Here is a 144179-nt window from a genome sequence, read left to right as displayed (position 1 = left end):
GGCCCTCTTAGACATGTTTGGCTCTGAGAAACCTAAAGGTGAAATGGGATCCCTGAATTCCAAAGAGTTGGGTGCACCACCTGTTGGCACACCTGCTTATTTTACATCTAAGAAGGAAAGCCCTGGCAGTTGCACATATCTAGTAAAATGGCAAAATCTTAAAGATAGCCTAGAATTACAATGCCGTTATGGGCAACATTCCAATTGGTTGAAATAGAAGTCTACCTGAAAGCAAAGTTTCCCAAGTTAAGAGAATGGGATACCGATTTTAACTGACACCACTCCTATAGCTCCCCTCTCACAACCTTTGTGTACTTGTTCTACTAATCCTGTCTGAATTATTCTTCCACTCTGAAAAGACCACCTGACTGTGAACAAAGAACCACCAAGTTAATGGCCTTACAGATACCCCCCACATCTATCCTCAAAGGAGGGCCCCCATATGGACCCTCCCAGAGTTGATTAACCTGAAGGATTTAATGGTAAACTGCTACATTATTCCCTTAAATAGCCAAGGAAAAAAATCTGGTGGGTACCAGAGCCTGCAGAGAAGAGTCTGGAAAAAAATGATGGAAGCCAGCAAAGGGTGAAAATTGTTAGCTCTTCTGAATCTCTGTGAGAAGTGCCCAGTCCAGAGAAGAAAATAAAATGAGACAAACAAGAAGGCAATAAATATTTTGGGGGTTCAGTTTGGGGTTCAACTTAGGGTGAGGAAAGGTTTGCAGTCAGATTAGGGTTCAGAGTTAATTTTAGGGCTAGCCTTATGTGTAGGTTTAGGTTTGTGGTTAGGTGTGAGTGAAGGTGAGGGTGAGCCATTAGGGTGAATGGCCAGAATTAGGGGGAGCTGTAGTTTTAGGATTCAGTGTAGGGTGAGGATAGGGTTACAGGCACAGTTAGGTTTCAGAGTTAATGTTAGAGTTAGCATTAGGTTTACGTTTAGACTTATGGGTCGGTGTGGCTGAAGGTGATAGTAAGAGTGAGGGTCTGGGTGAGTAGCCAGCATCAGGGTGAGGGTTAAGTTTAGGGTTCAGTGTAGGGTGAGTTTAGGGTTACGGAAAAAGTAAGGGTTTGGATTTAATGTTAGGATTAGCATTAGGCTTTACTTTAGGCTCTTGGTTAGGTGTGGATGGAGGTGAGGGTGACAGGTTATGGTCAGTTGCCAAGGTTAGGGTTAGGGTTAGATTTAGAGTTCAATGTAGAGTGAGAATATGGTTATGATTCAAGCTAGGGATCAGAAAAGTAGCAAATTGAGGATAATGTAGGTGGATCAGACTATGATGTCATTTAAGTTTCAACACAATTCAAGCGACTATTCTTATCTTACAAATCTTTACAATACTAGAAATACAGCTCTAGAGAATTTTCTAATTCCACCCATTCCTTTTCTGCAATTCCGAAACCTCCCCCATTTATCTCAAAAGGCTTGTAACTCATCAGGGAAGCTTTATCTAGATCATTCAGATCATTCCCAATTCCTAAGACTCAGTGGGGGCAAGAAAAGGGAAAGACAGGCCTTTTAAAACTACTAACTGTTACAGGAGCACCCTTTCCTGAAATCTAGTTCACAGCTTATCGTCAAGGGCAAATAAACATCCTGTGTCTTCTGCACAAATATTAATAGAAAAAGTTTTAGCCGTCAAGCACAGGCATCCTGACTTACCCCATTCCAGAAAAACTGTTTGAATCCAACTGCTACGTTATAAACTAGTGAGTTTTGCATTATCGTACCCTTCTCAGGGTTAAAATGTTCAAAACAACTAAGGCCTGTAATTGCATCTGTGTGTATGTGTGTTGTAGATGTGTGGTATTTTCTACCTCTGGATGGTGTTGCCACAGTTAACTTGTGTAAGAACTCCATTTCATTGACCTAAGCAAAACTAATTTTCAAAACATAATAGAAACAATCCAAATGCTTTTCAAGTTCACATGATCTAGGATTAATCTTTAATAAATAAAAGCTAATTGGGGTTTGTCAGCTTGTCTTTAGAGTTAGCAGCATTAAATGTAATACTTGTGTTCCACCTAGGTCTACTAAATGTCAAAGGAGGTCATGTTATCTCTGTTGCAGAATTTCTCAGCTAGAAAGATAACTTAAAGATGATGGTTAGCTATTTATCGTCTAATGAAATTTTCATTACTAATGTAAACAGTTATTAAGATAAGAACAAGTGAATTAAACAGATGTAAGATAAATGTTGATAAAGAACTCAGCAATATTTATGTCTACCTGTGTAGTTTCCCCAAGTGTTTTTGGTAACTTAGAGTTTTGCTAAATTACATGATGGCTAGTCATTAAAGATCTAGATCACTTCCAAATGATATAAAATACTGAAACATTTAGTTACTGAACAAAGATTTAACTAATTTTGGCTTATTACAGAGAAACTAAGAAGTATGTCAATCTATTAGAGGTACATTGGAAAATTGAAAAAGGCATATGCTTCTAGAAATTATGAAATAAATTTTTTAATTTTCCATCCTAAAACATGTTGGTGTAGCAGTTCACAATGGCTTACTGCTTAGTGTCTTTAATTACATATATTTTAATTTTTTTAATCCTAGAGATATTAATTTATAGTGATAACTAAGTTTTGAGGAAAAGAAATATTTGGAAAGAAATTATAATATATGATCAAGCTCGTTAATATTAGAATGGATTTGACTAAGTTAAAAGGACAAAGTTTTCCTGGACTATTGGTCTGCTTTTGACAACAGAAAGTGAAATTTTCTGTACCTTTTAAGTGATCTACATAGAAAACAAAGATCCTATGTTTTATTAAAATTATTTCCTGTGTTTGTTGTCTCTATCAATTCTTTGAGTACTTAGCAAAACCATGTCTTCTTAGTATTAAAGGAGCTAAGTTTTGCTAACAGATAATTAAGTTTTGTAATGATTTGCAGTACTATTTAGCAAGAGCTTTAAAATCTTTTCTTGATATTTTTTACAAACTTCCCCAAATCAAATTCTAAATGAGTTCTTTTTCACCTGGAAAAAATATTGGGATTTTTCCAGAGGGTCCCTGGACATTCCAAGAGACCTGTTAAACTAATTAGGCTTAGTTGATGTGTTAAATTACATGGGAAGCATTATGAAATAAGAATACTAAGCTTCCTAATGTTTTATTTGTATAATTATATAAGCCTTCTAAAAATTATGTGAAATACCTAGAAATTATGTGAAATTTCTAGACATATATCCTGGCATAACATTATCATTTACAATTCTAGCTACCTTAAAATGTATGACATCTTCCAGGACCCCAGTCAAAAACGGGTAACAAGTAAATGACCTTCTTACTGCTATTCTTTTAACTTTCTAAAATTGTTGTCATCAGAATTAAGGCTCATATTAAAAACACTGAACCTTCATATCCGGGAAATGACTTAGCTGACTTTCATGCAAAGACAGCAGTTAACAGAATCTATGAAGATTGTGGCACTTGTGGATGAGGTCCACTCTGCTTCTGCAAAAAAAATGGCCTCACATTGCCATTGTGTAACATGGCAACAGTCTGCTTCTGAATCAGAGAAACCAAAGTTGTATAAACAATGGCTATAAATTAAACAAGCAGTCAGGGCTGTGAGAAATCCAAGACAGGCCACTTGGGTTCTTCCTGGCTCCCTGGCAAACCCCATTTCTCAGTTTTTGCATTCTTTACCCACTGTGGTACATTTAAGATGACTCAAATTATAAGTAGACATTAGTGGAGAGACTTCTATAATATTGTGAAAACAAGTTATCAGCAATGTGTGACTTGTCAGGTCCATACTCCTGTAACAACCTTTGTTCCCAAAGGCCTCAGACCTCCTCCTGGACTTCATTCAACTGCCACTAGGGGTGGGTTATCAATATGTTCTTGTTGTTATATGTATGTTTTCCAGATAGGTTGAAGCTTTTCCCTGCTGTAAGGCTGATGCCCTTGCAGTTGTAGATACATTGTAAGAAAATGTGTTTCCCACCTGGTATATATCTTCCACAATCTCCAGTGATCAAGCACCCAGTTCATTAGGCAAATCATATTAGCCTTAGTGAAAGTCTTACAAACTTCTTGGAATTATCACTGTCCCTATCACCTTCAATCATCAGGCAAGACTGAGAGAGCTAATGGGATGCTCAGGCTTAAAATTTCTGAACTTCCCTGGCCTAAGGTACTGCCTTTGGTCTTGCTGACTGCTCATAGTGATGCCGGGGTTCTTGTTCACAGAGCCGAAGAATGAACTTTGCAAACAGTCAAGGTAGGAGAGCAAGGCAGAGACTTTTTTTTTAGGGAGAAAGCAAGAGGACAGAGCTCCTGGCTCAGGCCAGGAGGGGACAAGAGACCCCTGGGGTGGTACGTTGTCTAGAGGTTTTATAGGCACTTGAGAGACAATGGGCTAGGGATGTACACCTGCTAAGTGGTCCCAAATACCTTTGAAAACTTTGAATAAACACTAAGTTTCTTATTAGTCTTCCTGGTTATTTACAAGAATTTTACTGTTCTGATTTCCTCCCAGGATAGCAGCTTCCTGGTTTGGGAGCATATCACTCAAGGCTGCTTGCTTTGCTCCCAAGGTGGGCTGAGTTATTGTCTGTTTGTTAAGAAACTTTTTTAACTAACTGGGTTTTAACTTGGAATCCTTCCTGTTTTTACTATGTTGTTTTGGGCTTGCTTGCGACATTGCCTAAGTTGCAACAGATCGTTTGTTTAGGGCTGGAGGAAGAAAAACAGCACTTGGGTAAAGTCAGAAAAATAAGCTGAGCCCCCCTCAGTAGGTCAAAGCAAATCTCACAATAGATTATCTTGCTTTTGTTTTTTCCAGAGGCCCTCACCCTACTCTGTCTAAGCCCATGGTCCCTGTCTCAACAGTACCCGCTTTGGGAAACAAACTCACTCCATGCAAAATAGTCACCAGCAGATCAGTGTATAGTGGTGTACAACCTTCTGCTGATTCTTTGTTGTCATGCTAGTGTTAGATTCTATAATGTCTTATGCTCAAGCTTATCATCAACAGGTTATAAAGCTTTCCCAACTCAAAGGACCTTGTTGATTACAGTCTTGATCTTGGTGACTTGGTATTCTGGAAACATCATCAGAGGAAGATAGCCCTCAAGCCCCATTGGAAGGAAACTTACCACTGTACATCCTGAACACTGCACTGCTACAGAAATAGAAGGTATTAAGCCTCAGTACACATCACACAGCTGAGAAGGCTCCTCCACCTGCCACCTAGCCATCTGCAGATGCTGGAGACCTCCAAATCAAATTGATGAGGAAGAAGACTACCAGACATGAAGGTAGACTACTTGACCCCAGACAGATCAAGATTTCATACTTCAATGAAACACGAATTCCCTTGTCCATCTTTTCCCTTCCTTTACTCTGGTGTTCACCTGGAAAGATAATGCCCTCATATGTATCTTCCAGGCTATTGTTAAGGGGGTAACCTCTGGAATTTAGAGCACTTTATTTCAGGTTAGGAGAAAAATATGTGCCTGTAAATTTTCACAAGCAAAATTTTCTCATTGGTCAATTCTCCTGAGTTTTTCATCTAGTTAGAAAGGCCCTGTCAAGAGACTGTCATGATTCAGGATATACTCCTTTTGACAGATCACTACTTCCCTGGTGAGGGATAAATAAATGTACGTGAGGCAATGATCAATAACTGCTCCATAATTCTTGACATGACTGCAGAACCTGCTTCCATAGCAGTAAGAGCCCATCAAAGATCCTTGGACTCTCTGGCCAAAATCGTTCTTGGTAATAGCTCCTATTATCAAGAGTTCTTTGACTGTCTTTTAGCTGAGCAGGGAGATGTCTGTGTTCAAATGAAAGGAGGAGTCACACATTTAAAGCTAGAAATGATTAACGAGGAAGGCATGTCAAAAACTGAGATGGGATGAAAGCTAGGTCTCTTGGGCCAAACAGCCCAATTATGAATGGAAAGGAAAAATTCTTGGAAGAAAACAGTGCTACTACAGTGAACATATGAATGATAGAAAAGAAAAAAAGCAGAAAGCCTTATTGGTGGGGTGAAGAAAGTTTTAGTGGTCTGGTTAGAAGACAAACAGCCATAACGTTCCCTTCAACCAAAGCCTAATCTGATCAGAGCCCTAACTCTGTTCAATTCTAGGAAGGCTGAGAGGTGAGGGAGCTGCAGAAGTAAAGTTTGAAGCTAGCAGAGGTTGGTTTATGAGGTTTAAGGAAAGACGCTGTCTCTATAACATAAAAGTATAAAGTGAAGCAGCACATGCGGATACAGAAGCTGCAGCAAGTTATCCAGAAGATCTAGCTAAGATAACTAATGAAGCGGTTGCACTAAGCAACAGATTTTTGCTGTAGAGGAAATAGTCTTCTATTGAAAGAAGACGCCATCTAAGACATTCGTAAATAGAGAGAAGTCAATGCCTGGCTTCAGAGCTTGCAAGGGCAGGTGGACTCTATTGTTAGGGGCTAATGCAGGTGGTGGCTTTAAGTTGAAACAGTGCTCATTGATCATTCTGAAAATCCTAGGGCCTTTAAGAATTATGATAAATCTACTCTGGCTATGCTCTGTAAATGGAACAACAAAGCCTGGATGACACTACATCTGCTTATAAGATAGTTTAGTGAATATTTTAAGCCTGTTGTTGAGACCTACTGCTCATTGTGTAAATAGTTTCACTGATCTTTATATTGCTTTTTACTCTCTGAGAGTTAATTCTTCAAAGATAAACAAAATCGATAAACCTATAGCTAGATTCATTAGGAAAAAAAGAGGACTCAAAATCAGAAATGAAAGAGAAGTTACAATACCACAGAAATACAAATGATTATAAGAGATTGCTATGAAAAACTATATGCCAACAAATTAGACAACATAGAAGAGATGGGTAAATTCCTGGAAACATGCAATCTTCTAAGAACAAACCATGAAAGGATAGAAAATCTGACCAGACTGATTTCTAGTAACAAAATTGAGGCAGTAATAAAAAAAACTCCCCAAAAATACATCAAAAGGATCATATACCATGACCAAGTGGGATTCATCCAAGGGATGCAAGGATGGGTAAAACATTCGAAAATCAATCAACATCATCCACCATATAAACAAAAAGAAGAACAAAAACCACATGATCATCTCCATAGATGCTGTAAAAGCATTTGACAAAATTCAACACCCATTCCTGATAAAAACTCTCAACACAATGGGTACAGAGGGGCAAGTACCTCAACATAATAAAGGCCATCTATCATAAACCCACAGCTAACATCATACTAAACAGCAAGAGGCTGAAAGCTTTTCCTCTGAGATTAGGAACAAGACAGGGATGCCCACTCTCCCCACTGTTATTCAACATAGTAATGGAGGTCATAGCCATGGCAATCAGACAAAACAAAGAAATACAAGGCATCCAGATTGGTAAAGAAGAAGTTAAACTGTTCACTATTTGTAGATGACATGATATTGTACATAAAAATCCCTAAAGACTCCACACCAAAACTACTAGAACTAATATTGGAATTCAGCAAAGTTGCAGGATACAAAATTAACACACAGAAATCTGTGGCTTTCCTATACAGTAACAATGAACTAATAGAAAGAGAAATCAGGAAAACAATTCCATTCACGATTGCATCAAAAAGAATAAAATACCTAGGAATAAACCTAACCAAGGAAGTGAAAGACCTATACCCTGAAAACTATAAGACACTCTTAAGAGAAATTAAAGAGGACACTAACAAATGGCAACTCATCCCATGCTCCTGGCTAGGAAGAATTAATATCGTCAAAATGGCCATCCTGCCCAAAGCAATATACATATTTGATGCAATCCCTATCAAATTACCAACAGCATTCTTCAACGAACTGGAACAAATAATTCAAAAATTCATATGGAAACACCAAAGACCCCGAATAGCGAAAGCAATCCTGAGAAGGAAGAATAAAGTGTGGGGGATCTCGCTTCCCAACTTCAAGCTCTACTACAAAGCCACAGTAATCAAGACAATTTGGTTCTGGTACAAGAAGAGAGCCACAGACCAGTGGAACAGAATAGAGACTCCGAACATTAACCCAAACATACATGGTCAATTAATATTCGATAAAGGAGCCATGGACATACACTGGGGAAATGACAGTCTCTTCAACAGATGGTGCTGGCAAAAGTGGACAGCTACATGTAAGAGAATGAAACTGGATCACTGACTAATCCCATACACAAAAGTAAATTCAAAATGGATCAAAGACCTGAATGTAAGTCATGAAACCATAAACTCTTAGAAAAAAAATATGCAAAAACCTCTTAGACATAAACATGAGCAACTTCTTCATGAACATATCTCCCCGTGCAAGGGAAACAAAAACAAAAATGAACAAGTGGGACTATATCAAACTGAAAAGCTTCTGTACAGCAAAGGACACCATCAAAGGAACAAAAAGGTATCTTACAGTATGGGAGAATATGTTCATAAGTGACAGATCCAATAAAGGGCTGATATCCAAAATATATAAAGAGCTCACGCACCTCAACAAACAAAAAGCAAATAATCCAATTAAAAAATGGGCAGAGGAGCTGAATAGACAGTTCTCTAAAGAAGAAATTCAGATGGCCAACAGACACATTAATACATGCTCCACATCGCTAATCAGAGAAATGCAAATTAAAACGACAATGAGATATCACCTCACACCAGTAAGGATGGCTACCATCCAAAAGACAAACAACAACAAATGCTGGCGAGGTTGTGGAGAAAGGGGAACCCTCCTACACTGCTGGTGGGAATGTAAGCTAGTTCAACCATTGTGGAAAGCGGTATGGAGATTCGTCAAAATGCTCAAAATAGAAATACCATTTGATGCCAGAATTCCACTGCTAGAAATTTACCCTAAGAATGCAGCAGCACAGTTTGAAAAAGACAGATGCACCCCTATGTTTATTGCAGCACTATTTACAATAGCCAAGAAATGGAAGCAACCTAAGTGTCCATCAGTAGATGAATAGATAATGAAGATGTGGTACATATAGACAATGGAATATTATTCAGCCATAATAACTAAACAAATCCTACCATTTGCAACAACATGGATGGAGCTAGAGGGTATTATGCTCAGTGAAATAAGCCAGGCAGAGAGAGACAAGTACCAAATGATTTCACTCATATGTGGAGTATAAGAACAAAGAAAAATGGAAGGAACAAAATAGCAGCACAATCACAGAACCCAACAATGGACTAACAGTTACCAATTGGAAAGGGACTGAGGAGGATGGGTGGGAAGGGAGGGATAAGGGCGGGAAAAAGAAAGGGGGCATTACGATTAGCATGTGTAGTGTGTGGGAGTGGGCAGGGAGGGCTGTACAACACAGAGAAGACTAGTAGGGATTCTGCAGCATCTTACTACGCTGATGGACAGTGACTGTAATGGGGTTTGTGGCGGCAACTTGGTGAAGGGGGTAGCCTAGTAAGGATAATGTTCTTCATGTAATTGTAGATTAATGATACCAAAAAAAAAGAAAAAAAAACTCCCAACACCCAAAAGTTCAATACCAGCTCGCTTCACAGAAGAATGCTGGCAAATATTTAAAGAAGACTTAATAACTGTTGTACTCAAACTATTCCAAAATAATTGAAGAGGAAGAAAAGCTTCCAAATTCATTCTATGAGTCCAGCGTCATCCTGATACCAAATTCAGACAACGCTACAAGAAAAGTACAGTTGAATATCTCTGATGAGCAGAGATGCAAAAATCCTCAAGAAATATTAGCAAGCCAAATTCAAAAGTGCATTAGAACAATCAGTCACTACAACCAAGTGGAATATATTCCAAGAATGTTTGGATGGTTCAATACCCACAAATCAACCACCACATTAACAAAAGAAGAATAAAAACCATATCTCAATATATACAGAAAAAGCATTTCACAAAATTTAAAATCCATTTTTGATTTAAAACTCCCAATGACGTGGGTGTAGAGGGAAAGAAAATATCTCAACATAATAAAGGTCACCTACAACAAACCCACAGCTAACATCATACTCAATGGTGAAAAGCTGGAAGCTTTTCCTCTAAGATCAGGACCAAGAGAAGGATTCCCACTCCCACCACTTCTATTCAACATAGTACTGGAAATCCTAACTACATCATTCAGACAAGAAAAAGAAGTAAAATTGTCACTATTTGCAGATGACATGATACTATACATAGAAAACCCTAAAGACCCAACAAAAAACAGCCTGTCAGAATAAATAAATCCAGTAAAGTCATAGTATGCAAAATCAATATACAGAAATCTATTGCATTTCTATAAAGTAGTAATGAACTAACAGAAAAGAGATATCAAGATAACAATATCCCATTTAAAAATTGCACCATAAAGAATACCTAGGAGTAAATATAACCAAGAAGGTGAAAGACCTGTACTCTAAAAACTAATAAGACATTGATGAAAGAAATATGATAAGGTATCCCATGCTCATGGATAGAAAGAATTAATATTTTTAAAATGGCCATACTCCCCAAAGCAATGTACACATTCAATGCAATCCCTATCAAAATACCAATTACATTTTTCACATAACTAGAGACAATAATCCTAAAACATGTTTGGAACCATGGAAGACCCTGAATAGCCAAACAATCTTAAGAAAGAAGAACAAAGTATGGAGATATTATGCTTCCTGATTTGAAACTATACTAAAGGTATAGTAATCAAAGCACTGTGGTACTGGCACAAAAATAGACACATAGATAAATGGAATAGAGAACCCAGAAACAAACCCACACTTACACGGTCAATTACTTTATGACAAAGGAAGCCAGAATATACAGTGGGAAAGTGACAGTCTCTTCAGTAAATGATGTTGGGAAAACTGGACAGCTACATGCAAGAGAATGAAACTAGACCACTGTCTTATACACAAAAATAAACTCAAAATGGATAAAAGACCTAAGTGTAAAACCTGAAACCATGAAACTCAAAGGAGAAAACAGGAAGCAAACTCTTGAACATCAGCATTAGTAATTTTTTTAATATGTTGCCCTTGGCAAGAGAAACAGAAGCAAAGTAAGCTAGTGGGACTAAAAATCATTACTTCTATATGTTTCTGTCACTTAGAAAACTATGTTTTTTAAATACCACATGTGTATGGTAGACAAGCAGAAAGAGGATTAGAAAATAAAATAAAAACATTTTCAGTGTTCAACCTCCATTCTTATTTTATCTAATGGAAATTATTAACAATATATTTGATAAGATTAAATGTATAGTATAAATGATACAAATTACCTGTGAAGATTTACTTATACATATGAATCAAATTATTATCTATCATATTTTTGGTAATGTTACTTGCCTTCTTTTCTTTTCCTTTCTATTCTTTCTTTGTTTCTTTCCTTCTCACTGCCTTTCTGCCAGCCTGTCTGTCTGTCTTTTGAAAACTGCAGAAATTATTCTGGATGTGAATCTTTTTAAAAATTTTAGTATTTCTTATATATTACATAAATTAATAAAATCTTGAATAGCTCCCTGAGGGCTACTGCCCCTTAACCTTATTTAATTGAATTGTAGTTAATGTCCACTTCCTATTATTTTCAGTGTACAACATAGTGATTTGACAATGATATCCATTGCTAAATGCTCACTATGACAAATGTAGATACTATTTGTAGTTAATATACAAGGTTCCACAATACCATTTATTATATTCCATATACTTTACTCTCATCCGCATGGCTAATTTATTTTATAATTGGAAGCCTGCACCTCTGTATCTCCTTGACCCACTATGACCACCCCCATCCCTCTTCCCCATGCGATATTTAATAAGAATCTCTGACATTATTGAGGGATGATTTTACTCTTCCTTCACATAGCCAAGATCTGTACCATGCTTCCGAGAAAAATAGAAAGTATTTTCATGATATTAAAGTCATGAAATTTAGGAAAGAAAGTGATTATACTAACAACAATGTGCTTGGATATCATTGTTCAGTCAATGGGTGTTCAGTGAGTAAATTAAAATGTGTGAAACAAAAAACATCTACCCTGTCAGTTCACAAAGATCAAGGCTCTACAGAAGCACAGTTTCAGTTTTCTACATCTTTATGTATTCAGTTTAAGAAAATGTGGTAAATTCATGAAATTTTTAAAGGTACTATTATAAGAAAAATTAATATCTTGAGACATTAAATATTAAATTGGCCAAGATTAGCCCTGTCATGGAAACTATTGAGAGAACAGCTTTCTTAATTATGTAACTTAAACCTTTGCCTATGTTTGAAATGAAATGAACCTCACATGAAGCTCTGTTCTTTATCAAATGTTTGCTTCGTGGATCCACTATATGGAAAAAAAGTAAATTAGTTAATCAAGAAAAATAACCACTGGTAAATCTTGAACTTTTTTTTTTTTTTATTGAAGGGTAGTTGACACACAGTATTACATTAGTTTCAGGTGTACAACACAGTGATTCAACATTTATATACATGATAATTCTAGGTACCAGCTATCACCATACCAAATTGTTACAATATTTTGACTATATTCCTTACGCTATACATTACATCCTGGTTACTTATTTATTTTACAATTGGAAGTGTGTTTATATATATATATATATATATATATATATATATATATATATATGTATATATATATATATTTTGTGTGTGTGAGGGCATCTCTCATATTTATTGATCAAATAGTTGTTAACAACAATAAATTTCTGTACAGGGGGGTCAATACTCAATGCACAATCATTAATCCACCCCAAGCCTAATTTTCGTCAGTCTCCAATCTTCTGATGCATAACGAACAAATTCTTACATGTAGAACAAATTCTTACATAATGAATAAGTTACATAGTGAACAGTACAAGGGCAGTCATCACAGAACCTTTTGGTTTTGTTCATGCATTATGAACAATACACAGTCAGTTCAAATATGAATATTCATTTGATTTTTAAACTTGATTTATATGTGGATACCACATTTCTCTATTATTATTATTTTTAATAAAATGGTGAAGTGGTAGGTAGATACGAGATAAAGGTAGAAAACAGAGTTTAGTGTTGTAAGAGAGCAAATGTAGATGATCAGGTGTGTGCCTGTAGACTATGTGTTAATCCGAGCTAGACAAGGGCAATAAACATCCATGTATGCAGAAGATTTCTCTCAGAACATGAGGGGGGAGGTTCTAAGCCTCACGTCTGCTGCTCCCCATTTTCTCACCAGATGGCCCCCTGCGACTGTGCCTGTCTTAGGTTGTTCCTCCCTTGAGGAATCTTACCCGTTGTATGTCCATGGGTCCTTTATCAAATATTAATTGACCATATATGTCTGGGTTAATGTCTGGATTGTCTAGTCTGTTCCATTGGTCTGTGGCTCTGTTCTTGTGCCAGTACCAAATTGTCTTGATTACTATGGCTTTATAATAGAGCTTGAAGTTGGGGAGTGAGATCCCCCCTACTTTATTCTTCTTTCTCAGGATTGCTTTGGCTATTCGGGGTCTTTGGTGGTTCCATATGAATTTTTGAATTATTTGTTCCAGTTCATTGAAGAATGTTGCTGGTAGTTTCATAGGGATTGCATCAAATCTGTATATTGCTTTGGGCAGGATGGCCATTTTGACGATATTAATTCTTCCTAGCCATGAGCATGGGATGCGGTTCCATCTGTTAGTGTCCCCTTTAATTTCTCTTAAGAGTGACTTGTAGTTTTCAGAGTATAAGTCTTTCACTTATTTGGTTAGGTTTATTCCTAGGTATTTTATTTTTTTTCATGCAATTGTGAATGGAGTTGTTTTCCTGATTTCTCTTTCTGTTGGTTCATTGTTGGTATACAGGAAAGCCACAGATTTCTGTGTGTTGATTTTGTATCCTGCAACTTTGCTGTATTCCGATATCAGTTCTAGTAGTTCTGGGGTGGAGTGTTTAGGGTTTTTTATGTACAGTATCATGTCATCTGCAAATAGTGACACTTTAACTTCTTCTTTGCCAATCTGGACTCCTTGTATTTTTTTGTTTTGTCTGATTGCCATGGCTAGGACCTCCAGTACTATGTTAAATAACAGTGGGGAGAGTGGGCATCCCTGTCTAGTTCCCGATCTCAGAGGAAATGCTTTCAGCTTCTCGCTGTTCAATATAATGTTGGCTGTGGGTTTTTCATAGATGGCCTTTATTATGTTGAGGTACTTGCTCTCTATTCCCATTTTGCTGAGAGTTTTTATCATGAATGGATGCTGAACTTTGTCAAATGCTTTTTCAGCATCTATGGAGATGAACATGTGGTTTTTGTCTTTCTTTTTGTTGATGTGGTGGATGATATTGATGGACTTCCGAATGTTGTGCCATCCTTGCATCCCTGGGATGAATTCCACTTGGTCATGGTGTACGATGGATTTGATGTATTTTTGAATTCAGTTTGCTAAAATTTTGTTGAGTATTTTTGCATCTACGTTCATCAGGGATATTGGTCTGTAGTTTTCTTTTTTGGTGGTGTCTTTGCCTGGTTGTGGTATTGGGTGATGTTAGCTTCATAGAATGAGTTTGGGAGTATCCCCTCCTCTTCTATTTCTTGGAAAACTTTAAGGAGAATGGGTATTATGTCATCCCTGTATGTCTGATAAAATTCCGAGGTAAATCCATCTGGCCCGGGGGTTTTGTTCTTTGGTAGTTTTTTGATTACCACTTCAATTTCGTTGCTGATAATTGGTCTGTTTAGATTTTCTGTTTCTTTTTGGGTCAGTCTTGGAAGGTTGTATTTTTCTAGGAAGTTGTCCATTTCTCCTAGGTTTTCCAGCTTGTTAGCATATAGGTTTTCATAGTAGTCTCTAATAATTCTTTGTATTTCTGCGGGGTCCGTCGTGATTTTTCCTTTCTCGTTTCTGATACTGTTGATTTGTGTTGACTCTCTTTTCCTCTTAATCAGTCTGGCTAGAGGCTTATCTATTTTGTTTATTTTCTCGAAGAACCAGCTCTTGGTTTCATTGATTTTTGCTTTTGTTTTATTCTTCTCAATTTTATTTATTTCTTCTCTGATCTTTATTATGTCCCTTCTTCTGCTGACCTTAGGCGTCATTTGTTCTTCTTTTTCCAATTTCGATAATTGTGACATTAGACCGTTCATTTGGGATAGCTCTTCCTTTTTTAAATATGCTTGGATTGCTATATACTTTCCTGTTAATACTGTTTTTGCTGTGTCCCACAGAAGTTGGGGCTTAGTTTTGTTGTTGTCATTTGTTTCCATATATTGCTGGATCTCCATTTTGATTTGGTCATTGACCCATTGATTATTTAGGAGCGTGTTGTTTAGCCTCCATGTGTTTGTGAGACTTTTTGCTTTCTTTCAACAGTTTATTTCTCGTTTAATGCCTTTGTGGTCTGAAAAGTTGGTTGGTAGGGTTTCAATCTTTTGGAATTTACTGAGGCTCTATTTGTGTCTTAGTATGTGGTCTATTCTGGGGAATGTTCCATGTGCACTTGAGAAGAATGTGTATCCTGTTGCTTTTGGATGTAGAGTTCTGTTGATGTCTATTAGGTCCATCTGTTCTAGTGTGTTGTTCAGTGCCTCTGTGTCCTTACTTATTTTCTGTCTGGTGGATCTGTCCTTTGGAGTGAGTGGTGTGTTGAAGTCTCCTAGAATGAATGCATTGCATTCTATTTCCTCCTTTAGTTCTGTTAATATTTGTTTCAGGTATGTTGGTGCTCCTGTATTGGGTGCATATATATTTATAATGGTTATATCCTCTTGATGTACTGAACCCTTTATCATTATGTAATGTCCTTCTTTGTCTTTTGTTACTTTCTTTATTTTGAAGTCTGTTTTGTCTGATACCAGAATTGCAACACCTGCTTTCTTCTCTCTGTTGTTTGCTTGAAATATCTTTTTCCATCCCTTGACTTTAAGTCTGTGCGCGTCTTTGGGTTTGAGGTGAGTCTCTTGTAAGCAGCATATGGATGGATCTTGCTTTTTTATCCATTCTATTACTCTGTGTCTTTTGATTGGTGCATTCAGTCCATTTACATTTAGGGTGATTATTGAAAGGTATGAATTTATTGCCATTGCAGGTTTTAAGTTTGTGGTTACCAAACGTTTAGGGTTAGCTTCTTTACGATCTTACTGTCTAACTTAACTCGCTTGTTGAGCTATTATAAACACAGTCTGATGATTCTTTATTTCTCTCCCTTCTTGTTCCTCCTCCTCCCTTCTTCATATGTTGGGTGTTTTGTTGTGTGCTCTTTTTAGGAGTGCTCCCATCTAGAGCAGTCCCTGTAGGATGCCCTGTAGAGGTGGTTTGTGAGAGACAAATTCCCTCAACTTTTGCTTGTCTGGGAATTGTTTAATCCCTCCTTCATATTTAAATGATATTCGTGCTGGATACAGTAGTCTTGGTTCGAGGCCCTTCTGTTTCATTGCATTAAGTATATCATGCCATTCTCTTCTGGCCTGTAGGGTTTCTGTTGAGAAGTATGATGATAGCCTGATGGGTTTTCCTTTGTAGGTAACCTTTTTTTCTCTCTGGCTGCCTGTAATACTTTGTCCTTGTCTTTGATCTTTGCCATTTTAATTATTATGTGTCTTGGTGTTGCCCTCCTTGGATCCCTTGTCATGGGAGTTCTGTGTACCTCTGTGGTCTGAGAGGCCATTTCTTCCCCTAGTTTGGGGAAGTTTTCAGCAATTATTTCTTCAAAGACATTTTCTATCCCCTTTTCTCTCTCTACTTCTTCTGGAATACCTATAATTCTTATATTGTTCCTTTTCGTTTGGTCACTCAGCTCTCTTAAAATTCTTTCATTCCTGGAGATCCTTTTATCTCTCTCTGCATCAGCTTCTCTGCGTTCCTGTTCTCTGTTTTCTAGTCCATTAATGGTCTCTTGCATCTCGTCCATTCTGTTTTGAAGTCCTTCCAGAGCTTGTTTTATTTCTGAATTCTCCTTCCTTAGTTCTTGCATATTTCTCTGCAAGTCCATCAGCATGGTTATGACTTTTGTTTTGAATTCTTTTTCAGGAAGACTGGCGAAATCTATCTCCCCAGATTCCTTCTCAGGGGAAGATGTAGCAGATGCTGAAGCTGTCTGGGTTAGTCTTGTCTGGATCATATTTTTTTGCCTTTTCATGTTGACAGGTGCTATTGACTGTCAGCTGGGAGGGCCAAAATTTTCACTTGCTACTGGCCTTTCTTTACTGGGGCAACTGCGACCCCTAGTGGCTTGTGTTGGATAATTGCGTGTAGAGTGGGTCTTTGTGTCTTGCCTGGCCGGAAGGGAGAAATTTCCCTTTCTGTGGGCGGAATTTGTCTCAGGCTGCTTCTCTGCTTTCGCAGCGCGAGGTGGGGTAATGGATAGGGGGGCTGCTTGACTGTTTACCTCCGTGAGGGGTCTCAGAGCTGTTGCCCAGGGGGTTAGTGCGCCCAGTTTTCCCTGTAATTTCCAGCTGCTGTACTGTGACCTGGGTTGTTTCCGTCAAGCTGTTAAGTCCCTGTCCCTTTAAGACTTTCAAAAAGCCTCTGCTTTTCTTTGTCACAGGGGCATCAGCTTCGGCACCCGCTCAGAGGTCTTACTCCCTGTTCCCCCAGTATCAGGGCCCCCTGGGCACGTACTGTGTCTGCGCTCTGGCCCGGATGGCTGGGGCTGTGTGTTCGGCAGTCCTGGGCTCCGTCTCCCTCCCGCTCTGCCTATTCTTCTCCCACTGGGAGCTGGGGGGAGGGGCGCTCGGGTCCCGCAGGTCCGGGGCTTGTATCTTACCCCTTTCACCAGTCGCTGGGTTCTCGCTGGTGTAGCTGCAGTCTGGCCACTGTCCTGCGTCTTCTGGTCTCTCTTTTAGGGCTAGTTGTGTTTGTTGTATTTTCAAAAGTATATATGTTTTTGGGAGGAGATTCCCACTGTCCTACTCACGCCGCCAAGTTGGCTCCGCCCCTCTTGAATTTTTTAAGATAATTAAATATAATTTCTTTAGCATTATAATATCAAGGAAATTACATTTAAAATTATAAATAAGAAGTTTTTTATTAAGGCTCTATTGATAAAGAAGAAATGCATATTAATATCTTGAGACATTAAATATTAAATTGGCCAAGATTAGCCCTCTCATGGATACTATCGAGAGAACAGCTTTCTTAATTATGTAACTTACCCCTTTGCCTGCATTTGAAATGAAATGAACCTCACATGAAGCTCTGTTCTTTATCAAATGTTTGCTTTGTGGATCCACTATATGGAAAAAAAGTAAATTAGTTAATCAAGAAAAATAACCTCTGGTAAATCTTGAATTTTTTATGGTAATTAAATATAATTTCTTTAGTATGGTAATATCAAGGAAATTACATTTAAAATTATGAAGAGGAAGATGTTTCTTATTAAGGCTCTATTGATAAAGAAGAAATGCATATCCTTACTTTTTAACTCAGTAGATTGTTAAGTAATCATTTAAAGCAGTTAAAAGTGTCCTAAAAATCATAGCTCTTCCTGCTTTGTTGAAGCCTTACTGCCTGTTAGGTCTCAAGGACCGGTATTTTAGGGGACACAATTCAGGTCTTTGGGTCAGAGAAACCCGTCTGATACAGCAGCACTTTACAGCCAGAGGATCTGGATACACACTTGCATGTGGACGCACAATTTTTTGGGCTGAAATTAAACAATTATAAGCATTTATTTACACACACATTCTGTAATAGTTGAAATTCCACACCCTTCATCTTACCTGTTTAGTATTCTGTTTAACTGATTTATCCAAGGTATACATGTTCATACCATACTAACATCTTCACCAATATCAGATTATTGATTTTGGCTTAAAAAGTGCAGAATTTACTTCACGCTTTCATTGCCTTTTCAGTGTTCATTCCCAATAAAAACATTCAACAGAGAGTAAGTAAAATAATATGCCCAAAGAAAAAGAACCAAAGTTAAAGCAAACTTCTCACTCATGTACAGTGTGAATATTGCAACTTATTTTTTAGTTTATGGTACCCATGTTTTTCTTAGAAGAAAACAATAATTCCTCGAGGGAGAGTAGTATTTGCTTCTTCACATGTGAAAACTCTTACCACCCTGATAATTGGCACTTATAGTAATAAGCACTTACTCATTTTATACTTATACAATTTAATGTAAGCTGAAAGAAAGCTAAATTATAGAAGAGTAAAATTTTGTTTGTTCTAACTGTCTAGGTAAGATTTAACAAAGGATGCTCAAGAATTGAACTGCAAGATGAAAGTAAATAGTAAAATAATATTATGACATTGTTTTCTGTAATCAGCTAAATCATTCTTTCAAAATATAATTATACCATCCACCTATAAAAATTTGTATTTGTCACGCTAGACAAGGAAATTTTAATACAATCTTTACTCATTATTACATATCTTTATATCATTAGGACTATTCAAATGGAGTTTTGTTACAAACCTTCAGGTCAAATTGAGTGCAACTTCAAACTTATTTCAACCTGTAAACTATAATACTTAAGTTGTTATCTATCAGAATAATGATTTAATGTAAAACTAGTTTATATTAACTTAAAAATACATGTGTGCAGATCATATTATGTATATGTGCATTTAGTGAGTTTGGGTGAAGGGTGTTTAGATGTTCTAAGGCATATTGGTATATTATGCCATTCCAAATTTCTATAACTGTGTAACTGTTGAAGATAAAACATTAGGAAGAAATCAAACATGAACATAAAAATTACACTGACAAAAATGAATTTCTCAATCCAGCCCCTTGCCCACATTCTTACTCAATCTCCCTGTGATTGTGAAATTCTAAACTTTACCCTGTATTTTCATCTGGAAACATTCTATTTCTATTTACCCCAAGTAATTCAGCTACATGGGCATCTATGTTAACTATTTTTCTTTTATTTTAAATTTCTCTACTGATACATTAGATGATTTGTAGTCTTTTTTTATGTCTTTACATAGTTTCTATTGTACTTTACAAACTAGATTTTAACTTCAATTGCTTTTTCTGTTACCTTCATCTTTTACAACCTCAGACAATAGAAATGGATGCCCTATTATAATCAGGAACTGCCTATATATTCCCACTGCTATCCTCTCAAATCCTCTTTTTCTCTCCTTTGTTGAAAGTTGCTTGACTAATGCATTTGTTGGAAACCATAGCTTTGAATCAAAGAACACCCATCAAAAATGGGGCTTAAGCAAAATTAGAGATTTTCTCCTTTCACAGTAAAGAAATGGGTGAAATACCACCATCAAACATGACCCTGCACCTGGGCTTCCATAGGTTTCTCCTCAGCATTCTAAGCACGTGGCTCTAATTCTCAGGAATCAAAGCAAGCCTGGCAGCTGCATCCATCCCTGCACCCATCCACTGTACCTCCAAACGTTTGCAGTCAGTGGACGGCAGCCCCAGTCATTGCATCCAGGTCCTGGCACCTGGAAGGAGGGAAGGGCATGCCAGCTGCACTGAGTCCCTTGGAAGAATGCTTTGTGGAAGCAGTTCTAAAAATTTCTAATTAATCTATATTTGAAAGGGGGTTGTTATCTGGACACTTTCAGATGTGAGGGAGTCCTGGACATATGGTTTTCATTTAAGTCAAATCTTTGTAAAGCAACCAGCAGTGTCAAGGCCTGCATATATTCTAAATTCTTACTCATATACTTATACTAAAAAATTAGCATGCTCTCTCTATACATACATATGCTTATACATACATATATATTTAATTTGAAACTGTATATATTTATATCCAGGCAGAAGTATTTGTTAACCATCAGGCTTATGTAACACATTATAATCTTCTTTAGTCTGACTTTTCATTTGTTATTTTAGTAAATTATGAGTTGTCCACTAATATTTATTCTCTTTTTAACAATGGGCTTATGGTTGGAGAGAGAGAGTTCTCTATGCAAATGTAATCAGCAAAAAAGACATCCAGAATAATGGGTACAAGTTCCATTCTCTTGTATTTAGATGGTCAATCTTATAAAAAGTTCAAGTTCATGCAATATAGCAAATTTGATGTGTGTATATTTCATGTCGTAATAGTAAACAAGGTAGGAAATTGAACACTTCATTCCTATTTGAAATATGTCAATATCTGTATATTGTCAAAACAATTGCTTTTATGCATCTATGATTTAACATTTTGTTGTTCATAAATAGTTCCTTATCTATGATTATATATTCAACTCTTAGATTTTTGGACCTGTTTCTCTGAATTTCTCCCTCAACAAATGGAACATTAAAGTTATAATTCTTGTTTAAGAAATAATAACAATTTTCACTATTAAAATCACTATTAAAATGAAAGTACATAAAAAAGAGTATGGAAACATAACTCATGGATTTTCCTCTCTTCTTTTAATTATGTGTCCAAACTTGCTTTTACAAAAAAATTAATATCCGTTCTTGGTATATGGTTCCATGAATTTTGTCACTTGTTTAGAGTCTTGCACTCAAAAACATGAAGATTTTCCCAAATCCCTCTCATATTCCTTGGTATCCACACCCTCACTCAGTCCCTAGCCCCTGGCAGGAAATTTTCTCTTCATCCTTACAGTTTCACCATGTGGAGAATTTGAAAGATTTACCATCAGTGAGCAGTGTGCCACAGATGCGTGGATCTAGGGAGCTCTTTCCAAGGATAAAGGGCAGGTGGATGATGCTTTCCCAGGCACGCCTTAGCCCAGCTCACTGGGTATTCACAGGAACCTGCTCCGAATGCCCCATCTCCCTCCCTGCAGCTCAGCCACATGGCAGCCTTTCCTTGTGCCCCTGCCCTGCCCAGTCCACTCAGCCAGGCAGACAAGCAGAGGGTGCCTGACAAGCAGAGGGAGGACACTTCCAGGTGCTCCTGGCCCTCTTCCAACCCAAATGGTGGGGTGCGTGCGTGAACCAGCCCTGTACTCTAGCTCCTTCACTGGAAGCTCAGGCCCACAGCAGCTCCCTGCACTCCTGCCCAGTCCTGCCATCTTGGCCCATTAGCAGCTGCCTTTGTTGACAAACAGACAGAGGGCAGCTCTACCTATAATTCATCCCAGCAGAAGTGCCTCAAGGCACTCAAAGGGCACAGAGGCCTGCGGGCTCCTCTGCTGACACAGAACAACCACTGCTGGCAGACAGGCCGAAAGGCAACCCTGCCCATTGCCCACCAGCTGCACCCTAGGGCTCCACCTTAAAGGAGATCTGGGCACTGGAGAGTAAATTGTTGTCTTAAGCTGCTGCGCAACAAGGATGCCTTGTTCATGAAGCCATTACCCTGCACACCAGGAAGCATAACAGACAAAGTTTAACTATAAGAAGAGAGTACTGAAGTCAACCAGAGAATTTAAAAATATTAGTTATGAGTAAAACCCCAATCAGACTGTCAGCAGACTACTCAGCAGAACCTTACAGGCCGGAAGCGAGGGGCATGATATGCTTAATGTACTGAACCTGAAGGACCTTCACCAAGAATCCTCTAAGAGCAAAAGTCTCATTCAAATATGAAGCAGAGATTAAACAATTCCTGGATAAATGACAACTTAGGGAATTTATGACCATTGAAACAGCGTAACAGGATACATTAACGGGACTGCCATAGATGGAAAGGTTTCTAAGGATATATAGTTTTATTTTTTTTTCATTCTATTCTCTGCTAATATGAATTTTTTTTTTTGTTTGCTTGTGTTTTAGATACCACATGTGAGTCCATACAGTATTTGTCTCTGTCTGGCTAAACAGCGTAATGCCTGCCAGATTCACCCATTTTGTCATCAATGGCAAGACTTTCTTCTTTTTTATTGTTGAATGATACACCATGCATGTTGTGTGTGTGTAATTTTATGTATGCATTCATCCATCTAAGATCTTTTAGGTTGTTCTATAGTTTGGCTTTTGCAAATAACACAGCAGTGAACATGGGTGTGCAGATCCTCTTTGACATGCTGATTTCAGTTCTTTCAAATGTCTCCCGGCAGTGGGATCGCTGGATGAAATGGACTTTATCTTTTAAGTTTCTGAGGCACCCCCCTACTGTGTTCCATAGACTGCTCCATTTCACATTTACACCAGTGTATGAGGGGTACTTTTTCCTATATTGTGTTGATATTTGTATTCTGTCTGACAACAGCCATGTTAAGATACATGAGTGAGGTGATATTTGGTTATATCTGGTTATGGTTTTGTTTTATAGTTCTCTGTCCATAAGTGATGTTGAGGCACCTTTTAAATACCTGTTGGCCATTTGCATATATTTTATTCTAAGAGTTTTATAGTTTGCTTTGTGGTTACACTTTGGAAAAACGATACTCAGGTCCTTCTATAATTTATTGGATTATTTGTTCTTGTGATACTGAGCTGTGTGAGTTTTTTGTATATTTCAGATAGTAATCCCTTATAATACATGTTGTTGGCAAATATTTCCTCTTTCCATAGACTGATTTTCATTTTATTGATTATTTTTTCGCTGTGCAGAGGATTTTTAAAAATTAAGGTATCATTCATATACAATCTTATGAAGGTTTCATGACCAACACTGTGGTTTCAACATCCACAAATATAATCAAGCCCTCCCTCACCCCACTGCAGTAACTGTCGGTCAGCATATTAAGATGCTTTAGAGTCATTACTTATCTTCTCCAAGCTATCCTGCCTTCCCCATGATCTACTTATATTATGTGTGCTAATCATAATGCCCCTTAATCCCCTTCTCCCTCCCTCCCCACCCACCCTTCCCAAACCCTTCCCTTTGGTAACTGCTAACAGGACCCCTTCTTGGAGTCTGGGAGTCTGCTGCTGTTCCTTCCATTTTGTTCTTTCAATTTTGCTTTGTTGTTATACTCCACAGATGACTGAATTCATTTGGTACTTGTCTTTCTCTGCCTGGCTTATTTCACTGAGCATAATACCCTCCAGCTCCATATTGTTGCAAATGGTAGGATTTGTTTCCTTCTATGGCTGAATAGTATCCCATTGTGCATACGCTGCACCTCTTCTCTATCCACTCATCTCCCGAAGGGCACTTAGGTTCTTCCATATCTTGGCTATTGTAAATAGTGCTGTGAAAAAAAACAGGTTTTTTCAAAAGCGTGTGTCTTTTCTAATCAGGGATCTTGTTTTCTTTAGTGAAATTCCTAGGAGTGGAAATACTGGGTCAAATGGTATTTCTGTTTTTAGTTTTTGAGGAACCTCCATATTGCTTTCCACATGGTTGAACTAATTTACATTCAAACCAGCAGTGTAGGAGGGTTCCCCTTTCTCTGCATTCTAGCCTGCATTTCTTGTTCCTTGTCTTTTGGATGGTGGCCATCCTCAGTGATATGAGGATTTATCTCATTATGGTTTTAATTTGTATTTCCCTGATAATTAGTGATGTGGAGCATCTTTTCATTCGCCTGTGGGCCATCTGAATTTCTTCTTTGGAGAAGTGTTTTTTCAGATCCTCTGCCCATTTTTAATCAGGTTATTTGTTTTTTGGGTGTTGAGGCATGTGAGTTCTTTATATATATATTGAATGTTAACCCCTTATCAGATATGTCATTTACAAATACATTCTCCCATATTATAGGATGCCTTTTTGTTCTACTGATGGTGTCCTTTACTGTACAAAAGCTTTTTAGTTTAATGTAGTCCCATTTTTTCATTTTTGCTTTAGTTTCCCATGCCTGAGGAGATGTGTTCAGGAAAAAGTTGCTCATGTTTATATCCAAGAGATTTTTGCCTATATTTTATTCTAAGAGTTTTATAGTTTCATGGCATAAATTCAGGTCTTTGATCTATTTTGAGTTTACTTTTGTGTATGCAGTTTGACAATAATCCAGTTTCATTCTCTTGCATGTAGCTGTCCAGTTTTGCCAACACAAGCTGTTGAAGAGGCTGTCATTTCCCTATTTTATGTCCATGACTCCTTCATCATATTAACTGCCTTGTAAATGTGGGTTTATATATGGGGTCTCTGTTCTATTCCATTGGTCTATGGGTCTGCTCTTGTACCAAATTATCTTGATTACTGTGTCTTTGTAGTACAGCTTGAAGTCAGGGAGCATAATCCCCCCAGCTTTATTCTTCCTTCTCAGGGTTGCTTTGGTTTTTGTGGTTCCATATGAAGTTTAGAATGATTTGTTCTAGTTCATTGAAGAGTGCTGTTGGTGTTTTGATAGGGATTGCATTAAATCTGTAGATCACTTTGGGCAGGATGGCCATTTTGACAATTTTAATCCTTCCTATCCATGAGCATGGGATGTATTTCCATTTATTGGTATCTTCTTTAATTTTTCTCATGAGTGTCTTGTAGTTTTCATGGTATAGGTCAGTCATCTCCTTGGTTAGGTTTATTTTTAGGTATTTTTTTCTTTTTGGTGCAATTGTAAGTGGAGTTGTTTTCCTGATTTCTCTTACTGCTAGTTCATCACTAGTTTATAGGAATGCAACAGATTTCTCTGTATTAATTTTGTATCCTGCAACTTTGCAAGAATCCAGGTATTCTGGTAGGTTTTTGGTGGATTCTTTTGTGTTTCCTATATACAATATTATGTGATCTGCAAACAGTGACAGTTTAACTTCTTCCTTACTAATCTGCGTGCCTTAACTTTCTTTGTGTTGTCTGATTGCTGTGGCTAGGACCTAAAGGACTATGTTGAATACAAGTGGTGAGAGTGGGCATCCCTGTCTTGTTCCCAATCTTAGAGGAAAAGCTTTTAGCTTTTCACTGTCAAGTATGATATTGGCTTTGGGTTTGTTGTATATGGTCTTCTTCTTTCTTCTCTACTCTTTATATATTAGGTGCCATATTCTGTGCTCTTTGTGTATCCCTTGACTAACTTTGTTGAGTAGTTGATTTAACTTTGCATTTTCTTAGTAATTAATTGGTCTTCTTCCTTTACTGTGGTTTTATTTTCTCTGGTGACAGTTATTTCGCATTAGGAGCACATTCATCTATAGCAGGGTTAAAATACACTCTGGAGGTGTTTTGTGGGTGGTAAATTTCCTCAAATTTTGCTTATCTGGAAATTATTTTATTGCTGCTGAAGTTTAAATGATAATCTTACCAGATAGAGTATTCACAGTTAGAGGCCTTTCTGTTTCATTGCATTAAAAATGTCATGCCACTCCCTTCTGGCCTCTAAAGTTACTGCTGAGAATTCTTATTCATGATAGGCTTTCCTTTACACATGATTTTTTTTCCTTCTCTGGCTGCCTTTAATATTCTGTCCTTGTCCTTGATCTTTGCCATTTTAACTATTATATGTTTTGGTTTTGTCTTCCTAGAGTTCCTTGTGTTGGGAGATTTCTTCACTTCCATGACCTGAGAGACTATTTCCTTCCCAAGATTGGGGAAGTTTTCAGTAATTATTTCCTCAGAGAGACTTTCTGTCTCTTTTTCTCTCTTCTTTTTCCTCTGGTACTCCTATAATGCGAATATTGTTCCATCTGGATTGGTCCCATGGTTCTCATCATTCTTTCATTCCTAGAGATCCTTTTTTTTCTGTCTGTGGCTCAACTTCTTTGTATTCCTGTTCTCTAATTTCTATGCCATTTATTGTCTCCTCTACTTCATCTAATCTAATTTTAAATCCCTCCATTGTAGGTTTCATTTCAGCTACTGTATTTTTCAGTTTCTGTCTCTTTCTTGATGTCCTCCCTGAGATTTTGAGCATTTTTTGTAGCCCCATAAGCATGTTTATGATTTCTATTTTGAAATATTTATCAAGAAGATTGCTGACTTCAGTTTAATTTAGCCCTCTTTGTGGCATCTGCTGAATTTTTTTTTACAAAATTTTTTTGCAGTTTCATTTTTCTAGTGACTCCTGCAGAATAATAACTGAGTAGGCAGCACCCTCTTGTGCCCATAAGCCCTACTTTCTTGAGCTGTGGAGGACCTGGAGCAATGGGGAAGGTCACAGTCAGGAAGAACCGGTGCCTTTCAGGACAAGCTCTTTTCCTGCTTCCTGGCTATAGTGCCTGCCTCCACTGCCAGGTCCAGAAAGGAGCTTCTGTGTTATGCACCTGTGTTTGCCATAGGTGGGGCCATTACCTAGCTGGTGTTTTGTGATGGTGAGGCCAACAGCTGTGTGGACCGAGTGCCTGCCAGGAGGAAGGAGCAGGAAGGTGAAAATCATAGTGGGGGCCCTCGGGCTTTGCCAGCCAGGGGGATGGAGCTTCTGAAGCTCCTGAAAGTTCCCAACCTGCTGGGCTGTGTGTTTTCAGGATGATTTTGTCCACCTTCCCTTTCTCCTGAGCAGCAAGCTCTGTGTAATCTTTGCCCCTTTAAAACCCCTCTCACTGTTGGGAAGTCTTTCAAAGTGCTTGCTGTTCTTTTGTCCCAGAGACGCCAATTGTGGGTACCTGTTCTCCACAAGCAGCTGAAATCTCAGTCTCCCGAGTATTCTGCCTGTCTAAACTTTCCAGCCCCACTAATATTCAGAGCCACCATGCAATGTGGATGTTTGCTCCTGGAACAGATCTCCAGGGGGTGGGTGTTCAGCAGTCCTGGGCTTCTGCTCCCTGCACTCTCAGTTTCTCTTCCTCCCGCATGTGAGCTGGGTGGGGGAGGGCTTGGGTCCTGCCGGACAGTAGCTTTACTACTTTACCCTTTTCTGTGAGGTCTTCTCTTTTCCCCAGATGTAGGCACTCTCTTCTGCAGTCTTTGGGTCACTCTTTCATGATTATTTGCTGTATTTTCAAGTTATATGTAGTTTTGAGAGGAAGTTACTGCCTCATTTCTCATATTGCCATCTTTTTCCCCCAGCAAGGATAGTTTTCAACAAGGAAAATAAACCCAAAGTAAATGTAGTGAACAAAGTACTTACCAAGCAAGTATGAAATTAAAACAAAACAAAAGTAGTAAAACCAACTATATACAAAATTAGTCAAGGGATAAACAAAAAGTGAAGATCATGACATCTAACACCTAAAGTGTAGAGAAGAAAGAAGAAATAAGTACTTTCAGATTGTGTTTGAAGTAAACCAATCAGCAACTTAATGTGAACTCACAGTCAGGGAGATATCCTTGAACGTTTTGGTAACCACAAAAACCTATAATAGATACACAAAAAAATTATAAAAGAGAAAAAAACACTAAAGAAAACCATCAGATAACAAGAGTAAATATAAGATAGGAAGAAAGTAACAGACTATTAAAACAGCCAGAGAACAATTAATAAAATTGCAATAATAACATACTTATCAGTAATTACCTTAAATGTGAATGGACTGAATACACTCATCAAGAAACCTAGAGTGGCATAGTGAATAAATAAACAGACTGATCTATATGCTTCCTACATGAGGCTCATCTCAGACCCAAAGACATACACAGACTACAATTGAAGGGATGGAAAAAGATATTTCATACAAATAATGGGGAGAAAAAAGCGGAAGTAGCTGTACTTGTATCCAGCAAAGTAGACTTCAAAACAAAGTAACAAGAGACAAAGAAGTGCATTCCACAATGATAAAGAGGTCAGTCCAACAAGAGGATAGAACCATTATAACTATCCATGCATGCAAACATTGGAGCACCAACATATGTAAAACAAATAATAACAGATTAAAGGGAGAAAGAGATTGCAACACATTCATCTTAGGAGATTTTAACACACCATTCACTTCAATAGACAGATCAACCAGACAAAAAATAAATACAGAAACAGAGGCACTGAACAGTTCATTAAATCAGATGTACTTAACCAGATATCTACAGAACATTCCACAAAAAGAAGCCAGATACACATTTCTCTCAAGTGTACATGAAACTTTCTCCAAATCGGGTAACATGCTAAGCCACAGAAAGAGCCTCAATAAATTCAAAATGATTTTGATTATATAAAACAACTTCTCAGACTGCAATGGTATGAAACTAGAAATAGATTACACAAAGAAAACAAAAAGCCCACAAACACATGGATGCTAAACACCATGCTTCTCAAAAATCAGTGGATCAATGAAACAAATTAGAACAGAATTTAAGGAATATGTGGAAATAAATGAAAACAAAAATTCATCAAAAAGCAAAAATTAAGCCTTGTCAGATAAGGCTTTATTTATTTTTCCCAAATATCACCTGCTTTAATGCACATAGCAATTACTTTTTCATAGAAACTGAGGTGCATAGAGAAAAACTGAACAGTACTGAGATGCTCTAACTCCAGTTCATTGGTGACTCCTAAATCTGCTCCTCTCAGCCTGTGTCTGTGCTAGATGCTGAATATGAATCAAAGTAAAATCGAACTTCTTTAAACTTAAGGAGATTAGGGTCTCTACTCAGTGACAATTGTTACATAAATGTTGTTTAAAGTAGAATTTTAAAACAGGTAAAAATGACCAATGAAACAAAATATGTGACCTTTCTGAAGACAATTGGCAATAGTTTAACCTACATAATCTCTTCCAGAAATTAGACCTTTCTACCTCTTCATTTTGTGACATGTTGAATGTTAAATTTTAAAGACTCTTACCAACAGGAAGGTAAAACAAAATAATTGGCTTCTCTTTCTGTGAAGAGTTTAGAAGGGCTTTTAAGTTGGGATATTTCAGGAGGAAATTACACATATCAAATACCTTGTATATTCTTATAATCATCACAAAGGCTAATTGTGATATTCAAGTTCTCAGATTATCTTTTTGGTATCAGCATAATGCTGGCCTCATAAAATGAGTTTGGAAGTGTTCTTACCTCTTCAATATTTTTGGAAAAGTTTGAGAGGAATGCATATATGCATGTATTTTTTCCATTAAAGCATAGGTGATATAAAATATTATATTTGTTTTAATTAAGTCACAACATAGTGATTTGCCAATTACACACATTATTAATCCTGACTCAAACTAGTGTAGTTGCTATCAGTTAACATAGACAAAGAGGCTGCACATTGTTAATCGTCAGGGAAATGCAAATCAGAACTACAGTGAGGTGTGACCTCATAGCAGTCAGAATGGCCACTATCTAAAATACAAGAAATACCAGGTGTTGGCAAGAATGTGCAGTAAAGAGAACAATCTTACACTGTTAGTGGGAATGCCAATTGTTGCAGACACTATGGAAAGCAGTATGGAGGTTCCTCAAAAACTAAAAATAGAAATACCGTATGACCCCATATCGCCACTTCAAGGGATTTACCCAAAAGAAATTATCTGATTCAAAAAGTTTAATGCACCCCTGTATTTATTGCCACATTACTTACAATAACCAAACTATGGAAACAGCCAAGCATCCATCAATAGATGAGTGGATAAATATTATGCAGTACATGTATGCAGTGGAATATTCAGTCAGAAAATGGAAAGAAATCCTGTCATTTGGGACAACATGGATTGACCTAGAGAGCAGTATGTGAAATGAGATAAGCTGGTGAAGAAAGATAAACAACATGTGATTTCACTCATATGTGAAGTCTGAAAACAAAAAAGCAAAATGAACAAGAGAGCAGTTGGGTTCACAGATACTGAGAAGTTACTGATGTGAACACGGGATGGGCGGCGAGGGTGGGGGAGGCTGGCGAAGGTCACAGAGGAGAACAAAAATCTCAGTCATAACATAAGTTGGTCATATATACTCATCAAATCACATATACATCTGAGACATATAATGTTAATTGTCAGTTATATCAATAAAACTGCAAAAAATTGAAATTTGAGAAATGAAAAAGTAAGATAGCATTAAATTAAGATAGATTTCATGTATACAACAAAAGAAAGTATACAAATCAGTAATCTAATGAACAGAGGTCAAGACAAAGTTGTGAAGGAAATATACTTAATTTTAATTCCAACCATAGTACTGACTAGAGGTATTGTCTTTGACAAATCAATTCTCAACTATTAGTTTCAGATTATCAATGAAAAATAAAAGTAAAAAATATTTCACAAATTTTCCTTGAACTTTAAGTGAGAAAGTGTATATATTCATATATACATGAACATATTTTATAGCCAAGAATTTATTAGTGGTGTTGGGATTTGTGATTATTGTTACTATTGGTTATGCTTTTAATACATGTCAACATTAACAATAAAAGATTATTTTTAAGACATTAGAAAAAAATCCAAAAATTTTAACCGGGCTATCCATCAGCTTCTTTAGCTCTCTTAATTGCACTCCTCATCAGAGTCTCAGAGGGGATTTGTCAAAAGAAAAAGCATCCACTCAGTGGGCATAGTAACGCCAGGGATGATGTCACTCTCTTACTTAACGTGGACACTTAACCTGGACATGTGCCATTAGCCCATCTGGATGAGATGAGAAACATCACCTGGTGGTGGTCTCAGCCACAGAAGTAGACAGAACTGCATGGGGAAATGGTAATTTTTGTTTTGACTCGTTTTTCTGACACATTCTATTAGCTGAAAGTGTTTTCTCAATTTTGACCTGTCTGTATTTAAGAAGGAAAGCATGTATGCTTTCTCTTATGAATCTCTCTAAATTGCATGTATGTACTGCAATATATTAGGAAACATGTCTTTGTTTTCCAGCTATTTGTGGGAAAAGGAATATATACATTCATCCCCATTTACTGGATGATACATTTTCTTTTCTTGAGATAGAAATTGACAGAGGAAGAGTTATTATTTTATTTGGTGTGGGGATGATTTCTGAGGTTTGTAAAATACTAGAAACAAACGTCTGCATCATATTTATAGTTCCCCAGGAAAGCTGACATGGGCATTCAACACCAGGTCGTCCCCCATGGAGGGAAGGGCGTGCTGTCAGATCTGAGGCAGAGGCACAGCCTGCGAGGCCGAATCAAGGGCTGAGATGAGTTCTCACTTCACTTAGTTTGTGGCATGACGCAGATAATCTGAGAACCTGAAGCTTTTATCATGTAAAAGGACAAAGTAAGCTGAGTAGGTACCTCACAGGCTCCTGGGAAGGATGGAATGTGGTGAGAGCATTAGGACAATTCCTGGAATGCCTTTAGCTTCCAGTAAAGGTTTGGCATATGCCACAGACACTATCAATGACATCAAGTTAAATATGCACTAAACTGCTTCAATGAAACTCAAGGAATTGCGCTAAAGTCTGCATGGGGTGGGAGCAGCTGCTGAGGGTGGTGCAGACACGGCTCCCTGTCTGTCTGTATCCCAGGTGGGCTGCTTGCTGTGGCCTAGTGATGCTGATCCCCATTTACTGAGGTGCAGCAGAGATTTGCCCAGTGACTCCAAATTCCCTTCCAGTCTCCCTCCACTCGCTCAGCAAACAGCTGAAGGTCTCACATGACTGCTCCCTCTGCTAGCCCTCGTTTACTTTGACCACAAGTATAGACTGGTAAACAGATCTGTTTTGCAATTAACTGGAGTATTTTTAACTTTTTCACAGAGCTCAGAATCCATATGCTAGGGAGGGTGGAACTTGAAAGAAAGGTTATATTTTCTAATGCAATGTGTCCAGATTTCTTGGATATTTATATTAAGAAATTGAAATAATTGTCTGTGTTGTCTGCTGCTCTAACACCCTGAATAAATTCAATTTGTTAATAAATTGAATCTAGTAATTAACATTTGAAATTAATGCAATAGTATAAAATATATTTGATATGTATAGTATCATTATGAAGTTTCCCTGAAATATAACCACCTCTCAGTTCTTTCCAGAAAAAGGAGCCCATATTTCCTTCCATTACTGCATTTTAACACATAAGAAATTGAAAATCTGCAGATACCTAATCTTCATGACAAGATACAGATGAACTTATTACTGATTCTCTTAAGAAATATCAGATATCTTTGCATCTATCATTCATTTTATTTATATTGTAGTTATTTTAAAATTCTACTTTTAATCATATTTATATAGTATTTGTTCCTGAATAGACTGATTGCGACCTTCCTATGTGTAATGAATTTTAATTTGTCTTTGATTCATCTTCAGATGAATCAGAAGTTGGCTGTGAGCAGCAAGACAGAGGGCCTAACAGGGAATTGGAGTCAAATCTCTCAGCGTTATTCCATTTTCCTCTTTGTATCTCAGTCTCCATGAAAATTATTTTCTGTGTACATTAAAGCAGATAACATTTGGTTAAACAAAAACTTGTCTGATAAATGTCAGTGATTATCTACATCCTATTCCTTGTCCCCAATATGTATAGCAAATGGCAGAAGTTTTAAGATGATGAATTTCAACTTGGAAAAACATGTACTACATAGAAAAAAGTGGGATATCTGCATAAAGTTCTGCTTAACCAGGATTAAAATAAGAAGTATATGTGTATATTTATTTATATACTTGTGTTTAATAATTTAAAATTTTTTGTAATTATATGTGTCTATACACACATATAATAAGTAATGCTTAAGTTCTTTAAGAATACAGAAATTATGGAATTCAAATTATCAAAAGCATATATAGATACTAAACCTGGTGAACTGACCTAACAGTGCATCTTATATTACCAGACAAGAAGCGCAAGAGCCCTCACTTACATAGATTCTGCACAATTCTCTCTCTATATATTAATTATTTAAAATAGTGGTATTATGTAACTGTAACTGGTCATTATCTAACCACTTCCATAATTTTAGCTCATTTATTCCTAACCATGCCTGAGATCATTGTGCTTGTGTGCATTTTATGTAGAGTGGACAGGGGAATAGTGGGTGCAGGAGAAGCTGGACCCACAGCTGCAGTACGGCTTCAGAGTCTGGGCTCCTAATGTTGCCCTTAGGATGTCCAAAGGGTTCCTTGGTGAGGCCCACAGGCTACTTCTGAATATACAGCTCAACCCACCCAACTTCAGTCCTTCACCATGTGACCCAGCCTCACAGGCACAATGGGTTCAGACATTCATATGGATTACCTCAAACCGTGATTCAGCTACTTTTTAAGTCTTTTTAAAAACTGAAGTATAAAATTGACATATAACATATTAGTTTCAGGTGTACAATGCAATGACTCAGTATTTGCATGCACTGTGAAATGAAAACTCTTTCTTATATTGAATGAAACTTCAAGAGTTTTTAAGAGCATAAGTGAAATTCTGTGTCCTATAACAAAAACTTTAGAAAGTGATATCCCATCTTTAATAATTCACTTTTTGTGTTTGTATACACCAATGACTGTGCAAATTTCCATACTTGAAAAAGGACATATATCATAAGGTCATCTCATGAACATGAACTTTGACAATTTCAGAAGCTACCATTTATTTTGTCCCACAGGTGTAAATTATTAATCTTCTGGTATATTCATAGAATTACTGGTAACGTGTAACCTCTAGTTGTCCAGGACCATAAGGTTTCCTCCATTTAGCATAACTGGATTGATACATGCACACACACACACACACACACGTGTACACACACACGTGCACACACACACACTAGTCATTCAGCAGGTGGCATCTCATGAGTGATCCATTACTTCTCTCTTTGGTGGGCCAGGTGAAATCATGGAGGACACCACATGGATGGCCAACCACACAGAAAGATCAGAGTTCATCCTGGTGGGAATCTTCAGTCAATCCAAACACCCAGCCCTCCTCGCATGGTTATTTTTGGGGTTGTCCTGATGGCCTTGTCTGGAAACACCATCCTGATCCTTCTGATACACTCTGATGCCCGCCTCCACACCCCCATGTACTTTTTCATCAGCCAGTTGTCTCTCGTGAACATGACGTACATTTCTGTCACTGTGCCCAAGGTGCTCGTGGACTGGGTCACAGGTGTGAACACGATCTCAGTCCCCGGATGTGGGATGCAGATGTTACTCTATGTGACACTGGCAGGAACAGAATGTTTCACCCTAGCCGCTATGGCCTATGACTGCAATGCAGCCATCTGCCATCCCCTCCGTTACCCTGTCCTCATGAACCACAGGGTGTGTCTCCTCCTTGCATCTGGCTGCTGGCTCCTGGGATCAGTGGATGGATTCTTGTTCACTCCCATCACCATGACCTTCCCCTTCTGCAGATCCCGGGAGACCCATCATTTCTTCTGTGAGGTCCCTGCTGTGATGAAGCTCTCCTGCTCAGACTCCTCCCTGTAAAGGACACTCATGTACCTCTGCTGCGTCCTCATGCTGCTCATCCCTGTGACCATCATTTCAGACTCTTACTACTTCATCCTCACCATCCTCAGGATGAACTCAGCAGAGGGCCGGAAGAAGGCCTTTGCCACCTGCTCCTCCCACATGACTGTGGTCACCCTCTTCTATGGGGCTGCCATGTACAATTACATGCTCCCCAGCTCCTACCACACTCCTGAGAAGGACATGGTGGCACCTGTCTTTTACACCTTACTCACTCCTGTGCTAAACCCTTTGATCTATAGTCTAAGGAATAAGGATGTTATGGGGGCTCTGGAGAAAATGTTGAATGTGGGATCCATCTTTCAAGAAACCATAAAGTAGGAAACTTTGATATTGATGCACTTATACTTTACTCTATATATCATAAGTTTAGAATCTTACAACAGAATTATTCAGATTTTTATAAGTTTTACACGTTTTATAAGAATTACTTGCATGTAGTAGAAAACTCTTCAATTTCTAACCCTTCTCCATTCAAAATGGATTATACAGTCAGTATTTATGTTACATTTACTAAGTTTGATAACTGCACTGTCTGTAGAAGAATATACACATTCTTAGAAATATATACCAAAAATATTTAGAGGGAAAATATCATGAGAAACTATGGTATTGATTTAAATGATAGAGAGGGGGATGAGAGAGGGGGAAGTGACAGAGCGAAAAAGGTAGAATGTTAATAACTGGAGAGTCTTGGTAAAGAGGATGAGGTTATTGTTTGTATAACTCATGTCCATGCTAGTTTTCTATAAATGTAAAATTATTCCACATGAATGGTTAAAATTTCAATTCTCCCTCCTTTATTGTGTTTTTATTCTTTCCGTTCTTGTATCTGCATTCTGTTTGGTGGCTGTGTATGTGATTTACTATCTTCTAAAAATGCTCCTTTCAAAGTGCCCAAGTATTAGCAAGACAATCACCTGCATGCTTTAATTTTGTCTACTTCATCCCATATTTTCCAACAAAGGCATCAAGTGGTGATTAATATTCCCCAGCAAGTAGATGTTTTAGGGCCATGAGAAAACTATAAGCTCATAGTTGGAATATGAATTGGTGATGGTCCCTTGTATGAAGTGACATTAGACCTAGATTTTGAAGTTTATAATTTTTAGACAAAGGAAGAAAGCAAATAGTCAAACTCATTTATTGAATCAATTACTCAATATATATATATATATATTTTTTTTTTCTGTCATATTAATATCCAAAAATCTCAGTGTTAAACGGTGACTAGATGTTACCTCAGTGGAGTGTACGAGGCTGGATCATGGGGAACTTGTTCAGAGACAAGATACCCCAGAAGAGCATGAGCAGCAGTCATATGGTTATCCAGGCAAGACAGGGAAATGTTCCAGTGGCCCTTCCTTTCATGCTTCATGCTATAGACTCATTTCTTAGCCTTTTGTGACCTAGAATTTTACAAACAGTATTGAAAAGACCAGACTAGTACTTTGGTGATGTTAAATTGATGACAGTCAAATGGTGACCTGAACACGGGAGTTCAGGGGAGCAGGTGAGTATGGACGGTTAGCTGAACGGTGTTGATCTGTGTGCACCTGGAGATGCCTGAGCACCAGGAAGGCTTTCTGGGGAAGGTTATTTGAAGTGTGGGGCCTTGGACCTCTTTCACAAAGCCACAGACATGGTTGCACACTAACCATGATTAGTTTATGACGGTAAACTATGGATCTGTAGTGTTTGGGGAGGCAATGTGGCCCAATTTCCAATATTTTTTGTCACAGTAAAAAAGAACTAATAAAATATGCATATGTCAAATTTTTTTTAAATTTTGGTATCACTAATCTACAATTACATGAGCAACATTATGTTCACTAAACTCCCCTCATTATCAAGTCCACACCACATACCCCATTACAGTCACTGTCCATCAGTGTAGTAAGATGGTCTAGAATCACTACTTGTCTTCTCTGTGTTGTACAGCTACCCTGTACCTCCCCCATCCACATTACGTCTGCTAATAGTAATGCCCCTTTATTTCCCCTTATCCCTCCTTTCCCACCCATCCTCCCCAGTCCCTTTCCCTTTGGTAACTGTTAGTCCGTTCTTGGGTTCTGTGAGACTGCTGCTATTTTGTTCCTTCAGTTTTTTTCTTTGTTCTTATATTCCACAGATGAGTGAAATCATTTGATACTTGTCTTTCCCTGCCTGGTTTATTTCACTGAGCATAATACCCTCTAGCTCCATCCATGTTGTTGCAAATGGTAGGATTTGTTTTCTTCTTATGGCTGAATAATATTCCATTGTGTATATGTACCACATCTTCTTTATCCATTCATCTACTGATGGACACTCAGGTTGCTTCCATTTCTTGGCTATTGTACATAGTGCTACGATAAACATAGGGGTGCATCTGTCTTTTTCAAACTGGGCTGCTGCATTCTTAGGGTATATTCCTAGAAGTGGAATTCCTGGGTCAAATGGTATTTCTATTTTTAGTTTTTGAGGAACCTCCATACTGCTTTCCACAATGGTTGAACTAATTTACCTTCCCACCAGCAGTGTAGGAGGGTTCCCCTTTCTCCACATCCTCATCAGCATTTGTTGTTGTTTGTCTTTTGGGTGGTGGCCGTCCTTACTGGTGTGAGGTGATATCTCATTGTGGTTTTAATTTGCATTTCTTTGATGATGAGCAATGTGGAGCATCTTTTCATCTGTCTGTCGGTCATCTGAATTTCTTCTTTGGAGAACTGTCTGTTCAGATCCTCTGCCCATTTTCTTATTGGATTATAAGCATTTTGCTTATTGAGGTGCATGAGCTCTTTATATATTTTGGATGTCAAACCTTCATCGGATATGTCATTTATGAATACTGTAGGATGCCTTTTTGTTCCACTGAGGTATCCTTTGCTGTACAGAAGCTTTTTAGCTTGATATAATCCCATTTGTTCATTTTTGCTTTTGTTTCCCTTTCCCGGGGAGATATGTTCATGAAGAAGTGGAAATTGTTTATATCTAAGAGATTTTTGCCTAGGTATTTTTTCTAAGAGTTTTATGGTTTCATAACTTAAATTCAGGTCTTTGATCCATTTCAAATTTACTTTTGTGTATGGGGTTCGACAGTGGTCCAGTTTCATTCTCTTCCATGTAGCTAGCTTTTCAGTTTTGCCAACACCAGCTGTTGAAGAGGCTGTCATTTCCCCATTGTATATCCATGGCTCCTTTATCAAATATTAATTGACCGTATATGTTAGGGTTAATATCTGGACTCTATTCTTTTCCACTGGTCTGTGGGTCTGTTCTTGTGCCAGTACCAAATTGTCTTGATGACTGTGGCTTTGTAGTAGAGCTTGAAGTCAGTGAGTGTAATTCCCCCCACTTTATTCTTCCTTCTCAGGATTGCTTTGGCTATTTGGGGTCTTTTGTGGATCCATATGAATTTTAGAACTATTTCTTCCAGTTGATTGAAGAATGCTGTTCATATTTTGATAGGGATTACACTGAATCTCTACATTGCTTTAGGTACGATGGCCATTTTGACAATATTAATTGACCCAAGCCAAGAGCATGGGATGAGTTTCCATTTGTTAGTGTGTCATTTTATTTTGTCTTAAGAGTGTCTTGTACTTCTCAGGGTATAGGTCTTTCACTTCCTTCATTAGGTTTATTCCTAGGTATTTTATTCTTTTTGATGCAATTGTAAATGGAATTGTTTTCCTGATTTCTCTTCCTGCTAGTTCATGTTTAGTGTATAGAAAGCAACAGGATTCCTTGTATTAATTTTGTATCCTGAAACTTTGCTGAGTTCAGGTATTAGTTCTAGTAGTTTTGGAGTGGATTCTTTAGGGTTTTTTTATGTACAATATCATGTCATCTGCAAATAGTGACAGTTTGACTTCTTCCTTACCAATCTGGATACCTTGTATTTCCTTGTTTTGTCTGATTGCCATGCTTAGGACCTTCAGTACTATGTTGAATAACAGTGGGGAGAGTGGGCATCCCTGTCTTGTTCCCGATCTTAGAGGAAAAGCTTTCAGCTTCTCGCTGTTAAGTACGATGTTGGCTGTGGGTTTGTCATATGTGGCCTTTATTATGTTGAGATACTTGCCCTCTATACCCATTTTGTTGAGAGTTTTTATCATGAATGGGTGTTGAATTCTGTCAAATGCTTTTTCAGCATCTATGGAGATGATCATGTTGTTTTTGTCCTCCTTTTTGTTGATGTGGTGGATGATGTTGATGGATTTTCAAATGTTGTACCATCCTTGCATCCCTGAGATGAATCCCACTTGATCATGGTATATGATCCTCTTGATGTATTTTTGAATTTGGTTTGCTAATATTTTGTTGAGTGTTTTTGCATCTATGTTCATCAGGGATATTGGTCTGTAGTTTTCTTTTTTTGTGGTGTCTTTGCCTTGTTTGGTATTAGAGTGATGCTGGCTTCATAGAATGAGTTTGGAAGTATTCCCCCCTCTTCTATTTTTTGGAAAACTTTAAGGAGAATGGTTATTATGTCTTCTCTGTATGTCTGATAAAATTCAGTGGTGAATCCATCTTGCTCAAGAGTTTTGTTCTTGGGTAGTTTTTTGATTACCGATTCAATTTCTTTTGCTGGTAATTGGTCTGTTCAGATTTTCTGTTTCTTTCTGGGTCAGCCTTGAAAGGTTGTATTTTTCTAGGAAGTTGTCCATTTCTTGTAGGTTTTCCAGCTTGTTAGCATATAGATTTTCATAGTATTCTCTAATAATTCTTTGTATTTCTGTGGGGTCTGTCATGATTTTTCCTGTCTCATTTCTGATTCTGTTTAGGTGTGTAGATTCTCTTTTTCTCTTAATAAGTCTGGCTAGAGGCTTATCTATTTTATTTATTTTCTCAAAGAATCAGCTCTTGGTTTCATTGATTTTTTTCTAGTGTTTTATTCTCAATTTTATTTATTCTCTGACATTCTGCTGACTTTGGGACTCATTTGTTCTTTTTCCAGTTTCAAAAGTTGTGAATTCTGACTGTTCATTTGGGAGTGTTTTTCCTTCTTTAAATAGGCCTGGATTGCTATATACTTTCCTCTTAAAACTATTTTTGCTGCATCCCACAGAAGTTGTGGCTTTGTGCTGTTGTTGACATTTGTCTCCATATATTGCTTGATCTCTGTTTTAATTTGGTCATTGATCCATTGATTATTTAGCAGCATGTTGTTAAGCCTCCATGTGTTTGTGAGCCTTTTTGTTTTCTTGGTACAATTTATTTTTTATTTCTAGTTTTATACCTTTGTGGTCTGAGAAGTTGGTTGGTAGAATTTCAATCTTTTTTAATTTACTGAGGCTCTTTTTGTGGCCTAGTATGTGGTCTATTCTGGAAAATGTTCATGTGCACTTGAGAAGAGTGTGTATCCTGCTGCTTTTGGGTGTAGAGTTCTGTAGATGTCTATTAGGTCCATCTGTTCTAGTGTGTTGTTCAGTGCCTCTGTGTCCTTATTTATTTTCTGTCTGGTGGATCTGTCCTTTGGAGTGAGTGGTGTGTTGAAGTCTCCTAGAATGAATGCATTGAATTCTATTTCCTCCTTTAATTCTGTTAGTATTTGTTTCACATATGTCGGTGCTTCTGTGTGCATTGGGAGCATATATATTTACAATAGTTATATCCTCTTGTTGGACTGCCCCTTTATCATTATGTAATGTCCTTCTTTATCTCTTGTTACTTTCTTTGTTTTGAAGTCTATTTTATCTGCTACAAGTACTGCAACACCTGCTTTTTTCCCCCTATTGTTTGCATGAGATATCTTTTTCCATCCCTTAACTTTTAGTCTGTGTATGTCTTTGGGTTTGAGTGGAGTGTTTTGTAAGCAGCATACACATGGGTCTTGCTTTTTCATCCATTCTATTAGTCTGTGTCTTTTGATTGGTGCATTCAGTCCATTTACATTTAGCATGATTATTGAAATACATGTACTTATTGGCATTGCAGGCTTTAGATTTGTGGTTACCAAAGGTTCAAGGGTAGCTTCTTTACTATCTAATCATCTGACTTCACTCTCTTATTAAGCTATTATAAACACAGTCTGATGATTCTTTATTTCTGTCCCTTCTCATTTTTCCTCCTCCATTTGTATGTTAGGTGTTTTATTCTGTACTCTTGTGTTTCCTTTGACTGCTTTTGTGTATAGTTGATTTTTTTTTGCCTTTAGTTAGTATTTGGTTGGTCTGCTTTCTTTGGTGTAATTTTATTTTCTCTGGTGACATCTATGTAGCCTTAGGAATGTTTCCATCTAGAGCAGTCCCTTTAAAATACCCTGTAGAGGTGGTTTGTGGTAGGCAAATTCCCTCAACTTTTGCTTGTCTGGGAATTGTTTAATTCCTCCTTCATATTTAAATGATAATTGTGCTTGCTACAGTATTCTTGGTTCAAGTCCCTTATGTTTCATTGCATTAAATATATCATGCCATTCTCTTCTGGCCTGTAAGGTTTCTGCTAAGAAGTCTGATGATAGCCTGATGGTTTTTCTTTTGTAGGTGACTTCTTTCTGTCTCTGGCTGCCTTTAATTCTCTGTCCTTGTCTTTGATCATTGGCATTTTAATTATTATATGTCTTGGTGTTGTCATCCTTGGGTCCCTTGTGTTGAGAGATCTGTCGGCTTCCAATGTCCAAGAGACTATTTCCTCTCCCAGTTTGGGGAAGTTTACAGCAATTATTTCTTCAAAGACACTTTCTATCCCTTTTTCTTTCTCTTCTTCTTCGGGTATCCCTATAATGCGAGTATTGTGGCATTTGGATTGGTCACAGTTCTCTTTATATTTTTTCATTCCTGGAGATCCTTTTCTCTCTCTCTTCCTCAGCTTCTCTGTATTCCTGTTGTCTGATTTCTATTCCATTAACGGTCCTTTGCACCTCATCCAGTCTGCTCCTAAATCCTTCCAGAAATTGTTTTTTTTCTGTAATCTCCCTCCTGACTTCATCCCTTAGCTCTTGCGTATTTCTCTGCAGATTCATCAACATGGTTATGTCCTTTGTTCTGAATTCTTTTTCAGGAACATTGGTTATATCTGTCTCTGCAGGCCCTCTGTTGGGTGTTTTCTGGGTCATTCTTGACTGGACCAGATTCTTCTGCCTTTTTGTGGTGATAGAGGTAGTTGTAGGCAAGTGGTACATGTGTCAGCTCGGAGAACAAAGTCTCTTCCTGCTTGCTGGTTGCCTTGCCCTTCTCTGCTGACAGTGTTGGTTACCCGCACACTTGGTGCAGCGTCTGGTTAATCCCCTGAGCTGCCATGGGCAGGGCAGGCACACCGGGTGTGTTCTTCTGCGAGAGTGGCGCACCTTTGTGTCTTGCCCGAGCTTCCTCTGTCTTTTCCGGGCAGCTACGCACCGGTGGCAGCCTCTGGGTCTTGCCCAGGTAGCTGTGCACTGGGAGGAGACTCTGCGTGCTTGGTGTGGGCAGGGCCACTCTCTGGCTGCTCCACCAGTGTGGCGAGACCGCATCAGCCAGGGAGAAAGAATGGTAGGGTGCTTATTGCCGTGACGGGCTTTGGGGCTGGGTTTCCCCCCAGGGGATTGGGGCAACTGAAATTTCTTAGGATTCCCAGCTTGCTAGGCCGAGTGTGCCAGGAGGATTCCATCCAGGTGTGAAGCCTCTGTCCCTTTAAGACCTTCAAAAAGTACTCACTTTTCTTTAGTCCCAGGCCAGCTGGCTCTGGGGACCCACTCGCAGATTTTACTTTTCTGTTTCTATAATTTCTAGTACACCATGCAATGTGTGTCTGTGCTCCTGATGCAGTACTAGGGCTGGGTATTTAGCAGTCCTGTGCTTCCACTCCCTTCCCACTCTGACCCCTTTCTTCCCACCGGTGAGCTGGGGTGGGGGACGCTCGGGTCCTGCCGGGTAGCGGCTTTGTACCTTACCCCATTCGTGAGATGCTGAGTTCCTGCAGATGTAGATGTAGTCTGGCTGTTGTACTGTATCTTCTGGTCTCTCTTTTAGGATTAGTTGTATTTTCAAAAATATATATGGTTTTTGGAGGAGATTTCCACTGCCCTACTCGTTGTGCCACCTTGGCTCTTCTTCCCCTTATACTGTTTTTACATTAGTTTGTGTTGCTGGGGAGGGGGCAGTGTTATGTTTTGGAGGTTCCTGGGCCCTGGGGAGGACTGGGACAGTAGCAGACTGGGGGGAAAGCACAGCCCACTGGACCAGCTGGATCCCTTTTGACATAGGATGTTCACATGTGAGCCCTCAGCTCCCTGTGAAACAAATGGGGGAACAAAGTTTCGCTCACTGTGCTGAGCTGCCTGAGGTGTTTCTTAGCAGAAGACTCCTCAGTGACTCACTTTGTCAGAAGTTCCTTGGGCATCAGGCTGTTGCTGCAGGGGTAGGGCACACCCGGGGTGAGCCACCAGGACAGGTTACAACTATGCCAGCTGCAGGTACTGGGAGGCCCTGAGGGTGATCTGCCGCCCAGTGCTGGTGCAGGTGTGTCAAGGGCTGGCCATCCTCATCTCTGCCAGTTGGGACTCGCCAGATACCAGGCCCAGCACCACAGGGCTGGGTTTCAACGGCTGCCGTGGCTCCCCAGGGATGCTGGTCCAGGAGACCGGGTTGTGCAAGTGGGCGCTGAGGCCTCCTCTCTGAAGCAGGTCCCCCTGGCCGGGCGCAGACACTGCAGCTCCACCAGGCCCATTAATAACCTGGAAGCCACTGGAATCCCACAACACGGTCACCACAGGCCCTGTTTCCCGCAGCCGCCCAGCCTTTTCTGTCCCAGGGACCCTGGGCATCCACAGAGACTGGCCAGTAAGATGGGGGCCCCACACAGAAATCTGTGGCTTTCATATACACTAACAATGAACTAATAGAAAGAGAAATCAGGAAAACAATTCCATTCACTATTGCATGAAAAAGAATAAAATACCTAGGAATAAACCTAACCAAAGAAGTGAAAGACCTGTACCCTGGAAACCATAAGACACTCTTAAGAGAAATTAAAGAGGACACTAACAAATGGAAACTCATTCGATGCTCTTGGCCAGTTAGAATTAATATCGTCAAAATGGCCATCCTGCCCAAAGCAATATAGAAATTTGATGCAATCCCTATCAAATTACCAACAACATTCTTCAACGAACTGAAACAAATAGTTCAAAAATTCATATGGAAATACCAAAGACCATGAATAGCCAAAGCAATCCTGAGAAGGAAGAATAAAGTTGGGGGAATCATGCTCCCGAACTTCAAGCTCTACTACAAAGCCACAGTAATCAAGACAATTTGGTTCTGGTACAAGAAGAGAGCCACAGACCAGTGGAACAGAATAGAGACTCCAGACATTAACCCAAACACATATGGTCAATTAATATTCGATAAAGGAGCCATGGATATACAATGGGGAAATGACAGTCTCTTCAACAGATGGTGCTGGCAAAACTGGATGGCTACATGTAAGAGAATGAAACTGGATCACTGTCTAACCCCATACACAAAAGTAAATTCGAACTGGATCAAAGACCTGAATGTAAGTCATGAAACACCATAGAACTCTTAGAAAAAAACAAAGGCAAAAATCTCTTGGACATAAACATGAGTGACTTCTTCATGAACATATCTCCCCGGGCAAAGGAAACAAAAGCGAAAATGAATAAGTGGGACTATATCAAGCTGAAAAGCTTCTGTACAGCAAAGGACACCATCAATAGAACAAAAAGGTCCCCTACTTTATGGGAGAATATATTAGTAAATGACAGATCTGATAAAGGCTTGACATCCAAAATATATAAAAACCTCATGCACCTCAACAAACAAAATACAAATAATCCAATTAAAAAATGGGCAGAGGAGCTGAGCAGACAGTTCTCCAAAGAAGAAATTCAGATGGCCAACAGACACATGAAAAGATGCTCCACATCGCTAGTTATCAGAGAAATGCAAATTAAAACCACAATGAGATATCACCTCACACCAGTAAGGATGACCACCATCCAAAAGTCAAACAACAACAAATGTTGGTGAGGTTGTGGAGAAAGGGGAACCCTCCTACACTGCTGGTGGGAATGTAAATTAGTTCAACCATTGTGGAAAGCAGTATGGAGGCTCCTCAAAATGAAGAAAACAAATCCTACCATTTGCAACAACATGGATGGAGGTAGAGGGTATTATGCTCAGTGAAATAAGCCAAGTGGAGAAAGACAAATACCAAATGATTTCACTCATATGTGGAGTATAAGAACAAAGAAAAACTGAAGGAACAAAACAGCAGCAGAATCGCAGAACCCATGAATGGACTAACAGTTACCAAAGGGAAAGGGACTGGGAAGAATGGGAGGGAAGGGAGGGATAAGGGGGTGGAAAAGAAAGGGGGTATTATGATTAGCATATATAATGTGGGGTGGGGGACATGGGGAGGGCTGTGCAACACAGAGAAGACAAGTGGTGATTCTACAGCATCTTACTACACTGAGGGACAGTGACTGTAATGGTGTTTATTGGGGGGACTTGGTGAAGGGGTGACCCTAGTAAACATAATGTTCTTTATGTAATTGTAGATTAATGATAACAAAAAAGAAAAAAAAAAGCAAATGAAATCAAGACCTAAACAGTATAAACATGTAATTTAAATATAGAGAGTTAATTATTAATTACAACAGCCAAAATGTTCAAAGTGTTTGCCTCTAAAGAGCCAGCAATAGAAGTAGGCCAGAGGATGCTGCATTTTGTTACAAGCCTTATAAAATGACTTGACTTTTAAAATAATGTAGCTGTATTACTTTGAAAATAGATTTTTAAAGTAACAAAATTGGAAAGAAAAGTGAATGGTCATCCCGAATAGTAATGTCCTGGCGACCATGCCCGGTGGTGTTGGCCTCAGACCCATAGGTGGAGGGTCCCAAGGCCACATTAGCTCTGATTGCCATTTATTGTTCCTGACATGAGTGTGAATACATTTCAATAAAATGTCAAGACTGATAGCCATTCAAAAAAAAAAAGGATGGGTGCTCCCTTGCATGTGGGCTGCTCTGGGGAACGTGGGAGAGAGCCTGCTTCATGACAGCTCTCACTTTGCTTGTCAATTGCATTTAGCTTTGGGGATCAGCCATCTAGGTGGGAGTTGGGGCTCTATTGAGTCATTATCCTGATCAGTAAAGACCCATTACTCCGTCTGTTAAACTTGCTGTTGGTTTCTTTTTGGCTTCTGGGATGGGCTTGCACGCAGGCACAAGCACGTAACAGCCCCACTTTCCCCACCCATCCCCCACTGGTGCCCTCGAGGGTCGTTAGCGCCTTTGCGCAGGGGCTGCGGCTGGGGCTCGGGTCACGCGGGCCAAGGCCGGCTCCGCCCTCCCGTGCGCGGTCCCGGGGAGTGGAAATGGCGTGCCACGCGGGTCGCCCATCTGCCTTGGTGATTTTTGAAGTCTCCACTTTAATTGTATAATGAGGAAAGTCAATGTATACCCGTTAAGACCAAGGTAGACTCTGCGAGCCGTCAGAGCAAGGGACGGGCTTTTTTCGCGGCGTAAGAATAAACTCGCCTTGAACACCGTGTGGGGAGAGGACCCGTGGGAGCAGGGGAGGATCAGAAGGAGCTGGAGACGGAAGGGAGGAGGGAAAGAGACAGAGAGCCCTTGGTTCCGCGGAGAGGACAACGGTGCCAACAGCTCCCAGCTCGGAAGGCTTTTGGGGGCGCCCGGGGTCTCGACTCGGTACAGCTGGATTCGGTTGAGGCAGATTCCAAGGGAGCGGCGCGGGTTTCCCTCCGCCCCATTCCCAGCGGCCTCGGCGCCCTCACGGCGTCCCCTCCCTCGCGGGTGGCTTATGCAGGAGGGGATGCTGTGGTTTCAGGGGTTTATCTGAGTATGGGCTACCCGGGGTGGCCGGCTTAATCGTCTCCCGTCCCTCTCCCCCACCTGTATCTGCAGATAGCGACATGTGTGTGGACAACCGCAACGGGGAGTGCCCCATGCACGGGCCGCTGCTCTCGCTGCGCCGGCTCGTGGGCACCAGCAGCGCCCCGGCCGCCGCGCCCCCGCCCGAGCTGCCCGAGTGGCTTCAGGACCTGCCGCAGGAGGTGTGCCTCTGCACCAGCACCGTGCCCGGACTGGCCTACGGCATCTGTGCGGCACAGAGGATCCAGCAGGGCACCTGGATTGGGCCCTTCCAGGGCGTCGTCCTGCCCCCAGAGAAGGTGCAACCCGGAGCAGTGAGGAAGACGCAACATCTCTGGGACGTAAGTCGCCCACCGCCCAGCACCATGCCACCAGCCAGAGCCTTGGTGGGTGGCTACATCCGGGAGAGCCTCCTTTGTTTCCCCAAAGATAGCAGAGATTAGATTTCTCAGGTCTTTAAAAAGCTTGGTGCATAAGGAGAGGTGTGCAGCTGGGCCTGGCACAACAGGCCCTCCAGGGCCTACAGGTTTCTGCAGATGGTACCACCTTGACAAGCTTCTGTTCCAGCTGGGATGGATTTGACCGTTGGTCTCCCTGGATCTTGAGACAAAGAGAAACCAGCTGAAGAGATGGAGCAGAGAAAATACAGCATTGAGGTGTGAGCTAGGTGAATTTTGCATCCCATTCTAAGCTCTTCTAATATGCTTTTGCACACTGGGCAAGAAGAAACATAAGCATACACAGGAGGAAGGACAGCCAGTCTCATTTTCCCAGATAAAAAAACAGTTTTGCAGATGCTGAATGTGAGAGACTGAAACGGTTCCTAACGTTCAAAGTTTCCAAAGTAAGCAAATTATACTGTGAGTCAGAAATCACAAATTTGGCTTCCTCTCTGACAAAGTACAATTACACAGTCTTCAACAAGCTAGGAAACTAAAATGTAGAAAAGTCCAATCACTTTGTCATATTCCAACTGGTGATGATATTTGAATGGCACAATGTTAACCTGCTATTATTGTTTAAGAATAAGCAACTTCCTTGACAAATGTGAAGGTGAAATTTGTCCTAGAGTGTCATTGTTGGTTACTGAGGTCCCCTTCCAAGGAGACAGACCCTTAGTGCAGGTAATCTCTGCCCCAGTGTTGGCCACCTCCCACCCCTGGAGTTGCTGATGAAAGTCAAAATGCTGGAAGTCTTCCCCTTGAGGGCAGTATGTAAATCTGGCTATTTGAGTCCAGGCCGTGTAATGGAGTGAGAATAGGCAGAAAAGAAAGTTTCATAAATGCCAGCGGTCAAGTTGGCATGGACCTTAGGGCTCCATTAGTGGGTAATTTCTGTGGCAGCTTGCCACACACACTTGTTTCAGTGGCCTATCAAAATGATCATTTTTATGGTGAGGTGCTTCATACTTACTAAAACTCATTCGACTCAATAATGCCCTCAAATTTTTGCTGAGATGCACTTGGAGATACAGTGTTGTGAAAAACAGACCTGGTCTCCAGAACCTTTCATAACTAGGGGAACCATGCCTGCAAAGCCTCCTTTGATGCAGGAGGAGCTCAGTGTATGAGCTCACAGGCTGGCCAGCAGGCCACGATAACCAACTGGTGGCCGTGGGCTACGTACCCCCATGCTCAGGCCCCCAGGTTCCACTTCACTCTTAAATTGGAAAACAGTTACACACTTTTAATCTTTCAGGATAGGATTCTTGAATGAGGGATAAGGTTGCACATATTTATGTCATCAGTTTTTTTTTTTACACAAATTTTTATAGGAAAACAGGCTAGGAGAAAATGGATTGGTACCTAGAGGCTTGAAAACCTGACAAGTGGGAAATAATCAGAGCATCTGGTTTTGAAATATCTCCTAGTTGGATTTTGTTTCTGACTAATTAGTTATAACTTCCAATGTGGTTTAAAGTTTATAAAATGCTTTCAGGCACTTTCATGTTTAAGTGGTGCTATTAGGAACTCTAATACCATATGCAGTTAGAGGTCGGCCAATACTTTTCTGAATAAATCATAAAACAATTGTTCAGTGGCGCAGATTTGTTCTATCTGCAAATGTTAAAACTGAACACTACTATAGTGCCTTCTGATACTCAGGTTTAGAGCCCATCAATTTTTAGAGAGCCAGGGGACAAAGCTGTAAACATGAAAAAAATCCCAAAGTTCATCTTTTTTTTTTTTTTTCTAAAAGGCTTCGGATGGTTGGGATGTTAAGCAGGAGCCCACTGCACATACAGAATATGATGATGTATTTTAATACTAAAAACTATGAAGCCTCTCATTTGTACCTTTACTTGTATTGATGAAGTTAAAATTCTGTTGAAAAAAGACTGGGTAATTTAATCAGTTTTGTGGTTATAGTTGATACTTGAGTAGCTATGAAGTGAGTCTGACGGGTTGTTTGGGGTATGTGAGTTGACGTGTTGGGGAGTGTCTAGACTTGGTTCTAGGTCATAAAAGACTTTGCTGAATGTATGCTTCAATGATCTACAGGTCCCTACTTCTAAATCCAGGACATAATCTATTTTTGTCATGTGTAAGAACAATTAGAATGACATGCACTTAGGGGATTGAAGGAATATTAGAACTATAGCTGTGCAAAATATATCAGTCTACTGGGAGATCATGTAAAATGTGACTGACCAGGGCCAGGTAACCAACTGAGTGCCAATGTCCATTTATAAGATAAACCACTTTAATAGGTTTCAGATTTTTATTAGTATAATTATTTTTAAGATAGAAAGCATGAGTTTATCTTTAAGCATTGTGATTCATTCTTACAAAATGTGACTATTTGTATTATGTTAAATTTACAACAGAAGATTTGAAATGTTGGATTGTTCCTTAAATTTTAGGCTTTCCTTTTAAACCCAAATTCTCTTCTGAAAAAACTTTGATGATTATATTTACATTAGTAAGAATCTGTAATTGGAATATACCACAGGTGTATAGGAAACTTTCGGCAATAATTGCTTAATGACTCATATAGTAATTATCCATTTTTAAAACATATTCTTCTAGATATCTTCTAGAATATCAGGTAGGCTGATATTTAAAAAATTAAAAGCAATTAAATCATGGCCATTTCATTAAAAAAAATTTTTTTTATTAAGGTATTATTGATATGCACTCTTATGAAGGTTTCACATGAAAAAACAATGTGGTTACTACATTTACTGATATTACCAAGTCCACCCCTATACCCCAATGGAGTCACTGTCCATCAGTGTAGTAAGATGCCACAGAATCACTATTTGCCTTCTCTATGCTACACTGTTTTCCCGGTGATCCTCCATACCGCATGTTCTAAACATAATACCCCTCAATCCACTTCCCCCTCAATCCACTTCCCCCTCCCTCCCCAACCGCCCTCCCACACCCCTCCCCTTTGGTAACTACTAGGTTCCTTCTTGGAGTCTCTGAGTCAGCTGCTATTTTGTTCCTTCAGTTTTGCTTCATTGTTATACTCCACAAATGAGGGAAATCATTTGGCACTTGTCTTTGTCCACCTGGCTTATTTCACTAAGCATAAGGTCCGCCAGCTCCATCCATGTTGTTGCAAATGGTAGGATTTGTTTCTTATGGCTGAATAGTATTCCACTGTGTATATGTACCACCTCTTCTTTATCCATTCATCTACTGATGGACACTTAGGTGCTTCAATATCTTGGCCATTGTAAAAAGTGCTGTGATAAACATAGGGGTGCATATGTCTTTTTGAATTTGAGAACTTGTATTCTTTGGGTAAATTCCAAGGAGTGGGCTTCCCAGGTCAAATGGTATTTCTATTTTTAGTTTTTTGAGGAACCTCCATATTGCTTTCCACAATGGTTGAACTAGCTTACATTCCCACCAGCAGTGTAGGAGGGTTCCCCTTTCTCCCCATCCTCGACAGCACTTGTTGTTAGTCTTTTCAATGCTGGCCATCCTTACTGTTGTGTGGTGATATCTCATTGTGGTTTTAATTAGCATTTCCCTGATGATTAGTAACGTGGAGCATCTTTTCATGTGTCTGTTGGCCATCTGAATTTCTTCTTTGGAGAACTGTCTCTTCATATCCTCAGTCCATTTGTTAATTGGGTTATTTGCTTTTTGGGTATTGAGGTGTATAAGTTCTTTATTTATTTTGGATGTTAACTCCTTGTTAGATAGGTAATTTACAAATATATTCTCCCATACTATAGGATGCCTTTTTGTTCTGTTGGTGACCCTTGCTGTACAGAAACTTTTTAGTTTGATATAGTCCCATGAGTTCAGTTTTGCTTTTGTTTCCCTTGCTCAAGGAGATGCATTCAGGAAGAAGTTGCTCATGCTTACATTCAGGAGATAGTTGCCTATGTTGTCTTCTAAGAGTTTTATGGTTTCAAGACTTACATTCTGGTCTTTGACCCATTTCGAGTTTAGTTTTGTGTATGGGGTTAAACAATAATCCAGTTTCACTCTCTTGCATGTAGCTGTCCTGTTTTGCCAACACGAGCTGTTGAAAAGGCTGTCATTTCCCGATTGTATGCCAATGGCTCCTTTATCGTATATTAATTGACCATATATGGTTTGGTTTATATCAGGGCTCTCTAGTTTGTTCCATTGGTCTATGGGTCTGTTCTTGTGCCAGTGTCAAATTGTCTCGATTACTGTGGCTCTTTTGTAGTAGAGCTTGAAGTTGGGGAGCATAATCCCCCCACTTTATTCTTCCTTCTCAGGATTGCTTTGGCTCTTCAGGGTCTTTTGGGGTTCCATATGAATTTTAGAATGATTTTCTCTAGTTCATTGAAAAATGTTGTTGGTATTTTGATAGGAATTGCACTGAATCTGCAGATTACTTTAGGCAGAATGGCCGTTTTGACAATATTAATTCTTCCTATCCATGAGCATGGGATATGTTTCCATTTATTGGTATCTTCTTTAATTTCTCTTATTAGCGTCTTGTAGTTTTCAGAGTATAGGTCTTTCACTTCCTTGGTTAGGTTTATTCCTAGGTATTTTATTTTTTTTGATGCAACTGTGAATGGAATTGTTTTCCTGATTTCTGTCTCTGCTAGTTCATCCTTACTGTATAGGAATGCAACAGATTTCTGTGTATTAATTTTGTATCCTGCAACTTTGCTGAATTCGGATACTAGATCTGGTAGTTTTGGAGTGGAGTCTTTAGCGTTTTTTATGTACAATATCATGTCATCTGCAAACAGGGACAGTTTGTCTGCCCTTGCTGATCTTGATGCCTTTTATTTCTTTGTGTTGTTTGATAGCTGTAGCTAGGACCTCCAGAACTATGTTGAATAGAAGTGGGGAGAGTCGGCATCCTTATCTTGTTCCCGATCATATAGAAAAAGCTTTCAGCTTCCTGCTGCTAAGTACAGTGTTGGCTGTGGGTTTGTCATATGTGGCCTTTATTATGGTAAGGTACTTGCCCTCTTTACCCATTTTTGTTAAGAGTTTTTATCATGAATGGATGTTGAATTTTGTTCAATGCTTTTTCAGCATCTATGGAGATGATCAAGGGGTTTTTGTCCTTTTTGTTGATGTGGTAGATGATGTTGATGGATTTTCAAATGTGTACCATCGCTGCATCCCTGGAATAAATCCTACTTGATCATGATGGATGATCTTTTTGATGTATTTTTAAATTCAGTTTGGTAATATTTTGTTGAATATTTTTGCATCTCTGTTCATCAGGATATTGGTCTGTAGTTTCTTTTTTGTGGTGTCTTTGCCTGGTTTTGTTATTAGAGTGATGCTGGCCTCATAGAATGAGTTTGGAAGTATTCCCTCTTCTTTTACTTTTTTGGAAACTTTAAGGAGGATGGGAGTTAGGTCTTCACTAAATGTTTGATAAAATTCAGCAGTGAAGCCATCTGGTCCAGGAATTTTGTTTTTAGGTGGGTTTTTGATTACCAGTCAAGAGTCTAACTTAACTCCCTTAATATGCTATTACAAACAGAATCTAAAGGTTCTTTTCTTTTTCTCCTCCTTTTTCTTCCTCCTCCATTCTTTATATATTAGGTATCATATTCTGTACTGTTTGTCTATCCCTTGATTGACTTTGGGATACTTAATTTAATTTTGCATTTGCTTAGTAATTAGCTGTTCTACTTTCATTACTGTGGTTTCATTTCCTCTGGTGACAGCTATTAAACCTTAGGAACACTTCCATCTATAGCAGGCCCTCCAAAATAGACCGTAGAGATGGTTTGTGGGAGGTAAGTTCTCTCAGCTTTTGCGTCAGGGCTTTCCTTTGTATGTGATCTTATTTCTCTCTCTGGCTGCTTTTAATAGTCTGTCCTTATCCTTGATCTTTGCCATTTGAATTACTATATATCTTGGTGTTGTCTTCCTTGGGTCCCTTGTGTTGGGACATCTTTGCATCTCCGTGGCCTGAGAGGGTATCTCCTTTCCCAGATTGGGGAAGTTTTCAGCAATATACTCCTCAAAGACACTTCATATCCCTTTCTCTCTCTCTCCTTCTTCTGGTACCCCTATAATGCGAATATTGTTCTGTTTGGATTGCTCACACAGTTCTCTCAATATTTCATTCTTAGAGATCTTTTTTTCTCTCTGTGCCTCAGCTTCTTTGTATTCCTCTTCTCTAGTTCCTATTTCATTTATCATCTTCTCCACTGTATCTAATATGCTTTTAATACCCTCCATTGTGCTCTTCAACGATTGGATCTCCGACTGGAATTCATTCCTGAGTTCTTGAATATCTTTCCATACCTCCATGAGCATCTTAATGATTTTTAGTTTGAAATCCCTTTCAGGAGGATTCATGAGGTATGTCATTTAAGTCTTTCTCAGGAGTTGTATTAATAATTTTACTTGAACCAGGTTCCTGTGGTGTTTGATATTTGTATATGCCGCCCTCTAGTGTCTAGAAGCTCTACTCTCTGGAGCTGCTCAGCCCTGAAGCTATGTCAGGGGTTGCAAGGGAGTGGTATTGGTGCCTGTGGGGAGGAAAGAGCTGTTTCCTGCTTTCCGGCTGCTATGCCTGTCTCCACTGCCTGAACCAGTGGACTGAGCACACAGGTATAAGCCTCTATGCTTTGCGTTTGCAGTTGCTGTAGACAGATCTCTCTCTGTCTGGCCTAACACCAGCGTAGGATTTGCTGGTTTGCGAGCCAGGTGGGGCTGGCTGGGAGGAAGGCACAGTAGGCTGCATATCACGGAGGGTTTCCTTGGAGCTTTGTAGTCTGCCAGGGAGCTGGAGCACCTGAAGATCATGAAAGCTCCCAACTTGCTGGGCAGAGTGCACCCGGACAATTTTGTCTACCTGTCCTTTCTCCTGAGCAGTAAGCTCCATGTAATCCTTGCCCCTTTAGCAGCCCTCTTGCTAAGGGCTTTCTTGTTAGAAAGTGTCTCAGACTGCCCGCCTTTCTTTTGCCCCAGAGCAGCTGGATATGAATCCCTGCTTTCCACAAGTGCCTGGAATCTCAGTCTCTCCAGGAATTCTGCCTGTCTTTGCTTTCCAACCCCCTAATCACGAGAGTTCCATGCAAGCACCATGAAATGCAGGTTTATGCTCCTAGAGCAGATCTCCAGAGTTAGTTATTCAGCAGTCCCATGCCTCCACTCCCTCCCAGCTCTGTTTCTCTTCCTCCCACTGGTGAGCTGTGTTGGAGGAAGGGCTTGGGTCCTGCCGGGCCACAGCTTTGGTACATGACCCTGTTCTGTTAAGTCTACTCTTTTCTCCAGATGTATGCAGTCTGGTGCAGCCCTCTTTCCTGCTGCTTTTTCAGGATTTGTTGTATTAATTATATTTTCATATTATATATGGTTTTAGGAGGAAGCCTCTGTCTAACCTGTCACACCGCTATCTTTAATCCCATGACCATTTCATTTTAAAAGGCAACTGGAATCATTTCTCTTCCTCACATTTTTTCAAGTCACTTGCTGATGAAGAAATGTCTTTATATTTAGCGTTCAATACTCAGGTGCTGATGGATATTACCAGGGTTACTTATCCTTATTTCAGTACAATAAATGGATTGCTAATCTTTCCCTGTCACTGTTTCCAAGTAGATAATGGATTTTTGTTTCAGTTTCAGTTCATTGTTTTTAGTATGGTTGTATTTTATTATACACATGAGGGCATATTACAGAAACAATCAGATTCACCTTAGTTACTGCTTTTGTTTAATCATTAAAAGCTCTATTTTATTTTTAGAAAATGGCTTTTTAATATTTAACATATATCAGTCATGGAGAGCTTGTTTGATTTGTTTGTAAGTATGCTATCAGGTTTTAGTTAATATTTCATGTATAATCCTTGCTCTTAAAAATATAGCAACTTAAAGTTAAATATCATTCACTACTTTCAATATGTTTTAACTGTTTTAGGTGTTTCTGGAAAGTTGTAAGAGGTTTCCTTTTTTTTGTCTTTTAGCAAGAAGCCAGGGTAATATTTTAAGGAGATTGTTAATTGTTAAAAAAGGAGTTTAAGAAAAAGCTAAAAAGAAAAAAAGGAGTTTAAGGAGATTAACAGTTCAAATGCCAAATTATTCATTCTTTTGGAATCAGAACTTTATGTGTTTTACAAAAGATAATGAACTCAGATCATTTGAAACAAAAACATTACAGGATGGATTAAATAGTGACTTGCCTTGCTTATATATATTTATTCCAACAAGACTTAGGTGCATGATTTATTTCTAACTATTTGGACATAATGTGAAAAATCTTTCTGAACGTTTTGTTAAGAAAACATAGTCTTTCTCAGCAATTAGGTCTTATCTATCTGAGTGAGATAATTTTGTCCTAATGTGTTTTCTAATAAAGAAATGAAAAGGGACATTTGATCCCAACATTTATGAAAACATTATCTCAATTATTAATGTGCCCTTTTTCCCTTGAGATAAATTAATCTAGTTTGCACATGGTTTCCCCCTTTCTCCTTGACATCAGAATTTAATATGACTGGACCTGAGGAATATACATAGTGTATACTTAAGATTCTACTGGAATAAAATATGGAAGTCTGAAATAATGTTACGGTTTTCGATAGGCTAGAATTAGGCCTTTCAACTGAAAGTTTGATTTGACAAGAAATTTTGGCAACAGTGATAAATTGCATATATTTTCACCCTGGAACAATTATTTTTCTAATTGAAATAATGTAGTGACTTATTAAGATTATAGTCAAGGTACTAGAAAGGGATTTAATTTTATAGAACCTGTTTTTTCTGTACCTGAGTAAATGTGAGCATTTCATTTTCATTTGTACCATGTAGAAAACTTCATTATTTTTCCTCAGAACATAAAGGGAGATAATGTCCTTTTTGTGGTTTGATAGTGTGTGTTAGTATTGTAGATTTAATAAGAAAATTGCTTTTCAGCAAATGGTCTATTTTTCATCACTACCATTTAGCTTAGGTCAAAGATGGTAATGAAACCGATATTAAAAGTACAGTACATGTTGCTATATGTGTATTTATTTCAAAACCATCACAGGTAATTAGTACTAGAAGGAAATGGATTTATTTCATATTTTAAATATATTATGTATATTTCTATAAATGACTCAACTCCCACATAGTACTGTACCCATTTGTGTATATTTAAATGTTGAGAAAAGAATCGTTAAAAACTAATCACTTTAAATTAAATTAAAATCATTAAAAATTAAATTGCACTTATTTGAAAATTGTTCCAATGACAGCACTGTAACTATCTGCCCCACATTTTGCTTTGTAGACTGATTTGTTCTGGTCTGATTCACCCAACACCAGGGGATGGAAATATGTGGAGTGAAAATTGTGTTTCTTAGCAATTTGTCATATAATATACTAGACTGCTCGTCAGTGTGCTTTTGAATATTTGAGTTTCTCAAAAATCCAAATATTTCTCCTTAAAAATAAACCATAGCAATGTTATGATTATGTTTAAACTTATTCAGACTAGCAGCTGGTGTATCTCTGGCTTTGCCTCATTTGCTTTGAAGACGTCTTTTATAGTGGTGCCCACTGGATACAGTGGGAGCATTGTGTAGTTTTACATAAACTGTAAAACCATCTGCCACCTCTTGGAATAGTTTCCAGCTTTGTGTTAAAAGTCAAACATTAGTATTTAAAGTTGGTTTTGAAAAGGTCTAATAAAATCCCTGGTCCTTTTAGTTTATGTGTCATTTTGAACAGAGCCACCGTTGGCTCTTTAAGTCCAAAAGTGACTCTGCTTTTAACATAAATTACAATGCCCTTTTTAAATTCCCACGTTAGTGAGGTTTACTCCAAACGTGCGTGTGCCACTATGGTTCTCTAGTTGCAGATTATAGAGAGTGATGTGCTCTGTATCTGTAGGACACTTTTTTGCATTAGTCAGTTAAGTGTATCTGTTGTTTGTAGATTGCTTTTTTTCATAGCATTTTGTCCATGTGAAGAAAACAATTTACAAGTATTTCTTGTCCATGACTGCATATTTTCTTATATAATTTTTTCTTTCTCCGCGCTTACTTAAAACTAGGGTGTAGAAACTAGGGTGTAGAAAGTAAGATCAATCTCAGAGGTTGCTGGACAGATGAAATCTGCCCTCCCCACTCACTGAATGGCAGAAAACAATCTGATGGAAATGTGATTGTGACAACACTGGGTTGAGGAACCTACGGGGAACCCCTTGTATTTACTGTGTCAAGTAAGGTAGTTTTAATTATTTGAGTAAATCTATTGTGTTACCCAGAAGTCACTTGTAGTTGTAGTATGATCTCATCAATTTCAGAAATTTTTGATTGACTATGAAAAAGCTTCCTAGTACTTAGCTGAGGAATTGTGTCCACGATGTCAAGAGCCTCTCCTCTCAGATGGATGTGATTTGACACACGGGTAGTGTGGGAACAACTTTTTCCCATTCTAAAGAACTCCATGCCAGAGAGCCACTGCCTTGCTCTCTCTCTCTTTCTGTTTTAGTATTGTATACAATCCAAGATTTCATGCCTTCAGTCATTCCTTGTGTATTTACACAAGAAATACAGACCAGTGTAACTGCTTAGCATAAAAGCCAGAGAAGCCAGAGCAGAATATACTTTTCCTCGTAAGCATTTGCCACCTCGCTCCAATAAGTTACAGAATTCCATTATCCAAATTGTTACACATGTGTGACAGAGGTTGACCTTTCGTCATGTCAGTCCTTTTTATGTAGGTCCCAGGCTCCAGTCGAATGGCTCAAACCCTGATTTCCTCACTGTAATAAGGGCAGGAGGTTGAGGGATTGTCAGGCTGCCTGTTCGAGCTCTTCTCGGAGCCTGGTTGAAGGCTGTTAACGCAAAGCTTTTCAAAGTGAATTTACAACCAGCACCACTGGCAGAGGCCTATCAGTACACCATAAATGTCAGGTTAGTGAGACTGAGCAGTAATAAAGTACTGACAGCCCACCCTATTGGCTGGATTCAATTGGCCAAGGTTTAACTGAGGAGAGCAGTCTGCGTGTGCCAGCCTTAGGGAAAGAGCTAAGCATGCAGACTGGGTCTTCAGGCGGAGGCCATAGATTTACCCGTTAGTGGGAGGGTCAGGTTTGGGCCATCATGCATGTGATTCGGTGCCTCCAGCATCATCCGTGTTGGTGTGCTTCACAATCTGGGATTTCTGAGTGGCGAAGCCTGCTGACTGTAGGGCTTGGTGACAAAGAGTGACCCGGCATTAGGCAAAAAGTTGGGCTCTTACAATGTGGGGCTATGGGAACTTGAGGGCATTGTGGTTTGTCTAAAAGGTGGTCTGTTCAAATGCCAACACTGTGACGGGGACTTGCTCCAAGGCCTCGACATGAGCACGCCTGCTCTGTTGCTCTTCTTGAGGCTCAGCAGTGTGAAACTTTCATGGAAGTCACTCGTGAGTGATTATGGGTCAAGGGCTTGAAAATCCATGAGATGTGGTTTCCCCACCAGATGGAATGTTTTTATCATTTTGGGGTAAGACAGCCCAGACAACAATTCATTTAGCTCTGAAGGCATCAACACTAAAATGGAGGAATACATTAAAATGCTGTGTGCAAGGATTTATAAATTAGGCAATTTCCTTGATTATTGCAATAATTTAAAAAATTGATTGTTCTGGTGTGGTACAGACAGATTTCAGCAACTGTCATTGACAACAAGCACATTCTCTGATATCTATAGCTACTGGTCACTAAACCAGTCACTATTCCTCACCACCCCCTGCTGTTCTGGGTTTCAAGGTCAGGCAGCCATTGAAGAAGCTTATAGTTATCAGGTTTCATTTTTCTTCAGAGGAGAGCCACCTAGACTGTTGAGGGTGTGTGCAGATTGTTCTCAAGTTTGTAGCATTGTTTCTGCAGTTTAAACCTAACTTGGGAAGAGGCTGTTGATGATCCTTCCATGTTTCAGATCAGTAGCACAGATTTTTGAGATGATGCCAATTTAAAGGGAAATGATTTTTGCAAATTGCAGCTGTAAATATTTGTTTGAAGATTTAACAGTCCATAATGTGTTTTATTTGTTGGTCCTTAGAATTCTAATGATCCAATAGATATATCACAGAGTCACTGGATTTTAGGTCAGTTAAATTCTCGAAGGCATAATAGAGACATTGTTACAAGTGCAAAATGCTCAAAATACTGCAGATTTTCCTGTACAAGAGCACACAGATACAAGTTCACTTGGTGTTTAATCACTAACCACAAACTACAGATTTGCCTTTATTCCTGAAATATCAGAGACAGGCAAGCCAAATGTGTAGGCAGAGGTCTGTCCAATGAAAGCTAGCCATCAGTTTATGCTTAGTAAAAAAATTACTGACTTTAGATATTTGTTCTAGTTCTTATTTTGCTTTTAATTATAATTTTCCCCTTTTGGAACTCTAATCCAAACTGATGCTTGTAAAATAATAGCACTTTAGAAAATTGTTGAACACTGGGAAGACAAACATTTTGCTTTCTCCTGATTCGAAATCATACATAGTAATTTGATTTCAAGATAGTTATTTGTTTCAAAAGGGAAATGTGAAGTTTCATGAAGTTCTATGGCTTGGGGGCACCTTCCATTTATTTAGCTATTGTTGCCTCATAAGTCAGAAGTTTGTTTTCATTTTTAATTAGTTATAAAACTCACTGCTTAAAAATTTAGCAAAAAGACAATATTTTCACTTCAGTGTCTTGTTATTATCTCGTTTTTTTTATCCCCTACTTCCACCACCACCCCCCCCACAATATTTATTTTTGGTTTCTGTTAAGACTGAAAAGTTATACAGCTTTGGTAAACTGTGAATGAGGCACTCAGTATTATAGATGTTTTTACCAAGACCTACAATATGCAATTGTGAAATAATGATATGGGATTAAGCCCATCTTATTAAAATAAACAGTGTTTTTCACTCTCTGTGATCATTTTAAATTAAAGCTGCTTCAGATAATGAAGTGTGTTCAATACAAAGATTCTGTGTAATCTAATTCAGTAGAAACTTCTTAAGTGCTTTTTAATTGGAATCATATTAAATGTAATCAAGTAATGTTTTCAGTGTCTTGTAAAATACCAAGACCTAAATGTTATTAGCATGCTTGGGATGTTTATCACAAATTTACAATAGTACTAAATTCTCAGATAATCCATGCAAACTCCAAAATGGCATATAACCCATAAATAAATTCTAGGTTAGAGCACAATGCTTTAGAAGCTGTGTTCCTCCCAAACTAATATTAAAATTCATTTGTGATGTAAAAAATATACAAATAGTTCCTGGGGGAAAGAGTACTGGAAAATACTGTGCTATTGAGGAAAGTACTTAATTTCAATTTATTGCAGTTAGTTGCAATTTAAAGTTTGACATGGATAAGCTACAAAGTGGAAAGTCTAGTTATTAAGCTTTAAAATTCTAGAGATGAACTTTCTTATTAAAAATAATTAGTATCATCATAAGAAACCCAAACTGTCTTAAAGTATAAATCAGTGGTAACTGTTGAAGATTTTTATAATGGCCTTTGAGAGATGACTATGTAATGTAATACATATTTATTTTATTGAATCACTGTTTTGGTACAAGATATTTGCACTCTCTTCTTGATACTGCAAAATTTTAAGAGCAGCACCCAGTTGCACAGTTTTCATAGGATCTTCTGCAGATGTTTAAATTTTTCTCAAACATGAATAGATTTTGATTTTGTGGCTAGTCCCATCCTCCTGTCTGTATTTTTTTCTGGGGTGGAAAATTTCATTCACAGTCTGAAGAGCCTACTACATTATATAGAAGCACTTCTATTTTCATATGCTTTATAGCACATATCTTTAATAAGACCAAATACCTGCTGAGGTTCAGGGAGATTTTAATGGTCCTCAGAGAGGAAGAAGAACTTTGTTTTCTTTTTTAACTTCTGTTAAAAAAAAAAGGATCAAATGTCTTTGAAATGTTTTTCTAAGTAGAAAGACTTGTTAATCTATCTAGCTGTTTGTGAGACTTCAAAGAAACTACTTAATTTCTTCGTACCTGTTTTTCTCCATATGTCAGAGAGAGTAATTCTGGACTAGCATGCAAATTAGTGAGACAGTATTTATGAATTTGTTTGTAACAAAGAGATTTTCCCTTTTTCACTTGGGATTTTAGTAGTAATTTTTGTTTCTCGTAGACTTTGTACATACAAAGATTCTTATTTTTTTGTCTGTTAAAATGAAAGATTGTACACAGTAGACCATGACACACAGTTTGAATTTAATTATTTACTACAAAATCAGGCTTAAATAATATTTACAGGCAAATTTATTTAGTACTGCTTAATGTAAGAAAGGTCTATGTATTAAAGGGATCCTATACAACATGTCGAAAAAAAACAGATCACTCACGTCAACACAACACAGAACAAATCACACACAACCACACACAGATGACACATCTCTCAACACACAAAATTCACACAACCAAACCCACACACAGTATGCAATCCCACGTGCAAAACACACACAACACATACAAAACCACACAAAAAAACTAGAAGATGATAGACAAATGTCTGCTGTTATTCTTACTATTACTATTGTTGATATCAAAAGGGACGTTGTCTTTGGGTGTTTCTCCCTGAAGGTATTTTGGCAAGTATGATCCAGTACACTTTTAAAAGCACATTTGGACCACTGTTCACAGTGGCTCTTTGAGGGGATAAATATGCAAATCAAACTTACTTATGTAGCAAAGTGAATACAAATTTTTTGTCTGTCACAGGATATTCTCCCTCAGGCCAGCTGATACCTTTTTCCAAGTCCAGACCTTTTGGGATCTTGGGCATATTGGTTAGGCCTTGCAGGGTGACAGAAGTGAGGACATGGTTTGAAAAGCAAATTGCTTTCCCATGGTATAAAAAGACTGGAGAGAAACAGTAAGGAAATGTCCAGAAAGCAGCCACGTAAATTGATAATTGCTGAAATATTTGGATAATTTTGAGAATAAATGCAGGCTAACATTTTTGGACAGTGAAATAAGCTTTTCATAATAACTCTGTCTCCCAGCCAGTAATTTCCTTGTTCTCCCTAATTTACCTCACTTCTCTGTAGCTGGCAAATTTCTGTGTTCTGTACCTCAGATAAACTGGCTTTCCAGCTACCAAGTTCTGCTGTGAGACTCTTGTCTTGCTTCCTGCTTTATGTACAAACTGATTCTTACCACCTGGCCATGGCGCTCTGGGGCCCTGACACGGCTATGGGTTTTCTGGTAAGTCTCCCCTGGGGCCTCACGGGTGCCTAATATCCCAACAGTTCACTTCGTTTTGGACCCAGGGCCAGAGTAACTCTAGAACCGGGCAACTTGTAACTGTCTAAGGGCCCCTAGCAAGGGGTCGGGGTCCTGGGGAGGGCAGTAAACATAGCCAGGCAGTCTGTCCTATGGCTGATGTGGTCAAGCCAAGGTTGGACTGCCTTAGAAGGCAGCGGGTCATTCGAGGTACCTTTGATTTTTGGCATTTTTTTATTCCTAGCTGAGGGAGAGGTGTGGCATTGACTTCTGAAAACCCTGTTTAGTGGCCTGGCATGATGGAAATTTTCATGTTCTTGATGTTGGATCACAGCAAGTTCCTGTCCAGAAAGTTTAAAATGAGTGTTTTAGGGACACATTAGACGAGACTAGATAACCAGTAGTAGAAAGAGTAGGTTTTATTTTATTTTCCTGTCACCTTTCCTGTTTGGCTGGAATCACTGATGGATTCTTCTCAGATTCACTCTGCTGGTGTAAAATCTCTAGTGATACATGTTCTACTTAAATCTTGCCAAAGTTGCCAGAGCAAGGAGTTGCATTCAAAGCAACTATGCAGCGTGTTGTGTGGGGATAAATGTGAAGTCTGAGCAGCATTTGCCTGCGCATGGTGACTGCCATTGCGCGAACTAGCAGGGTTGATGGAGGCAGTCCCAACGCTGGTGGCATTTACAGTGTGTTTGAGGAGAAACATTTATCCCTCATCCAGCACTTACTTGATAAGCTTCTCCTATGTACCAGGCCATGCACAGGGTCTTTGGAGGGTGGTGGTGCATCTCAAGGACATAGTCCATGCCTGCGAGGAGCTTACATTCTGCGAGGTGAAACAGACCAGTTACAATGAGCATAATAGAGTTCCTGGTTGTGAAAAGCCAGAGGGGTAACCAAGGAGATGATGAGGGCCCCATTGGGAAGGAGAGTCATCTAAAGCCTCTGGAGGTGGGTTTGCATCTAGATTTTTAGGGCCGAGTGTACATGGAATGGTAACCAAGAGGTGGGATGGAATTTAAGATGGGAAGAATAGGAAATCCAAAAGCCCAGAGGAGGAGTAAGAAAGTTGTTTTCGTGGAAAAGGTTGACTTGGTCTCTCTCAGCGTGACAGTAAGATATCAGGCTGAAGAACGAGGACACATGAGGGAGTTTCTTGAAAACTTGTTAGAGTGTTGAGATTGGAGGTGTGTATGGGAAACTCTGAAGTCTTTAGAAGGGTGACAAGACAAGGACCAGTTGCAGAAGAGGACGTGGGTTTCAGTCAAGGGATAATATTCAACCAGTATGACTATAGGTAATGGACATCCCACTGACACTGGAGATATTCCCTTCATTCAGACAGAGGACGATGCTAGTAAAAGCCGGGGTCATCTCTGAGCCCCAGCATTTACTGTACACGGAAGCTGACAGACATGCTGCGCAGCACCTTCAGGGAACTGGAGTGCTGGAATGTCTTAGATTTGGGAGGGAGCTCCAGGGAGCATCTGATGACATGTGCAAAGGAACAGAGCAAGTCTGGATAGAGTGGTGCTCAGCAGAGGAATAGGACCTCTCTAAGGCAGGCAGCTGTTCTCCATGTTACAGGCTTTTGTTTTTTTCCTGTTTCTCATGGTGATCATGGTAGGGCCACACACAGGTGCATGATCTTCAGTTGGAACAAAGAGGAGTAGATTATGCTTTGTGACAAGTGAATGCATCTTGTTGGATTCGGGGGCTCATGGTCTCTGCCCTCATGTAGTCCTTCAACAAACAGCACTGAGCTGTGCAAATACAGAGACAAACAAAAAAGTGACAGAAAACTAGAACACAGTTGATAAATTGACTGGGGTTGTGTGTGTTCCCATGACATGTCCAGGCAATTTGAGTAATGTGCCAGTGGCTCACGTGTACCAGTAGAGTTACCTCGTATCCTGCACACCAGAAAACAAAAAAAGAGGAACTAACTGTAACCCACGAGAACATGAAGGAATGCAAATGTATGAGTAAGCAGAGATTTGGGGAAAACAAGGGGAGATTATTTTAAAGATGAAGGAATGAGAACAAGGTCGGTGATAAAGGTTAGAGTTGAGGAGACCTGGGCAGAGGATGATAGTCTTATGGGAGGTGGAGAAAGAATTGCCAGGCAGGAGACTCTGACAGCTGTGGGCTGCAGGTACCTCTTACAGGTGGGGCTACAGCCCTGCTGCCTTCAGCGCCACCTGCTGTGACATCTCCACTCCTGGTCCCCAGACCAGGAGCTTCTGCTGCTGACGCCTGGCCCTGCCCCCTCTTGGAGTTAGAGTGGGCTGGAGATTAGAGTTTCATGCTGGGGAACTATAATAAGAAAGGCTGTCTTTTTGGGTGGCCTCACAAGACCAGCCTCAGACCCTAAGGTGATATTTCAAACCTTCCCTCTCTGGTAATCCATAATTCTGTGTGTTTAGAACTACATTGTCAGCATCGGCAGAGAGACCCTTCTCAGATTATTTGTCCATTTAAGAAGTAACATCTCCTTTTTGGAAGTTAAGCAACAGAAAGGAATTCAAGGGGGCAAGCTAAGTAAGGACATGTAAAAATCTATCTATGGCTCTATCAGCTACAGTTAAATCAGGTCGGCTTTATTCCAGACTTTCAGCAAGGCTAAGAAGTACTATTTTAATTTATATTTCAACATTTAATTTGAAATTGTTAGCTACTGCAACAGTTTATCTACAGATCCATTTTTAAAGGCTTTTTTTTCCCTCACTATATCTTCTACCGTGCCTGATACACAATAGACATCTTGTAAAGAGTTATTGGTTAGTTTTGAATATCTTTCATTTTATTAAAGGTTTTTGCTTATTCTCGGTGTACCTTTTTCCAAAAAAGACTTAAGTAGCTCTTAGAAACTGTAAGCTTGTAGATGGATAAATGTTTTGAGACTATTAAGATGGAAAATTCTAAATGGAAACAAATGTGCAGAATTGAGAAATATTCTAGATAATGTTTTGATGCTTGGATGTGTTACATCCAAATAGTGTTTTCTTGGCACAGTTATCTGGTGTCCTTCACCTCCAGGCAGTCTGCTGTTTGTTTGCTTGTGCATAGAATGGATGTGATATTTTGCTCCATCATCGGGAAGTGGTGCCTTATAGTGGGCAGAGTTAGATGGGCAGAGCCGGGCAGGTGAAGTCTTGGTCTGTGGGGTATAGCTGACAATTTGTGCAATTCTGGGTTTCTTTGCTAAATTTTTTCCCCCTTATTGAAGTAATTGGTGTTTATTACGAAATATTCAGAAAATACAGAAAAAAATTAAAAGTGTCATAGCCCACCACCTGGAGACAAACTCTAAAATTTTAAATGTTGTCTTGAAAATTACATATTTGTCTTTATTTGTGTGTATTGTGCTGAAAAAAAAATGATTTTACTTAAAGTTATTACCTAAACATGTCCTAGTATAATTAATATTCTCATAATTGTTCTGTTTACTGTCTGTCAAATGAGTCAGAATTTGCTTCTTTCCCTATTTTTTGTCATGTAGCACCTATGCTGTTTATAGTTTTTCATTATTTTAGTAAACAAATTTAGACATGCTGCTGATACTTTTGGAGGCATAGTTCTGACTTTTACATATGGGAATTATTTCTGTCTTATAGTGTTTTTGTAATAATGAATAAGGCAATATATGATAAATATTAAATATGGACTCCATTTTTCTTTACCTTTGAACCTCATGGGGCTGTCTTAAGGATCTGTGAGTTGATGTTTATGAACATCATCTTGCTGATGTATTACAAATGATAATTCCAAAGTAAAAGTTCTTACTTTATAGAATAGAGAGGGTCCTGAGAAGTTGCTTCAGGTCCAGTTTTGCAAACTAAGTATCTTTTATTCACTAGGGCCATGCTTCCCAAGTCACCTGGATGCTTTTTTCCCTGACTTTCTATAGAATTTTAAACATAAGCAGTAGAGAAAAATAAGAGAGAGAAATAGTATAATAAATCATCTTATACTTTGCATGCATTTTGAGTAATTTTTTTCTTTCCATTCTTGTTCCTCGTTTTCTCCTGCTTTCTTTTTGCTTTGTTCTTATTTTGTATTTTTTGTTGGAACATTTTAAAATAAGTCCCAAACACTGTAACAGTTTACCTACATATCCTTTAGTATCTATCTCTAAAAGATTTTTAAAATATCACATGGCTACAATACCATCATCATACCCGGCAATAAATACAGTAGTTTCTTAATTTCATCTGCTTTCCATCTTTCTTCATTTCTTTTTCATATTTCTTTTTTCATATCCCAGATTTCTTTTTTGACTGTTGGTTGTATAACAGTCAAAAAGAAAATGTTCACGTTACATTTTGTTGAAATATCCCTCAGTCCTCCTTTAATCTGTAACAACTCAATGGCTGGGGAGCTTCTTTCTCTTTAAATGTCTTATTTAAATCTTGAGTCTTATCACTGACCACTGAATCAAATCATCAGTGATGCAGTCTGATGGTCTGCATTTTATAAAAGCTCCAGCAGTGATCTGATGGACAGACAGCTTCAAGAACCTTGGTACAAAGGAGCGTACTTTAGACACCTTAGGAATTAATGTTTTAGTAGGGAAGTAAACTTTTTGAAATAAATATAATCATCTCCTAGTTCCCTAGTTCGTTTATTTTATAAATGTGAACCTTCATTTATTGGGTTTTCCCCAGATGGGACACATGTCTTCTATGGATGATGACTGAGATGGTTTTTGGCTTCTCTCTGTAGTCACTTCTTTTTCTCCTGCTGAATAGTCCTTGTTAGGCATGTTTTTACTATGTTCCATCGAGAATTCTATACTAAAATTCCTCTGCTTCGTATCTGTAGTTATCTATCTTTCTTTGGCAGAAAATTTTAAAACTGAGCATATATCAGGAAGCGGGATGAAATAAAAGTGACCTATGAACTCTCTGCAAGGTAATCATTGTTGGCATTTTCACTGTTTTTCATTTTAGTCTTTTCTTATTCCAATCAACAACAACAACAAAAAGTCCAAATTCCAACTATGAACATTTTTGTAACTGGCTAACATAATATATTGTAAATGTTTTTTCAAAGACTGATCATTCTTTACTGTAGGTTTAGTGGCTGCCTAGTATTCTGGCATTTGGATATTTGTCCTATTTAAATTGTTTCCCTGGTATGCATAACATTCTTTTGGATTCCATTCATTTACCTTCCACATTTATAGTGACGCTGCCCTAGGCATATGATCTCTCTCTCTTCCCCTGTAAGCTCTGATACCACTCTGATAAAGCCTGAAAGTTTAGTGCCATTTAATACAGATCCTTAGATGTGCACCCTGTTTTCTTACCTAGATTTTTTAGTTGCGTCCAATCTCCTGTCTCAGGTGGAACCTCCTTGGGCTCTCATTATAGGGAGACTGAAAGGAATAGCAAGGAGGAGAAAAGGAAAGACAGCTGAGGTTTGGGTGGGGAACGAGAGAGCTGAGATATTTGAATATTTTGGGAAACTGGAGAAATCCATGGTCTGTTGGGGATTAAAGCCTTTACACAAAGCTCACAAGAGTGGAATGAGCAAGATCAGGAAAGACAGGATCCCTGGCAAATTCTGACCTGGCCCAGGGCAGGCCGTCTGTGGAGTCTGACCTGCCAGGCTGACTGGTTGGTTGTTCCTCCTGGGCTGGAGGCAGGTTGGGCTGTGCCTCTCTGTTTTGTGGGGCAGTTGTCCTGAACAACCATACCAAATTCTTTGCATTTGTGACTGTTTACCCAGCGCAACAGGAAGAGCCAATCTAGTAGTTTTCTAAATAATTATTTTAGTGTAGATGGCCAGCAGGATAATTCAGACTGCAATGGAAATGATTTTATCTAAAATTGTCCAGTTTAGCCACTCACATTGGTAGAATGAATGTGGCCAAATTTTAGTTTACTTGTGTGCTGTTTAGACACACTTCATATGGTGTTTTGTTTCAAAAGACCTCAAAGTCTTCTATGGAAGTATTTAGAGGAAGTTTGCTTCTCAAGGGCTAAAGGGAAAATATTATTACTCCATTGGTAAATGTGTTTATCCAAATCTGCTTTTAAAGACTAGCCCAAATTAGAGCTGGCAGTAGATAGAGTGATTCGGATCTTTCACAGATACAGTGTCTAATTCTTTGCTGTTCTTGGCAAATCACACTGCCTTGATTTAGGTGGGACAGGGATCAGGGATTCAAATGACTCTACTCAGAAGGAAAGTAGACAAGTTTGACAGCAGTGAAAAACAAGTCATTGCTGCATCCAGAAAATTTATGGTGAAGACCAGGGACGTCTGGAAAGTTAGACAAATCTGTTCTTTTTGAATTTATTGGCCTAGGCAACATGTTTTACTTTAGAAGACTAATCTGTGACCTCTGAAAACGATATGTCTTCAAGCTCAGTGTTTTCTTTATTCATATAAAATAAAGATATACTCCTTACACTTTTCTAAAAAGGAAAAGTAAATTGGAAAAAAGCCCTATGCCATTGCATCCATATCTGTGAAAAAAATGTACCCTTTCTTTGGTCCACATATGTGTACCCCAAATATTTGATGCCAGGACCTCATGTTACGAATAATTCCCTTGAAGCTAAGTGTAAGCAACTTAAAAACCATTTCTTTTAAACCTTGTGGTGTATTTTCCTGAAAACTTTCCCAGTGCTCTGCTCAATCCATATACCTAGACACACACACTCACACACACACATACTCACACACACTCACACACACACGGACTCTTGAGTTGTGCATGTCTTTTGCACTAACCCAAGTGAGCCTCTCGTACATGTACGTTTTAGGTCTTGGTGACTCAAAGTCTATTTGTTTTGTTGCCTCATTTAAATTGTGGTGGCATAAATCACTCCATTTTTTAATCATTTGAGTAGCTAACACCCCAAAGCATTAAAGTTAAACAATGTTAATGGGGATTTACATTGGGTGCCATTGTTTTAATATGACAAATGGCCATGCATTGAGCTGTGTAGCACAGTTTATTTATGCAGACTTAATTAGGCCTTTGAAATGAAATACACAGTGAGCCATTTGCCAGAAATTCAAAGCCTATGTGACAGGGTCCCTCCTCCAATCTTACTCCTCCCATGTACTTCAAGGTTTAAAGCTAGATGAATACTCTTGGCTGGAGGAAATTGTAATCTGGCTTGGAAAGAAATTACGATATTCAGAACAGACGCTTCCTCCTCCATTTCTCTCTCTCGTCATTTTTGTGTGTGTGAGTTGCAGTAGGAGAGACTTGAAAGGTAGAAAAAAAGTTCTTTGGCTTCAGACATCTGACAAAGAGGTGGTTTCCCAGAGTGGTCTCATTGATGACAGAGGGAGTTTCATGCTCTGAAGGACATGGAGCCCAATGTACAGGTTCTGGAGAGAAGCTATGGGATGCCTTTGCTTAGACAGCTTGGAGGACAGCATACCCATGGCCGTTTTCAGGTCCTCATGGAGACCCTGTAGGTGCCACCCCGATCGCCATGTGTTTATTCTGTTGGGCCTGTGCGCAGTGGAGCCAGTTAGGAGATGGCATGGTTCATTTATGGCTGAGCAGATGTTAAGGTCTCAGTCACTTACGTTTTAATAGCTAGAAGTTGGACCGAAGTAGGCCCACAAATTCTAGGAATGAGGAAGCAACCTGAGAGGAATTCTCACAAATTCATTTCAGCCTCTTGCTCTTGTTCATGCATGACTAGGCCTGATCTTCCTCACTCGTAGGAGAGGGTGTGGGGTGGCCTCACCGAAGGCAGAGAGGGGGACCTTGGCGCTGCGGGCCACATCACACCTGGGGCGATCCCTAGATCTCTGCCTGGTTTGGGAGGTCAGAGGAGATGGGTGAGTGCTTAAAATCTGAAAGCAGGGAGCTGCTGACCCTCATTGATCATGACTTTTCTGGAGGAGTTTCAAATGGAGCATCTCTGTAGTAATGAGAGCACCCAGACCTCTGGTGGTGACCAGGCGACCTCTGGGGACAAGCATCTTCTCTTGGCTTAGCTAGTTAGTTATGGAAATGGTCTCCTGTGAACTACCACCATACCTGGGGTCTGACACATGCTCTGAATCAGTCCATTTCTTTTAAAGACTTTACCAGTGTCTTGGATTCCATTTTAACCAAATTTTGTCTGTTTAAGTAAGATATAACTTCTGAACAATAGATGATACATATCCATACACTTTCTTAGAATGTAGGAAATATGATTAATTTTAGAAAGAATATTCTTAGGCAAATAACAAAAATTCTAAATGTTTTACATCACCCCTACCTTTATTTTCAAGAAAGAAACCTTCCAGCTGCTCACCGATCATAATCAAAATCATTAATAAGCTATTTGTGTTTTATAATGTGATACAAAGTGGTTTCTTCTGTAGGTATAAGGGAAGTCGATAAATGTTTATTGTTTTTGCTTTTTGGGTACAAATGACTTTGCAGTAAATTTAAGTGCAAAGCCAGACTCCCAAAATTTAGACAAAGGACCTCACTCCACTTCCAACACTTACTTTCTTTTACTCCCGTTCCCCAGAAACATTTTGAAAATTTAACAATTGAGTGGAAGGAAAAAAAATCAAGAGCTTGGAAAAAAGTGCCCGTTTCTAATCCTTTGAACTGTTCATTTGAGGGTAATGAGATCTGTTCTCTCTGTACACAGCATCACTGGGAAATGTAAATGAGTAAGTGACCTTATTTGGGGTTGAAAAATGAAAACATTATTAGTTGTGAGACTTAACTCTTTTCAAGGTTTGCTAATCTTAAAATTTATTCCTGGAATGATCTGTGGATGAAAACAAAGTAAAGGATTTTGATCCTAAAACAGAACTTTCAGAGAAATGATATTCTAAAGGATTTCTCAGATAATATGTTACTATGAAGCCATCTAGGATCGTGTGGAATCCAGGAGTTGGTTATTAGATTACCATTAACAAAACGTCTTCAAATTCTAACTGCAGGAAGACTCTCCTGGAATGTTCATTAAAGCTATAGGTCTCCCCTAAACCCACTGGATCAAGGTGTCTGGGAAACACCTTGCATTGTAAACAAGCACAAAAATGTTTGAGGACATTAAATGAAGGTGGTTGTGTGATCTTCCTGGACACCTTTCCTCCTCCCAGTGCTATGCAAATGAGCCTTCATGTGGGCAGAGCTATTTGGGGTGCTGTGATGCATAAGCGCCTTAGCAATCACGTTGTTTGGTTCAAATCCCTGCTCCACCTCATGTGACTTTGGGCAAGTCGCTTTTACCTTTTCTTATCTTCAGCTTGCTCGTTTGTAAAATGCAGCATACCAATCTTTTCCAACAAGCATGTTGCTTGTCATATCATAGGTTTTCTGTAAATGTTTCTGTTTCTTTATTACATTAAAAGAATTTGGCGAATGAAGTTCTGCTCCACTTAGGATCTAAGCAAGAGTGTATCAGAAAATCCAGGGTTTCAAGCCTAAGAAATTCCTGTTCACAAAAACAGCGTCTGAACAGACTGGCAGCCTGCTTTCTACCCTCCCTTCCCCTCCCCTCCCTGCTTCCCTCCCTCCCCTGCCCTCCCTCCTTCCCTTCGTTCCCTCCTGTCTCTTCTCTGTCTCTCTCTGAACAGCAATTAGCCCTGAAACACATTTTGAAGGGTCAGGACATTCTCAGGCATGGGGCATAACTAATCTCTCAATGCATGCATCAGTACACATATGTTTTAGGATTAGAATCAGACATAGAGGATCTTTTTGCAATGACTTTATTAAATTCTCTCACTTATTTGTGGGTCTTTTTAAAATGATAAAGTCCCTGTGTTCCATTAAAGTACTTATAGTATTAAGCAATTAAAAATTGCATCTGAGTCAATAAGTTACTAATTCTCTCAAGAGATGGTCTGAGGAGTTGATACAGGTGCAATTCTACTTTGTTTCTTTATTCTTAATAGCACATAGTATTCCTTGCTACTATATTATGTCAAAAAATCATCATTATTAAAATTAAGAGCATTTACTATGCACCAAGAATTGTTCTGTGTACTTTGTACACGTAATCCATCTTAATCCTTGAATCATTCCTTTGAGGGTGGATTAATTATTTCCATTTTGTACATCAAGCACCGAGGCCTTAAGAGGCTGTATCTATCATAACACCATGATGCATGGTAGTTTTTAACTTTTAATAACTGTCTTTCTCAGTAGACTGAATAAAGGCAACTGGAGGATAAAGGTCATGTCTTAAATATATGTCAAGTTCTGATAAGTATTTGCTGAATGAACATGAGACATTTATTGATATTGAATGTGTATTATGTGTCTGGTGCAGTGTCATATGTTTTGTGTCTAGAATGTTCTAGGCTTGAGCCTCGCTCTGTCACCTAGTAGGAGTGTGTCTCTGGGTGAGTTGCATGTAGGTTTTGGTGTCTTGCATGCCTCAAGGGCCAATTGGGCATAATTATGGGATCTTTTCCATAAGGTAGTTTGAGGAAATTTTGAGTTAGCATATAAAGTACTTAGAACAGTGCCGGGCACAGAGCAAGCAGCCTGTAAATGTTAACTCTCATTATTTCCAATTCAGGTGTGTCTCATTCCAAAGTATGTGGTCTTTTTATAAAAACGCCTTTCTTCTTAAAAATTTATTTACATATTTTAAGGCTTCTCTCTCACTTACCAACTTTACATTTCCCTGTATGGCCCTGGAAGATGACTGGTTAGCCAGAGACGGGTAAGATTCCTCAAGGGAGGAACAACCTAAGACAGGCACAGTCGCAGGGGGGCCATCAGGTGAGAAACTGGGGATCAACAGAGGTGAGGCTTAGAACCTCACCCCCCCTGTTCTGAGAGAAATCTTCTGCATCCGTGGATGTTTTATTGCCCTTGTCTAGCTTGGATTAACACATAGTCTACAGGCACACACCTGATCATCTACATTTGCTCTCTAACAACACTAAACTATGTTTTCTACCTTTATCTTGTATCTACCTACCACTTCATCATTTTATTAAAAATAATAATAATATAGAGAGAAATGTGGTATCCACATATAAATCAAGTATAAAAACCGAATGAGTATTCATATTTGAACTGTTTATAGTTCATAATGCATGAGCAAAACCGAAAGTTTCTGTGATGACTGCCCTTGTACTGTTCACTATGTAACTTATTCATTATGTAAGAATTTGTTCTCCATGTAAGAACTTGTTTGTTATGCCTCAGAAGATTGGAGACTTACGAAAATTAGGCTTGGGGTGGATTAATGATTATGCATTGAGCATTGAGTCCCCTATACAGAATTTTATTGTTGTTAACAACCATTTGATCAATAAATATGAGAGATGCCCTCTAAAAAAAAAATTTATTTACATATTTTTAAATAAAAATTTTGTACCTTTAAGTTGTACCACATGATGACTTGATACATGTTGTAAAATGGAGTAATTAAATGAAATTAAGGCAGAATAACTATAAACAGACATAAAAATAATTAACTGCCTATCTCCACCAGTCATTTGGCTATCTGCGTGCATCAGAAAGGCCATTTGCTGGACGCAGCACAGCCAGAACAGTTAATCATCGGGGGGAACGGCAGAGGAGCATTTATCTTGTGAGCAGGTGAGCCCCCCTGGAAACACCTTGTCCTGGGTTGGTCTCTCCTCACGAACAAGGGCTGTCACCGACCCCAGCAGCCGTGATGATCGCCTTCATCAGGACCCCTGTCATAAATACACAGGAAAAATGTTTTCAGTTCTGTATCTTCAAAATGTTTAAAAAAGGAGGAGAGAAACAGATTTGGGGTTGATTTTCAATTTTGCAATATCAGAAGTGTGATTCTGTTGTTTTACATGAAATTTCTTTATGTTCACACTGAAACTAAAAGCTAATTAACACAGGATAATTTAGCATCTGGGGCTTGTTCTTGTTTGAGAAATACCTCACACAGGGGTGAGATATATATTTACTCCCTTAGAACCATCCTTGCTGCCCTCCTCCCCTATACTGGACCAATTTTGTCAGTAAATGAACATTATACTACTCCCCATTTAACAGTAAAATCCACCTTTGACCCCACTCTCCCTTCCCACGGTCACCCAGCCATCTCCTTCTCTCCTAGTGTGATTTCGTCCCCACTCACCGCTCTCTCTCCCAGCGTTTCTGACCCCCCGACACCAGTCGCATGGTCTGATCATGCCGCTTCCTGAAACTCCTTCCTGACTGAACGCCCTGTTTCTCCGACTCTTCACTGATGCCTGCGTCTCTTCCCTGCCTCTCAGTGTTGGATGTCTCAAACCTTGGCCCTTGTCTTAGGTTTGCACTGTAGCCTAACAAATGACCACAAACTTAGCAGCTCAGAGTAACACAAAGGTGTTGTCCAGTCAGGGTTTACTGGGTCCTCTGCTCAGGTTCCACCAGGCTGGGTATGCCAAGGCTGTGATCTCATCTGAGGCTGGGGGTCATCTTCCAAGCTGGCATAGGTGGGATTCGGTTCCTTGATGCCATAGGCCTGAAGTCCTTTGTTCTTGCTGACTGTCGGCCAGGGATAGCTCTCAGCTCCTGGAAGCCACCCTCACGGCCAGTGTATCCCTGTGAGAACATGGCAGCTTGGGCTCAAAGCCAGCAGTCTGCTAGGACTGGTCTTATAAACCATAACTTAATCAAGGGAAGGCCTGTCCACCACCTGTCACACAACATAACCCAATCAAGGGAGGGTCTACCCCACCACATTCTCATCCAGTCTCATGGGAAGGGGTTTTTCAGACAACTACAAAGAAGCAGTGGTCTTGGGAGCTTTCTTAGGATTCTGCTCATCACAGCAGTTTTTCTCCATCTGTGCCCCACTCCCAGCATCATGTCATCTAGTGCCATGGCTCCAAATACCACCTCTGCATTCTGTCTCCCAGATCTACAAACTCATATCCAGGTGTCTACACAATATCTCCACTTGGGCATCTCTGACTTAAAACTACCAAAATGAACAATGGATTTCTTTGTATGAGGATTATCTTTGGTTGTATGTAATAGAAACTTGACTAGGTTTTTAAATTCCCACATTGCAAGAAAACCAAAGGCAGGCAGTCCCTGTGGATGGAGCAGCTCCCCCGTATCCGTGATCCCAGCCCCTTTTGTCTTTCTGCTTCACTATCTTCACCTTATCGTGTGACTTTAACCCTTCTCATTACAACATAGCTGCTGTCCCTCCAAACATTGCTTCTACATTTCTGGCAGGAAGAAAAGCCTGTTTCTTTCTCTTCTCCTTTTTTTTTGAGGGAAACAGGGGCCCTACCCAGTAGATTTACTCTACATTTCATTAACGACTCTGGGACACGGCCATCCTGATGACAAGGGAATGTTGGAAATCGAGATGTTTTGCCCAGCATGTCAGCGCTCTGAATGGCACTGGGGTCTTTTTGCCAGAAGGAGGAGGGAGTGAACATCAGTAGGCAGGTAGCAACAGCTGCCTTATCCCTGTTTAGGCAGGATAAGATTTGGCTGCAGGTGCCTCTAGAACCAAAATAATGGAGACGTTAGCAGGTACACCTTTATTTCTCTCTCACATAAATGTGTAGGGCTGGGGGACAGTTTCATGATCAACAGTGGCCCAAACTTTGTGCTTCTACCTCTGGGTTTTAACTGTGTCCAGCCATTACATGGCAACTCAGCCTGCAGGAAAGAGAAAAGGGAAAGAAGCAGGCCTTCCCTTTAAGAACACTTCCTGACAGGTGCGCATACATGTCTGGTTACCTGCCTCTGACCAGAATTGAGTCCTTGGTCCGCACACACGGCTTTGAGAATGTTTGGGAAGTGCGTTCTTTATTCCGGGTGGTCACGAACTCCACTAAAAATCAGGAGTTCCGTTTTGTGGAAGAGGGACAGTGGATTTGGGGAGATAGCTAGTGTTCTCTGCCACTTACCCTAAACCTGGCATTCTACCACCTTCAGTAAGCAGCAGGCAAGTTGTCGGAAGTATGGCTGTCAGGTGAGGTGAGAAACTACCAGTGAAGGTCTTGGAGCCCTTCTGATCCCCTCTGCTCTGCACATCCCCCCACAGCTTTTGTCCACTCCCCACTTTTGTGACCAGGGCCGTAGTGCACAGCACCATCGTCTCCTGCCACGACTCCTGCAGGGGCTTCTGACTGGGTGCTTGGCCTTGACCCTGGTCCCTTAGAGGGATTCCATCCATACTTGAAGAATCTAGCATGATCTCGTCAAAGGAAAAAACATACCAGGTTTTTTCCTTGCCCAAAACATGCACTGTGCTTCCCACTTACCAGGATCTGCAGATTCCCAGCTTAGCCTCCCAGGCCCTGCAGCGGTGGATGCCATGCCGCCTCTGAACCAGTCTCCTAGCTGGTGTTTAAGCACTGACTTCCCTGCCTTTCCGTTGCTCTGTCTCTGCCGTGACAGCCCTTGCCCAGCTCCTTACCAGCACCTTAGCTCTCCGCTGGCTGTTTTCCCTCTGTCCTTTGTCCTGGATCTCCTGAAATCTCAGCAGATAGAAGTCAGTAAGGGTGCAGCTTTTTAAATATAGTATGTTAGCACTCAGTGGGTTCCCGATCTGAAGATACATATTAGGTCATATAAAATGTTGCTGTTTCTTTGAGAACTTCACTTATTCATTATGTGATGCTTCTTTTATATGAAACCTCCTGGATTAACACTTCTGACGGGTCTGTCTTTTTATCTGCCTTTTCTCTCACTTTGTTCAAACTTTGAGAGACTGTCATGGTTTTATATTCTACCTTTTAAATTATTTCTGTGTCATGTTTTTTAATATCTAAACTCTTTTCCTTCTCCTTTTCATAGCAACCTCTTCTTGTTTAATAAAGGCATTGTCTTCTCAAATCTCTCTGCAGATACAAAATGGAATTTTTAAAGGTCTCTTCTGTTACTTGTTTTCCATTGGGATTAGCAGTTTCATTTGTTTTTCCGGTCGTTTCTCTCTCACAGTGCTGGCTTACCTGTGAAAGCAATCCTCTGTTACCCATCCAGCTAGATTAATTATTCTGGGCATGGGTCGTGGGTTTCTCTGCCTTGGGTATGTAGGTCTGGTCCCTCTGAGGGTGTGTTGAGTGGAGGACGTCCTTGTAGGGAGTGAGGAGAGAGAGCCAGCTGACAGGCTGTGGCCCCCACCAAACCCAGAAGGACTAGAATGACAGGCAGCCTTGTGCAACCCAGATGCTTCATACATTCTCTTTAGGACATTGGCCCTTTTTTATGGGTGGGGGTGTGAGTGCTGGGGTAAAACCAGGCTGCCAGATACTCACATGATGGCGGAGGGCTGGAGTGTCCACGGTCACAAGCCGTGGCAGAGTCTAATCCTTCTTGGCCCACCCTCCCCTTGTGCCAGTCCTGAGCGTAACGCTCTCAGGTCTGCTGAAAGGACTGGGCTTCCCGCTCTGCAGTCCCTTTCCTGAGGCAGGCAGTCTGCCGGGGGCTCCTCTGCTCTATTTGCTTCCCTGGGGTGCTCCTGCTTTCTGGCTTTTAGGAAGTTGTTATTCTCTCACTTGGTGATTACTCCTTCCTCCCTTCCCTGTTCTCTCTCTCTCTCTCTTTTTTTTTTATTAGTGTTTCATTGCTTTGCAATCTTATATTGGTCTCAAGTATACAACAGAGTGGGTCAACAGTTACCCATATTATTAAATCCTCACGCCCACTAGTGTAGTTACTATCTGTTAACATAGGAAGATGTTACAGAACCACTGGCTTTATTCTCCATCCTGTACTACCATCCCTGTGGCCACCTTACACTAGGATTGAGAATTTTTGTGCCCTTTTATCCCCCTCACACTCCCACCCACCTACCCCAGCCCCTCCTCAGCCCCTCCCCCATGGTAACCACCAATCACTCCTCAGCATCTATGAGCCTACTGCTGTTTTCTTCATTTTGTTTTGTTTTGTTTTGTTTTTATATTCCACAAAGAAGTGAAATCATACAGCATTTGTCTTTCTCTGCCTGGTTTATTTCACTGAGCATAATACCCTCTAGGTCCATCTGTATTGTTGCAAATGGCAGGATTTCTATTTTCTTTTAAATTAAAGTATCATTGATTTGCAATCTTATGATGGTTTCACCTAAACAGCACAGTGGTTTCAACATTCTCCCATATTATGAAGTCCACAACCCCTCCATTGCCATCACTGTCTATCAATGTAGTAAGGTGCTATAGAGTCATTAGCTGTCTTCTCCGTGCTGTGCTGCCAAACCCGTGACCTACCTATATTGTGATTGCAAATTATAGTGCTCTTTAATCCCCTTTTTCCTCCCCATCCACCTTCCCCACACCCTCCCCTTTTGTAACCACTAGTCCCTTCTCAGTGTTTGTGAGTCTACTTCTATTTTGTTCCTTCTGTTTTTCTTTTGTTTTATGCTCCCAAATGAGTGAGATCATTTGGCATTTGTCTTTCTTTGCCTGGCTTATTTCACTGAGCGTTATACCCTCTAGACCATTCATGTTGTTGCAGAATGGTAGGATTCTTTTCTTTTTATGGCTGAATAATACTCCATTGTGCATATGTACCACATCTTCTTTATCCATTCATCTACTGATGGACACTTAAATTGCTTTCATTTCTTGGCTATTGTAAATAGTGCTGTGATAAGCATAGGGGTGCATATGTCTTTTTCAAAGTGGGCTGCTGCATTCTTAGGGTAAATTCCTACAAGTGGAGTTCCTGGGTCAAGTGGTAGTCCTATTTTGAGCTTTTTGAGGAACCTCTATACTGCTTTCCACAATGGTTGAACTAATTTACATTCTCACAGCAGTGTAGGAGGGTTCCCCTTTCTCCACAACCTCGCCAGCATTTGTTGTTGTTTGTCTTTTGGATGGTGGCCATCCTTACTGGTGTGAGGTGATATCTCATTGTCGTTTTAATTTGCATTTCTCTGATGACAAGTGATGTGGAGCATCTTTTCATGTGTCTGTTGGCCATCTGAATTCCTTCTTTAGAGAACTGTCTATTCAGCTCCTCTGCCCATTTTTTAATTGGATTATATGCTTTTTGTTTGTTGAGGTGCATGAGCTCTTTATATATTTTGGATGTCAAACCTTCATCAGATATGTCATTTATGAATACTGTAGGATGCCTTTTTGTTCCACTGAGGGATCCTTTGCTGTACAGGAGCTTTTCAGCTTGATATAGTCCCACTTGTTCATTTTTGCTTTTGTTTCCCTTGCCCAAGGAGATATGTTCATGAAACAGTCACTCATGTTTCTGACTAAGAGATTTTTGCCTATGTTTTTTTCTAAGAGTTTTATGGTTTCATGACTTACATTCAGGTCTTTGATCCATTTCAAATTTACTTTTGTGTATGGGGTTAGACAGTGATCCAGTTTCATTCTCTTACATGTAGCTGTCCAGTTTTGCCAGCACCATCTGTTAAAGAGACTGTCATTTCCCCATTGTTTGTCCCTGGGCCCTTTATCATATATTACTTGACCATATATGTTTGGGTTAATGTTTGGAATCTCATTCTGTTCCACTGGTGTGTGGCTCTGTTCTTGTGCCACTACCAAATTGTCTTGATTACTGTGCCTTTGTAGTAGAGCTTGAAGTTGTGGAGCGAGATCCCCCACACCTTACTCTTCCTTCTCAGGATTGCTTTGGCTATTTTGGGTCTTTGGTGGTTCTATATGAATTTTTGAACTATTTTTTCTAGTTCGTTGAAGAATGCTGTTGGTAATTTGATAGGGATTGCATCAAATATGTATATTGCTTTGGGCAGGATGGCCATTTTGACAATATTAATTCTTCCTAGCCAGGAACATGGGATGAGTTTCCATTTGTTAGTGTCCTCTTTAATTTCTCTTAAGAGTGTCTTGTAGTTTTCAGGGTATCGGTCTTTCACTTCCTTGCTAAGGTTTCTTCCTAGGTATTTTATTCTTTTTGATGCTATTGTGAATGGAATTGTTTTCCGGATTTCTCTTTCTGTTATTTCATTGTTAGTGTATAGGAAATCCATATATTTCTGTGTGTTAATTTTGTATCCTGCAACTTTGCTGTATTCCGATATTAGTTCTGGTAGTTTTGGAGTGGAGTCTTTAGGGTTTTTTATGTACAATATCATGTCATCTGCAAATAGTGACAGTTTAACTTCGTCTTTACCAATCTGGATTTTTGTATTTCTTTGTTTTGTCTAATTGCCGTGGCTAGGACCTCCAGTAGTATGTTGAATAGCAGTGGGGAGAGTGGGCATCCCTGTCTTGTTCCCGATCTCAGAGGAAAAGCTTTCAGCCTCTCGCTGTTCGGTATGATGTTAGCTGTGGGTTTATCATATATGGCCTTTATTATGTTGAGGTACTTGCCCTCTATACCCATTTGTTGAGAGTTTTTATCATGAATGGATGTTGAATTTTGTCAAATGCTTTTTCAGCATCTATGGAGAAGATCACGTGGTTTTTATCCTTCTTTTTGTTGGTGTGGTGCATGCTGTTGATGGATTTTTGAATGTTGTACCATCCTTGCATCCCTGGGATGAATCCCACTTGGTCATGGTGTATGATCTTTTTGATGTATTTTTTTAATTCAGTTTGCTAATATTTTGTTGAGTATTTTCTCATCTACATTCATCAGGGATATTGGTCTGTAATTTTCTTTTATGGTGGGGTCTTTGCTTGGTTTTGGTATTAGGGTAATGTTGGCTTCATAGAATGAGTTTGGGAGTATTCCCTCCTCTTCTATTTTTTGGAAGACTTTAAGGAGAATGTTTACTATGTCTTCTCTGTATGTCTGATAAAATTCCGAGGTAAATCAATCTGGCCAAGGGATTTTGTTCTTGGGTAGTTTCTTGATTACTGCTTCAATTTTGTTGCAGTTAATTGGTCTGTTTAGATTTTCTGTTTCTTTCTGGGTCAGTCTTGGAAGGTTGTATTTTTCTAGGAAGTTGTCCATTTCTCCTAGGTTTTCCAGCTTGTTAGCATATAGGTTTTCATAGTATTCTCTAATAATTCTTTGTATTTCTGTTGGATCTGTCATGATGTGTCCTTTCTCATTTCTGATTCTGTTGACGTGTGTTGATTCTCTTTTTCTCTTAATAAGTCTGGGTAGAGGCTTATCTATTTTGTTTATTTCTCGAAGAACCAGCTTTGGTTTCATTCATTTTTTTCTGTTGTTTTATTCTTCTCAAGTTGATTTATTTCTTCTCTAATCTTTATTATGTTCCTCCTTCCTCTGACCTTAGGCCTCATTTGTTCTTCTTTTTCCAATTTCAATAATTGTGACATTAGACTGTTCATTTGGGATTGTTCTTCCTTTTTTAAATATGCCTGGAATGCTATATACTTTCCTCTTAAGACTGCTTTTGCTGCGTCCTACAGAAGTTGGTACTTTGTTTGGTTGTCGTTTGTTTCCATATATTGCTGGATCTCCATTTTAATTTGGTCGTTGGTCCATTGATTATTTAAGAGCATGTTTATAAGCCTCCATGTGTTTGTGAGCCTTTTTGCATTCTTTGTACGATTTATTTCTAGTTTTATATCTTGGTGGTCTGAAAAGTTGGTTGGTTGGGTTTGAATCTTTTTGAATTTACTGAGGCTCTTTTTGTGGCCTAGTATGTGGTCTATTCTGGAGAATGTTCCATGTGAACTTGAGAGGACTGTGTATCCTGTTGATTTTGGATGTAGAGTTCTATAGATGTCTATTAGGTCCATCTTTTCTAGTGTGTTGTTCAGTGCCTCTGTGTCCTTACTTATTTTCTGTCTGGTGGATCTGTCCTTTGGAGTGAATGGTGTGTTGAAGTCTCCTAAAATGAATACATTGCATTCTATTTCTTCCTTTAGTTCTGTTAGTATTTGTTTCACATATGCTGGTGCTCCTGTATTGGGTGCATATATATTTATAATGGTTATATCTTCTTGTTGGACTGCCACCTTTACCATTCTGTAATGTCCTTCTTTATCTCTTGTTACTTTCTCTGTTTTGAAGTCTATTTTGTCTGATACTAGTACTGCAACACCTGCTTTTTTCTCCATATTGTTTGCATGAAATATCTTTTTCCATCACTTGACTTTTAGTCTGTGCATGTCTTTGGGTTTGAGGTGAGTCTCTTGTAAGCAGCATGTAGATGGCCCTTGCTTTTTTATCCATTCTGTTACTCTGTATCTGCCGGTTGGTGCATTCAGTCCATTTACATTTAGGACGATTATCAAAAGATAAGTGCTTATTGCCTTTTCAGGCTTTGGATTCATGGTTACCAAAGGTTGAAGGGTGGCTTCTTTCGTATCTGACTGTCTAACTTAACTGTCATATTAGCTGTTATAAACACAGTCTGATGATTCTTTATTTCTCTCCCTTCTTATTCCTCCTCCTCCATTCTTTATATGTTAGGTGTTCTATTCTGTACTCCTTTGTGTTTCCTTTTACTGCTTTTGTGGGTAGTTGATTTTATTTTTTTTGCCTTGAGTTAGTATTTGGTTGGTCTGCTTTCTTTGCTGTGATTTTATTATCTCTGGTGACATCTATTTTGCCTTAGGAATGCTTCCATCTAGAGGAGTCCCTTTAAAATATCCTGTTGAGGTGGTTTGTGGGAGACAATTTCCCTCAACTTCTGCTTGTCTGGAAATTGTTTAATCCCTCCTTCAAATTTAAATGATAGTCTTGCTGGATACAGTGTTCTTGTGTCGAGGCCCTTCTGTTTCATTGTATTAAATATATCATGCCATTCTCTTCTGGCCTGTAAGGTTTCTGCTGAGAAGTCTGATGATAGCCTGATGGGTTTTCATTTGTATGTGGTGTTATTTATCTCTCTGGCTGCTTTGAATAGGTTGTCCTTATCCTTGAACTTTGCCATTTTAATTGTTATATGTCTTGGTGTTGTCCTCCTTGGGTCCCTTTTGTTGGGAGATCAGTGTACCTCCATGGCCTGAAAGACTATGTCCTTCACCAGATTGGGGAACTGTTCGTCAGTTACTTCCTCAAAGACACTTTCTGTCCCTTTCTCTCTCTCTTTTTTCTTCTGGTACCCCTGTAATATGCATATTGTTCATTTGAATTGGTCACACAGTTCTCTCAGGATTCTTTCATTCCCAGAGATCCTTTGTTCTCTCTGTGCCTCAGCTTCTTTGTATTCCTCTTCCCTAGTTTCTCTTTTCATTCATCGTCTCCTCCACCGAATCTAGTCTGCTTTTAATACAGTCCATTGTGCTCTTCAACGATTATATCTCCATCCTAAATTCTTTCCTGAGTTCTTGAATGCTTTTTTGTACCTCCATGAACATGTTTATGATTTCTATTTTGAAATCTCTTTCAGGAAGATTTATTAATTCAGTCTCAGTCCTTTCTCTGGTGCTGAGATTTTGCTTTGAACCAGGTGCCTCTGACGTTTCATATTTGTATGTGGCGCCCTCTAGTGCCCAGAAGCTCTCTCTGGGGCTGCTCAGCCGCTGGAGCCGTGTCCGGGGTCACAGGGGAGTGGTGCTGGTGCCCTGTTCCATGAGGTCCGCTCTTTTCTCCACGTGTATGCATTCTGGTGCATCCTCTTTCCTGGTGCTCTTTCAGGACTAGTTGTGTTAATTATATTTTTGTATTATATGTGGTTTTATGAGGGATTCTCTGTCTCGCTTGTCACGCCACTGTCTCTAATCCGGTCTCAGTTGTTTTGATGCTCCACCCAGAACTTGGAGTCTGACTTGTTAAATCTGTATCGCTCTGTTGGTTGCAGTTAATTTACTGTCAGGAGAGGAGCTACTGTGATATCTGGGATTTACCTTTCTGCTTCAGAGTGAAGTAGTAGTAAGATTCTTAACTTATTCTTTAGCAGGCAGACAACAACTCTGCCCACCTTGTGGGCTGGGCAGGCAGCCTTGTCTGATATGCTCCCCGACCAAGATGCCGGTATCCCAGGGAGAAACCAGAGCAGTAAATTTCGTGTGTTATGTTAATTTTAAATATTCAGGCACCACTTACCAAGTCCACACTGGTAAACCTTTATCCAGTTCCCAAAAGTCCTCAACTGCCTATAAAACCCCTAGGCAACGCACAACTATGGGCTCTCTTATCCCCTCCTGGCGCGGCAAGCCAGGAGCTCTGTCCTCTAACTGTCTCTCTCACTAAATGCCTCTCCTACCTTGGGTGTTTGCTATATTCATTCTTCAACTCCAGAGACAAGAACCCAAGGATCATTTTGTGGGGCTCATCAGGGATAACTTGGGAGGTGAGTTATCAGCATCCAAGCCTACCTTTTCTTTCACTGTCCTTATAGAAGTAAGCCGTCTATGGTACACAACATCGGGCACTTGTCAGCTACTTAAATGGTACTGGCCCGGCTGCCGATCTCAAAGTCTCAAGTGACAGGTTCCCCTGCGTCTCCCTCAATGGATTCCCTGTCTCCCTTGGGAGCCAGCAAAGTCAGCTGAGTGGAGGCCAGGATTCCCTTTCAGAGGCATCTCCTTGGATGCGAGGGACTGAGGAAGGCCGTGGGCAACTGCGAGAGTCTAGGCTGAGGCTACACTTCAGCGGCTGCTCAAAGGCCCGCGTGTCTGGAATCAGACCCTGACAGCCTGACTGGGTGTCTATGAGGAGTGTCTGTCTTTCTGTCTCTCTGACTTCCAGCCTGCTTCTTCAGGCCACCCTGGCCTCTGAGTGAGGCAGGGGGCATCCCTAACCCTCTTCGAACTTCATCAACATCACAGAACCCGATGCTCACCACCGCAAGGTAGGAGATCTACGCGTTGCTCTTATTTCTGATGAAATGCTGTGCTTTTTAATCTCATAAAAATATGTGTGGTTCATTGAAGAATGCTGTTTGTATTTTGATGGGGACTGCATAGAATATGTAGTTTGCTTTAGGCAGGATGGCCATTTTGACAATATTAATTCTTCCTAGCGAAGAGCATGGGGTGAGTTTGCATTTGTTAGTGTGCTTTTTAATTTCTTTTAAGAGTGTCTTGTAGTTTTCAGGGTATAGTAGGTCTTTCACTTCCTTGGTTAGGTTTATTGCTAGGTATTTTATTCTTTTTGATGCAATTGTGAATGGAATTGTTTTCCTGATTTCTCTTTCTGCTAGTTCATCATTAGTGTATAGGAAAGCAACAGAGTTGAGTGTATTAATTTTGTATCCTGCAACTTTGCTGAATTCAGATATTAGTTCTAGTAGTTTTGGAGTGGAGTCTTTAGGGTTTTTATGTACAATATCATGTCATCTGCAAATATTGACAGCTTGACTTGTCCTTTACCATTCTGGATGCCTTGTATTTCTTTGTTTTGTCTGATGGCCATGGCTAGAACTTCCAGTAGTATGTTGAATAACAGTGGGGAGAGTGGGCATCCCTGTCTTGTTCCCGAACTTAGAGGAAAAGATTTCAGCTTCTCACTGTTAAGTGTGATGTTGGCTGTGGGCTTGTCATATATGGCCTTTATTATGTTGAGGTACTTACCCTCTATACCCATTTTGTTGAGAGGTTTTATCATGATTGTTGAATTTTGCCAAATGTTTTTTCAGTATTTGTGGGTATGATCATGTGGTTTTTGTCCTCCTTTTTGTTGATGTGGTGGATGATGTTGCTGGATTTTCTAATACTGTAGCATTCTTGCATCCCTGGAGTAAATCCTACTTGTTCATGATGGATGATCATTTTGATATATTTTTGAATTCAGTTTGCTAATATTTTGTTGAGTATTTTTGCATCTATGTTTGTCAGCGATATTGGACTGTCATTTTCTTTTTTTGTGGTGTCTTTGCCTGGCTTTGGTATTTGGGTGATGCTGGCCTTGTAGAATGAGTTTGGAAGTATTCCTTCCTCTTCTAGTTTTTGGAAAAGTTTTAGGAGGATGAGTATTCGATCTTCTCTACATGTTTGATTAAAGTCAGTGGTGAAGCCATCTGGTTCAGGTGTTTTGTTCTTAGGTAGTTATTTGATTACCAGTTCAATTTTGTTGCCAGTAATTTTTCTGTTCAGATTTTCTGTTCTTTCTGGGTTAGCCTTGGACAGTTACATTTTTCTAGAAAGTTTTCCATTTCTTCTAGGTTATCCAGTTTGTTAGCATATAGTTTTTCATAATATTCTCTAATAATTCTTTGTATTTCTGTGGTTTCCATAGGGATTTTTCCTTTCTCATTTCTGATTCTGTTTATGTGTGCAGACTCTCTTTTTTTCTTGATTTGTCTGGCTAGAGTTTTATCTATTTTGTTTATTTTCTCGAAGAATCAGCTCCTCCTTTCATTAGTTCTTTGTATAGTTTTTTCTTCTTGGTTTTATTTATTTCTGCCCTAATCTTTATTATGTTCCTCCTTCTGCTGACTTTGGGCCTCATTTGTTCTTTCTCTACTTGTGACAATTGTGAGTTTAAGCTGTTCATATGTGATTGCTCTTGTGTCCTGAGGTAGGCCTGTATTGCACTATACTTCCCTCTTGCACCCCTTTGTCTGTGTCCCACAGATTTTCCGTTGTTGAATTATTGTTGTCATTTGTCTCCATATATTCCTTGATTTCTGTTTTTATTTGGTCATTGATATGTTGGTTATTTCGGAGCATGTTGTTAAGCCTTCATGTGATGTTGGGCTTTTTCGTTTTATTTGCATAATTTATTTCTAGTTTCATACCCTTGTGGTGTGAGAAGTTGCATCATTTTTGAGGGCTCATCCAGGATAACTTCGGAGGTGAGTATCAGCATCCAAGCCTGCCTTTTCTTTCACTGTCCTTGTAGAAGTAAGCCGTCTATGGCACACATTGGGCGCTCTTCAGCCACTTAAAAAGGACTAGCCCGGCTGCCGATCTCAAAGTCTCGAGTGACAGGTTCCCCTGCGTCTCCCTCAGTGGATTCCCCGTCTCCCTTGGGAGCCAGCAAAGTCAGCTGAGTGGAGGCCAGGATTCCCTTTCAGAGGCATCTCCTTGGATGCGAGGGACTGAGGAAGGCCGTGGGCAACTGCAAGAGTCTAGGCTGAGGCTACACTTCAGCAGCTGCTCAAAGGCCCGCGTGTCTGGAATCAGACCCCGACAGCCTGACTGGGTGTCTATGAGGAGTGTCTGTCTTTCTGTCTCTCTGACTTCCAGCCTGCTTCTTCAGGCCACCCTGGCCTCTGAGTGAGGCAGGGGGCATCCCTAACTCTTCGAACTTCATCAACATCACGGAACCCGATGCTCACCACCGCAAGGTAGGAGATCTACGCGTTGCTCTTATTTCTGATGAAATGCTGTGCTTTTTAATCTCATAAAAATATGTGTGGTTCATTGAAGAATGCTGTTTGTATTTTGATGGGGACTGCATAGAATATGTAGTTTGCTTTAGGCAGGATGGCCATTTTGACAATATTAATTCTTCCTAGCGAAGAGCATGGGGTGAGTTTGCATTTGTTAGTGTGCTTTTTAATTTCTTTTAAGAGTGTCTTGTAGTTTTCAGGGTATAGTAGGTCTTTCACTTCCTTGGTTAGGTTTATTGCTAGGTATTTTATTCTTTTTGATGCAATTGTGAATGGAATTGTTTTCCTGATTTCTCTTTCTGCTAGTTCATCATTAGTGTATAGGAAAGCAACAGAGTTGAGTGTATTAATTTTGTATCCTGCAACTTTGCTGAATTCAGATATTAGTTCTAGTAGTTTTGGAGTGGAGTCTTTAGGGTTTTTATGTACAATATCATGTCATCTGCAAATATTGACAGCTTGACTTGTCCTTTACCATTCTGGATGCCTTGTATTTCTTTGTTTTGTCTGATGGCCATGGCTAGAACTTCCAGTAGTATGTTGAATAACAGTGGGGAGAGTGGGCATCCCTGTCTTGTTCCCGAACTTAGAGGAAAAGATTTCAGCTTCTCACTGTTAAGTGTGATGTTGGCTGTGGGCTTGTCATATATGGCCTTTATTATGTTGAGGTACTTACCCTCTATACCCATTTTGTTGAGAGGTTTTATCATGATTGTTGAATTTTGCCAAATGTTTTTTCAGTATTTGTGGGTATGATCATGTGGTTTTTGTCCTCCTTTTTGTTGATGTGGTGGATGATGTTGCTGGATTTTCTAATACTGTAGCATTCTTGCATCCCTGGAGTAAATCCTACTTGTTCATGATGGATGATCATTTTGATATATTTTTGAATTCAGTTTGCTAATATTTTGTTGAGTATTTTTGCATCTATGTTTGTCAGCGATATTGGACTGTCATTTTCTTTTTTTGTGGTGTCTTTGCCTGGCTTTGGTATTTGGGTGATGCTGGCCTTGTAGAATGAGTTTGGAAGTATTCCTTCCTCTTCTAGTTTTTGGAAAAGTTTTAGGAGGATGAGTATTCGATCTTCTCTACATGTTTGATTAAAGTCAGTGGTGAAGCCATCTGGTTCAGGTGTTTTGTTCTTAGGTAGTTATTTGATTACCAGTTCAATTTTGTTGCCAGTAATTTTTCTGTTCAGATTTTCTGTTCTTTCTGGGTTAGCCTTGGACAGTTACATTTTTCTAGAAAGTTTTCCATTTCTTCTAGGTTATCCAGTTTGTTAGCATATAGTTTTTCATAATATTCTCTAATAATTCTTTGTATTTCTGTGGTTTCCATAGGGATTTTTCCTTTCTCATTTCTGATTCTGTTTATGTGTGCAGACTCTCTTTTTTTCTTGATTTGTCTGGCTAGAGTTTTATCTATTTTGTTTATTTTCTCGAAGAATCAGCTCCTCCTTTCATTAGTTCTTTGTATAGTTTTTTCTTCTTGGTTTTATTTATTTCTGCCCTAATCTTTATTATGTTCCTCCTTCTGCTGACTTTGGGCCTCATTTGTTCTTTCTCTACTTGTGACAATTGTGAGTTTAAGCTGTTCATATGTGATTGCTCTTGTGTCCTGAGGTAGGCCTGTATTGCACTATACTTCCCTCTTGCACCCCTTTGTCTGTGTCCCACAGATTTTCCGTTGTTGAATTATTGTTGTCATTTGTCTCCATATATTCCTTGATTTCTGTTTTTATTTGGTCATTGATATGTTGGTTATTTCGGAGCATGTTGTTAAGCCTTCATGTGATGTTGGGCTTTTTCGTTTTATTTGCATAATTTATTTCTAGTTTCATACCCTTGTGGTGTGAGAAGTTGCATCATTTTTGAGGGCTCATCCAGGATAACTTCGGAGGTGAGTATCAGCATCCAAGCCTGCCTTTTCTTTCACTGTCCTTGTAGAAGTAAGCCGTCTATGGCACACATTGGGCGCTCTTCAGCCACTTAAAAAGGACTAGCCCGGCTGCCGATCTCAAAGTCTCGAGTGACAGGTTCCCCTGCGTCTCCCTCAGTGGATTCCCCGTCTCCCTTGGGAGCCAGCAAAGTCAGCTGAGTGGAGGCCAGGATTCCCTTTCAGAGGCATCTCCTTGGATGCGAGGGACTGAGGAAGGCCGTGGGCAACTGCAAGAGTCTAGGCTGAGGCTACACTTCAGCAGCTGCTCAAAGGCCCGCGTGTCTGGAATCAGACCCCGACAGCCTGACTGGGTGTCTATGAGGAGTGTCTGTCTTTCTGTCTCTCTGACTTCCAGCCTGCTTCTTCAGGCCACCCTGGCCTCTGAGTGAGGCAGGGGGCATCCCTAACTCTTCGAACTTCATCAACATCACGGAACCCGATGCTCACCACTGCAAGGTAGGAGATCTACGCGTTGCTCTTATTTCTGATGAAATGCTGTGCTTTTTAATCTCATAAAAATATGTGTGGTTCATTGAAGAATGCTGTTTGTATTTTGATGGGGACTGCATAGAATATGTAGTTTGCTTTAGGCAGGATGGCCATTTTGACAATATTAATTCTTCCTAGCGAAGAGCATGGGGTGAGTTTGCATTTGTTAGTGTGCTTTTTAATTTCTTTTAAGAGTGTCTTGTAGTTTTCAGGGTATAGTAGGTCTTTCACTTCCTTGGTTAGGTTTATTGCTAGGTATTTTATTCTTCTTGATGCAATTGTGAATGGAATTGTTTTCCTGATTTCTCTTTCTGCTAGTTCATCATTAGTGTATAGGAAAGCAACAGAGTTGAGTGTATTAATTTTGTATCCTGCACCTTTCTGAATTCAGATATTAGTTCTAGTAGTTTTGGAGTGGAGTCTTTAGGGTTTTTATGTACAATATCATGTCATCTGCAAATAGTGACAGTTTGACTTGTTCTTTACCAATCTGGATGCCTTGTATTTCTTTGTTTTGTCTGATGGCTGTGGCTAGGACTTCCAATAGTATGTTGAATAACAGTGGGGAGAGTGGGCATCCCTGTCTTGTTACCAATCTGAGAGGAAAAGCTTTCACCTTCTCGTTGTTCAGTATGATGTTGCCTGTGGGTTTATCATATATGGCCTTTATTATGTTGAGGTACTTACCCTCTATACTCATTTTGTTGAGAGTTTTTATCATGAATGGGTGTTGAATATTGTCGAATGCTTTTTCAGCATCTATGGAGATGATCATGTTGTTTTTGTCCTCCTTTTTGTTCATGTGGTGCATGATGTTAGTGGATTTTCTAATGTTGTACCGTCCTTGCATCCCTGGGCTGAATCCCACCCTGGTCATGGTGTATGATCCTTTTAATATATTTTTGAATTCAGTTTGCTAATGTTTTATTGAGTATTTTTGCATGTACGTTCATCAGGGATAGTGGTCTGTAATTTTCTTTTTTGGTAGGGTCTTTGCCTGGTTTTGATATTAGGGTGATGTTGGCTTCATAGAATGAGTTTAGGAGTATTCCCTCCTCTTCTATTTTTTGGAATACATTAAGGAGAATGGGTATTATATCTTCTCTGTGTGTCTCATAAAATTCCGAGGTAAATCCTTCTGGCCCGGGGTTTTTTCCTTGGGTAGTTTTTTGATTACCTCTTTAATTTCTTTGCTGGTAATTGGTTTGTTCAGATTTTGTGTTTCTTCCGTGGTCAGTCTTGGAAGGTTGTACTTTTCTAGGAAGTTGTCCATTTCTTCTAGGTTTTCCAGCTTCTGAGCATATAGGTTTTCATAGTAGTCTCTAATAATTCTTTGTATATCTGTTGGGTCTGTCATGATGTTTCCTTTCTCGTTTCTGATTCTGTTGATGTGTGTTGATTCTCTTTTTCTCTTAATAAGTCTGGCTAGAGGGTTATCTACTTTGTTTATTTTCTCAAAGAACCAGCTCTTGGTTTCATTGATTTTTTTCTACTGTTTTATTTTTCTCAATTTTGTTTATTTCTTCTCTGATCTTTATTATGTCCCTCCTTCTGCTGACTTTAGGCCTCATTTGTTCTTCTTTTTCCAATTTTGATAATTGTGACATTAGACTATTCATTTGGGATTTTTCTTCCATCTTTAAAAATGCTTGGATTGCTATATACTTTCCTCTTAAGACTGTTTTTCCTGCATCCCACAGAAGTTGGGGCTTTGTGTTGATGTTGTCATTTGTTTCCATATGTTGCTTGATCTCTATTTTAATTTGTTCATTGATCTATTGATTATTTAGGAGCATGTTGTTAAGCCTCCATGTGTTTGTGAGCCTTTTAGCTTTCTTTTTACAATTTATTTCTAGTTTCATACCTTTGTGGTCTGAAAAGTTGGTTGGAAGAATTTCAATATTTTGGATTTTGCTGAGGCTCTTTTTGTGGCCTAGTATGTTGTCTATTCTGGAGAATGTTCCATGTGAACTTGAGAAGAATGTATATCCTGTTGCTTTTGGATGTAGCGTTCTATAGATGTCTATTAGGTCCATCTTTTCTAGTGTGTTGTTCAGTGCCTCTGTGTCCTTATTTTCTGTCTGGTGGATCTGTCCTTTGGAGTGAGTGGTGTGTTGAAGTCTCCCAAAATGAATGCATTGCATTCTATTTCCTCCTTTAATTCTGTTAGTATTTGTTTCACATATGCTGGTGCTCCTGTGTTGGGTGCATATACATTTATAATGGTTATATCCTCTTGTTGGACTGCTGCCTTTACCATTCTGTAATGTCCTTCTTTGTCTCTTGTTACTTTCTTTGTTTTGAAGTCTATTTTGTCTGATTGTAGTACTGCAACAGCTGCTTTTTTCTCCCTGTTGTTTGCATGAAATATCGTTTTCCATCCCTTGCCTTTTAATCTGTGCATGTTTTTGGGTTTAAGGTGAGTCTCATGCAAGCAGTAGATAGATGGGTCTTGCTTTTTTATCCATTCTATTACTCTATGTCTTTTGATTGGTGCATTCAGTCCATTTACATTTAGGGTGATTATTGAAAGATATGTACTTATTGCCATTGCAGGCTTTAAGTTTGTGGTTATGAGAGGTTCAAGGTTAGCGTTTTTTTTTAACTTTTTTTCTTTTTTTGTTATCATTAATCTCCAATTACATGAAGAGCATTATGTTTACTGGGCTCTTCCCTACCCCAAGTCCCCCCCACAAACCCCATTACAGTCACTGTCCATCAGGATAGTAAAGTGTTGTAGAATCACTACTTTTCCGCGCTCATTGGGGGTACCACTGGCAGGCTGCTTATTGCCGTGAGGGGCTTCAGAGCTCTGCTGCTGCCCAGGGGCTTGGTGTGCCTAAAATTCCCCAGGATTCCCAGCTGCTGGCTAAGTGTGCTGGGAGAACTTCTTCCAGCTGTGGGGTCCCTGTCTCTTTAAGACTTGCAAAAGCACTCACGTTTCTTTTATTTCAGGGGCACCAGTTGCAGGGACCTGCCCACAGGTTTTGCTTTTCCGTTTCTCTAATATCCAGCACCCTATGCACCATGTGTCTCCGCTTTTAGTGCAGAGTTCTAGAGCTGGTTGTTTAGCAGTCCTGGGCTTTCACTGCCTCGCCATTCTGACTCCTTTCTTCCCACGGGGTTCTGGTGTGGGGGGCCATTTGGGTCCTACCGGGCCGCGGCTTATATCTTACCCCCTTCTTGTGATGTTGGGTTCTCGCAGTTGTAGATGTAGCCTGGCCTTTGTCTTGTATCCACTGGTGTCTCTTTGAGGAATAGTTGTATTTATTGTATTTTCATAAATATATATGTTTTTGGGAGGAGATTTCCACTGAACTACTCATGCCACCATCTTGGCTCCGCCCTTGGTTTATTTTTGAAACATTTTTAACTGCAACACAACTTTGCAGTTCTTAAAGTGAATTTTATTGACATACAATTAAATCGTAACAGCAGAACTCAACAACTTTACACAGAATTAACACAGCTATGTAACCACCACAGTTCTAGAAATTGAATATTAGAAGCACCCCACCAGGGCACCTTATATCTTCCTTTTAAGTGCCACCAGCATCCTGACTTGACCAACTGTTAATAAGAGGTACAAAATAACAAATGTAAATACAGCTGAATTTTGCTCACCTGGCAAGAAGAGCAGCACTACTGAAATAAAGTCATTGTTTATGCAGAAATTGGAAGAGCTTGATGTAGACTTAAAAAGGAGAGAGTATACAAACTTTCTGAGGTCAGGTCTCTAGGTGACTTACAACGTGAACTGTAACTATTCTTTGTGAGTGGTCAGGTGTCATTTTACAGCTAACTTGAAGCCTGGTTTCAAACAAGACCAGAATGTGTTTTGTAAAATTCCAGAGCATAGGGGTGGTTCATCATACACATTCTCAAAGCTGAACAAACATTTTCTTTAAAATACTATAGACTAGAGGGAGGGGCGGAAGATGGCGGCGTGAGTAGAGCAGCGGAAATCTCCTCCCAAAACCACATATATCTATGAAAATATAACAAAGACAACCCTTCCTAGAATAAAGACCAGAGGACACAGGACAATATCCAGACCACATCCGCACCTGAGAGAAACCAGCGCCTCGCGAAGGGGGTAAGATACAAGCCCCGGCCCCGCGGGAGCTGAGCGCCCCTCCCCCCAGCTCCCGGCGGGAGAAGAGCAGGCAGAGCGAGAGGGAGACGGAGCCCAGTACTGCCGAACACCCAGCCCCAGCCATCCAGGCCAGAGTGCAGGGCGCTCGATACTAGGAAAACAGGGCAGCAAGAACAGTGAGTGGGCACTGGAGGCTGGGCGGCAGAGGACATAAGAAAAGCGCGCGACCATTTTTTTTTTTTGCTTTTTTGCTGTTTTGTTTTGGCGAGCGCTTTTTGGAAGTCTTAAAGGGATAGGGACCCCAATACTAGGGAAACAGGGCAGAAAGACCGGTGAGCAGAGGCCTGAGGCTGGCACCGGAGAATAAAGAAAAACGAACGACCACCTTTTTTTTTTTTTTTTTTTTTTATTAAAAACTTTTTTTTTTTTTAATTAAAAAAATTTTTTTTTTTTTTTTTTTTGGTGGTCGTTTTGTTTTGGTGGGTGCTTTTTGGAAGTCTTAAAGGGGCAGGGCGGGTCACTTAATCCAGAGGTAGGGAATCCGGGATCTCTGGGCACCCTAACCCCTGGGCTGCAGGGAGCAGGGAGGCCCCTTACGGAGATAAATAGCCTCCCAGCAGCTCCTGCTCCAACGCGACTCCACCACTTTGGAGTAGCTGCCCGAGCCAGGCCACGCCCACAGCAACAGTGGAGATTAACTCCATAGCAGGCGGGCAGGAAGCACAAACCCTGTCCGCGCGCAGCTGCGCAGCACAAGCCACTAGAGGTCGCTGTTCTCCCAGGAGAGGAGGGCCAAAAACCAACAAGAAAGGAAGTCCTTCCAGCCGTCACTCGTCCCAGTTCTGCAGACTATTCCTATCACCATGAAAAGGCAAAGCTACAGGCAGACAAAGATCACAGAGACAACACCAGAGAAGGAGACAGACCTAACCAGTCTTCCTGACAAAGAATTCAAAATTAGAATCATAAACATGCTGACAGAGATGCAGAGAAATACGCAAGAGAAATGGGATGAAGTCCGGAAGGAGATCACAGATGCCAGAAAGGAGATCGCAGAAATGAAACAAACTCTGGAAGGGTTTATAAGCAGAATGGATAGAATGCAAGAGGCCATTGATGGAATTGAAATCAGAGAACAGGAACGCATAGAAGCTGACATAGAGAGAGACAAAAGGATCTCCAGGAATGAAACAATATTAAGAGAACTGTGTGACCAATCCAAAAGGAACAATATCCGTATTATAGGGGTCCCAGAAGAAGAAGAGAGAGGAAAAGAGATGGAAAGTATCTTAGAAGAAATAATTGCTGAAAACTTCCCCACACTGGGGGAGGAAGTAATCGAACACACCACGGAAATACACGGAACCCCCAACAGAAAGGATCCAAGAAGGGAAACACCAAGACACATAATAATTAAAATGGCAAAGATCAAGGACAAGGAAAGAGTGTTAAAGGCAGCTAGAGAGAAAAAGGTCACCTATAAAGGGAAACCCGTCAGGCTAACGTCAGATTTCTCAACAGAAACCCTACAGGCCAGAAGAGAATGGCATGATATATTTAATACAATGAAACAGAAGGGCCTTGAAACAAGGATACTGTATCCAGCACTACTATCATTCAAATATGACGGTGGGATTAAACAATTCCCAGACAAACAAAAGCTGAGGGAATTTGCTTTCCACAAACCACCTCTACAGAACATCTTACAGGGACTGCTCTAGATGGGAGCACTCCTAGGAAGAGCACAGCACAAAACACCCAACATATGAAGAATCGAGGAGGAGGAACAAGAAGGGAGAGAAGAAAAGAATCTCCAGACAGTGTATATAACAGCTCAATAAGCGAGCTAAGTTAGACAGTAAGATACTAAAGAGGCTAACCTTGAACCTTTGGTAACCATGAATTTAAAGCCTGCAATGGCAATAAGTACATATCTTTCAATAGTCACCCTAAATGTAAATGGGTTGAATGCACCAATCAAAAGACACAGAGTAACAGAATGGATAAAAAAGCAAGACCCATCTATATGCTGCTTACAAGAAACTCACCTCAAACCCAAAGACATGTACAGACTAAAAGTCAAGGGATGGAAAAACATATTTCAAGCAAACAACAGTGAGAAGAAAGCAGGGGTTGCAGTACTAATATCAGACAAAATAGACTTCAAAACAAAGAAAGTAACAAGAGATAAAGAAGGACACTACATAATGATAAAGGGCTCAGTCAAACAAGAGGATATAACCATTCTAAATATATATGCACCCAACACAGGAGCACCAGCATATGTGAAACAAATACTAACAGAACTAAAGGGGGATATAGACTGCAATGCATTCATTCTAGGAGACTTCAACACACCACTCACCCCAAAGGATAGATCCACCGGGCAGAAAATAAGTAAGGACACGGAAGCACTGAACAACACAGTAGAGCAGATGGACCTAATAGACATCTATAGAACTCTACATCCAAAAGCAGCGGGATATACATTCTTCTCAAGTGCACATGGAACATTCTCCAGAATAGACCACATACTAGGCCACAAAAAGAGCCTCAGAAAATTCCAAAAGATTGAAATCCTACCAACCAAGTTTTCAGACCACAAAGGCTTAAAACTAGAAATAAACTGTACAAAGAAAGCAAAGAGGCTCACAAACACATGGAGGCTTAACAACACGCTCCTAAATAATCAATGGATCAATGACCAAATCAAAATGGAGATCCAGCAATATATGGAAACAAATGACAACAACAACACTAAGCCCCAACTTCTGTGGGACACAGCAAAAGCGGTCTTAATAGGAAAGTATATAGCAATCCAAGCATATTTAAAAAAGGAAGAGCAATCCCAAATGAATGGTCTAATGTCACAATTATTGAAATTGGAAAAAGAAGAACAGATGAGGCCTAAGGTCAGCAGAAGGAGGGACATAATAAAGATCAGAGAAGAAATAAATTAAATTGAGAAGAATAAAACAATAGCAAAAAATCAATGAAACCAAGAGCTGGTTCTTCGAGAAAATAAACAAAATAGATAAGCCTCTAGCCAGACTTATTAAGAAGAAAAGAGAGTCAACACAAATCAACAGTATCAGAAACGAGAAAGGAAAAATCACGACGGACCCCACGGAAATGCAAAGAATTATTGGAGAATACTATGAAAACCTATATGCTAACAAGCTGGGAAACCTAGGAGAAATGGACAACTTCCTAGAAAATATAACCTTCCAAGACTGACCCAGAAAGAAACAGAAAATCTAAACAGACCAATTACCAGCAACGAAATTGAAGCGGTAATCCAAAAACTACCAAAGAACAAAACCCCCGGGCCAGATGGATTTACCTCGGAATTTTATCAGACATACAGGGAAGACATAATACCCATTCTCCTTAAAGTTTTCCAAAAAATAGAGGAGGAGGGGATACTCCCAAACTCATTCTATGAAGCTAACATCACCCTAATACCAAAACCAGGCAAAGACACCACCAAAAAAGAAAACTACAGACCAATATCCCTGATGAAGGTAGATGCAAAACTACTCAACAAAATATTAGCAAACCGAATTCAAAAATACATCAAAAGGATCATACACCATGACCAAGTGGGATTCATCCCAGGGATGCAAGGATGGTACAACATTCGAAAGTCCATCAACATCATCCACCACATCAACAAAAAGAAAGACAAAAACCACATGATCATCTCCATAGATGCTGAAAAAGCATTTGACAAAGTTCAACATCCATTCATGATAAAAACTCTCAGCAAAATGGGAATAGAGGGAAAGTACCTCAACATAATAAAGGCCATCTATGATAAACCCACAGCCAACATTATATTGAACAGCGAGAAGCTGAAAGCATTTCCTCTGAGATCGGGAACTAGACAGGGATGCCCACTCTCTCCACTGTTATTTAACATAGTACTGGAGGTCCTAGCCACGGCAATCAGACAAAAGAAAGAAATACAAGGAATCCAGATTGGTAAAGAAGAAGTTAAACTGCCACTATTTGCAGATGACATGATACTGTACATAAAAAACCCTAAAGACTCCACCCCAGAACTACTAGAACTGATATCAAAATACAGCAAAGTTGCAGGATACAAAATCAACACACAGAAATCTGTGGCTTTCCTATACACCAACAATGAACCAACAGAAAGAGAAATCAGGAAAACAACTCCATTCACAATTGCATCAAAAAAAATAAAATACCTCGGAATAAACCTAACCAAGGAAGTGAAAGACTTATAGTCTGAAAACTACAAGTCACTCTTAAGAGAAATTAAAGGGGACACTAACAGATGGAAACTCATCCCATGCTCGTGGCTAGGAAGAATTAATATCGTCAAAATGGCCATCCTGCCCAAAGCAATATACAGATTTGATGCAATCCCTATGAAACTACCAGCAACATCCTTCAATGAACTGGAAAAAATAATTCAAAAATTCATATGGAAACACCAAAGACCCCGAATAGCCAAAGCAATCCTGAGAAAGAAGAATAAAGTAGGGGGGGATCTCACTCCCCAACTTCAAGCTCTACTATAAAGCCATAGTACTCAAGATAATTTGGTACTGGCACAAGAGCAGAGCCACAGACCAATGGAACAGACTAGACAATCCAGACATTAACCCAGACATATATGGTCAATTAATATTTGATAAAGGAGCCATGGACATACAATGGCGAAATGACAGTCTCTTCAACAGGTGGTGCTTGCAAAACTGGACAGCTACATGTAGGAGAATGACACTGGACCATTGTTTAACCCCATATACAAAAGTAAACTCAAAATGGATCAAAGACCTGAATGTAAGCCATGAAACCATTAAACTCTTGGAAGTTAAACTCTTGGCAAAAACCTCTTAGACATAAACATGAGTGACCTCTTCTTGAACATATCTCCCCAGGCAAGGAAAACAACAGCAAAAATGAGTAAGTGGGACTATATTAAGCTGAAAAGCTTCTGTACAGAAAAAGACACCATCAATAGAACAAGAAGGATCCCTACAGTATGGGAGAATATATTTGAAAATGACACATCCGATAAAGGCTTGACGTCCAGAATATATAAGGAGCTCACACGCCTCAACAAACAAAAAACAAATAACCCAATTAAAAAATGGGCAGAGGAACTGAACAGACAGTTCTCCAAAAAATAAATACAGATGGCCAACAGACACATGAAAAGATGCTCCACATCGCTAATTACCAGAGAAATGCAAATTAAAACTACAATGAGGTATCACCTCACACCAGTAAGGATGGCTGCCATCCAAAAGACAAACAACAACAAATGTTGGCGAGGCTGTGGAGAAAGGGAAACCCTCCTACACTGCTGGTGGGAATGTAAGTTAGTTCAACCATTGTGGAAAGCAGTATGGAGGTACATCAAAATGCTCAAAACAGACTTACCATTTGACCCAGGAATTGCACTCCTAGGAATTTACCCTAAGAACGCAGCAATCAAGTTTGAGAAAGACAGATGCACCCCTATGTTTATTGCAGCACTATTTACAATAGCCAAGAATTGGAAGCAACCTAAATGTCCATCAATAGATGAATGGATAAAGAAGATGTGGTACATATACACAATGGAATACTACTCAGCCATAAGAAAAGGGCAAATCCAACCATTTGCAGCAACATGGATGGAGCTGGAGGGAATTATGCTCAGTGAAACAAGCCAAGCGGAGAAAGAGAAATACCCAATGATTTCACTTATCTGTGGAATATAAGAACAAAGGAAAAACTGAAGGAACAAAACAGCAGCAGAATCACAGAACTCAAGAATGGACTAACAGGTACCAAAGGGAAAGGGACTGGGGAGGATGGGTGGGTAGGGAGGGATAAGGGGTGGGGAGAAGTAGGGGGGTATTAAGATTAACATGCATGGGGGGGTAGGAGAAAAGGGAGGGCTGTACAACACAGAGAAGGCAAGTAGTGATTCTACAACATTTTGCTATGCTGATGGACAGTGACTGTAAAGGGGTTTATAGGGGGGACCTGGTATAGGGGAGAGCCTAGTAAACATAATATTCGTCATGTAAGTGTAGATTAGTGACACCAAAAACAAAGCAAAAAAAAAAAAAAAAGGCAGTTCCTGTGTGGTAACCTCCAACGAGTTCTACACAAGGGTATAAAGGGCATATAAAAGTGTAGGCAAAGGGTCTGTCTGTGTTTATACAGAGGATCAAAGCCTAATTGGGCTACCCCGAAAATGAACTAAGATACGAAATGAAAAAGAACTTCCAACATCTGCACTATCTGGAAGACTCATGCCAGAAGATGATCATCAAAAAACCCCAACAAAGATCCACGCACTGCTACAGCTGTAGATGCACTCATCCCACCAGTTCCTGGACTTGCCATGGGAATGAGGAAGGAGATATCTAAGCTGGCCTGTGCATACAGTAAAACAACAAATTGGACTGGATCTATACTGTTGGAACTCAACCAAGAATTTGGAGAAGTGCAAATTGTAGCACTCCAAAGTCTTACAACTACAGACTATTTACTGTTAAAAGAACATATGGCATGTGAACAGTCCCCAGGAATGGGTTGTTTTAATTTGTCTGATTTCTCTCAGACTGTTCAAGTTCAGTTGGACAATATCCACCATATCATAGATAAGTTTTCACAAATGCCTAAGGTGCCTAACTGGTTTTCTTGGTTTCACTGGAGATGGCTGGTAATTACAGATATGCTTTGGTTATGTAACTATACTCCTATTATGTTAATGTTTGTGTGCAATTTAAGTAGTAGCTTAAAACCTATACATGCTGAAGTTACTCAAGAAGATATGTCAAAGAAATAATCAATCTTCCCATGTTTTCTTCCGCCTGCTACTTCTATAGCTTTTCTTCTTCCTTCCTAATTACAACCCTTAAATAGAATTCGTGCCTCATATCAAATTTACCGAGTATCATAATTCTTCCAAGTGGTAAAGATACCTCAAGACAAATGCTGGGCATAGAAGCCACAGGGCATAAATATGCAAAGAAGTAAAAAGCTAACCTTTTCAAACAATAAGGCTTCCCTCTCACTTACCAACTTCACATTTCCCTGTATGGCCCCGGAAGATGACTGGTTAGCCAGAGACGGGTAAGATTCTTCAAGGGAGGAACAACCTAAGACAGGCACAGTCGCAGGGGGGCCATCAGGTGAGAAATTGGGGATCAACAGAGGTGAGGCTTAGAACCTCACCCCCCCTGTTCTGATAGAAATCTTCTGCATACGTGGATGTTTTATTGCCCTTGTCTAGCTTGGATTAACACATAGTCTACAGATCATCTACATTTGCTCTCTTACAACACTAAACTATGTTTTCTACCTTTATCTTGTATCTACCTACCACTTCAGCATTTTATTAAAAATCATAATACTAAAGAGAGAAATTTGGTATCCACATATAAATCAAGTATAAAAACCAAATGAGTATTCATATTTGAACCGACTGTTTAGAGTTCATAATGCATGAGCAAAACCGAAAGTTTCTGTGATGACTGCCCTTGTACTGTTCTCTTCGTAACTTATTCATTATGTAAGAATTTGTTCTACATGTAAGAACTTGTTTGTTATGCCTCAGAAGATTGGAGACTGACGAAAATTAAGCTTGGGGTAGATTAATGATTGTGCATTGAGCATTGACTCCCCTATACAGAATTTTATTGTCGTTAACAACCATTTGATCAATAAATATGAGAGTGCCCTCACAAAAAAAAAAAAAGGACAGACTTCCAATGGTAAAATAAATAAGTAACCGGGATGTAATGTATAGCATAAGGAATATAGTCAAGATATTGTAACAGCTTGGTAGGGTGATAGCTGGAACCTAGAATTATGTATATAAATGTTCTACCACTGTGTTGTACCCTTGAAACTAATGTAATGTAATACTGTGCGTCAACTACCCTTCAATAAAAAATAATTATTTAAAAAAAAAAATACTATATACTAGCTTTGAACTTTATATATAAAGGGAAATCATGTACTATGTCCTCTTTTGTGTTTGGCTTCTTTGGCTTACTACGTTTATGAAATCCATCCGTGTTACTGCATGAGAGATAGTTCATTTTAACTGTAGTACAGTATTCTGTCATGGGAATAGATGATTGTACTTATTCATCCATTTATTGGTAATGGGTATTTGGATCGTTCTAGTATTCAGTTCCTACAGATAGACTACTATGAACTTTCTTCTTTGATTTTTATACATATACACTTAAACATGCATGCACACACACGTCAGTTGGTGTATACCTAGAATTAGACTTCCTGAGTCCTAGGGGATACATAGGGCAATTTGAGTGGATACTGCATTTCTTATAGCAGTTGAAATGACTTATACTCCCACTAGGAGTGCACAAATTCCAGTTGCTTCACATCCTTATCATCACTTAGTATTGTCAGCTTTTTCATTTAAAATTTTTCAGTAACTGTGTAAATCACTGAAGTTTGAATTTGCATTTCCCTTATCCCTAGTGAAATTGAACATTTTATGTGTTTGACCATTTGGATATCCTCTTTTATGAAATACTTGTTCAAATATTTTGCCATTTTCTATCAGTTTTTTTCTCTCAAAAGCTATAGTACATATAACCGCACACATTTATACACACAGACAGATGTATATACATACATACATACACACACTATATATGTATATATTCTGAGTTTGTGGTCTTTATGGTTTTTTTTTAATACAACTATGGGTGTATTTACACAAATATCTTCTACTCTGTGATTTGCCTTTCATTTATGTTTTCTATAACTTGTCATTTTATACTCTTAATAGCACCTTTTATTAAACAGAAATTTATGAGGAATACATTTTTTAACAAACTTAAATGACTCTGGATCAGTTCCAGTTTTCTTTTTCTTTTATTTTGGTAAGTTGTAGTTTAATAGGAAATTAGCCCTTTAAACTATTTTTTTTCTTGAAATACAGAATTTTATTTAGAAACTGTTTAAAAGTAGAAAAAAACCCTGTCAAGAAAGACCAGGTGGCAAATGGGTTCCCAGTAAAATGGCATTGTAGGGCAACAAAAGTCTAAAAGGCCTCAAAAGAGTAATAGCACCACTGTTATTTGAACAATGGCTAGTTACTTGCATTTTTTTGGCATTGTTAATCACTGAATCTGGATTTTCCTCTGAATTCCACACAGAGCATGCACTACACAACAGTTTTATCATAAAATACCTGCTTTCTACACACATTTTAGGACAAGCTACCACCAGAAACAAATCAATACAAACACATCAGGGGCAGAACAATCTCAGTGGTGGGTGGCACACATTTTGCAGAATTCTGTCTAACAAAGGAACTGAATAGGCCGTGGGCAAAGCAAATGAGGGAGTGTTAAGAAATGAAATATTTTAAATATTAATAATTAATTCAGACATGGTACTGTATTTTCTTCAAAAGAAAATTAACATTTAGTAACACACTAACGAATTTTATCTCCAAGGAGATTAGTGCACTGGCAAAATAGTCCAGTAACAGTGGAGGGCTGGGGACAGCAGGTACCAAAAACACCCAGCCTTGCAGATCCCAAGACAGAGATGGCCTTCACTGGTCACTCCCTCCACAAGAGGCCCAGAGAGAGCTTGCAGCATAATAGCCTGCCTGCTCAACTCCCACTCAAACAGCAGACTTTAAGGAGCCAAAGAGGGGTCCCCAGTGGGCAAGGGGAGCAGAGAAGAGAAAAATGTTAAATGTAAACTTAAAAGACAGTAAAATGGGACACAACCCCCATTCAAATCCCAGAGCAGTGGGCAAGTCCCAAAAAGTAGTTGTTAAGATTTAAAAACTGGACACAGCTCCTTTCCTAAGAAACACAATACACAGAAATTTCAGGGATAATTGGAAAAATCGTCAGAGAAATCTCAATGAAAATCGAGCTCTTCAACTCAACATACCAGGGCTGAAACACACCCTCTATTCAGCCAGGCGGCAATGCCTCTTGCTTCCTAGCAGGGACACAATTGGTCAAGGACACCAAAGGGCTTTACAGAGCAGCTTGTTACACTTTCTTTTTGGGCCACAGCCTAAGCCTATGAGGATTCAGGCAGCCCCGCAAGGCCTGTGAACACAGGTTCCAGAGGTTCCAAGGTCTGGCCCTTCTTTCCCAGACATAATCTCAAACAGCCAAAATCTCCTATCATGTTACATTTTATATTCTGAAATATGGAAGCATGTTTGAAATACTCTTAAGGCATTTATTTATTAAAACGTTGACATTCTCTGCCAAGATTTCACATTAGCTTAAAATCCAAACCAGTCTTGACATTTCTCTCCTGAGGCCTCCACCTCAGAGTGTTACATGAACACCTTCTTCAGCAACCAGAGTCACCGGCATCCACACGGTGAGCCCCACGGTCAGCCTCCTTGCTCCCTAGGTGAACCAACTGGATGTTAATGCTGCTCTGCCAAAAGGTAAAGCTCCTGACTCAAACTCATCGGAAAAGGAGTGAAACTTCTGCAAAGTGTACTTTAAGAAGAGGTACTCTTTGCTTATGAAAAGAAACCAGTGAGTCCTCTAACAATAACAAAGGGAGTATTTTACAGTTAAGCACATGATTTGGAGTGAAGAGTTGGGGTGTTGCTCTGCTTGTCCAGGCTGTTAGTACTCTTCTTGTTCCTCCTGTGGGCCCCCTTCATCAGGTATCACATCTGTAGCATAGAGAATGTCCACAATCCTCTGCAATACAGGGTTGTTCTCTCCCTCATTCTCCTGGCAAATCAATTCAATGTTTCTTAGCTTTCCAAAGTAGAAATCTCTCTCTTTCTCCAAGTCTTCAACAGTAAGTTTCAATACATTGACCTGCTGCATCAACTCAGCCGCTTCGTCATCCCCATTGCCCACACCAGGATTCTTTCGCACCACACCCGGGCCGGCCTTAGGGGTTGTAGTAGTTCTGTGTGTTGCAGTGGGCCTCTGTGGAGCGATCTTAGTCACGATCATTTGTGCTGGGAGTAAGTCCTTCACTGGGGTCTTTTTTCTGCTGGGGTGATTAGGGCTATCATCTGCAGTGCTAGAGCTGAGAGGCTTCTTCGGTTTGTTCAGAGCTGGAGCAACAAGGGAGGGAGCCACTGCAGTTTCTTGACCTTGTCTGGCAGCTACAGGGTCATAGTCTTTTCCATCATAGTTTGCATCAAAAAATTTCTTGAACCACTGAACAAACTCAAAATTGTCCTGAAACTTCCCTTTTACTAATTTGTCCACAGGAATTATTTTGTCAACACCCATCCTCTTAAAACCTGCTTGTAGTATTTTGAAGTTTTGGATGTATTCGTGTTCTAGCTTAGCTTGGAATTTCACTTTCTTCAAGGCAATGGAGCCAGGGAGGAGCATGTCCATAAACTGACAATAGGCATCCCCTGAGCACAACTGTTCTATCTTTGTCAGATTCAACTGCAGAGACTCATTGATCCAGGCCAGCATGTCGTGTCGACTTAGGTTATCACTGGTGACTGACGTTGAGTATACGTTCACTGCCATCTTCGGCTCTCGGCGGGACGGCGTCCACTGCCCACGCCTGGCTCCGGTTCCGTCTTAGTCTCGTTCAAACCGCTCGACCCTGCCCGCCCGGTTGCACAATGACCTCACACGCACCCCCTCGTTACGCGCCGACGTAAAAAGCCCTTTAAACTCTTTTTTTCAAATTTATTGGCACAAAGTTGTTCCCACTACTACCTTATGATTTTTTAAAATTCTACTCCAACTATAGTTATGAACTTTTATTTTTTCTAATACTGTTTAATTATACCCTTTCTGTCCTTTTCCGTGATAAACATTGTCACAAATGTGTTAATTTTCTTAATAAATTCAGGTCTTCAAAATATTTCTATCATTGTAGCATCTTAACTAATCAAGACAGAGTTCATTCTACATTAGAAATTTATTTTAAACTCCTAAATTTGATCCAGAATATGGAAGACTTAAAATTCTTTACTTGGATAGTATGTTTGGATGATTGTAATAGTGTTAAACAAAAAAATCCTATTGGAAACAAGATGCAAGATGTTTAGATACAAAGTAGTATAATCTGGTTTGTCTTTTAGGTTCTGTGTTAAATTTATAGGTATTATGCTGAAATTCAGCCATTCTATTCTATTTTCAATTAACTTTCCTATCTCATATATTTTATGTGTGAGGCTAAGAAATAGTGCTAATGCTGATAAGAAATTTTGTTGTATGAAACTAACTCATATGAAGTGACTTATGAAATAGCTGAAAAACATGCTGGAGGAATTACAGCATAATTTTCACAGTAATTTTAGTGCAGTCTAAATAAAAGTGAGTGTGAAAGCGTTGAAAGTAGATTTCTTATTTGCATCAGCCATAAAACTGCACGGGGTTCATGGCTTCTGGTGGAGGTGTGTTTTCACTTAGCCTTGAATTGGTGATTGCTTTTCTTAATTGAGACACAGAGCAGAACAGAAATGCCTTCCCACCACAGCAGGTCAGCTCCGAGTACAGAGAGACAGCACTTTGTGCAAAGAAGACCAAGGCTGTTTCTTGAAAATATGTTACTGGTGACAGCCGTTTTCCATAGTATATTAGAAAAAAACTCTTCAGGTTTTAAAAATTAAGATCAGTAGTCATTAGAACTGAACCTCCTACAGGCCCCTTCCCCCCCTCAACAAAAAAACCAGTCACTAGGGACTCAAAGTCTAAACTCTTACCAATAAAGAGAAACTAAGGAATTTTTTGCAATTAGTATGAAAGATGAAATATGAGGAAATGCCTGCTCCTAGTGTAAAGTATTAGAACTCTTGAATACAGAATAAAGGTTAGTAAATTAAGTAGAACTAGATAAAAAAGAACAGGGAGGACCGTCCAGAAGGACAAAGTCAAGAGCATGGGTGTAAATTATCCATACAAGGCTAAGACAGCCTTAGCAAGCACATTGCCTGTGTGCCCACAGACACTCTCCTATACCCATAACAGACACTGCTGATTGAACCAGGCATTTGTTTACCTTTGGAGTCCAGCATGCCTCTATAATCCTTCTCAGTTACATACCAAATGTTGCCACTTCTACTCTGATAGTTGGCCCTAAGATGCAACTACTTTCTTTCATGAGTTTTAGGGGTTCACCAGTTATTTAGAGAGAAGAAACCAATAGTTAATAGCAAAATTGTATTGCACATGTAGTTTGTGTGTATGCTTATTTGAAGCAGACTCTATTATTCTCATTCCACTGAACACATTCAGTCATTGTCAGTGTATGTCTCTATAAATATTTGCATTTAAAAACCTCTTCAGGGATTGTCTGAGATGGATGTCTGGATCAGAGGGAGCCTTACTCACAACTGAGTAAAGATTTTGGCTTCTATACTCTATACAGTCTGCCTTAGTAAGACTTATTTCTGCTTTATTGAACATTATGTATGAACTCTTCAGTATTTGGTTGCTTTCTCTGTTTCAAAATGACTTTTAGTACTCTTATGTTGTAACTATGTTGTAATTCTTCCCCTAAATTCTTCATCCTTAATTTTAACAAGCATGTTATCAAAATGCTACCATCAACCTCAGTATCTTGGGGACAGCAAGCCAAGATTGGGGTGGAGCTTGAAATGTGAACTTCAGACAACTGGTGATTTGAGCTGGCCCTGGGCATCTCACTGGAGCAGGGCTGCAATTTGGTGAGGTGAGTAAGACCAGGAAAAGAGGACACCAGTGGTCTCCTGTCTTAGGGCAGTGGTTCTCCACCATAAAGAGCTCTTACAAAATACCAAATTCTGCTCCACCTCGCATCCTGAGATTTTGATTTAATTGGCTTTGGATAACTCCAACCCCAAGATATGTTTTAAAAACTCCCTTGGCATTTAATATGCATCTAAAGTAGAAAATCATTGTCATGGGAGGTTAAGTTCTGTTTAAGGAAAAGGGACATAACAGACAGGTAATTAGTTATTTTTCAGGTATTGTTTCCAAAAGGAGGCTCAGTGGCAGCCAAGAGAACCAGACCAGCCTGCAATGTCCCACAGGCAGCAAAAATTTAAGAGTCAGTTTGCTTCAAATAGCCCTTTATCAGATTAGCTCTGTGTTTCTACAGTGGGCAAATCCCCAGGGCTACTCTAATTACTTATTATGGCAGCATCATATTTTCTAGCTAAAGGTCATCCTTGGACTATCTTTCGGTATGGTATTTCCAAGTACACTGTCCCCTTCCCCACACCGTTATTGAATGTGAAGTATGTGGTATTACTATAATCCTATAGACTTCCTGTGAACCTAAATGAAACTATGGAATAAAACAGTATATTGATGGCAGCTGGAAGAAGAAATCAGTAAAATGGTTAAACAACTGGATATGTATTCTCAACAGAAATAGAATTTTGGATATAATGGAAAGAGTTACGAAAATTTAAAAAAACCTCAGTGATCATGAAAGTGTTGAACTGTCTATTATTCAATGAATTTTTTTGCTCACATGGAAATTCTACCTACATATCTATCCATACAGATTGTTTATTAAAATTTTATTCAATACTTTCAGCTGACATTTATCAGAGTACTCTCGATTTGAAAACAATAAAATAAACCTTACCAAATGCAATAATTTTGTTAAAATTTAAAAACTAAGGTGCAGCATTCCAAAGAAACTTGGGCAATGCATTAATGCTGCAATCTGTTCTCATCTCACAGGAAATGTCTGCTATAGACACACACTGAAGTTGCATAAATCATACTAACTCAGAAGAGAACAAAATAATTTGTCAAGAGATAATGTCGGGTTGTTCAGATATATTCCAATTAATTATTGCATTTGGAGGATTTCCAGACACTGGTTGATCTAAGGAAGGTGAGTTGAGGCTAATCCATAATTTATCAATTCCACTGAAAAACTATCAAAAGCACATTTGTACATAACTAAGTATGCTTTTTTTACCTTAGAAAATAGGTTAATAATTAGATTGCATGGCAAAGGCCCCCTATGGATAATTTAAGATTTTACCTTTGATGTGTGGCTGATGTAACTACCTAATTAATTTAATTTTTAAAGTCCTATGCTTGTGAGAAAACACTTTATGATTAATATTTGACCTCCAACTGTTGAATTAATTCTAATCTTGATTATTGAAACTATATTTTGGAAACACACCAGTAGAAGAAATAAGAAGACATCTAATAAATACATGGGTTTTAAGTGCAATTTTAATACTGCATGTGTGCTCTATTACTAGGAGTTAAATTCCATGGTAACATCTCAGTGTGTTAGTTTAAACATGAAACACTTTATAAAAGGCATTGCACATAATTGTCTATTCATAGCATTAGGTTCAACCTCTTTGAAAACATGGAGAGACAGGATGCACCTGGAAAAATCTAAATTATTAAGAAACTGATTTTAATTGTTTCTTATAAGTAATCTGGCTGGATTGTGTACCTTTGGGGAAACAATGCAACATTTGAATTTGTTACTGACATCAAAATTTCATGACAGAATCATGCATACTTCTAAAATACAGTCAGTTCAGATGTTATTTTATCACATTTGTCCTTATGTCTTAATGATTGGGGTTATTAGTGTCACTGCTATTCTCCCAGACATAGAGAGTCCAAATGCAGGCGTCTTTCATTCATCATATTTTCCTCCATTTCTTGTCTCCTTTTACTGCAAAGCATCTACACTGTATGTTTAGTCTTTCTAAACTCATGGTTCCTAATATAAAACTTAACCTGCTCAGAAACCATACTTCACACTGCATACTGAGTTTTAAATTAAAAATCTTTTGCTACTACATAAGAGTCAGATTACTAAGAAATTCTCGTTTCAAAAATTGTATCATAAATTCATTTGTTAAATTGGTGTGTGGGGGATGGGGGAAAGTGAGGGAGGGAGTGTCTTGCCAATGGGTTTCAGCCCCAGACAAGTTCACCATGGATCAATGAGACCAAGGAAATGACAGTGGAACGTTCTTGTGGTGAAAGGGTTTATACCCAACTTTATCCCCATAGTGGCAGGCCAATCACCAGAATCCCATCCACTGAGAGCGAGTCTGCGTGCAGCAAGCCGGTGTCTGCCTCTGGGCGTCTCCACCCGTGCAGCTGTCTCAGTCTCTGTCCTCGGCACTGCCACCACTCCAGCCTCTGCTCTCCTGCAGCCATGCCACCATGTCACCCAGAGCACTGGGCGGAGCTCTTTATATAGAGTCAGTAACAATGTATTGCCCACATGTGTGTAGTGAGCAAGCCGACCAGGGCCAAGTGAGAATCCTGGCCACAGGAACCTTCACTTTATCCACAGGGAGTAATGAAGGAGGGAGTAAATAATACCAAACTAACAATAACCAAATTATATAATTTTTATGAATTTCAATATTGAAGGTCTTAAAAGTGGCCATGGTAATATTTTGTGAAAACTAGAAGTAATAAACTGGTGGATCAAAACTCTATGAAAAGAAACCAAAACTTCCCTGGGAAAATTCTGAAGAGCATATGAGATCAGACAAGAATCAGTAAAATTGTACAATCAAAATGAGTGCTAGCACTGTTCACAACCTCCAGCAGGAAACAGGAGAAAGAGTGCCAGCTGAGCATCTATTTACTGTGCACCAAGCAGGTGTGAGTTCCTACACTGTTTACTCAATAGCATGTTCCCACTGAGCAAAGTACCTCTTCCCAATCACAGTAACATTATAATCAACAGCTGCTGGAGTAGCACCAGTTTTTCTCAATTATTCAATCATGTTCTTTCCAGTTCATATGACAAAAACTCAACACAGCAGGAGAAATGCCTGTACAAATTCTTAAGCCCAGGAGTCAGGCCAGGACCTCACAATACAGTCTTTATTTAGCTGGTTTAAGGCCTTCCTTTCCTCAGTAGTTACTATGGCACAGTGGTTAATAATAGGGACTTGATAGTCACTGGACATCAGTTCAAAGATGTGTTAGTTGTGCTCTCTGTTGTGAGAGCAATTTGTGCCTTAATGTCTTAATCTGTAAAGTGGTGGTGATGTTAATACTATTATCCCCATAATCTTACCAGGGAAATTAGACCACAGTTATTAGATCCATCTGTGTAGAATACTGACTGCACCTGGCATGCACTTCTCATACATTGGGGAGGGATGTTACTACTTCCCTGCATCTGAACGGCTACTTCCTAAATACAAATCTAAGCCTCTTTGCTTCTGCTGTTCCTCTGAAAAGCATATTGTAACATCCTGGTTGGCCTGCTAAAATCTTACCTACACCTGTTGGTCTGTTCTGATACATGTCTTTTATAATCTTTTCAAATGGATAGAATTTTCCTTCCCTTTGTACTCCATTGTACACTGTTGTATCAAACCTTCATTTATGGCTTAACTCAATGATGCTGGAGAGACCTAAAAATCCAGTATGAGTCCTGCATGACTTGAGATTCTGCTGGATTTGAAGTATGTCCTGCAGCCCTCAAATGTGAATTCTGTTTGTGGACCAGGTGTGGAGAAAATGGAAGTTCTATGGCCAGGATCCTCACCTGACCCTAAACTACTTGATGATGTAACTGGCCTACTGCTAGGCTACTGCTTCCACACCTGTAGGCAATGAGCTATGATTGACTGAGTCACTATATAAAGAGCTCTGCCCAGTGCTCTGGGCTGAGGCAGAGAGGAAGGAGGGTTACAGACCTGCAGACTGTAGGATGCAGAGGTGATTCTAGTGCTCAACCTATTGCTGGGAGAACAAGCTGGGTATAAAGCCTTTCACCCCAAGAATGTTCCATTGTCATTCCTCAGTCTCACTGAATCCATAGTGAACTTGCCCAGGGCTGAAACCCTTAGGGAAGACAATAGGCTACCCAGTATTGGACACACAAGGGAGTTTATAAAGCCAAACCAGCCATCTGAGTGCTTCTTTGGGTATGTTTTGCCATTTTATTTTCTAAAGTGAATGCTTTGGCTGAGCCAAATCACTAGAGAAGGTGGTACCTAAATACCTTTTAGGTTTTTCAAAAAATTCAGATTTAAGTCTAAAAAAGTAAAACTACATCCTCAGGCCCCATTCCAGCCTGTGACATTCCCTATGGTGTTCAAAAAAAGACTATTTCTTGATGGAGGGGACTCAGTGAAGGAGGAGTGAGCTTCCTCATCACATGGAATACATACATATATATATATATATATATATATATATATATATTCAACTTTTATATATAAATATGAATATCTCTGTATCTTGCCAATGGGTTTCAGCCCTGGGCAAGTTCGCTCTTGTTTCAGCAAGACCAAAGAATGACAATGGAACATTCTGGGGGTGAAAGGCTATATATCCTGCTTTATTCTCTTGGTGGCAGGTCAAGCGCTAGAGTCCGGTACACCTCAGGGCAAGTCTGCATGCAGCAAGGTGGTCTCCACCTTTGCACCTCTGCCCCCAAGGCCGTCTCAGTCTCTCTTCTCAGTGGGGGCACCACTCCAGCCGTGCAGCTCAGAGCACTAGGTGGAGCTCTTTATATAGCATCAGTAACAATGTATTGCTCATACATGTGCCGTGAGCAAGCCCACCAGGGTCAGGGGAGAATTCTGGCCATGGGAACTTTCATTTTTCTTACAATCTGTGTGTATAAATTCTCCTTTTTGCTATCTATAATAATGTGACTAGTTTATTAGTTTAAAATTGGCAACATTTCACATTTTATTTGGGGTGATAAGAAACAAGTGAGAGCAAGAACATGGATGGAACTAGAGGGTATTATGCTTAGTGAAATAAGCCAGGCAGAAAAAGACAAGTATCAAATGATTTCACTCATCTGTGGAGTATTAGAACAAATAAAAAACTGAAGGAACAAAACGGCAGCAGACTCACAGAACCCAAGAATGGACTAACAGTTACCAAAGGGAAAGGGACTGGGGAGGATGGGTGGGAAGGCAGGGAGAAGGGGAAAAAAAAGAGGGGGGGCATTACTGTTAGCAGACATAATGTGGGGAGGGCATGGGGAGGACTATACAACACAGAGAAGCAAGTAGTGATACTATAGCATCTTACTACGTTGTTGGACAGTGACAGTAATGGGGTATGTGTTGGGGCCTTGGTGATGGGGGAGTCTAGTAAACATAATGTTCCTCATGTAATTGTAGATTAATGATACCAAAACAAAACAAACAAAAAGAAATAAGTGAGAGAAGAGAAGGATGATAGGTGGCTTGCCTATTTTGCACTGTGGTCTTTTGGTATGAGTACTTTAGGTTTCACTCAATTAAGAGACAATCAAGAGATTCCAGACCTGCTGCTTAATAACTGTGAGATAATATTTGGAAATGTGTGTTTCCCTGTTTGTCTCTCTAACCACAAGTCCATGCCTGAGGTTCCCAACAAATGACTGAGTATCTGAATTTTCAGCGGTCTGGCTGCTGGCCCTAACAGCTCAGAATAAGCATGTTTCACTTTAGGATCCATCTGGACCCTTGGCCACAGAAATCAGTTTCTCTGAGCCGGTGCAGACCTCCTGATTTTGTTTCAAATTTATTCTCTTTTCCATGGAATCATTTTGAGATCACACCAAATATTCCACCTTATTTTTCCACATACTTGCCCAAACTCTAATCTGGATAACTTTGCTCAACATACACTTTCATTTCCTACAAATGTCATTTTGAATTGTGGTTATTAAGTTAATACTGTAAAGCAACATACGTAATAGAAGGGTTTCAAAAAAATGAAGGGAATTTTCTCTAGTGGATATTTGTTTTGCAATTTTTAACTAGGGAGGTCAGGATACAAACCAGGGTATTCAAAATACTGTTTGAATCCTGTCATTCCTTATAGTATCAATTTCAAAATAAATTTAATTCTTTCATAGAAAAAAAAGAAACCTGTATTGTTCTAATAACTTCAAGTAAGAGAAATCAATATTATTATTTAGATTTATACATTAAGCATATACTTTTTATAATTACTGAGACATAGGTGTTTTACTTATTTGTGCATACCTGGTCAATATATTTAAGAACTCATGATCACGTTGAGATGTATGTGTGTGCCTTTGTATGTGTTTAATGAAATTTTATTTAAAGAAATATAATTTTAAATAAATAATTTTATATATAATTATTTTGTGGAGTTCATACATTTTGTTGATTTTATGGTAGCAGATGATATAGATAGATAGATATTGACTAGATCTTCCAAAGTCTGGAACTTTTTATACTTTTACAATTTTGGGAACTTAGTCTTTATTCATGAAACATGTATTCTAGAAACTCATATGAAAGTGGCTCTCACTGAAGGGACCCAGCCTGTATTAGGACAGGACAATGTCCATGTAGAGGTGCAATGAGGTAGGGGTTCTTAAGAGCCCTAATATGTAGGTCTTCACCCAGGGCTGCCAGAGACCATATAGCTACAGAAAAAAATAATTCATGTTATAGATGCCATGGAAAAGAAAGGCACAAGAGCAAATTGAAACTAGGCTGAAGGCAGAAGCAAGGCCGTAAATGAGAAGAAAAATCATATAGTTGGAAGCTGCAGAGATGAGCAAATTAGATTGTGGGATTCCCTGTGGGTTAGGACTGGTAGCTGAAGACAATGCGTGCATATGAGAAGCTCACTGTAGTGTGGTCTAAGCTGCAAATACAGAGCTGGCTGGACCCAGTCACATTAGACATATACAAGGAACATTGTTTGAAGAAGATGTTGATGGCTACATTTGTAAAATTTGTGAAGTCTCAAAACAAGTTTTGATTTAATTTTTGATGTCTATATTTAATAGTAATTTTTCTTGGCTTAAATTACTGCCTCTATTGTTTTCCAAATATTCGTGAAGTTATCAGCAGTCCACTTCTTTAGCCACAGAACTTATCTTGAAGGACTGACATTTTAACCATATTGTCTTCTAATCCATGAACATGTATATATTTCACTTACTTAGGTCTTCTTTTATTTGTCATCATTGTGTTCAGGTAATATTCCTGCACATTTAGCTAGATATGCCCATAAAAAATTCATATTTCTTGATGTTACTGTAAATACTAATTAAAAGTTCTAAATGGTCATTACTAGTATATAGAAATAAAATTTGTTTCTATATACTGATCTTGTGTTCTGGAACTGTCTGGACTCATTTATTGTTTTAGTCATTTTTTTGAAGATTGTATCAGATTTTCTATATAGACAATCATGTCATCTGTGAATTAAGTTTACTATTAATGGGATTTCAAACTACAAATCAAATTTAATTTCTTTAATAGATTTAGTCTATTCAACTATTTCTTTGTAAGTAAGCAACGTTATTTTGTCTTTCAGGAAATCTGTCCATTTCATATGTTGTCAACCATATTGGAATAAAGTAGCTTATAATGTTCGTTATTACCTTTTTTAACATTTGTAGCATCTATAATGATGTAACTGCTCTAATTCCTGATACTGGTAACATTATTTTTCCTTTTAAGTTTGGTTATTGTTCATCAATTTTATTCTCTCAAAGAATCAGATTTGGCTTTATAACTTACTCTCCTGTTTTTGTTTTTTCATTGATTTCCACTGTGACCTTTGTTATTTCCTCTCTTCTGCTTACTTCACGCTTATGCTCTCTTCTTTTTTTAGTTTAAGGTGTTGTCTTGCCAATGGGTTTGAGCCCCGGGCAAGTTCACTGTGGATTCAATGAGACCAAAGAAATACGGTAGAACGTTCATGGGTGAAAGCGTTATACCCAAATTTATCCCCACTGTGGCCGGTCAGTTACTAGAATCCTGTCCACTCAGAGCGAGTCTGCATGTGGCTAAGCTGGTCTCTACCTCTGGACCTCTCTACTAGTGCAGCCGTCTCAGTCTCTGTCCTCGGCCCTGCCACCACCCGAGTCTCATCTCTGCTCCCCTGCAGCCTTGCAGCAATGCTACCACGTCACCCAGAGCACTGGGGTGGGCTCTTTATATAGAGTCAATAATAATGTACTGCCCACACGTGTGTAGTGAGCTAGCTGACCAGGGCCAGGTGAGAATCCTGGCCACAGGAACCTTCACTTTATTCACATGTGTATGAGGTAATTGATTTGGAACCTTTTTTCTCTTCTAATGCAGGCATCTCATGCTATAAGTTTTCCTCTAATCACTGCATATGTTGCATTCTACAAATTTTGATGTCTTTTCATTCTGTTTATATGATTTCTTAGTCCGTTAGATTTATTCTTTGGCCCATGCAATATTTTGAAGTGCGTATTCAGTTTCCAAATATTTAGGAGTTTCCCAAATGCATCAGTTATTTATTTCTAATTTTTCATTTTGGTCTGAAAACCACCCTTAAAGATTTATTGAGACTCATTTTATGACCAATGTATGCTGTATCTAGGTATATGTTCTGTTTTCCTTGGAAAAAAAAAAAAACTCTCCTATTTGGAGTTGTTCTACAAACGTTAAGGTCAAGTTTATGGATGGTTTAATTTCAAGTCCTACTTGTGCTACTTTGCTTACTCCTCAGGCCCCCGTAGGACTTCCAGAGATCCCGCGAGAACGAGCTTCCTCCCGGAAGCGGTCGGGTGGTCACCACCTCCGGCCTGACCCCTCCGCTCTTTGGGCCACCCGGGCGCTCAGTGCATCCCAGCCAGACGCTCTGTCCCTGAGCCTGGACCGCCGCTCCCTCTCCCCCACACGGCCGAAGACACAGAGCTCATCTCACCTTGTTTGCCTTCCTGGGAAACTACACACACCCCTCGCCCCGGCCAGGCCTGTGCCGGGCCGGCGGGCGTCGGCCATGGTGGTCCAGAGAGCCTCTCCTGGGGGAGGGGCTCCCCCTCCGCAGGGTGCCGTTAGGCGGCCCTGGTCGGAAAGCGGTAACAGGGTCCTGGGGCAGTTTTTCAGGGAAAAGACTGAGTTGCTGGCGGCGACGGTCTCCTGGGACTAATTCCAGACACCTGGATGCCGCCGGGAGGAGCAGCCAGTCCTGAGGGTATGGGTGAGTGCTTCTTATTCTGTTACTTATTGCTAGAATGGTATTGAATCTAGACTTCAAGTGTGAATTTACTCCTCTTTGCACTTCGATCAATTTTTTTCTTTGTATATATGGAAACTCTGTATGAGAAGCATCAATATTTAAGATTATTATGCCTCTTAAACAGACTGACCCACTTTATTGTTACAAAATGGAATATTTTACACTCTGCAGTAATCTACTTTGTGGTTAATGTACTAAACTACTGTATTTTGAGTACTGCTAGCACGTAATTAAGTCAGGGTTCTTCAGGGGTTCTCCAGAGAAACAGGGCCAATAAATAACATATGTATGCTGTGTATTTTTAAAAATATGTAGTATTGGTCACAAATATTTCTGATACATGGATTTATTATAAGAAATTGACTCACATGATTATGGAGGCTGGCAAGGTGCAAGATCTTCAGAGTGGCATGTGTACCCAGAAAGAGCCTGTGTTTCAGTGCCAGTCTGGAAGTAGGAGAGATCCCATGTCACAGTTCAAAGGTGGTCAGGAAGGAAGAATTCTCGTTTTCTTGGAAAGGGACAGCCTTTTTGTTTATGCAGGCCTTCAACTGAAGGAATGAAGCCCAGCTGCATTGTAGAATAAGCTATTAATATTTAATGCATTTATTGATATGGTTTGGCTTAAATTTACACCATTGCTATTTGTTTTCCACTTCTCACATTTTCTGTTCTTTAACTTTTCCTTTTTTTCTGATTTTCTTTTGCATCAGTTTACTATTCCTTAGGATTTCATCTCCTCTCTGACCTTTATTAGCTTACATGTTAAATATTGCTTTAGGTTTTATAGTACTCATCTTTAATTTACCCGTCAGCCTCCAGTTGATAGTGTACCACTTCATGCATAGTGTTAAGGTACGTACTTACTATAATAGTTGCATTTTTCCCTTCCCAGTCTTTGGACTGTTACTGTTACACATTTTATTTTTACATGTATAATAAAAGAGTATAGTGTTATTTTATAACTAGTTATATTTCAAGAGACTAAAATTGAAAAAGTACATTATCCATGTAGTTAGGCCATTTCTTGTGCTCTTCATTCTTTCATGTGGATATACATTTCATTTTAGTATTTCCTTCGGATGGAAGGATTTCTGTTAACATTTTTTATTGCATGGATCTGCTGGTTATAAATTCTAATAGCTTTAATGTATCTGAAAAAGTGTTTATTTTATCTTTGTTGAAAGATATTTTCCTGTGCATTTAATTTACATTGACAGTTTACCTTTTTCTCTAGTACTTTTAAGATGTCACTTTCCTGTCTTCTGGTTTGGATTATTTCTAATCCTAAATCTCCTCTCATTCAAATCTTTGTTTCTCTATACGTGCTGTTTTTTTTCCATCTGATTGTTCTTAAGTTATTTTGTTTTTTTTATCACTGGCTTTAATTTGATTACAATTTACTGTGGTGTAGTTTTCTTCATGTTTCTTGTGCTTGAGGTTTGTAGAGCTTCTTGGATTTGGGAGTTTGTAGTTTTAAATAAATTTGGAAAATTTACCTACTTTTTCTTCAAATAGATATGCTCTCCTCCTTTTGGGAACTAATTACACCAATATTAGGACACTAATCTGACTCCCAGCTCATGCAGTTTATCCCCCCAGTTTTTTTCTTTGTGTTCTTATTTAACAGTTTGCATTGTTAGGGGTTTAAATTCATTAATCTTGTATTCCACTATGTATAATATGCCCTTAATCCTATCCTCAGTATTTTCATCTCTAATATTTTAGTTTTTATTTCTAGAATTTAAATTGGGGATATATAAAATCTTCCATATCTATACTTAACATTCTCAGTCTTTTCTCAAGTTACTTAAACACATGAAATACACATATATTAACTTTTGAATCTTGGGGACTAATACCATTAGTTGTGTTATTTCTGGATCAATTTCAGTTGATTGACTTTTCTCCTTATTATGCATCATAGTTTTCTGCTCCTTTGAATAGAAAATCTTAATGACATATCAGCTATTCATTGTGAATTTTACCTTGTTTGTTGGCTGGATAATTTTCCAGTCCTGTGAGTATTGCTGAGCTTTTTACTAGAAGATATTTTAGTTACCTAAAAGCAGTTTGATCTTTCTAGGCCTTGGTTTTAAACTTGGCTGGGCAAGACCTGATAATCTGTTGGCTGGGGTTCATATTCCCCGCTATTAAGGCAAAGCCATTCTGAGTTCTCTGTGAACTTTGATGCCCCATGAATGATGAGGTTTTCAACTCTGGCTGATGGGTTTGTGAATCATGGGTATTACTCCTGTTAATTCTTTCAGGTGTTTCTCTAGCTTTGGTAGTTCCTCTGGCTTTAATTAACTGTTGATAGGTACTTTCAAATCCCAAACTCATAAATCCAAGAAGCTCACCTGTGTTGAGAGGCACTAAGCTACAGACTTCTGCAGATCCATCTTTGTGCAGCTTTCTCATTGCAAACTCCAGCTGCCTTGCCTTTCCTAGAGAACCAGTTCTAAGTGTCCTCAGCTTGGCAAGCTTGAGGGTGCTCTGCCTGGGCTCCTCCCTGCTGTGCTGCAGCCTAGAAACTCAACAGGCAGTATGAAGTGAGTGTAGGGTTCACTTCATGTGTTTCCCATCGGTCAGGAATCATTGTCTCTCATTGCCTAATATCCAATGTCTTGAAAACTTTTTTAAGAATATTTTTTCCATACTTCTAGTGTTTTAGGTAGTTTGGGAAATCTGGCCCCTATTAACTCTAAATTTTAACTGCATGTAGATATGGGTTCAGTATTTAGATACAGAAAACTCATTTGTATTCTCTCAGTGTGGACAAACTGTCCACCTGGGGTGTAGAGCAGTCACTAGGTTGGGGCAGGGGCATTGGGCAGGGTGTAGTCAGAATAGGAACATAAGGATACGGGTAGTTGTCTCTTCCAGGATGCTTAGCACAATAAATTGATCTTGAAGTGGAAATTGCTAATATGTGTTCCAAAATGATTAAACAAACGTGATGAAGTGATATACCTATTTGTATTACTATACTGTTACATGAAGCATATTTAAAACAAAACATAGCTAACTAGCTAGCTATGTAGATATAGAGAGATTTTGATGTTAACAAAGTCGGGTCAGAAAATATATCTCACTGTCACTTCTCAGGATTTATGAAAATCCTTAGCTTGCAGAATTTGAGAATTTCATCTGTTCTGGTCTAGGGTGAGTTTTTGGCTTATTGAATTATTTAGTTTCTGCTGATGATTTCTGTGTTACTGTGACTCAGGATTGTTATCCTGCTTGAGATCAATTAGAATTATCACCTCGTTGTATCAGGATACTTATTAATAATTCATAGAATTCCTACAATGTATATATGCTTTATGTATGCTCTAAAAGTACAAATGTACAAATTCTGTTTTTAAATCTAAGAAGTTTGTTTTTCTTTAACATTCTAAAATCTTCCAACAATTACTTGAAGTCTCAAGAATAATTTTTATCTATTTATGCAGGCATGCAGCAGTATATTCTCTTTAGTAGTTCTCCTTTTTTACCAGTGTTGTGGAATGCCTCAAAGTTCCACTCATTTTTGTATATCCTCATTATTTAGTTTGAAGTCACTAAATTCTACCTTCTTTTCTAGCTGATGACAATCAGTTTTATGAAATAATTTTTTCTAGGTAGTATTTTTTACCTTTTCCCATTTATTTAATGGTATCTGGCAAGCCATAAGAGGTAAATGAAGTATTCCACATCAAGAATGTCATCTTTTACAAGAAACTACAGATACCCTATGTCTTTAAAGTTAGGAAACTTCCTTAAGAATTTGGGTGCATTTGAAGTAAATATGACAGAAAAATGGTATTGTTTTCATATGGCTTGATTTGAGAATTCCCAGACTGTGCCTTTGCTCTTATATATATATCCTTTAGTCCCAGGGGCACAGGAATGAGTCAGGAAAATTTTTAAATTGATGCCAAAAGGCCCTTAAAGGGTTGTTATTGCACATGTAATGAATATGGTGAGCAGCTTCCCTCTTTGAGGGTACAAATTAGTTTTATTTTTCCACTAACTACCCAGTTGATAGAATCCTTTTTCTCCCATATGAATCTCTGCCTGATTCCAGAATTTTTCAGTAACTTTGTTTTGTTAAATAGTCTCTTTCCAGGTTATAAAGATTAGCCTGTTTTTACTCAACTCTCTATCAAATTCATAGAAAGTCTGAAGAATAGAGTTACTAGTATGCATCTTTTATCTTTATTCATCATGTATACATATCATATAAATGTGCATAATTCCCTGTTTCTATGTTTATATATAGACATATATGTATATATTTTTGACTACTTAAAAATAACTTGTAGGCATTGTGGCATTGTTTTCCAAAAACTATATAAAACACATCTGTTAAGAATAAGTGTACCACATTCCATTATCATGCTAATAAAATGATTTGTAATTACAATTTTTAGAAGTGTTATGGAAATTGGGAAAATTTTAATAGAAATACAGAAGGTTAAACGTAATTCTATAATATTGTTTAATATTCAGTCCATTTTAAAGTTTTCTTATTTGGCCATTTTTGGGGGGATATATAGTCAGATACTATGCCCAAAGTTATATGAATTAATTATGTTTTGCATGGTTCAGTTATAAATTTGATAGAAAGTAGATTTGCTTATTTCTGTTTATAGTCAATTTTGGTATGTTTTTATTCTTTCGATGTAATTCTATTTATTGACTATTTAAAACATTTACATGGTTCAAATATCAAAGTCATACCAAAAAATATATCCACACACTCAGTCGAACCCTGTACCTTCCATCTCATTTTTACTGATTTTCTACATGTAATCATTTTTTTAAATTTATTATTTGTCTTCCATGTGTATGTAATTTCTTTTTAATATCAAAGGTGAAATTACTATATATATTCTTTTGCATCTTGCTATTTTTGACTTAAAGATAGAACCATACGCTTTCATACAGATATTCCTCATCCTTTTTTCTAACAATAAAAACATATTTTTCCCTATACATTCTGCAGGCTAGAAGCCAGAAATCAGGGAATCAGAAAGGCTTTGCTCACTTTGAAGGATCTAGAGGAAAAATAGTTTTTGCAGCTTCCTAGCTTTTGGTTAGCAATCCTTGGCCTTCCTTGCTTTGGCATCATGCCAATCACTTTCATTGTCCTCACAGGGCTTTCTGGTGTATCTGCCTTCTTACAAGGAAACCAGTTGTCTTGGATTTGGAGCCTGCCCTGATCTATTATGGCCTCATCGTAAATTAATTAATTATATTTTCCACAACCCTATTCCCCAAAGAAGTTTTCATTCTGAGGCTCCAGGTGGACATAACTTTTTGGGTGACACCATTCAACCCACAGTAGTGTACTCTGGCCCACCAAAATTCATGTCCTATAATTTGAAAAATACCTTCACTTCGTCTTCTATCCCCAAATGTCTCATCCATTCTAGCATCAACTCTAAAATCTCATCTATACTTAATCAGCTCTTAAAGTTCTTAATCTCATCATTTAAATACTCTAAATCAGGTATGGGTGAGACTCTGGGTACGTGCATTGTAGTGAACTGAATATTTGTGTCCACCCAAAGTTCATGTGTTGAAATCCTAACCCCCAGTGTGATGGTGTTAGGAGTTGGGGGAATTGGGGAAATAATGAGATCATAAGACTGAATGTTCATGAATGGGATTAGTGCCCTTACAACAGGAACCCCTTAGAGCTCCATCATCCCTTCTGCCACATGAGGATAAAACGAGAAGCTGGCAGTGTGCAGCCCAGAAGAGGGCCCTCACCAGACACCAGATCTGCTGGTGCCTTGACCCTGGACGTCTCAGCCCCCAGACTGTGGGAAATAAATATTTGTTGTTTAAGCCAGTCAGTCCATGGGGCAAATTCCTCTGCAACTGTGGTCCTGTGAAACTAGAAAACTAGTTATCTGTTTTCAGAGTGCAAGGATGGGACAAGCTTAGGATAGATAGTCTTATTCTGAAAGGGAGAAATTGCAAGGAATAAAGGACTTGCTTTCATAGTCTAAAGCAAGTTTACAACCCAGCAGGACAAATTGTTAGGTTTCAGAGCCTGAGAATAATCCTGTGTGGCTTCATGCCCTGTCCTCTGGGCCCACAGGGTCCCCCTGCCTGCTTAGTCTGTGTCTTTAATTCCACTTTCTCTGGCCTATGCATCCCAGAATCTTCCCTCAGAGTCATTCTTCCTTCCCATCCTCCCATTTTGTCCCATCTCTGTCTCCACATTCCTTTTTATGGCTGAGCAGTATTTGATTGTGCAGATGAAATATAGTCTATTTAACTGGTCTCCTATAGATGTATATTTGTGTTGCTTCCAATATTTTGCTATTACAAATAATGACAGACTGTATAACCCAAGTGTATAAGTTGTTTAATATTTGTGAAGGTGCAGGGTTATTTCCTAGAAGTGTGGACTGAGTCGGGGGCAAATGCAAAGGTAGACATTTCAGATATTGCCAAATTTTCGTCTATAGAAAATGATACTATGATTCTGCATTTGAGCCAGGAATGTGTTAGAGTGCCCCTTTTCCTATGCACCCTTGCTCATAAGTGTATTGTTTAGCTTGAATATTTCTGTCAATGTGATAGATGAGAAATCAAATTCAATTACAATTTTATGAGTGTCTTATCAAGTGCTTCAGTGCCTGTGTTTCTCAATTTTTATATTTTTCTTTTGTCCCCCCTTAAGAGCTCTTTATATATTGGAATTAGCCTTTACGGTGGTATTTGTACTATTCAGTTAAATGTTTTCATCTTAACTTAAGTCTCAGTGCTTCTCCATGCCCTCACCCACTCCAGGAGGGTTAGATCAGAGGCTCCCGTGGCTTGTTCTCTGAGGGAAGGTATTTTCGTTCCCTCACACCGAGCCTTCCTCACGGACTCCTCTGAAGGCAGGGTGGGCAGCAGTGTGAGGATGGCAGATGCTGCTTCCTCATAGGTACTCTGACCGAGGTGGTTGCCCTCTCTTACTTTGACTGTTACATATTCTCAGTCAGACAGTGGCTGACAGTTCTCTGGTTCTGTGTGACCAACACAAATGGCTGCTCTTGTTGGGGCACATTGTGGATTCTTTCAAAGGCCCTTTGGAGGGTTCTCCTTGGATTGCCTCTGGAGTAGGACAGAAGGGGCTGACTTGAGCCTTTTGAGCTCCCTTCATTGTACATGAGTTGGCTGTTCATCTCTAAGGCTCTTGCTGATGGGATCTTCATGTCCAGTGGTCAGTCCTCTTGGCCTAGTTACTGGCAGGCTGCTGAGGTTCAGCCACATTTCACATGATTCACAGGCATTCATTTACTCTTACCCGACAGCAAGGCTGGGAGATAGGCTGACGTCTCATGCATTCCCAGATCCTGAGCACTTCTCTAAGTAATAGCATCTCCCTCCTGCACCTGCCTCCAAACACCAGCAGTTCCAGGGACTCTACCAGTTGAGGTGCTGTGTAACTTCTAAATAAAAGACAGTTGCTCTTTTCTGAGGGTGTGAAGGGGAAGGCAGATGGTTTAGCTTCCTGTTTTGTAAGAATGGGATATGGGACCCCATGTCTAAAGTCGTCTTACCTCCCGCATGTCAGTCATTGAGAAGGCTTAGGAAAGAAGAGTTGTTGCTCCTCAAAGTTTACTACTTTGTTGCTTTTCAAGGGACCAGAGGCATGGGATGTGGTGGTTGTAACAATGTTCTTATGTAAGCCCTGACCTGAGGTGTATGACCGCAACAGAAGGAGGGTTTTTAAACATTGAATATGTGGTCCAGAGTATGTTTATTTTTTTTTCTCAGCACTAGACAGTAATAGTTCTAGAAAATCAAGACAAGCCTTACCTGACCTTTCTTTCACTTGATTTTATTACATAGGCAGTTACAAACCAAAAAAAGGACTCCTCATTAAGAGAAGGTATAAAATGTTATCACCATTGAAATAATTTAGGGATTTAGGGGTCTCCATAATGTATTAAGTTTTCTTACAGTAACCTACTACATTCTTTGGATGTGAAAACTTGATGAAATCAATTAACTAGTCAGTTGTTGAATTGTTTAGATTCTTTATTAAAAATCTACAAATTTTAACAAAAGTTAGTTTGGGATATAAACAATATAGTATGTTCCTCCTTTTTATTTTAATCTTCATTAGTGTACTACTGTTCAAATAACCACCTTATCAGTACATCTTTCTAATTAATGTTCTTGATAAACCCATACTTTGATGTTACTGACTACATTCCATTTAACCTTATTTGTAAATAGACATCTCCTTTATATTTGTAAAAAGACATCTCCTTTATAATTGAAGATTCTCCTGCCATAAGGAAAATAGAGTGGGATTGTATTTACATCTTTAATTGGTTTTATTTATTTATTTATTTATTTTTTGAGAGGGCATCTCTCATATTTATTGATCAAATGGTTCTTAACAACAATAAAATTCTGTATAGGGGACTCAATGCACAATCATTAATCAACCCCAAGCCTAATTCTCAACAGTCTCCAATCTTCTAAAGCATAATGAACAAGTTCTTACATGGTGAACAAGTTCTTACAAAGTGAATAAGTTCTTACATGGTGAACAGCGCAAGGGCAGTCATATCACAGAAACATCTGGTTTTGATCACGCATCATGAACTATAAACAATCAAGTCAGATATGATTGTTCGTTTGATTTTTACACTTGATTTATATGTGAATCCCACATTTCTCCCTTATTATTATTATTTTTTTTTTAAATAAAATGCTGAAGTGGTAGGTAGATGCAAGATAAAGGTAGAAAACATGATTTAGTGCTGTAAGAGGGCAAATGTAGATGATCAGGTGTGCCTATAGACTAAGTATTAATCCAAGCTAGACAAGGGCAACAAAACATACACGGATGCAGAAGATTTTTCTCAAAACACGGGGGATGAGATTCTAAGCCTCACCTCTGTTGATCCCCAATTTCTCACCTGATGGCCCCCCTGTGACTGTGCCTGTCTTAGGTTGTTCCTCCCTTGAGGAATCTTACCCGTCTCTGGCTAACCAGTCATCTTCCGGGGCCATACAGGGAAATGTAAAGTTGGTAAGTGAGAGAGAAGCCTTATTGTTTGAAAAGGTTAGCTTTTTACTTCTTTGCATATTTATGCCCTGTGGCTTCTATGCCCAGCATTTGTCTTGAGGTATCTTTACCACTTGAAAGAATTATGATACTCGGTAATTTTGATATGAGGCACGAATTCTAGTAAACGGTTGTAATTAGGAAGGAAGAAGAAAAGCTATAGAAGTAGCAGGCGGAAGAAAACATGGGAAGATTATTTCTTTGACATATCTTCTTGTAGAGTAACTTCAGCATGTATAGGTTTTAAACTACTAATTAAATTGCGAACACACATTAACATAATAGGAATACAGTTACATAACCAAAGCAGACCTATAATTACCAGCCATCTCCAGTGAAACCAAGAAAACCAGTTAGGCACCCTAGGCATTTGTGAAAACTTATCTATGATATGGTGGATATTATCCAACTGAACTTGAACAGTCTGAGAGAAATCAGACAAATTAAAACAACTCATTCCTGGGGACTGTTCACATCCCATATGTTCTTTTAACAGTAGATAGTCTGTAGTTGTAAGATTTTGGAGTGCTACAACTTGCACTTCTCCTAATTCTTGGTTAAGTTCCAACAGTATAGATCCAGTCAAATTTGTTGTTTTACTGTATGCACAGGCCAGCTTAGATATCTCCTTCTTCATTCCAATGGCAAGTCCAGGAACCGGTGGGATGAATGCAGCTACATCTGTAACAGTGCCAGGATCTTTGTTGACGTTTTTTGATGATCATCTTCTGGAATGACTCTTCCAGAGGATGTTGATGTTGGAAGTCCTTCTTCATATCGTATCTTAATCGTATCGCTTTCTGGGTAGCCATATTAGGCTTTGATCCTCTGTATAAACAAACCCTTTGCCCACACTTTGATATGACCTTTCTACCATTGTGAGGAACTTACTGGAGATCAGCACACAGGAACTGCTCTTTTTTTTTTTTTTTAAGAGAAAGGAATATTATCAGAAAAATGTACTTCCATAGCTGATCATCTGACACCCTTTAAATGATCAAAATTAAGGATATGTAAAGCATGCATTAATTGTTGATTTGCATTAGTTTTATCCTATCAGGGAGTAATCCCTCTTTTCTTTCTCTCTCTTTTTTTTTTCGTTATCATTAATCTACAATTACATGAAGAATATTATGTTTACTAGGCTCTCCCCTATACCAGGTCCCCCCCTACAAACCCCATTACAGTCACTGTCCATCAGCATAGCAAAATGTTGTAGAATCACAACTTGCCTTCTCTGTGTTGTACAGCCCTCCCCTTTCTTCCATTCCCCCATTATGCATGCTAATCATAATACCCCCTTTCTTCTTCCCTCTCCTTATCCCTCCCCACCCACCCATCCTCCCCAGTCCCTTTCCCTTTGGTACCTGTTAGTCCATTCTTGGGTTCTGTGATTCTGCTGCTGTTTTGTTCCTTCAGTTTTTCCTTTGTTTTTATACTCCACAGATGAGTGAAATCATTTGGTACTTGTCTTTCTCTGCTTGGCTTATTTCACTGAGCATAATACCCTCCAGCTCCATCCATGTTGTTGCAAATGGTAGGATCTGTTTTCTTCTTAGGGCTGAATAATATTCCATTGTGTATATGTACCACATCTTCTTTATCCATTCATCTACTGATGGTCACTTAGGTTGCTTCCAATTCTTGGCTATTGTAAATAGTGCTGCGATAAACACAGGGGTGCATCTGTCTTTTTCAAACATGAGTGCTGCATTCTTAGGGTAAATTCCTAGGAGTGGAATTCCTGGGTCAAATGGTAAGTCTATTTTGAGCTTTTTGATGTACCTCCATACTGCTTTCCACAATGGTTGAACTAATTGACATTCCCACCAGCAGTGTAGGAGGGTTCCCCTTTCTCCACAACCTCACCACATTTGTTGTTGTTTGTCTTTTGGATGGTAGCCATCTTTACTGGTGTGAGGTGATACTGCATTGTGGTTTTAGTTTGCATTTCTCTGATAATTAGTGATGTGGAGCTTCTTTTCATGTGTCTGTTGGCCATCTGAATTTCTTTTTTTGGAGAACTGTCTGTTCAGTTCCTCTGCCCATTTTTTAATTGGATGATTTGTGTTTTGTTTGTTGATGTGGGTGAGCTCTTTATATATTTTGGATGTCAAGCCCTTATCGGATCTGTCATTTACGAATAAATTCTCCCATACTGTAGGGTACCTTTTTGTTCTATTGATGGTGTCTTTTGCTGTACAGAAGCTTTTCAGCTTAATATAGTCCCACTTGTTCGTTTTTGCTTTTGTTTTCCTTGCCTGGGGAGATATGTTCAAGAAGAGGTCACTCATGTTTATGTCTAAGAGATTTTTGCCTATGTTTTTTTCTAAGAGTTTTATGGTCTCATGACTTACATTCAGGTCCCTGATCCATTTGGAGTTTACTTTTAAAGTGTATGGGGTTAGACAATGGTCCAGTTTCATTCTCTTACATGTAGCTGTCCAGGTTTGCCAGCACCATCTGTTGAAGAGACTGTCATTTCCCCATTGTATGTCCATGGCTCCTTTATCAAATATTAATTGACCATATATGTTTGGGTTAATGTCTGGAGTATTCTGTTCCACTGGTCTGTGGCTCTGTTCTTCTGCCTGTATCAAATTGTCTTGTTTACTATGGCTTTGTAGTCTTTAATTGGTTTTAAACATTGTTATTGCAGAAAAAAGATGAGGAAATAGGTACTCTACTAACTGTTCATACGAAAAACAGCTCCATATTGACAAAGAAGTTAAAAATGAACATCAAAGTTTTACTTGTGATTCTGTTTCCATGAATGAAACAGTGACAGCACAATAACCAGAAGAGAAAAGAGGCCACACATACATGCCTTAAATGTTTTTTTCAAACTCACACAGAATATTTCCTTCATATTTGAGTTGGAGCCAGCCAGCTGTTCCTTTGCAGTTCAAAGCAGCTTGTGTGCCAGCCCGCCTGGGAGCTGAGGTCGACTGCCAGGGCCGCTAGGGGTTAGCCTTAGTGCACTGACACTGGGGCTGGGCATAAATGGATTACCAGGATATACTTGTTTCTTGTTTTCTGTGTAGTCTGTTTCTGTTTTCAATGGAAGGCCACCCAAATGCTTCTTTAGAGAGCTTTGCCTTTTTCTCCCTGAACCCCCACCCAGTACACTTTGAAAGATCACCCAGTACTGACTTTGATACTGGAGCATGACATAAAAAGACATTGAGTACAGGATCCCACACATCAGTGTGGGGCTGATGCACTCCAGATAGGCAGGTCCTTGAAGTTTGGAAAGCAGCCCATCAAAAATCCTAGCAAGAAGATTGAACAATGGCTGGCACCATGGTCAAAGGAGTCAAAATATTTGCCCATTAAACATTTCTGTTCTGTTTGAGTCTTTAGGTTTATCTTGGGAAGTAATTAAATTTCAAGAATTCAGATCACTTGGAAGCTTTAAGATTTATTATTTTTGTTTTCTCAGATGTTCACAAGTTTTAGTGTGTAGTTAATTTGTTTCATACAGTTCAGCCAGCTCAAACACGAGTCATTAATTTAGGAAAATTACTTAAGGTAAATTTGAGTATCCCTCATCATAATTATGGGGCCCTTATGGGGCTATTTCCTCTTTTCTCTTACTAGTTTAATCCAGTTTGCTGTCTGTCTGTCTATCTATCTTTCAAATAGACACTTAGAAAAATATCAGGTGTATCATTGGTAAAGCTGGGTGGTAGAATGAGCTTGGATTGATTTGAGGCCAACATGGGCCTCCTATTCCACCTTCCCTGTGAATTGAGTTAATTCACCCAGCCATAGATAGGGCGACTAGACTGTAGAACTCCTCTGCAGGGTAAGAGTCTGACCTGGAGGGCTTACCACAAGAAGAAAACCAGAGGTCGGTAGTTCAGAACAAAGCTCAAAGAGGAAGAGAGACATGGCACCTGCAAACAGATTGTAACCCAACAATCTACCCTCCCCAGTGGAAGGCGGTGTCTATAGTTCACTATAGCAGAGGGCATGTGATCTGCGAAAAAATTTTTAAAAATCGTACCTCTTCCTTATTGTGGAGTTTTCACTGGAAAGGTATCCAGCCAAGTATGTATTCCCGCCTCCCCTGGTCTCCAGGTGTGGTCATGACTATCTTTTTGCTAATGGGATATTAGAGGAAAGGATGTATGTCAGCTCTGGATTACGTTGTGCTTTCTTCACCAGCTCCTTCCTTTTCTCATTGGCTGCTTGGATACAGAGGTTTCCAAGACTCTAACAAATAGTAGAAGCATACATGGAAGAAGTCTAGGTCCTTAAATCATGAGAGACAATTGCATTCCAGCCAGGACCAATGGCATTGAACTGTTATGTGAGTAAAATAGTAATTTCTGTTGTGCTAAGTCACTGAAAGTCAAAGGTTTCTTTGTTAGAGTAGCTAGCATTACTTTTATTTACACAGTCACTACCCACCTCTAGAATGGGCAGGGGGCGAGAAAGAGGTATGAAAAGTGCTGAGAGTTCTTTCCTAATATTTCTAACAAGCTGTAAGTTACTAAAGAGGGTGAAGCAAAAATGGGAATGGGGTGGGGAAGAAAATAGCTTCCCTTAGAGTAAGGCCCCAAATGCCAAAGGGACTAAGTTACTTTAGCCATTAAAGCTTAGTGCCTTGAAGACAAATAAGGAGGTTGCCACATAAATCATGTTGGTAGCTGTCGTTAGGGAGTAGTTTAGGGGAGTTCTAGCAGCTCTAGGAAGGCTTCTCAGGATAAAGCAACAGGATGAGCTGAAAAATAAGAAATCTTCCTAGAGATTGTTTAAGCTGTTTGGGTGCTAAGCTGTTACCACTTGTTTTTGATAACAGGTAGAGCATATATTATATAAGAATCTATAAAGGGAAGGCTTTGAAGTGGGAATCATTAGACTTAGAGGAGTCTTTTCCTTGATGTAGTCTAGATACTAGTCATCCTTTCAGACTCCTTGTTCCTCTGGTTTCATAATGAATGAAATACGTGAAACAGTATTGTGGTTGTCCTAGATATTATTTTGAAAATATAAACTTTACAGATAAACAAGGGAGTGACTGGTTCAGAGGAATTCAGCTCCTGAGTTGTTTGATAGTTTCAAGACACCCTAAAAAAAAGAAAAACTGGATGGCATTTTTCTTCAACTCACTTTCTGTCATATTAATTAATTTATTCATTTATTAACAAATATATAGTGAATACCTGTTATGCCTGCCTTCTTCTAGTCACTGAGGTTACTGAATAAAGAAGTTAAAAACTCTCTGCTCCAAGAGAAGTAAATTCTAGTGAGGGAATGAGAAAAAGAGAAGTATGTTCATTCCAGCATGTATTAGAACATTACTAACAATTATTAACAATAGGGACGCAAATAAAGCAAGGCCTTCCCTTTTTATAAATTTATGAAGTATCTTGACTTGTCAAAGAGGCAACTGGTCCGTTTAAGATGCAAACTCTTGAAGATTGCAGTAATGCTGGGCAGTCTGCTTTTGATGCCAGAACTTTAAGTGTGCTTAGTGGGTGTCTAATGTAGAGAGCAAATGAGAGCTGGTACATTTTCTTTCTTTCTTTTTTTTCCTTTCCTTTAATGGGCTCTGAATTTCTTTCTTGAAGAAGCACTTATCTATCAATAGCAAATGGTTTCTTGATCGTGTCGTCTTTTGAAATGTAAATGTGGAAAATGAAGGTCTCTGTGCTAAGAAGTCCAGGGATGACTCATTCATATTCTCTTGAATCGCTTTTGTACCTAAAAAGTTTCAAGCCTACTTATCTGGCACCAATCACTACCAAAAAGTAGAGACAATTTTCAGGCTACATTCACTGCTTTCTAACTGTGTGATCTTGGGAACTGAGTCATTACCTCATGTGAAATACAGAAAGCATAATACCTAGCTCACTGCGTTATTGTGAGGTTAAATGAAATCATAAGTGTATTTCCTGGCTTAACATTCCCTCAGGAAAAGGTAGCTTCTGCTATTTTTATTACTATTTTATTATCACATGTACTTCACATTGTAAACGTAAGGTGAGTCATGCATGAAGCCCTCTTGTTTCTTCATTTTTTTGCATCATAAATGAATGTCCATGTTACAGATTCAGGGTCTAATGCTGAATGACAAATTTTCACCAACTGACAAATCAATGAACTAGTTGGCTTGAAACAGATTTTCTGCATGTCTTGCTAAACTTCCACTGCAGAAGTAAAGAACACTCTGGTAAAAGTCCAGTTGTGTTTGAGACTTCAAATGAAGATAGTCTCCATACAAGACCACAAAAGTGGCAATTCAACATTACTATTCATTTGGCAATGTTTTTTATATATATATAAATGGGCAGCGATTTTGATTGGTGCTATAATTGGATCAACTGTCTGTCCCACAGTCTGGTTATCTGTCATACAGATACTTTGAAGAAATTTTACTTTGTCCACCCAGTTTTTTAAACAAACAAACAAACAAATCTCAACCAAAAACGTCCCTACCAAATGTGATAGTATTGCCTGCACTGTCACTCTCAATATTTGTGGATATTCTAATAGTAGACTGCTATTTGTTTTAAATATGAAGAGAAATAGCAATCCTATTTACAATTGCATCAAAAAGAACAAAATGCCAAGGGATAAATATAGCAAAGGAGGTAAAAGACCTGTACACTATAACCTATAATACATTGATGAAAGATCTTAAAGGTGACATAAATAAATGGAAAGTTATTCCATGTTATGGATAGGAAGAATTAATATTGTTAAAATGGCAAAGCAATCTACAGAGTCAGTGTGATCTCTGTTAGAATAACAATAGCCAAAGCAATCTTGAGAAAGGACAGAGCTGAAAGTGTCATAATCCTGGGTTTCAAACTATATGAAAAAGCTGTAATAATTAAAACTGTACTGTGCTGGACCAAAATAGCCTAATAGATCAGTGGAACCAACCTCAGAGTCCAGAAATAAACCCACACTTCTATGGTTAATTAATATATGACAGAGGAGAATGAGAGTATACATTGGGGATATGACAGTCTCTTTAATAAATGGTGTTGCAAGTCCTGGACAACTACATGTAGAAGAATGACATTGGACCACTTTCTTTCACTGCACACAAAAATAAACTCTGAAGAGATGTAAGACCCGAAGCCACAAAAATCCTTAAAGAAAACATAGGCAGTGTTTTACTAATTTTTTTCTGAATATGTCTTCCAGGCAAGGAAAACAAAAGCAAAAATAAACAAGTGACAGCACGTAAAATTCAACAGCTCTACACAGCAAAAGAAACCATCAGCAAATAGGCAACCCAGTGAATGGGAGAATACATTTGCCAATGATACACCCAACAAAGGATTAATATCCAGAATATTAAAAAAAACCTCATACAACTCAATACCAGAAAACCCCAAATAATCCAATAATGGACAGAGAACCTGATATTTTTCCAGAGAGAACATTTTCCCAAAGAAGACATACAGTTGGCCAACAGACACATGAAAAGATGTTCATCATCACTAATAATCAGGGAAATGCAAATCAAAACTATAAGGAGATAACTCTTCATACTTATCAGAATGGCTAGTATCAAAAAACAAGGAATAACAAGTGTTGGTGAGGATGTGGAGGAAAGGGAACCCTCCTAAACTGTTGGTAGGAATGTAACTTGGTGCAGCTATGGAAAACAGAATGGAGGCTCCTCAGAAAATTGAAAACAGAAATACAATGAGATCCAGTAATTCTACTTACTGGCAGATTACTGAAAAAACAAAACAAAACAAAATCACGAATTCAAATATATACCTGGACTCCTGTGTTTATTGCAGCATTATTTACAATAACCAAGATTTGGAAGGAACCTAAGTGAACATCATAGGCGAATGGATAAAGAAGATGTACATATTATATGCAATGAAGTATTTCTTAGCCATAAAAAGAGTGAAATCTTGCCATTTGTAACCACATGGATGGACGTCAGGTATTATGGTAACTGAAATAAGACAGAGAAACAGAAATACCATATGATTTCACTTATATGTGTAATCTGGAAAAAAAAAGATTCAAACAAGAACAAACTGGTGATTGCCATAATGGAGAGAAATAATAAAAGGAGGGAAAAAATAAAAGGAAATATATACAGAAAATTATAGCATTGACTTTTACAACTTATATGAATCTATGAATCAGGGATTTTTTTTTCTTCTCTTTATTAAAACCCCTTTTTGTTTGCTGGTATCTCAAAAGACTCAGGAGAGCTTATTAGCTGTGGAGTCAGCATATGGAAGCTAGAAAGGGTTTTTGGATTCCTATGCTCTAATTTTATTGTTTTAAAAATCAGAACTCGGGTTCAGGACAGTAAACAGACTTGGTTATATTTATAAGGTGTGTGGCAGACTGTTCAAAACAATTTTAATGGCTAACATTTATTGATTTTTCATCATTTTCTATATATTTTGCCAAATGTATTGTAAGTATTGTTGTTTTTAAGTGTTCCAAACATCCTTATCTGTCTTGTTCATTCACTGTGGTATCCCCAGCACCTAGGAGAGTCTTGAACAAAGAGTAGGTGCTCAATAAATATTTTTGAAAAATGAGTGAATGAACAACCTTAAGTATGAGAGACTGTCATGTCCCCAGTTTGCATGGGATGACACTGTGGCTTAAAAATGTTCAGTGCATTACATGAGGTCATTCAGGTAGTGATTGACATGTGAAACCACCTCACCTTGAAGGGCTGTCTCTGGTTCTGCGGCCTAGTTGGGGCGAGAACCTGAGAAAAATATACATTATAGACATGTCCTTGTATACTTTTGCATTTAATATCTTAGGACACCTAGGATTCAGTGAGTTCTGGCTTTCTTGAATGAGGTATGACTTGAGAAATGACATAACCTATTATAAAACCCATAAACAGGTGGTGAAACAGTTCATTTGAAGTACTGTGTCCTGCATACAAATTCAAGGGAAGAACTTGACACTGGAGACTATTTGATTTGGAAAAAAAGGATGGTAAAAGCAGGGATTTGTTTTGCACTTCTTTGAGAATTAGGTAATTAGGAAAATATATTTTCTATTATAAAATTCAAGTTCCTGGCATAATCGGGCTCCAAACTACTTAGCAGATTTTACAAACCTCTGGGGTTGCTCTTTTTATTGTCTTATGAACATGCAGTGTTCATTTCCACCTACCCCCATGTTTTACTCAACAGGAACTTTGTCATGTTCTTCAGGGGCCAGTTCAATTGTCTCTCTCTTCACAAAACCCTCTCTGAAATGCTGTCAGCCACAGGATCTCTCACTCTTTTGAACAATGATAACACTAATTGCACAGATTGCACATTTAGTCTCAGTCTGATATGGAAGTGTTTTCTACTTCCCAGATTTGAGTGGCATACTGTATAAATGGATGGCAAAGTCTTTAAAAGTATGTACTGTATCATCATAGCTTAATGCTTTGTGTATTATGATGGCTCAAGTGATACCTGTTGAAAGAAAATTGAGGAGAAATAGGTTAAAGAAAGGTTATCACACTTGTTAGAAGAAGTTTTCATTTTCTACTTGATTTTGTCTTGCAAATTATGAATTTTTAGTATGACAAGGTTTGAAATGTAGGCTTGCACTTGATGAAAGAACATACAAATGAATTTAATTTGTTTTTTTCCTCTTTTCTCTTTAACATTGGATGAGATACTTGTGTGGGTTAGTGATCAGAGCTTGAAACTGGGTTCTAGCTCTCATGCTCCCCATCAGCCTAATTTTTTTTCTCCCTATTTAAGTCTTGATTTCCCACTCTGCTTTCATAAACAAGAAATGTGTCCATAGAGGAGATCCATGAAATTTAGTTTATGTTTTTTTTTCTCTGTTTAACAACATAAATATATTTATTTGTTGAGGTAAATAGCTTCCCTGTAAGTTATAGTGAAATTTAGATATCAGAGTATCAATAGTTTTCCTCCTCCATCTTGACTCAACTATATACACATTAAAAATTAGGTTGTCTCTTATAATTTGTGGAAAATAAATACCAAGCAAATCAGAATGAACAGAATAGCAGCAGACTCACAGACACTGAAAAGTGACTCGTGGTTACTATGGAAGAGGGGTTGGGGTGGAGGGGTGGGGGTGAGGAGGATAAAGGGGCACAAAAATTCCCAATCATTTATATACATTGGTCATGGGTATTGTAGTACAGCACGGAGAATATAGCCAGTGGTTCTACAATATCTCCTTATGCTGACAGACAGTAACCACACTATGAGGGTTGAGGATTTAATAATATGGATACCTGTTAAAGCACTGTCTTGTACACTTGAAACCAATATAAGATTCTATATAGATACTTGTTTTAAAAAAAATGAGGTTGTCTCACAAATTTGAAATGTGAATCTGAAAACCTATCCCTATTACTAATCCTATGATGAAAGGGATATTTTAAACATTTCCATACTGAGTAATTTCCAGATAATAGCAAATACAGTCAGTATTTTCCTTATGAGTTTATGTGAAAGACATACAAGGCTATTAATGATAGTTAACGAATCCAGAAAACTTCAAAACACAATTTCATCAAGATGATCTTTACTACCATTTCCCTTTAAAGAAGTTCTCGAATCTCAGACTGGTTTAACTTGACACTGGAAATACTAAACTTTGAAAGAATGTACCAAAGTTATTGCTTTAAAATGGAAAATGTATGGTCAAAAGTCTCTTTTTAAAGAGTTCATTAAAAGCTATTCTTACAGTACAGTTCTGTAACTGCAGAGAAAACGTTCAAGCACATAGTGAACATCACCCTCCTGAATGACAGAACAAAGGCCTACGTTCACTAAGATGTATGGCTTTTTGGTGACTTTTACTGCCTATAAAGTCATTACTGTTTGACTGAAAAAGGTTTTTACAAAACTCCACTTCCAAAATTAACATTTTTATTAAATCAAGTTAAAAAAACGTTCACTGTAGAAAAGTCAACAAGGATTTTAACAAAACCAAAATATACTTTTTATACAATATATGTATATATTAGCAGCAAACTACTTGCGAGATTTTCTTTTAGTTTTTTTTTTTAAAGAAAGCACAATGTACATTAGTATGGAATGTCACGATGCTAACCTACTCTTCACCTTCTGTTCTGTGGTTTGTGCCTTCTGGTACATGTTATTTTATGATTCTCATTAATGAATACTAAGAAAAAACTCAGCTGTCACTAAGTGGTGAAACAGAATGGCTGGTAGAATCTGTTTCACTGCTTCAGTCACATGTTATCTCTGAGAATAACAAATGAGCACCATATAAATAAATTAATTGTGCATGCATGTAAACTCAATTTTTAAAGTGTGATAGTAGCCAACTAGACCACTTAGCATTCAAATATTACTTTTTAAAAGTCTGGTGATACACAAAAATTTATTAAATCAGACAAATACCTCAATCCCATATTGCTTATCCATTTTAAACACTCACTAGGAAGTCTGCATATTATCTGACAAACTGCATGCATACGTGTGTACACACACATACTAAAATGTCTGTGTATGTACATATACATCTTTAGCACTGCATAAATTTCTAAACTGAGATGAAGTCAAATCTCTTTTAAATATATATGTAGAATATAATATTACCAACTGAAAGTTCCTAATAAAAGCTTCATCTTAGCTAATCTGAAATACTGGTCATTGAAAATACTGGGGCCAAAGAGCTGAAATTCAGCTTACAATACTTGAGGCTTACGAATCAGTCAGCCAAACAAACAAGATTTGAAATTAACAACTGCTCCCCAAAGAAATACATTTTTCTCTTGATATTTCCTTCTAAGAGCAAAAAGGAAACATCTTTATAACGAGCTTTTACTTCTTAGTTATAATTATTAAAGAAATCTCACTAGTCTTCAAAAATACTGAACATTATATAAATATGATTTTCTTATAGTTGAATTCCACAGCTAGAATCTGTATTTAAAAAGCCTCCCTTTGCATTGTTTCCTTTAGTGCTTCAAGTTTCCATTCTGCACCTCTTGACATCTGGCTCAGCTCTGTGAGACTTCACCCACACCATGAAGATCTGCTCCTGGGAGCCTCCCTGCACAGTAGCTGCAACAGGAGGAACTGCACCAAGGTCATCAGCAACACAAAAGAATACACAATGTTACAAAGACAGAGTACAACAGGGAGTCCCTTTTCACCATTACATTAATGAAATATGATCCTTTTAATGCTTTTACAGATAAAGCCCTAGCTTATTTTTTAACTTATCAAGAGGATGAAATTTATAGATAGCCCACCTTTAATTTTCAATCAAAAATCTAAAACAGAACACTGAATTACTTTTATTAATATACACATCAAGTTATTCAGGTGACTTCAGGTAGCTTCCCCCAGAGATGGCACTTGCAGGTACAAAGATGCAGAAAATTCTGCAGTCTTCAGATGTTTGCTTGAAAGGATTCTTCAACAGCAGTTTGATACTGGGTTTCCTCATCCAGCTGAAGATTCACAAATTCTCCATTATCAAACTGATGTCTTTGATTTAGATGACTAACGAAATTTCTAGTAATCTGACTAGGATCTCCCCAAGGAAGAGACACACAAATAGGACATGTCACAGGAACTATCTGAAATAGGTGTTCACTGTTACAGTGGTCCAGTAAACGCTGTCTGGTGAAATTTGATTCTTGACACAAGGGGCACTTAAAGGTGGGCTGCCCAGAAGAACTTGTATTCTCTTGATAAGTTTCTGTGTTATCAGATGTGGATGTTTCACTCCTATTACTGTTCCCTATGGAATCTTGAGAGATCTGAAAGTTTGGAATGATAGAGGAAACACCATATTCATCTTGATACTTCTTACAAGATTTGTAATGATGTCTCATGCAATAGAATTTTATCTGTTTCACACAGCACCTGCAGCGCCCAGAAAACTTCCTCATGATATTCTCAAGGTCTAAGGCCCATTCAGGACACGCTCTCTCTCTTCTAGTCACATTTCCACGACAGAGGGGACAATGTATTTCGCTTTCTCTCATTGCAGTCAGGAAATATTTTCCACAGAAAATATGCTGACAGGTCGCGGTCCACGCCGGTGTCTTGAGCACCTCCTGACAGACGGGGCAGTAGAAGTCATCTTCGGTGTAGGACGTGGCGATGGAGAGTTCCTCGGCCATGGGGGGCCGCAGAGGACCAAGGTGCTGGCGGCGGCTGCGGCCAAGGTGACAGCGGCAGTGGCGGCCCGGGGACCGCTGGCCTGTGTCTAGTTTATGTTTTTGAGTCCTTTCGGACCTCTGTGTGAAAGTGTATAAAATGCAAATTATCATGGTGGACTCTTCCACCTTCATTTGCGTTATGTTGCTTCTAGAGCAATTTTGGAGGTTTGGAATGTTTTCATTATTTCAAAAAGATTCAGCCAAACTTTCTTTCCGTATGAGCAGGCTTAGCGAACAGTTGGTATCATGCTAATCAGTTTTTCATTTTCTGGTCAATTTTTCAGATTAACCGTAGGTGAAATGTTAATTATCAACATTGGTAAACTGTAGGCAACTCAGAACACTGTCACTTGCACAGGCAACAAAATGGAATATTCCCAGCATGCTCACCTTTTAATAGCTTCTGTAAGTGACGGTCTTTAGCATTTTGGTTAACTCTCAGACTTGCTGTAAGAAATCACAGCGGGAACTTGCTTTTACGAAGTCCTGAGGCTGCGCTCAACTAGTGAGGTAAAATCTCTTTCCCCACCAGCCTCAGGCTTGTCAATTAGTAACTGGCCTGGGTGGCAGTGGCTGCCAAGGAAAAACTAATGTTCTGTGTCCTGATTATTGCCTTCCTCTGAGCAAGAACCACATGAAGCAAGACTTGGTAATTAGCTCAAACCAAACAAGCTGAAAACTTGTCTTCATCTATTATTTAAGACAAGTTTGGTAATAAAGAAAACTTTGGTAATTAGCACAGAAACAGGCAAGATGTTTCTCTTTACTTTAGGTCTGTCTTTATATGACTAAAGTCAAGTGAAAATTTATCATGGAAACTATAATAGTATGAAAAGTTAAGAGAATTGTTCCTTAATAGGCTGGGGGATGGTCTTTGAGAACATTAATACTGTGAGCTCTCTTTCCCAAATTTCTAGGAATTCAGTAGCATGGTAGTAAGCCCATATTTCAGAGTTGGATTTCTGTCTTTTTAAAGGATAAGAAAAACTGGTGTCTATTGGGTGTTCTGTGTCCCTTTTCATGCATACACATTTAGCCTTCGAAGTGCCTGATGAAGTAGATCTAATTGCATGCCATTTTATAAGTTGGGAACTAGGCAATAAATTTCTGATACTTAATGGGTTTTTTCAACATTATTTTAAACTTAAGTAGACATTAAAGAACTGTTAGAGAAAATGAAAGTTCCTGTAGCCAGGATTCTCACCTGACCCTGGTTGGCTTGCTCACTGCACAAGTGTGGGCAATACATTGTTACTGATTCTATCTAAAGAGCTCCACCCAGTGCTCTGGGCTGCTGCTCAGCTGCAGGAGAGCAAAGGCTGGAGGAGTGGCAGCTCCTGGGACAGAGACTGTGATGGCTGCAGGGGCAGAGAGGCACTGAGGCATAGACAGAGAAGGACTACAGACCTGCAGGCTGTTGGATGCAGACATGATTCGAGTGCTCGACCTATTGCCAGGAGAATAAAGCTGGGTATAAACACTTGTACCCCAGGAACATTCCGTTGTCATTTCTCAGTCTCATCGAATCTGTAGTGAACTTGCCCAGGGCTGAAACCTTCAGGCAAGGCAAACCTTTAAAATAATGACAGAAGTTTGAAAATAATGTATGTAAAGGAAATGGAGGAGGGAGGAAAAAGGTCAAGTACATGACACAGAAGTTAAACTGTCAAGGCAAAAGAAAATAAGCAGATAATGGTGAGGACAAAGGAGAATTGGAAATGAAAAGGTAAAGTAGTCTCGGATTATCAAGTTACAATAGGCTATTTTTAATAAAGTGTCTAATACATTAAGTTTTGCAAGTTTAAGAAATGGGGAAAAGTATTAAGTATTCATATATATATATGTACTTAAAACTCATATTGAGAAAGGTTGCAATGAATGTTTTTCATGGGCTAAGCTAATATGGCATGCCTGACTCAAGTTACAATGAGTAAAATCATGGAAAGATAAAGCCGTTGGGGGCCGTAAATTCTATCTGTGCCTGTCCCCTACTCTATTAAGAGCTAAACTGAGGAACAGATGCTATAATTAGGCTAAGTCACACAGGTAGCAATCAGCAGATTGGGACATGGATGCAGATCTTTTAATTTCCAGCCTAAATTTTCTGCAGTTCAATCCTGTTTCCTATGATTTTCACAGCCCATCCCCCACTTGTTAAATTTTCTTCTTCCCACAGTTAACTGTAGAATACTATCTCCACACAGGCTCCTTTTGCCAGTACTGGAGCATGTTCATAAGACCCACTCATACCTAAGTTGTACCATAGGACAATAGAGAATAAGAAAAACAATGCAATATTGGAGAAACAACAAAGGTTAGGAAAACTCATGTGAATTGTATAGTAGTTATTCATGTATTTTAATTATATGAAAAGGGAGCTAGAAAGTCTAATATCTCTTCTTCTCAACTTTTAGATTTTTTCTTCCTTCACTTATTTAAATTTTTGGAGATGGAGCTTTTAAAATTTCTCTGTCCTTCAATCTGTTTGTCATTCTCTGTTGATTTCCAGTATAAGCTATTTCTTTTTTGTGACCCACAACCATTCATTTCTAGCTCAAACATGATTTATCATTGATTTGCTTTTTATCTTTGGGTTATCCGTCATTTTTTTGGTTTCTAGAATTGAGCATATTTAATTATTATTAAAGTCTTTTCTCCTACATTTAATTATTGTTGCGATATTCCGTTTTATCTTCTGAGCAATTTCCCAAGTAAACATTGGTGTGTTTATGTTTTACATTTTAATCAGGAAACACTGCAATAATAGAAGTGGGCTAAAGTTGGGATACCTTTGTGCAGCACTTCTGCTTTCTGCTAAGTTCTTTTCACCTCACCAAGCAGCTCTATTAAGAAGGACTCAAAGAAAAAAAACAACCCCTACATCAGTTAGTTCACTTCCCTCATTTTTCCATTTTGTCCACATCTAGTTTATAGGAAACTCTGTATCCCTTGTTCCAACAAAGTTTTCAAATGCATGAGCAATGGATCTGAAATTTGATGAACTCCTGCTGGACTCCTTACTCCTTCTGCCCTTGTCCCCTCATTCTTTCTTCAACAAGCAACCAGACTGACCTTAATGTGCAAATCACATCATTTCACTTCTGTCATCAAAATCCTCCAGTAGTTCCTCTCTCAGTCAGAAGGAAAGATGCAGTCTCTACAGTGATCTAGAAGGGCAACATTTCTCTGACTTTATGTCTTATACCTCCATCTTTTTCATTCTGTTCCAGCCATCTGGCCCCTCACTCTGTGTGAAGAAAGCCTGGTGTGCTCATGTTTTGGGGCTCTTCACGCCTGCTGTTGCCCCAGCCTATATGCTCTTTTCTCAAATGCATCTCTTTACTCCCATGCTGTGGTTCTTACACAATTACCTAGTCAGTGAAGATTTCCTTGGCCATTCAATTTAAAATTTCATTTGTCATGTAATGCTTCCTGTTTATCTTCTTGATTTCTCCTCATTTTTTTGACTTATTTTACCCCATTTATCTTGTTTTTTGTTTGTTTTCCCAACAGGGATTTAAGTTCCATCAAGGTAGGGATTTTCTTACTCCTTTTTACTGACTTTTGAATTCATTCTTGAATTTACTTATTCTATTTCTATTAACTTCTAAATCTCTAGCATTTAGGAGAATACTTGGGAATAGCAGTGCTCAGTACACATTTATAGGAAGAAGAAGGGAAAAAGCAAGCAAGGGAGGATTGGAGGGAATAAAAAGTAAGAATTCTGTATAAGATTTCATGCTAAATTGAGTATAGAGGGAAAAAATTCAACCTATTCATTAAAAATCAGCTTGAGTTTACTTCCACTAAAGAAAAATTACATATAATTTTCTCAACAATGTTTTCATTTTGTGTCGGATACAAGTATAGCACATTCTGCAGTGGCATGGGGATAAAAGCTAGAAATCACATTCACTTGCCTGTACATGAGTTGAATACTGACAAATTTATAAAAGGAACTTAGCACATGCCAGGCTATTCAGCCTAAGTTATGAAATGAACTACGTTTTTGAGGGAAATACTAAAAAGATTTAGTCAAGACTCCCCATAGAATTTTTCAGGACCATCAAGTGAGGGGTATTTTAAAAAATTAGGATGGGGTCATATTTTGATGTTGAGAGGTACATGGCCCAGAAATGCTTGAAAAATTTTCTAGTTCCTTCTCAGTCATGTTTACCCCAGCTCTCTTTTTTATTTATTTCTACCACATGGTTTATTTCTGACAATGAGCTTGACTACCTTTGTTGAGGGTAAGGAAATTATGGACAAATCTAATTTAGACATCTTATAACGTAGAGCAAATGGCCATGCTGGAAAGCCCAAGGCAGGTAAGATAATTGGAGAAGCTTTGCCAACCAGATTTGTTGTTTTTGTTAATTAGAAAAGACCGACACTGTCTTCTTGGTTGCTACCTATGAATAAATCAGCACTACCAGAAATCACATATATAACTTGGTTTTAAATAACACACTTTGCTATCTGAAACTTTATGAAATTAAAAATAATACAAATAACTACCAGTATCAAACATATCTGTGCTCTAATGCAAACAGACGTTTCTCATTTTTTCCATGTGATACATATATCAGTGTATTTACAAAAAATTGCTTTACACTTTTATTTTGTCATCTTTCCTTACTTAGAAAAAATACATAGGCTTTCCTCCCTCCAAGTTCTCCTCTTGAATCAGTCATGGCTGGCATTCCATCATTTGTAATGGATGTGTCACACTCTCCCTCCCAGGCATGTAATTGCAGGAGTGCTCAAACTGACATAAACATTCAGACTTCAGAGAGAAAAGCCCAAGAACTGAGAACAGAAAATTAGATTATTAGTGCTTTCTTACAACCTTGACAGTGCTACTTTTGATGAAGGATTGAAAATTTGGCTAAACCCTCTTTTTTATTCATTTTGCTTAAACCAGAACACATTTTTATAGTGAAATGTTTGCAATCACCTAGAAACAGAAAGACTTCTTTTTAAACCATAAATTTGCATAGAAAAAGATAGCAATGAGAATGTTTGCTTGCAG

At 39.0% G+C, this 144179-nt stretch overlaps 3 protein-coding genes and 1 pseudogene across 3 annotated transcripts; 2 read left to right on the top strand and 2 right to left on the bottom strand.

Annotated features, from left to right (window-relative positions):
* The first annotated feature begins 34201 nt into the window (after window positions 1–34201).
* On the top strand, window positions 34202–35985 carry LOC130680305 (olfactory receptor 2T29-like; annotated as a pseudogene).
* A 10803-nt stretch (window positions 35986–46788) lies between these two features.
* On the top strand, window positions 46789–138071 carry LOC130680145 (putative histone-lysine N-methyltransferase PRDM6). The gene is made up of 2 exons (XM_057490309.1): window positions 46789–47092; window positions 137937–138071. Exons 1-2 carry the CDS (start codon window positions 46793–46795, stop codon window positions 137964–137966), a joined length of 330 nt encoding a protein of 109 aa, XP_057346292.1. The 5' UTR covers window positions 46789–46792; the 3' UTR covers window positions 137967–138071.
* On the bottom strand, window positions 104216–105633 carry LOC118929252 (microtubule-associated protein RP/EB family member 1-like). Its single transcript, XM_036919186.2, has one exon. It carries the CDS (start codon window positions 105510–105512, stop codon window positions 104634–104636), a length of 879 nt encoding a protein of 292 aa, XP_036775081.2. The 5' UTR covers window positions 105513–105633; the 3' UTR covers window positions 104216–104633.
* Window positions 138072–138256: 185 nt separating the features above from the next.
* On the bottom strand, window positions 138257–139660 carry LOC118929250 (E3 ubiquitin-protein ligase RNF138-like). The gene has a single exon (XM_036919185.2). It carries the CDS (start codon window positions 139277–139279, stop codon window positions 138371–138373), a length of 909 nt encoding a protein of 302 aa, XP_036775080.2. The 5' UTR covers window positions 139280–139660; the 3' UTR covers window positions 138257–138370.
* Window positions 139661–144179: the final 4519 nt, after the last annotated feature.

This window comes from Manis pentadactyla, chromosome 13, assembly GCF_030020395.1.
Source record: "Manis pentadactyla isolate mManPen7 chromosome 13, mManPen7.hap1, whole genome shotgun sequence".
In the NCBI taxonomy this organism is placed as follows: domain Eukaryota; kingdom Metazoa; phylum Chordata; class Mammalia; order Pholidota; family Manidae; genus Manis; species Manis pentadactyla.
Note: the sequence above shows the minus strand (reverse complement) of the source record. Positions and strands in the feature narration are given on the sequence as shown.

What these genes read in the sequence shown, in the direction of transcription:
- LOC130680145 (XM_057490309.1), top strand. Translation starts at nt 46,793, where the DNA reads ATGTGTGTGGACAACCGCAACGGGGAGTGCCCCATGCACGGGCCGCTG. An exon ending in AGACGCAACATCTCTGGGAC is followed by an intron (nt 47,093 to 137,936) that starts GTAAGTCGCCCA and finishes TGTTTCCTTTAG; the next exon opens with TGCTTCAAGTTTCCATTCTG.
- LOC118929252 (XM_036919186.2), bottom strand. Translation starts at nt 105,512, where the DNA reads ATGGCAGTGAACGTATACTCAACGTCAGTCACCAGTGATAACCTAAGT.
- LOC118929250 (XM_036919185.2), bottom strand. Translation starts at nt 139,279, where the DNA reads ATGAAGGTGGAAGAGTCCACCATGATAATTTGCATTTTATACACTTTC.